This window comes from Gobio gobio (assembly GCF_949357685.1).
Source record: "Gobio gobio genome assembly, chromosome: 7".
NCBI lineage: Eukaryota > Metazoa > Chordata > Actinopteri > Cypriniformes > Gobionidae > Gobio > Gobio gobio.
Window position 1 is genome coordinate 21,142,121 of NC_137103.1, and position 118,372 is coordinate 21,260,492.

At 38.9% G+C, this 118,372-nt stretch overlaps 2 protein-coding genes across 3 annotated transcripts; both read right to left on the reverse strand.

Annotated features, from left to right (window-relative positions):
* Nucleotides 1-3,421: 3,421 nt before the first annotated feature.
* nr1i2 (nuclear receptor subfamily 1, group I, member 2) lies at nucleotides 3,422-71,228 on the reverse strand. 2 transcript variants are annotated; one of them, XM_079821002.1, is made up of 9 exons: nucleotides 70,907-71,228; nucleotides 34,706-34,893; nucleotides 32,299-32,432; nucleotides 29,054-29,223; nucleotides 25,939-26,222; nucleotides 25,666-25,811; nucleotides 5,905-6,021; nucleotides 5,453-5,558; nucleotides 3,422-5,371 (listed from the first exon to the last, which is right to left on the reverse strand). In XM_079821002.1, exons 1-9 carry the CDS (start codon nucleotides 70,907-70,909, stop codon nucleotides 5,230-5,232), a joined length of 1,290 nt encoding a protein of 429 aa, XP_079677128.1. In that variant the 5' UTR covers nucleotides 70,910-71,228; the 3' UTR covers nucleotides 3,422-5,229. The 2 variants fall into 2 exon arrangements, with proteins under 2 accessions (XP_079677128.1, XP_079677129.1); XM_079821003.1 differs by lacking the exons at nucleotides 34,706-34,893; nucleotides 70,907-71,228 and adding an exon at nucleotides 33,975-34,001 and having other exon boundaries at nucleotides 3,429-5,371.
* A 1,431-nt stretch (nucleotides 71,229-72,659) lies between these two features.
* Nucleotides 72,660-95,938, reverse strand: cfap91 (cilia and flagella associated protein 91). Its single transcript, XM_079821177.1, has 15 exons — nucleotides 95,787-95,938; nucleotides 93,374-93,451; nucleotides 93,177-93,233; nucleotides 92,911-93,095; nucleotides 92,076-92,253; nucleotides 91,076-91,233; nucleotides 88,943-89,125; nucleotides 86,907-87,040; nucleotides 86,698-86,811; nucleotides 85,456-85,527; nucleotides 85,227-85,373; nucleotides 84,421-84,642; nucleotides 83,124-83,272; nucleotides 82,081-82,172; nucleotides 72,660-73,061 (listed from the first exon to the last, which is right to left on the reverse strand). The coding sequence occupies exons 1-15, from the start codon at nucleotides 95,918-95,920 to the stop codon at nucleotides 72,808-72,810; spliced, it is 2,157 nt and encodes a 718-aa protein (XP_079677303.1). The 5' UTR covers nucleotides 95,921-95,938; the 3' UTR covers nucleotides 72,660-72,807.
* Nucleotides 95,939-118,372: the final 22,434 nt, after the last annotated feature.

A 118,372-nucleotide genomic window follows, 5' to 3' on the forward strand; every position in this document is an offset into this window, starting at 1 on the left:
ATAGGTTCGCTAACAACCGGTGTGTAACAGTATTTTTTTTTCCTGCACTATAATAATTGAATCTTTGATGACTGAATAAATGCAACTCACCTTTATTCCTCAAGGTGGCAATGTCTGATAACCAATGACGAAGTGACATTTCACACAGGCAGAAAACAAAAGAATAGAAAGAATCATCAGCAAAACTTGAAATGGCTCAGTGATTTACTGTAGATCAAGTACTGAATGCAATCAAATATTAGTGTCACTGTCGCGATCAAATTATTGATTTTGAAGATGTTGAAAATTATGGTTTTGAGGTCTGTAAGGTTTATTTTATTATTATTATTACTTATATTCAGCATATGATAGACGCATTAAATTGATAAAAAGTGACACTAACTTGTTGAAAAAAAAAAAAAAAAATTCAAAATAAATGCAGTCTTTTTACATTTGATCAAGGATTCCTGAATTTTTTTTTATCATGGTTTCCACAAAAATATGAAGCAGCACAACTGTTTTCAACATTGATGATAAATGTTCCACGAGCAGCAAATAATTATTTCTGAAGGATCATGTGACACAGGAATAAATTACATTTTATACTCAATCCAAACACAAAACTGTTCTTTTAAACCATAATAATATTTCACAATTTTACTGTATATTTAATCAAATAAATGCAGTCTTGATGAGCACAAGAGACAAAAACATTAAAAATGAAACAGTAGTGGGTTTACACTTAGAAAACAAACACATCTGAACACATTCTCATACAATTTTGCATTTATTTTCCTGAGAAAAATACCCACTGTAAAGAGAGAAAACCTGAGTGTATTGTGTAGCAATTATTCATGTTATGATAAGTTTCCTTATCATTTCGCAGACAGGATGAAATAATTGCTTAATCTACACAAAATGGCAACATGAAGGCGATTTCAAAAGAGTTCGAGCTTTACATAGATACCTGATATCTGAATCCTCTGCTTTTATTTGTAGCAAATATGCGAAAGACTCCATTCTAAAAATACTGCACACCTAGTTTGGAACTCGAAACATCTGCTCTACATTGTCATGTGTCACATCCACATATAACACTAGCTTCACATTGATTGCCATTGTGAATGACACAAAAAAAAGACCTTTAAATGCTATTCTGATGTCTGTTCAGTTAAATCTGAAAACCTGAATGCACTAAGGGAAAAAGGTTACTCTCACTTTCAAAAGGCAATCACTTCTCAAGAAAGTGTCTCAAGACATTCATGTTTTTTTGCAAAAAACAGTAAGCTTTGTTTCTAATATAAGGCATTCACAACAGACATGTAATTACAAGCTAGCACAACTTCTTTTTGTTTTCTTTTTGTTTTTTGATACCCAGCCACACATCACAGAGTGAATCTCAGGAAACCTGATTAGAACATGTCCAGGTCCAGACATTTCACTTCAAAATCAAAAGACAGATATTACAAAAATCACATTCTCATTACTGTAATGAAAATTAATTGTGATGAAAATGTCACATACACACAAACAATCCAAATGGCCTTAAAAAATAGGCTTCATTTACTTTATGCAATATATATATTTTTTCATTATGGAGAGTAAAATGTGACCTGAACATGTTCTTTGTGAGATTCATAACTCCACAAGTACGCTTACATTCTTGTCTTGTCAAATATAGCTACTAAAATATATTATATATAACCTGAACACCATAGACTTAGAAGTGATTAACTTTTCCACTATTTTACATTTAAACACAAACAATAAATAAACAGATTTGCCAAGACATTTGCCATTAGCACAGTATGCATCATAGTGTGTATCATATTTTAGTTTCATTCTTTGTGATCCCTGCTGCTATAATAACATAATATTAGGTAATAATATAATATAATCTCTTTACCCTGCAAAGCTTATGAGGTAACACTTTACCATAAGGTCCCATTAATGCATTTAACTAACATTAACCAACATTTTAGTTTATTAAAAACTGTTCATAGTTTATGTTAGCAGATACAACTTTTGAAATTAATAGATGCTTTCGAAGTATTAATACATGTTTTAGGGCAGTTCGTTGTTAACTAATGCTGTTAACTAATGTTAACAAATGGAACCTTGCTATAAAGTGTTACCGTTTATGACAAAAAGGGTACTTGATTACACTTTATTTTAATGTGTCTTTGTTACTTTGTAATTATATATTGAAGTACTGAGGAATATTAATTATCAAACATGTACTTACTATAGGTTTAGGGTTCTGTTATTACTGCAGAAAGTACATGTATATTGTAACAAACACTAAAATAAAGTGTTACCAAATCTTAGGGTACGTTTACATGACAATGATGTACTAAACATTTAAGTGCGTTTTTCGTGTGCAGACGACAACATCGTCAAAATGAAAACTAAACGCGAAAACGACTAAAAGCGATGTATTATTAAATGCCAGGCCAGTAGTTGGCGATGTCACTTTGTAAAGAAACCCCATGCGCCTATAGACTAAACACGTAATAGAGTGGTGCAGGTTGACATCACTTTGTAGGCCAAAACGCGAGTTAGCATTTTAGCACTTCCGGTTCCCTCGTCCCAAAGTCAATGTTTTTTTTGAATGGCTGAAATAAGGTCTGTGGTGAACACAAGCTTAAAGGAACACTCTACTTTTTTTGAAAATAGGCTCATTTTACCGTTTTCTAATCCATTCAGCCGATCTCCGGATCGGGCTGTAGAACTTTTAGCATAGCTTAGCATAGATCCTTGAATCTGATTAGACCGTTAGCATCTCGCTCATTTAAAACTTGACTCTTTTGTAGTGTACTAAGACAGACGGAAAATTGCGATGTGTGCAGCAGGCGTAATGATATTACGCAGCACCTGAACCTAGTCCCCAGCACACTCCCTGTGCAAGCAGGTTGTCACGTTGGTTATGTTGACGGAAATGATCCTATTTTCAGGAGTTGCGTAATATCATTGCGTCTTCTGCACCCGTGGTATGGCAGCAAAGCTCCTTGATTATTACGCAGGAATTAAAGTTATAGTAGAGTACAGTTCCTAGCCCTATCTGCCTAGAAAACCGCAACTTTTCATTTTCCGTCGGTCTTGGTACACGATGTAACGACAGAAGAGTCAAGTTTTAAATAGGAAAAATATCGAAAGTCCTTGGTCATTTGAGCGAGATGCTAAGGGTCTAATCAGATTCAATGATCTATGCTAAGCTATGCTAAAGTTCTACCGCCAGACCCGGAGATTGGCTGAATGGATTCGAAAACTGTAAAACTCAACTGTTTTAACTCCAGGGGAGTTGGAAAAGGAGCCTATTTTCAAAAAAAGTGGAGTGTTCCTTTAAGACGCTTATTTTAGGGCACTAAAATAAAGTATTACCCCACTCGTGATTTTTTTAAGCTGTTATGCTGCGTTCACACCAAACGCGAATAGAGCGTCAGGAACGAGTGATTTCAATGTTAAGTCAATGGAAAGGCGCATTGTCGCGCGTCTGGAGGTCCTACGAATGACGCGAATGGAGCGTCTTACTTGAGTGGTGATTTTTGTGCATTCACGCATTTGAAGCGAATTCGCATTTGACGCCCGAGTTGAAAAATCTGAACTTTGGCGCCAATTTAACCAATCAGGAGCCTGCTCGCGGCTGTCACGTGGTAAAGTGATGTGATGATACATAATTTAAAAATACTACTATTGTGTCACAAAATGTAGTTAAGACTTTTTCAGGTGAGAATGTAGTTGTTTAAAGCTAAAATCTGTGGTTTATTCATAAAGATAGCGCCTATTTGAAAAATGTGTTTTTGGAGTTGTGAGATCCAGGCGATCACCGGGCACTCAGCGCTCGTTAACCCTGGCGAGAGCAGCCTTTCCTCGGCTAGTCCTTCTGACGTTTGGCGCTGGCTCTGATGTCCTGTAGTGGTTCGTCTTGTGTAGATCTAACTAGCGATCTTTGGTGTCATGAATCTATAATTTGTTGTCTGCCAAATCGTTTTGACTGAGGGCAAAGAGAAGTTTCATAACTTTATTTTTTTAGGATATTTATATATACATGCAGTGAAGATAATGTAGGAGTCGCCTGGACCACATTTGTGTGGCTATTAATGTTTAATATATTTTTTTTTATAAAAATGAAAAGAGGCAGAGTGGTGTTTTATGACATATTTCTCCTGGAGTGCCTTGAACGCTCAAAGTATACTTGGACAGAATGGATTGAATGGATTCAAAATGGTCGAGCGTCCAACTTGACGCGGTCGATGCGATTTTGACGCTCGATTCGCGTTTGGTGTGAACGCAGCATTACGTGTCTTGAAAAAAAGTGGCTAAATGGGACTAGAGGCTGTCGAGCAGATTAAACATCATCACGCTGAACATGTAAGCTCAGTGCACTTTTATATTTTCATTATGCTCATAATTGTGCTATTATAAACTAGTCTAAACGTTCTGGGAAAAATGTTTTAAGATAAAAACGCAAAGAGTTGTCGGAAGCTTAGTGATGGTGACGTTGACCTTTTACTTCTGGCGACTTCATTTAGGCTTCAAAATGAATAAAAGTTGTATTTATCTGTGATAATTATCTTGATGGACAAAACGTGCACGTTTTATGCGTTAATCCAAACGCCTATGGGAAAATCCTATTGGGTTTTTCTCGAGGGAACTGGTGCGATGCTAACTGCTGCCTACAAAATGACATCATACCTGCACCACTCTCAAATTCTGTTTTTCATTTTCTCAAATTCTTATTTTTGTTGTTTACACAGAGACGATAACGGAATAGTTGTCAAAAACTTGCACTTTGAAACCTGATTTCATAAGTTTGCATTTTCAGGCCTCAAAACGCTGTTGTCCTGTAAATGAATGCATAAAAAGTTTTCCGTTTTTAGTTGAAACGGTGTCATGTAAACAGCCCCTTAATCTAACCCCACATTTCAAGCTTCGTTCATGCGGCAAATGTAAGAGATGTCAACCTACATCTGCTTATGAACCACAGAAATTCTTCTTTGTGAAACGATTCTGAAAAAAAGACTGCTCGTCAGATAAACTCAAACACAATTACATTTCATTTAGTAACAATTCACCAATTATAAAAGGACAATTTCACAATTACTGTGTGCTCCTGTTCAGTAGTTCATTCATTACTAGTAGGCCCCGTCCCTGTCCTTGCTAGTCTTTCAATCTTTAGTAGCCTCGAATGAAGGTCGACGACAGCATGTTCAAGGCCTGTTAGTAGAGTCTCATTTGCTCTGTGAGGACTTAGCTGTCTTTGCTAATTATTTCCAACAAAAGCGGAGACACTTCAGGCTGAATGTCCTGGATTTTCAGCACCTGTTTTGTGTACTCTTCATTCATACTTCTCATCTCAGTCAGGCACGCCATGATCTTTGGGTAAAGCAGACTAAACAGGAGAGGACGGTTAGAATGAATGTGCAATCAAAGAAAACGCTTTCCTAATGAGTTGGAAAGAAGGCGTCCTTACTGTTTCTCTGGCTCGGTCCTCTTGGCCTCGATGTAGGTCTTCAGGGTGAGAGCTAGTGTTTCCTGGTTACGGTCGACCACATTGTGATGTGTCACACCAGGACGATCTGTGGATGAACACACACTTGAGAGGTTAAAGTGATAGTTCACCCAAAAATGAAAATTCTGCCGTCATTTACTCACCCTCATGTTGAGTTTTTTTGCTCTGCTGAACACAAAAGAAGATATTTTGAAGAATGTCAGTAACCAGACTGTTATTTCCCCATTGTGTTCCATAGTATAGGGAAAAAAACCATGGAAATCAATGGGGACCAGTAACTGTTTGGTTACCAACATTCTTCAAAATATATTTGCTTGTGTTAAACAGAACAAATAAACTCATACAGGTCGAGGGTGAGTAAATGATGACAGAATTTTCATGTTTATGTGTATGTTGAGCTACATCTGAGGTACCTGGTGAGAAGAGCGAGATGGCCTGCATCAGCACATACTCCTCTTCACGCAAGTGCAGCTTGCGCAGTGTGTAATGGAAATTCATCATAGGGTCCAGCAGATGGCGCTGAAAACCAGCTGTCCGGTGGAGGGGGAATGAAGGAACAAATGACAAATTATGGGAATGGATAAACATGTAAATAATGAGACAAATTGATGCATGATGTATACTTGTAAATGCGATACATGCTGCAACATGAAAAATCACCCAAGATTCATTTACATTTTATTGATATTTCAATTTTAAGAGGACAAGCATGCAGTTTTGTTACTGTTAACTAAAATTAAAATGATTATTGAATTAAAATAAAGATGAATAAATTAATATAAATATTAGATGAAAAACTTACACTTAATAAACAATATTAGAAATGTCGACTTGGCAACTAACTGAAAATTAACTAAATAAAATGATTAAAATAAAAAATAACTGAAAGCTTAATAGAAATATTCAAAGAAAAACTGAAAATTATACAAATGACTTACAATTTTATTTAAAAGCATTAATTAAAAGCAAAATTACTACAGTTAAAATGAACACTGAAAATATAAATAATATACATAAAAGCTAATTCAATATAAATATATTATAGTGTAAAATACTTAGGACTCCTGTGTTGCAAAAAAGCAACCTCAATAGTGTTAATTTATATTTCATTTAAGCATTAAGCACCTGTCTTGATATGAAATGAACCTCAATGTTCATAGATCAAATGATTTGGTCTTTTAAGAATTAGATGGGAAAATAATAAAATAAATAAAAACTAAATTAAATTAAATTTGCATGGTTCAGGTAATTTGCTCTTGGAAGATGGGAAATGTTTGATGATAGTTGATATTGAAATTTCTGACTTCGGTAACCTATTTAGTACTTCAGTACAGGGGATTTTTAAAAATATGTCAATTTGATCTCCATTTATTCTCAAAGCATTTGAGACTTTTTATTTTGTTTGTGATTTTTCCTTTCTATGGCAGGCTCACATCTGTTTGGTTTGAAGCAATGCAAGGGTTCATTAAATAGATGAACTGCTGTGAATGACAGATGTATGAATGTGGTTGTCAGGGTGATGAATGCAGTAGGACATTCAATTCAGAATTCATTTTAAAAGCTTTTACAGCAGCCTATTAAAGACTGTTGAGATGGAGCGTAATTCATGAATATGCGATGAAATGCCACTTCTCTAGCTACTATTTAAAATTCACAGCCTTGAGAAGCAAATATAAATAGAAAATCAAGGATGGTGGAATTTGCGAGCTGAAAGACTGAACGCTTCTCCAGAGAGGAATACATTTTTTTAAATATATTTAAAAATGTCTGTGTGTGTGCTGCTGCGTGTCCCTGTGTGTGTAATAAGCAGGGGTGGTAAAAGTACTCAAAAGTTATACTCGAGTCATTTTTTTATTTAGGTATATATAATTTTACTGTAAAGTTATACCTAAATAAAAAAATTACTCCAGTAAAAGTAGAAAGTCCTAGATGTTTGAATAAACATCACTTGAGTAAAAGTACAAAAGTATCCGATTTAAAACGTATGAAAGTACCGAAAGTAAATATTCAAATGAACTGTCTGTAAATATCAATAATTAAGCAAATCAATTGTTTTGGGAGTGATATCTAATGCTTTAATTGAACAAATGATAAGATTAGATACTGCAATTAAGAATTTGTTAGATTTGCAATCATAAGAGACATTGAAGCACCTTAACGCAGTATAGGGGTTAAACTGGCAATAGACATGTTCCATAACATTACCTGCATTAACAGAAGATGTGCAAGATACTATTAACTAATTCAAAAGCCATAACCACAGTGACATATTACTTAACAATTAGTTAATAGTCATGTGCCTCAACAAGTAAAGTAATAACATAATGAAACCTTTGCAAATCGTTATCTAATGATTAATTAAAGCAGATAACTGGAAGTTGAAGTGCATGGCTTTGACCCATTGTGGTAATTAACAGATTCATTTACATTATTAGTTAATATAATATGTTATTAGGGAATTAATACATGATGTCATATTTAATTAATAGCAAATCATATATTAGAATCTTCATTAGTTGCTGATGCAGTAATCATTAATAAATGGCTTAGTTCTTCATGAGTCATACACTAACTCATGATTATTTGTGCATTAGTTAAGCATGAATTAATGCATATTAGTGCACCCGTATTGAAAAAGTGTTACCGATGTTTTCATAGTAAATAGTGTGCCGATAAAAAAGAAAACAGTTTGGGAAACACTGAGCTAACATGACTAGTCAGCTTTTCCAAGTCTAGCCCTGACTGGATCACCATGACCGATCGACAGCATGCAGGGAGAACCAGCTTAGTAGCTTGATTCTCTCCAGCATCCAGCTTACGGTTTAATCACACACAACCCCAAGTCCGCCAACGTTAGCTATCAATATGCGTTAGCTAACTTGACTAACGTTAGCTAGCTGTTTACAAGGCACGTTAGCGGTTTACAAATCACTTGGCTAACAATAGTAACAACATTAACGTAAACTCCCAATATGTTTTCTCAGATTTGAGGGTGAAGTTTTGAATTCTGAAATTTCATTCACCCGTGGCAGGCAAAGAAGATATTTCAGCCAATAAGAATCTCCCTGGACTTCAGTGAATTCGAACATATCCTTGAGATATGGCCATGGGTGATCCCTGTCGGGAATCTCGGAATTGCTGGCAGGGAGAGCTACCCCTTCACCTGTTTCTGCGGTCATCTTCCACTTCGCAATGGCGAACTGACTGCTATGTGAGCGTATGCTGGCAAAGAGCTTGAGTGTTCTTTTTTTTTTCAAAAGAAAACCAATTTTTTCATTGGCTTGGAAAGCAAGTGTAATAAATACTTGGAGTGGGCATGGGGAAATGTATCGGAGTAAAAAATACTTAAGTAAAGTAACGAAGTATTTTTACTTCATTACTTACCACCACTGGTAATAAGCAAAGTATGCACGTTGTGGACCCGGCACTGTAAAATCCAACAGTTGTTCTTACTAAGACTTTTTTAGTAAACTTTACTTAATGTCCAATAATTTGTTAAACTTACTTAAAACAATTAAGTAATCTGAACTATTTGCATGCTATGCCTTCGTTACTTAAAAAACTCAAGTAAACATTACTTGACTGGTTTGAGTACCATTTTGCCAAAGCAAAAAAACAAGCAGGCGGACGGGCGGGCGGGCAAAGTGTTTTTGAGGTGGTGCAATTTTGTGTAGACTTATCACTCATTTCCTCCACTTCCTCTCACCATAATTGTGATTAGTGTTCCCTTTGGTTGGACACTTGGAACTTCATTCATATTATAGTAATTAACTTCCTATGCAGCAATGCTACAAGAAATCATAGTAGTATGTAGTATATATATATATATATAAAATATTTTTTCCATTAATGATATACAACATAACTATATTTAATGTCAAATAATGATCTTTAAACATTATTTTTGCTAATATTTATGGCATAACCTTTTAATTGAGTTGATATAATCCCTCTATATTTGTCACAATATCATTTGACCATGCTTGAGTGTGTCACACACAGACTTCAACATTCAGCATGCAAAACACAACAATGTTTTTTTATTTTTTTATTATTAATACGACCTTTACTATTTTACTTGCTGTCATTATTCGGGTTATACTGACAAAAGACAAATAGTAAAATAAAGCTAAAAATAGTAAAACGAAGCAATTAATTTATTCATGCCACAATGCACTCTGGGAGTACACTTCCTCAGATCCCAGATAGAATTAAGTTGACAAAACTTAAACGGTTTAAGTAAGAACAGCTTAATGCAATTAAGTAATGCTTACTTAATTGTTTTTACAGTGTAGTACCTGTAGACTATTGATAAGTAATAAATAAGTGTTGAATGGGTTCAGTTGTTGCTTTTTGTCTTCACTTATTTTTTTAAGTTCAGCTTACTTGAGAATTTAAGGCAATCGGTTTCCTAATATTTTCCTAGTAATGTGAGCACTAAGTTAACATAACTAATAATTTTGAGTTAAAGGGGCTATATGCAACTTTTTCCCCAAAATAAACGTAACAATAGCCTTTTTATTTGACCATTTATGACTCAAACATCTCCTGATGAGCATACTGACACCTTGTCCGCTCACAGTGGGTGCACCTATAAGCCTGTATCCTATCTTTCCTATTTTCTGGCGGGTCGTTTTTTTCCCGCGCTGTCTGCGGATGTGACGTCACCACCGCTGCGAGAGCGAGCAGAAAATAAGAGCAGTTCTGTTTTTTGGCCACAGGCGTCAGTCGCGAGTTTAAATTTCAGAAAAACGCATATAGCCCCTTTAAGTATACTTCATTAACAAGTTTTCTGTACAAATTTTGTTAAGTTTTGCAGACAAAAACATAATACGCTGCTTTACTTGAACATTTTAAGGCAATCGGTTTCCTCACTTTTTCTAAGTAAAGTCAACTTATTACGTTTTACAGTGGGGTGCATCTTACTGATGCTCCCTTTAAATAACACAAAAATACTGCACTATTGACTTTAGACCAATGGCACAGTCGTTTTCATTTGCCTCGAAATAGCAACGCGCCAACAATGCGCCTGAACACACCTCGTTTTCCGACTAGCACGCCCATGTGCAAACATTTGCTTCCAGTCCGCGATTAGCTTTCTTTGTTTTCTTCATTACAGTTAAAGTAACCTCTGCTTTTCCCCAGTCCCTCACAAGTTTCTCACTCACTCCAAACTTTCTTTCTGTTGCTCGATTACCGTTTTCAGCTGCACATTTTACTACCTGAAGTTTGTAATTTGCAGGATAGGATTTTCTTTATGGGGGGCATTTTGTTTGTGTTTAGTCTTTCTCAGTTGTCTTTAAGTTAATATTTCAGTTCAGTTTTTTCAGTTTTCAGTTAATTTTTTCAGGGGTAGGCTACAGGAGCAGCATAGAGTGCCCTCTTGCGGCTGTAGACGTAGCTAAATGTTTATTCTTGTCAGTCAGTATGAATTAATTTTGATATATAAGTCGCACCTAACTATAAGTCGCAGGACCAGCCAAACTATGAAAAAAAGTGTGACTTATAGTCTGGAAAATACGGTACCTATCCTACATATTACCTCACCACAACAGGACGGGTCATGTTTCCAAATAAAGAATTTGTCACTGACATCTGAATGTGAGCGGTCATGTGTTCATCTGTCAGACAAGCTGTCAAAAGTGCGGAACTTATACTGCTGTTCAAAAGTTTAGGGACAGAAAGATTATTCTCAGCATTAAATTTTAATTATATGGCTCAAACAAATATTTTGGCAGCTTTTCATGCAGTGCCTTAAAAACATATGTCAAAAGCTTGTATTGGGTCCTGTAATGCACTGGTAACAGTGGGGTAACACGATCAGTCTTCTTAGCTTTCATAAGCATTCATGCTTATGGAGACGTGCAACGTCCCGGAATAAATAACATTACAATAACCTAAACAGGAAAAGATAAATGCATGAACGACTTTTTCATTAAAAAAATTCTCAAATTGAAAGAAATTATTTTAATTTGACTATTGGCTTCAGATAAAAGAAACAATCATCTAATCTAATCTAACAGTCATCTAATCTTTCCCTTCACTCAGACACCTACAGAGTGTTGTACAGGAAATAGGTCTTAAAGGCAAATAGATCTGTGTGTCATCCGCATATAGATGGTAAGAAATACCATATCTTAAATAAAAAATAAAAAAAACATTCCCAAGGGTAGCATATATAATGAAAACAAGACAGGGCCCAAAATGGACCCTTGTGGGACCCCACTGGTGATAGGGGCTGGAGAAGTAAAACAATTACCAACCTTTACTGCAAAAGATCTTTGTTCTAGATAAGATGCAAACTATGTAAGAACAGACAAACTGCTTCAACCGGTTCAAAAGTATCAAATGATCAATGGGATCAAACACTGCCGAGAGATCCAGAAGAATGAGGGCTGCGTGATGCCATGCATCGCTATGAGCAAAAAATCATTGTCTCAGTACAATGTCTGCACCTAAAACCAGATTGAAATTGATCTAATATATTATTCTTGGTTAAAAAAGAAGTTAATTGTCTTTAAGACAACTTTTTCTAATATCTTAGATAGATTTTACTTACTATCAATAAATACAATACAAATACTTTTATTCAGCAGGGATCATTAAATTGATCAAAAGAGACAGTAAAGATATTTATAGTGTTTAAAAAACTATTTAAAATAAAAGCTATTCATCAAAGAATCCTGAAATATATAATCACAGTTTCCCCCTAAAATAATTAAGCAACATTGATGATAAATGATTTCAACAATTTTTGATAAATGAAGACTCATGTGACACTGAAGGCTTTGCCATCACAGGAATAAATTACATTTTAAAATATTTATCTTCAAATAGAAAACAGTCATTTTAAATTGTAATAATATTTCACAATATAACAAATTTCACTGTCTATTTGATCAAATAAATACAATTTTGTTGAGCATAAGAGATTTCTTTCAAAAGCGACCCCAAACTTTTGACCATTAGTGTAAACATACTAGTTACAGTATTTCAATTTCTTTTTAATACAACCCCGTTAAAAGTCATAACTCGTGCAAAGCTCGTGCTAGTGACATAAGCAAAGTACACTGTGTCATGCTTGGCTAGTGACAGGTTTAATCGTTCACAAATGGTTTACACGTCAACCATTTTCACTGCATTACATTTCTCATTTCACTGACACGTAATTTACATTTGTGGAGTGTGCAACTTAAATAGCTTTACACTTATAAAGCTAAAGTGTGCATACAGGTCCTACTTTATATTCAGTGTCTTTAACTACTATGTACTAACGTTTAAATTAATAATTTGATACAATGCACATTGTGCACATACATGTTTTTACACTGTCCTTACACTATATTTAAAAAAAAACACCTGTATGTAATTACAAATGTAGTTAATATGTATTTACATCGATAACTAAACTGTTGACCCTTCCCTTACACCTTAACCCACCCTTAAACCTACCCATACCACATTTGACTGCACATCATATTTTTGACATTGTTGATTCTTCTTGCAATCGTAATGCAATTGACTATGGCCTACATTAAACCTTTAAATAAAAGGGTTATTGAGCGTTTACACTGTCCAAAGCAATAAAATAGCCTGTACAGTGACAGGAAATAAAATGAATGCAAAAAACCTGCCTACCTTACCAGAGCATGTGAGTGAAAACGACACTCAAATCGCACTCCCACATGACATTTCTCTGTACTGTAGCATGGCCTACTATACTTGTTGTAGCCATTAAAACACGTATTTAGTTTTATATGTTTAAATATTATAATGTTATTTTTACATTTTCATTTACGTTGATTATAAAAAGTGAACAGGACACATAAGATGCAAAATATGTCAGAAGACATGGGGGTCAGAAATCATTTTGACCACTTAATTTGTTGAAAGACGTTTTTTTTAAAAGGGAATTACGTTTTATATAAATTGTATCTTATTTTAATCAATTGTTTTATCAACCAATTTCCTTGATTTAATAAATAATAAGCAAATATAGCAGACAATGACATGGAGGCGCTGGCGCCGCGTGAACAACAGCTTAAATGAACAACTACTATAAAAAAAACTTTAGTTGGGGCAGCCCTAGCTACTTATTTCAGATATATTATATATGTCAGGCATATATTGGAACCATGTCACAAAGGGCATTCTGGGTTGAGCGCGCGGAGCGGAATGAGCTTCAGATATGAACGGAATCTTCAGAAAGGCGCTCTCATGTGGCGTTCACACCGGACGCGTTTCGCGCAAATAATTCGCACTAATCGTGTGAAGGTGGACGCTTGAACATTTTGAGTTTACTCGCTTCATTCGCACGTATCGCGTGTGACATTCACTGCACAACAGACGCAAACGCTCAATTCGCGTCATTCGCGCCGCCTCATTCGCGCGAATCGCGCCGCAGAATGCCATTTCGCGTCTGTGCATTGACTTAACATGTAAATCACTTGCGCAAATCGCGTCCGGTGTGAACGCACCATAATGTGGCGTTCACATCGGACGCGATTCGCGCGAAGGTGGACGCGTGTACATTTTGAGTTTACTCGCGCGAATCGCGCGTGACATTCACTGCACAACAGACGCGAATTCGCATCATGGGCGGGGCTTCCGCCAGCAGCTCGTCTCGTTGAGAAATGGCTGACATGGGCTGTGTTTACATGTCTTTTTTTTTGTTAAAATCTACTGTTAATGTGTGACAAAACGTAGTTTTAAGACTTTTTCAATCGATAATGTAGTTGTTTAAAGCTCAAATCTGTGGTTTATTTATATAAAGAGTGCCTATTTGAACATTTTATCTGCCGTTTTCTGAGTTGTGAGCTCCAGCGGACAGCGGCGCTCAGCGCTCTTCAAAGCCGGTGAGGGCAACCTTTCCTCGGCCAGTCCTTCTGCCGTCTGCCGCTGGCTCTGATGTCTCTGTGGTGTGTCTCGAGCTATAATTCGTCTTGTAATGGCCGATCTTTTTCTTTTTGGTCTCATGGATCTATAATTTGTTCCCTGGCAAATCGTTTAGGCTGAGGGCAAAGATAAGTTTCATTACTTTATATTTTTAGGCTATAACTGTATGTTGCAGTTGTAACGTTAGCCTACTAGCACTGACTTTGAATGTTTGACTGCATTGTTTGCTTTATTTCATGTATAGCTTGTTATACATTACTTATACTTTTGTATTATTGATCATACATAAACTTGCATTTAACAAAAGGAGACTGGGTTGTGTTTCATGTCATTTAATGTTATCACAGTGATAATCATATTGTCTGAACCAGATATTAATATACAGATTTTCTCCTCATTGTTGTCACTACTAGAGCAAGCTCCTGATTGGTTAACGCGGCGCGAAATATCCGCTAAAGTTCAGATTTTTCAACTTGAGCGATTCGCGCGTTCAAAACGCTCAATTCGCGTCCTTCGCACCGCCTCAATCGCGCGAATCTCGCCGCCTCAATCGCGCCGCAGAATGCCATTTCGCGTCTCTGCATTGACTTAACATGTAAATCACTCGCGCGAATCGCGTCCGGTGTGAACGCACCAAGGCCCCAATCACACAGAACAGCGTTTTTTGTTGTTGTTGTTGTTGTTGCTAGGAACCCCCCCGAATCAGCTGTCCTGTCAGTCTAATCAAGGTAACGGTCGCCACAACGGAACACCCGCCTCTCCATTCATTCGATTGGAAAGTAAACACGATGCTGCCGCACCCCCACGCGCCCCTGCATAGTAGTTAAAAAGACCTAATATATGGTGTGACCAAAATATGCTTTAAAATATGTCAGATATTTGAAGTCATAAATAAGCATGTTTACATGGAACAATCCCATTTAAAGTAATGAAAAAGCCAATAAACACACACCGACTGATGCATATATTAAACATATCAGGGCAGGAAGTGCTTTCAGAAACAGCTTCACAGAATTATTTGAAAGAAAGCCAGGTTATTCTTGTCACTTTTTTTGTTCTATGTCACTGCCATGCTGCCTCTATCTCCCTCATTATCGGCAGATATTTCCCTGCTGAGCTTATAACACCTCTCTTGCGCTGTAAGGGGTTTCTCCCACTCTTTCCTCTACTGCTTTGTGAGGTTATGGTTCCCTGGCTTTCTTCCTTTTTAACATAATGCTCTATTGTACTTTCAATGTTCATTGAGTGTAATGAACAATACAATACTAATGCACATTACAAAGGTCTCCCTTTATACCTTATAAAAAGAATCCAGATCCATTGACCACTTACAGGGTATACAGAACTTCTTAAGTTGAATTTAATACCTTTTACTACCTTTTTTAATACCGTAAAAATATTTTTTAATACCAGAGCGACTTCAAGCTGCAACTATAGTAGCGTAAATGAAATATCTTTCCAAATGGAATAACATATTGCATCACAATGTAATGAGGTCATTATAACTTAACATCAACTGCCCACAGAGATGAGAATAGAAATAAAGACAGAAGAGGAAGGACACATCTTCTTCATAGTTCGTGCAGTGTACAGAGGGAAACGAGAGCAATTTTCACGGCGCAATATAGATTTTTTTTCTTTTTCGTTTTAAATCATGAAGGCGAGTCAGTGGATATCACACAAAAACGCAATGTGCGTGAGAGTCGGGCGGTGAAGTCTCAAACCTAGTCAATTATTCACTACAGAAAGTGAAAGTAAAATCTGACAAGCTTTCGGCGCATATTCTCACAGAGACAAGAGATATCTCGTTATTTACATAAATCTGCTTTAACATTGCTGATAACGTATAGCCTATAACTGTCTGAATTTATATTCTTAATATTTCTCTTGTGGCCCATATTGTGAAACAAATTAGAAGAGAAGTATAGGCCCATTTCGTGTTAAACAAGTTGTTTTTGAAATAAAGCTGCTCTTACTTTCTGATAATACTGATATTATTGCAGTGTTCTGACATATTATAGACTGATAATCATTTTAATTATAGGCCTATAATTCCTTGTTTAATTGGGCAAAATGTATTTAAATAATGAGGAGTAAGCTAATCTGTCTATTCTTTTATTATGCAGCATCGGTTATGCATTGATGCATTATGAAATTCACGGGGGCAAATTAAATGTAATATCAATTTAATAATAAAAGTAGGTCTACCCTAATAATAATAATAATAATAATTTATATACATAAATTGTAAATGCTAAATCCTCTTGATATCGATAGCTGATGCATTTGATAGACTATCTCTCTGTTATAGGATTTTCGCGCATATTTCACTCGTACAGTGTGAGCAGACAAGTCGCGCTCGACGATCCGCACAGTGTGAGCCATGGTGTGAGCACATAAACCGTGAGCTTTGGCTTTACATCGCATGCGATCTACTCGTACAGTGTGAGTAGGTAACCTTGCTGAAATCGCACCGTGTATGCCCAGCTTTAAGCAACTTGCATATTTCAAAGCAGCTCTTCAATGCCATCGCTCAAATATAAAGAGTGGTGTTTAGTTGCAAGGTCTAAACACCACAGCACCTCAGCTCGCAATGTAGTGGTGGTGATAGGGCATGGCGTCTGCTGTCCAGAGGTGGACAGTAACGTTTCGGTTACTAACGTAACCTCGGTTCCCTAAGAAGAGGGAACGAGTATTGCGTTTTGCTAAAACGCTAGGGGGAATTCCTTTCCTAGAGATATTGATGCAAATTTTTATCCAAAAATACCATGTACACGCAGTGCAGCTGCACAACTCTCAGCAGGAAGCAGCTGCGTGCTGATTGGCTGTGTCGCTGCAACTGCAGCAACCTATAGCGAGACCGTGGGGCGGGACGGACCAATCAGGTCCTTCCAAATTCCCGCCACAAGGGGCAACAGAATTTGCATAGCCAAGGATATATAAGACCCACTCTCGCAAGGTTAGTCAGGTTAATCGACTGAAGCGACTCCTGAGCAAGTGAGCAAGCACGGCAAGCAAAACGCAATACTCGGTCCCTCTTTTTAGGGAACCGAGGTTACGTTAGTAACCGAAACGTTCCCTTACGAGAGTACTCTCGTATTGCGTTTTGCTAAAACGCTAGGGGGACCAATGCAAAACGCAGTGCTTGCTTAACGTCTCTAAAGCCGACGACACCAAACCCAGGCCAACCTAGGTGGGCCCGTAATATGATATCAATAATTCAGACATAGTCGGGCCAGGAATAATGAATGGCCAGATAATTCGAGCCGTATAAGGAATGTGCTATGACTTATACAATATTTAACCCAGACCGGCCTTTTCGAGCCTTAAGGGGTTAAATCTGTACACAGCAAGAAGCCCAGCCTATAAGGCCAGGACATCTAAATTATAAATCTGATAAAAGTGGACGGGGAGGCACAGCCTGCCGCCGCACAGATATCATTCAGAGAAATGCCAGTAGACCAAGCCCACGAAGAGGTCATGCCTCTAGTAGAATGGGCTTTGATGCCTAAAGGGCAGCTGAGATCTTTAGACTCATAAGCCAGCGAGATAGCATCCACTATCCATCGTGACAAGGTCTGCTTTGTAACCGCGTACCCTCGGGTGCGGCCGCCAAAGCACACAAAGAGCTGTTCAGTTGCCTAAGCAGCGGAACGCTCTATGTATATCCTCAGCGCTCTGACAGGACAGAGCAAATTAGCATCTTCTTCATCTAACAACGATGAAAGTGCTGAAGAGAGAATGACCTGTGCTCTGAACGGAGTTGAAAGCACTTAGGTACATATCCATGTCTTGGTTTGAGGACGACTTGAAGTCGTTTGGCCCAAATTCCAGACACGAGGCGCTCACAGAGAGCGCGTGCAGATCACCCACTCGCTTAACTGACACGATCGCCAGCAGAAAAGCGGTCTTTAGTGACATGAGCTTTAAGCTCACCGAATGCAGAGGCTCAATGCAGAGCTCTTCATGGCATCCAGGACCGTGGACAGGTCCCATATAGGGACTGAAGGGGGGCGAGGTGGGTGAAGCCTTCTAGCCCCTATAAGGAAGCGAACAATGAGATTGTTCTTTCCTAGTGACAGTCCGTTCACTTGAATGTGATACACTGCTATAGCAGCCACATAAATTCGAGCGTGGAGGGGGAACGAGCCGCGTCCAGAAGCTCTTGTAAAAATGTAAGCACTTCTGACACTTCACAATCATGTGGGGTCAGACTTCGCGCTTTACACAGTCCGAAAAGACTGACCATTTGCCTGAATAGAGCCGCCTGGTCACGGGAGCTCTAGCTTCAGTAATAGTATTCAATACATTTTCGGAGAGGTTCTCATGTACCCGTTGATGGGCCAGTGAGAACCAAGGTTGATTTCTCCAAAGCGGGGCTATTAAAAGCACAGCGCATTTGCTCTCCCTGATCCTCTCTATGACCTGAGGAAACATTGAGATTGGGGGAAAAGCATAAAGAGGAAGGTTGGGCCATTCGTGGGCCAACGCATCCTTGTGCTTGGAGAATTATATTCGGCATTGAGCATAGTCTTGTGAGGCGAAAAGATCCACTTTTGCCTCTCCAAGAACTGCCCCAATTGTCTGAATTGCACCTGGACAGCATGTCCGGACCCAAATTCAGAATGCCTGGCACATGAGTCGCTCTCAGTGAGCTCAGATTGTGCTCTGCCCATATTAGGACTTCTTCCGCCATTGTGTGCAGATCGATAATTTTCAGACCGCCATGGCGATTTATATAGGCTACCACCGACCTGCTGTCCGTTCGGACCAGGGCATGGTGGTGCTTTATGTACGGAAGGAAAGCTCTTAGCGATAGCGTGACCGCCTTCATCTCTAGACATTTTATGTAAAGGCTCCTCTCCGAGTCTGACCAGAGACCGGAGACTGGCCTGCCCTCGTGAAGGGCTCCCCAACCTAGGTTGGATGTAACTGTCGAGATAACTTTCCACTTCGTAACAGTGCCCAAACTCACGCCCGTCTGGTACCAGACGGGATTTTTCCAAGGAGCCAGAGCCAAAACACAGCTGTGGTCTACCTTAATTTGCAATCGGCCCGAGAGCCATGCGTGAGCTGGAACGCGGCGATTCAGCCAGTGCTGTAGGGGGCGCATGTGCAACAGACCCAGTCTGAGAACTAGCGCCGCCGAGGCCATGAGACCCAGCATCCTCTGAAAGTGTTTGAGAGGAATGCGTGCACCGGACCTAAGGGAAACTGCTCGGTTCTGAACAGAGAGCGCGCGCTGTGACGTCAGTCGCGCGCTCATCTGCAGTGAGTCCAATACTGTTCCCAGAAACGAAACTTTTTGTGTGGGAGACAATAAACTCTTTGCCACGTTGATTCTGAGTCCCAAGCATTCTAAATGGTTGAGAAGCCAAGATCTGTGGTTTAACAACTGTATCTCTGACTGAGCTATTCTGAGCCAGTCGTCGAGATAATTGAGAATTCTCATTCCCCGAAGCCTCAGCGGGGTTAGCGCCGCTTCCATGCACTTCGTGCGGGGAGTCAGAGAAAGACCAAAAAGATAGCACCTTGTATTGGTAAACTTTCCCCTCGAAGGCGAATCTCAAGAATGGCCTGTAATGAGGGGCTATTTGTATGTGGAAAAAGGCATCCTTTAGATCCACAGTGAAAACCCAATCACCCGGGCGAATGTGCGCGAGGATTTGTTTCATTCTCAACATTCTGAACGGGCGCTTCATAAGGGCTTTGTTCAGATGTCTGAAATCTAGAATGGCCTGAGACCACCACCCTTCTTTTGGCACAAGGAAGTAGCGACTTTAAAAGCCTGACTCGCTCTGTGAGGGGTGCACGGTTTCCACCGCTCCCTTTATTTAACAGTTTGATATTTCGGTTCGAAGCACGTGACTCATGTCGCTTCTCACCGCTGTCTCTACCACAGTGCGAAAGCACGGTGGTCTGTGAGCGAACTGTAGCGAGTAACCTTGTTATCGAAGCCATTGAATTAATTTGTGGGGCGGGTCACTGAATAACAGGGACCTGTTAGCCCGGATGCATTGTGCTAGTAGCACTGTGAGAGGCGGCGTGCACTGAATGGTGACGCACGCCTTATTGGGTCGCCTTGGAAGTGGCGCTTACCAAGGGGATTGTGTTTGTGTACAGAAGAGCACGTTGCTCACGGGCTCATAAATAGTAAATAGGCAAATAGTGTTCCCAGCCGCCTGAGTGCAGGGGGCCGGAGAATGCAGAATAGCGGCGAACGCTTTGTGTCGCCGGGGAAATGGTGCATGTGTACAGGCGAGCGCGTTTGTTTGCGGGCTCGTCGATTGTAGGAATAATGTTTCCAGCCGCCTGAGTGCAGGGAGCTGGGGAACATAGGGAAGTGCTTGAGTGTAGGGGTACAACTTTGATGTTGGCACCTGCCTACAGATGAACTCGTAACACTGCGTTTAGATAGTGTTACTGTAAAGTGGACGCATTCTTGCGGATTAGTCCACGTGCACGTTAGCGGCAGGGCTAATGGATAGCGCGTGCTCTGCAGGCGCGGGTTTACCTAGCCACTAGAAAAGCTCTGATTCATTGTAAATAATGTGTGGTGGCGTGCACTGTATAATGGGCGCCACTACATTAGAGTATTCGCGGCGTACGCCAGCGAGCGAATTCACAGAGGTAAACGCATAACAGCGTCAATGTGCAACTGAGCATGTTTGGCCACAGGCTAGTTATTGCAATGTTACATCTCCAGTCACCTGAACTAAGGGAACTGGGAGAATATCAGGTTTATTGAGTGATTTTGTGGCACTGAATTAACAGTGCTTATGCAGGAGTGCACACTATGTAGTGGACACATTACCTACAGTGTTGAACCACTCCAGCCGCCTGAATAGGGGAACTGGGAGAAGTGATATTTGAGGGAAAAAAGGCGCAAGCTAGGCAGCCATTTTATGACATCGTTATGCTCTAGACGGAGAGCGCGTGTTATGACGCGCTCTAGTCAGCGAACGCGCGCTGTGCAGAGAGCGCGCGCTGCCATATAAGGCTGTTTACCTTTGGCAGCAAGCGCGCGCTGCAGCGAGAACGGCTGTGACGTAAGCGCGTTCTCCAGCAGCCTGAGTTCGATGTCTCTCCTCTAGCATTCTCTGCCTGCGGCATATCAGGGCAGCGGGGCGAGAGAGAAGGAAGAGTGAGGAGAGCTTATGTTGAGTTCACTCGTGTGTAGAAGTGCACATCTTCCATCCGCGTGGCGGCAGTATCACATTCTCTGTCAGCGGCCATTTCAGGGCGGCGGAGTAAGAGAAGAAGCGAGTGAAAAGCCCCGTATGCCCGCGACGCCATTAGCACGGCGGGAATAACATTCTCTGTCCACGGCCATTTTAGAGCGGCGGAGGAGAGAGAGGGAGGCGCGTGGAGAGCTCCATATGTCCGCGGCGTCATCAGCGCAGCGAGGATATAACATTCTCGGTCCGCGGCGCGTTTCAGCGCGACGGAATGAGAGGAAGGGAGAGCTCTGTATGTCCGCAGCGGGGATATAACGTTCTCTGTCCACGGCCATTTTAGAGCGGTGGGGATGAGAGAGGAAGGAGTGAAACTCTGTATGTCCGCGGCGTCATCAGTGCGGCGGGGGGTATCACATTCTCTGTCCGCGGCGCATTTCAGCGCGACGGAACGAGAGAAAGGGAGAGCTCCGTATGCCCGCGGCGCCATAGAGCGGCGGGGGGTATCACATTCTCTGTCCGCGCCGCATTTCAGCGCGACGGAACGAGAGAAGAGGAGCACTCCGTCTGTCCTCGGCTTTATGAAAGGAATTCCCCCTAGCGTTTTAGCAAAACGCAATACGAGAGTACTCTCGTAAGGGAACTACATTTACTTGAGTAATGTACTTAAGTACACTTTTTGAGTATCTGTACTTTACTGAAGTATTATTTTTTAGGGATACTTTTACTTTAACTTCACTGCATTTGAAAGACAAATATCGTACTTTTTACTCCACTACATTTCTATCAAGATCCTCAAAGTCAAAAGTTGTTTCTGTAGCAGCTTTAAAAGTCAGTGGATGAATTTTTTTCTTCTTTAAAAGATTTTTTTTTTGTGCAAAATGTAAATGTCTGGGAGAAAGAGAAGCATAGACATATGGATGAATCTGAAAAAGTATGATGAAAGAGCTCAGTTTAGTCTGGTTTTTTGTGCCTCTGAGATGCCAGAGCACGAGTACTGAATAGAGCCTTCTTTTGCATTTTTTTTCGCACTTAAACAGACCAATACACACAAAATGTAAATTTTCATTTTGGAAAGTATTCATGTAAACAAAGTTGATTATGTCTTAAGTGAACGTAAATAGTTGGGGGAATATCGGATGTGTATCAGTGTGTAGGATTTGTGTATTCTCCCTTAAAGTGACAGCAGCTTTGTAAAGAGCTTTGTAACTTTTAAGTATTTAAATTAGTTCAAGGTGGTCGTATGCTAGCAAGTCGGATGGAGCATCACTGAAGGGGCTTAAACCACCGTGCATTTATACAATAATGCAACAATAATAAAATAATGCGTTGACAAAAAAAAGGAAATTTACTTTTGATACTTAAGTACTTTTAAAAGCGAGTACTTCTGTACTTTTACTCAAGTAAAAACTGTTTTTAACAACTTTCACTTGTAACAGAGTAATACTTGACCAGTAGTACTTTTACTTTCACTCGAGTAATGGAGTTGTGTACTTTGTCCACCTCTGCTGCTGTCTGACGTCTGTCACGCACCTGTTGATGATGCTGCTAGGACTAACGTTACTGCTGGCAGTGGTTTGAATCGGGAGAGCAGTCGGGGTTGAGGGCAAAGCAGTGGAGGTTGAGGTCGTTGATGCATCCGTAGCGCAGAACATTGATATGGGAAGCTGCTCGCTACGTCCGCGCATCCTAGCTTGGTGGCTGTTATATGATTACATATGCGATTTGACGCCATTCACCCCCACCCAGGTTATATTAATTGTCTTCTTGCAAATGTGGCAATAAGCCTCGCGGCTGTTGCAAACTACAACAACTAGTCTTTAAATCGTGAGTCCTCCAGCCAGAGGTCCGAAAACTTGCATTTCCCCATGCTTTAATTACTGAATGGAAGCGAGCTCGCGTACATGCTTGGCAGCAAGCCAGCCGGGTACCCAGTTTGTTTCAGCGCGCGCGCGAATGAACACCACCTCACATTTTTAGAAAAAAAAAGGCCTGTACTAAACACAAATTGAAAATGTATCTAAAAAAAATTGGGCTCGAAAATTTAATACCTCGTCAGATGACGTTTACTACTTTTTACTACTTTTTAATGCCCTTAATTTTGGCTAATTTCACTTACTACCTTTTACAACCCCGCGGACACCCTGACTTATTTACAGGTAAACATAAACATGGGGAACCATGGACACTTTTGGGGACTGACTAAGTAGGGACTAGTGCTAGTGTGATTGTAGAAATGCGTTTCTGCCATATACTGTTTTTATACACCGATCAGGCATAATATTATGACCACCTTTCTAATATTGTTTTGGTCCCCCCAGCCCTGACCCGTCGAGGCATGGACTCCACTAGACCCCTGAAGGTGTGCGTTGGTATCTGGCACCAAGATGTTAGCAGCAGATCCTTTAAGTCCTGCAAGTTGCGAGGTGGGACCTCCATGGATCGGACTTGTTTGTTCAGCTTGTTTGTTGAATTCTTCCCATAGTGCATCCTGGTGCCATGTGTTCCCCAGGTAAGTGACACACGCATTCGGCCATCCACATGATGTAAAAGAAAACGTGATTCATCAGACCAGGCCGCCTACTTCCATTGCTCCGTGGTCCAGTTCTGATGCTGTTGAATGTACAGTGGGCACGTACCGTCTCAGTATGAATGGGTGAATGTGAGGCAATATGTAAAACCGCTTTGGATGGCCATGGGTCTGTTGAAAGCGCTATATAAATGCAGTCCATTTACAATTTACTGTTGGTGCATTCGGCGGTGGACAGGGGTCAGCATGGGCACCCTGACTGGTGTGTGGCTATGCAGCCCCATACACAACAAACTGTGATGCACTGTGTATTCTGACACCTTTCTATCAGAACCAGCATTAACTTCTTGAGCAATTTGAGCTACAGTAGCTCATCTGTTTAATCGGACCACACCGGCCAGCCTTTGCTCCCCACGTGCATCAATGAGCCTTGGCCGCCCATGACCCTGTCGCCGGTTCACCACGGTTCCTTCCTTGGACCACTTTTGATATATACTGACCACTGCAGACTGGGAACACCCCTGCAGTTTCGTCTAACCATCACAATTTCTTTTCAAACTCGCTCAAATCCTTACGCTTGCCCACATTAACTTTGAGGACAAATTGTTCACTTGCTGCCTAATATTTCCCACCCACTAACAGGTGCCGTGATGAAGAGATAATTAGTGTTATTCACTTCACCTGTCATCGGTGTATATACTGTAGTAGATATATGTTTATATTGTACACATGAGAGCGATGAAGAAATGTGGAGTAAAGTGAACATACAGAACAGGATATGTCCCAAACAAGTCAGGACGAGGAAGAGCTTGTCATTTAGGGGTGTAGTTAAATTCCACTTTTTTGTTGTGACACGTAGTTTAGAGTTGCCGTGCAACATCACAAAGTACAGCAGCATTAATGTGACTCATCCAAACAGAATTTAGAGTTGGTAGCATCTTGGTTTTATAATTATTCGTTTTTGTCTTTTTTCATCTGTGGTCTTTATCTCAAGTGTTATTTTATGTGAAGTAGTTTTTGCACTAATGGCAGACTTCTGGGTTGGATCTATAAACAATGACCCTTTCGTTTCTTTAGTATTAAATACACTTTTTTGCTTATTATCCAGAAAAATATGAACTGTTTTTTTGTTTTTGTTTTTTTTAAGTCTCTAATGTTCACCAAGGCTTCAATTATTAAATTAGTACAAAACAGCAATATTGTAAATTATTATTATAATTTAAAATAACTGTTTTCTATTTTAGTATAATTTAAAATGTAATTTATAATTGTATTAATTCCAGCATCATTACTCCAGTCTTCAGTGTCACGTGATCCTTCAGAAATCATTCTAACATGCCGTTCTGCTGCTCAAGAAACATTTCTAATCATTATCAATGTTGTGAATAGAAAGTTCAAAATTGATTTGAAACAGAAAAGTTTTGTAACATTATACATGTCACTTTTTATCAGTTGAATGCATCCTTGGTAAATAGAAATATGAATTTCTTTAAAAACCCCAAACTTCTGAACGGTGTTTACACCACCCACCCCCACCTGACCCGAGGCTCATGGAAACCTGTGCAGACGCTCACCTCGCATGGCATCATCCAGGCAGTACTGCAGCGGGCCGCACTCCCAAATGCCTGTCCCCTCATTAAAGAACATATTGAAGTGAATCAGAATGATCTCAAAGGTGGCGCCTTTCAGCAGTGAGATCTGGTCCTCTATGATCATAGACCTGTCGAAAACACAACTTCATTATAGGCGTGTATCAGTCAAGCTTCTTGACTAAAATGGCAAAATCACGTGTGACCGAACCACCAATGATGAATTTTTATTTCAGGTGAAAGAGGGCCAGTATTCACCTGAACATTGCAAGCGTCTTGCTGAAGTTGATTACATTCTTGATCATGTATGTGGTGAGGTCTGTAAAATGTGGCAGAGAGGTGAAAAGGCCACTTTTAAGCCACTTCCTCTCTTTATTTTCAAGACTCTGAAAGCTGGAGGAAGGGGGTGAAAGGGAGATGAAGTTGTTGGTCTGCTGCATTGGATCTTTAGTCGGTGGTTTATGCATGACTGCATGAGAATATCTTCCGTTTTTTGGTTCTCGACTGTTCTCAGACATGGATTTTTGATCCCGATCTAAAGGCTGCGGACATAAAACCACTGATAAAGACTGACTGTACTCATAAAGATGTATTTCAGTAGATACTAGGGGTTGAACGACATTTGTGTCGACATTTATGCGACATTGAGTAGTCGTTGACGTCATTAATGAACAAATAAGCCTGAACCTCAAGCTGAGACTAAAATATGGGTTGCCTTGTGCACAGCTATGGCATATGACGGCGCTGCCCACAAAGCTATTGCTCATTCATAGACACAGATTTCTGCTCGTTCTAAATCAGATACAGATAAAGTAGCACAGTATAGACTACATTTATATGAATGCATTAGTGAGAGAGCAATTGCGTGTGAATTAATTCTACCTGGCAGCGTCTCTCTACTAATAGTGAAGCTGAGGGTTTTAGTTGCTTAGAAAAATATGCCAGAACTTTTCAGTTTCTAAGCTATTTTATTGATAAATAACAGAACAATACATTTCTGCACTCTTGTTTCTGTGTGCGCGCAATCTGCATGTGATATTCGAACTTGCTTAATACATAAACTGCAGCTGGTCCAAAACGCAGCAGCTCGAGTTCTTACTGGAACCAGGAAGTATGACCATATTAACATTACTGACTTGTAATGTTTGCCTGAATCATAATCATACACTTTTTGTTCGTTGGTCAGAGGAGAACTGGCACCCCGACTGAGTCTGGTTTCTCCCAAGGTTGTTTTCTACATTCTGTCACCTGATGGAGTTTTGGTTCCTTGCCAACGTAGCCTCTGTCACCTCTGGCTTTTGGCTTGCTCAGTTGGGGACACTAAATATTCAACTATATTACTGATCCACCCCCATTGACACTAGAGGTCGACCGATTCATCGGTTTTGCTGATTAATCGGCACAGAGGAACAATCGGTTATCTGCAAAAATCCACACCGATAGTTTTCTTCGAGTTGCGTCCGTTGCTGGAGCGGTTGAGACGGGTGCGCTGTCATTACACAGTACAAGAGCTCTGAGAAGGGTCTGCTGGCAGTATATAGCAGGAGAGCGGCCTCTAGAGGCCAAATAAAAAATCACTGACGCCTTGTGTTTACATACACACGTGAGGCTGCGCTCGCCGCTGCACAGAGAGTGCTGACACATCAGATGCGCGTTTAAAACACGACAGCGAAACGGTATGAATACAGAGCACCACAGTACTTGTTGCCACACAATTATAAAGTAATTAATTTCTTGACTAGATGCTGCATTAACAGGTAAAGAACAGCAGTTTGTATGTTTGTTGTCGAGGCTGAGAGTACGCTAACATTAGCAGTACCTCAAGCAGTTAAATCAATGTGATATCACGCAAGTCCGACCCAAATGTTGCATATATAAAATTAGTGATGTGAGAAAGCAAACTGTATCGTCATGCTGCCAACAGAAATATAAACAAAGCAGAAACGTATTCGTTTTTTTATTAGATAATCTCTTTCTAAAAAAGCAGACTGTTTAGATTTGTATGAAATGGTAATGCTACAATAACATTCCATTTGTAACATTAACTAAGGTTAATAAATGCTGTGGAAGTATTGTTCATTGTTAGTATGTTAATTTCAACATTAAATTTGTATAACCTTGGTTAATGCACAATGATCTAACATGAATGATCAAGGTACTGCTCATATTAATACATGATGTAAAAATGTATGCATAATGCATATAGTTAATGTAAGCTAATACATCCTTGTCGCATAGGGACTTGTATAATGTTACCTATGAAATGTACATGCATGTTTCTAGGTTATAGGTAAAGAAATAAATTTGACCTCTAATATTTTTTTTTTTTTTTTTTAAATCTGAAGAATTTGTTCTGGCAGAACTTCTCATTTTAATATTCATATTTATACGTTTTTAATTTAGCACATTTTCATGGATCAGTACTGTTTTTTAATTTTTTTGTTATAAAGTTCAGCACTGGTTTAATTATGTTTTTTAATCCAGTATCCATTTTAAAAACTATCGGTCGATTAATCGGTTATCGGCAAGTGCGGTCCAACCTAGTTATCGGTATCGGTAAAATCCACTATCGGTCGACCTCTAATTGACACTATACGATAATTGAACTGAGCTGGACGAAGACATTACTGTTTTCTCCAGAGCGGTTGTACAGCCGAATCAAATTCTGTTGCATTATTTTCCTGTTAACACTGTGAAGGTGCTTTGAAACAAGCATTGTAAAAAGCGCTATATAAATAAAGGTGACTTGACTTGACTTTCTGTATGTGTGTGAGCTACGTTTTGAACGCCGATTCATTTACATGTACAATCAGATGTTTAAAATGTGCATTCACCCGAACAAAAATAATGAATTTCGTTCTAGCCTGTGCCAGTCTCCTACGCAGTTTACATTGTAAACAGTGCTGTAACTGTATTTACAGTGCATAGGACACTGGCACAGGCTAGAAAGAAATTGTTGAATAAAGTCGTTATTTTTGTTCGGGTGAATGCATGTTTTAAACATCTGATTGAACATTTAAATTAATACATTTTTGCACACAAAATATTCTTGTCACTTCATAGAATTAAGGTTGAACCACTGGAGTCATATGGACTATTTTAACGATGTCTTTCCTACCTTTCTGGGCCTTGAAAATGGTCATTAAATAGCTGTCTATGGAGGGGTCAGAGAGCTATCTTCATTTGTGTTCCGAAGATGAACGAAGGTCTTACGGGTTTGGAACGACATAAGGCTGAGTGATTAATGACAGAATTTTCATTTTTGGGTGAACTAACCCTTTAAAACATCATGGTAGAGCTAGTCTGTGCAACCCCTAGTAGATACATTTGTCAGGATCTCAATTGGACAAACAAAATAAGGTAAATATGTTACCCGGAACTGAATGAATTGGGCACAAGTCATGTCGAAGGTCTTTTGATGTGCGCCGAGCAGCTCCTGTATGATAGCTTCCTGTTGAGGGGAGAGCATTACGGGCTCCTCATACATCCTCTTCCTCCTGATCTGCATCCTCCGCTTCTCCACGGCCTCATCCGACATGATCACTGAGGAACAGAACCACAGGGATCAAAGTGAAGTTTACAAAATAAGGTATAGAGACAGAGCGACACGCGTCATAATCTGAAGACCACGCCCACCGGGGGGGGAAACAATCAAACCGTCTCCATTGACTTTGCATTGCGGGAGGCTGCCTCCTTGTCATTTCGGACTTATAACAAAAAACTGAACAATGTATAAAAGCTGATATGTGACAAAGTGAACTGCAAACAAGCTAAACAAAACCCTGAAGCAAATACCCAGACGTTTTTATAAGCTGTTGACCCAAAAACGAGCGTTTAAGGACAAAAAAGTGGATTCAGGCCATTGAGACAGAGCGCCCGGGTCATATTACACTGATAACTACGGCGACTAGAGCGGAATGTAATCAACGACAGGAAATATCATATATAAAACGGACATTTGGATATTTGACTTAACAGTGACAAAATGTTTACTGCACACATACACATACTGAGACATACTGAGTGTCAGGATCCCAAAATGTACCCATTCATCCTGCTGAAGCGTCACTTCGTATTGCCTGTATCCACTTTTATCTTCTTAAACGCTCGTTTTTTTGGGTCGACAGCTTATAAAAACGTATTTCTGTGTTTTTTAGCTTGTTTGCTGTACACCTTGTCACATATCAGCTTTTAGACATTGTTCTGTTTTTTGTTATAAGTCCGAAATGACAATGAGGCAGCCTCCCGCAATGCAAAGTCAATGGAGAGCGTTGAATTGCCCCCCCCCCCCCCCCCCTGTGGGCGTGGCCTAAATACGCTCTGTCTCTATACAGTAACGTTCAAAAGTTTAGGGTCAGTAAGATTTTGTAATGTCTCTTGCTCTAACAAAGGCTGCATTTTTTTTTTTTAAATAAAGCGATAATATTGTAAACTATTATTATCTAATATGCTGAATTTCTGCTCAAGAAACTTTTCTTATTATCATTGTTGAAAACAGTTGTGTTGCATGATATTTGTGTGGAATTTTTTTATTTTTTTGACGAGTAGAAAGATCAGCTTAATGCATCCTTGATGAATAAAATAATAAATTTGTATTATACTGTCACACTCACACACAATCAAAACGTTTGTTTTCAGTCTGCTTCATTAGTTAGTTGTCATGGCTGTTGATTTGATTCGTTATTCAGTTCAGGTGTGTGCCATTTATTATCCTTGTTTGCTGTAGTACTTAAGTTCCTTTCTTTCTGTTTATCACTGTCGGGTCTCGTCTGTGTTGTATGCTACTCTCATTGTGTGGATTTTCCTGTGTATTTATTAAAGACTTGCCTTCATCCTCCTGTCCGTGTGCGTTCTAGCAACACAAATCATGACGTATATTACACATTCAAGTACATGAGATAAAGCAGACTAAGTTATAAGGTACATCTGCAGAACAGAAAAAATGCATTGTAGTCTATGGGAATTTCATGTTTCGTTCTATTATAGCGCAACCAAGAGGAACAATCCTGCCATTTTTTATGTGTCCTCGGAGTGAGCCCATACATGTGTGTCAATTTTGGTGAAAATATCTCATTTCGTTTTGGAGTTATAGACATTTACATGAAAAAACACGTAAAAAATGACTGACACCTGACTTTGATTGGATTTTACTACCCCTTACTATCAATATTTTGACATTTGGGCATTGACATATAGCTATCGTCCTATATGTTTTCAAACTTCTGACGCTGGTTTCGTCTCGATCGGACTAGCAGTTTCGAAGATATCAGCTAACGTTTTTTAATCGCTAAATTACCATGCTGCACAAACCATACGCCGAAACTTGGCAAGTCTGGTATCGATGGTAAAGATGGTTTCTGTCATTTTAGGCAGTTTTTATCACGATGATTTAATTTCAAGTGTTAGTTTTTTAAATAAGTTTTGTTTTAGTGAGTTATTTGAAACTATAAAAACGGGGGGTGTGACGTCATGATTGACAGCTGAGACTGATGGTTTCTCTGAGGGAAGTTGTCACTGAGGCACTAACTGACTTTTTTTCGGGATTTTGGGGAGGAGATTGGAGCTTTAGCTTTCATTTCTACATTTCCATAACTGTTTATTTCACACCAACAAAATGAATTGTTCTGCGTCTGCGAGAGTGTGGGCGGGCTTTTGATAATCGCGCCTCTACTTCCTGCTCTCTACTGTGCAACTCTGGTCCTGAGATCGCTACTGCGTAGACTCGGTCCCAATTATGTCAGCGCCGTGTGCGGGCCTACGAAAGCTTCAACTTTGGTCAGTGGAAGTCAATGAAGTTGCGTCGTCCATATTTTTTTATGGTCTATGGTGATGACATGTACCAAGTTTGGTTTGAATACGATAAAGTTTTGTGGAGATATAGCCTTAAGTGTATTTTTGCAACCGCTACGTAAAATTTGTTTGCGTGTTTATCAAAAACGATTTGACGAATTATCTTGAATTCCATAACTTTTTGTCAGCATGGTCTGAAGATGATCTGGTTAAATTTTTGTGAAAATTGGAGCAACAGCCTAGGAGGAGTTTGCAAAAGTAGGTTAATTAGAAATGGCGGGAAGATTTTCATGACGAAAAATGACGTCATAGGGTGCATTGTTTCTAGCTCTTAGGATTCAAAAGTTATTAGCATAAACATGAGTGAAACTTTGGACAGGTGGTGGCGCTAGAGGGACTGAGTTAGAGACTTTGCTACAGTGACAGTTGGGACTGTCTTCTATGAGTGTGCCAAATTTCAAACTTTCCCGCAGCGGTTCTATGGGCTGCCATAGACTCAAGAGCGGAATAAGAAGAAGAAGCAGAATAATAATAAGAACGCTAACGATTTCAATAGGTGCCTTCGCACCTTCGGTGCTTGGCCCCTAATTATTTGGCGGAGGAACCGTTCATCATTGCAATATTATTAGGCTAATAACATTTGTGTCTATAATCACGTTGACACTGCCATTTTATAACAGAATATGGCACTCTCATGGCTTATTGTTTTAATCTGCCCTGAAGGTCCTTGTGAAAATAAAATGACTAAAGTGTTATGTGAACAATATGTTCTGTGTGAGAGCAGCTAGCAGTTAGGGAACATGAAAAGTAAGGCTCAATTAAACTTACGCTCCCTCTTCATGCCGATTGAGACGCATTTCTGGAGACGGCAGGATTGGCACTGTCTCCTGTTGCTCTTGGTGATGACGCAGGTATTCTGAAACGGGCAGCAGATCTGTGCAACGGGTCGCTTCATTGCACGCCTTACAACAGGGACAAAAAAAACACACAGTGAATAACATTGATGCAGGACTGCAGAATAAATAAGACGCCACAAGATGCGTGAATGACTGTCTACCAGTGTCAGACATTGACTTAACGGCCCTTAAGGGCCATATTTGTCACCTTTTAAGCTAATTATTTTGTCTAACCATAGAACACACTGCATGCTGTCCATGTCTATTTTTCAAATGCTTCAATTAAATTGAATAAATTGAAACAAATTATCAATATAATCTTTTTTTTATCTAATCAACATCAAGCAGCTGTAAGTAATACATAAAATATTATAACATAATAAATGCTCTGCTAGCTCTATTACATTTGAATAAAAAAAAAAATTGCTGGCCACTGTCAGAGAGCAAATACAGAACAAATCGGTCAAAAACAGGTCACTTGGAGTCTGCAGACAGACTAAACTTACAAGAGAATCTTTATATAATATCTTACAGCATTTTTTCCCCCCAAGCCCCGGTTAAAGGAATAGTTCACCCAAAAATGAAAATTCAGCATTTCGTTACAAACCTGCATGACTTACTTTCTGTGGAACACATACAATGAAAATCAATGGGGTCCAAAACACAAATAGACCAAATTTGACTTTCATTGTATGAGCAAAAAAAAAAAAAAAAAAAAAAAAAAACATTCTTCAACATATGTTCCACTTCCACAGAATAAAATACAAAAGATGTGAGGGTGAGTAAATGATGACAGAATTGTCATTTTTGGGTGAACTACTCCTTGTGCTGATCCTGCTGTCTATTAATTATGATATCAGACTATACATATACTGTATATATAAAGATCAGCAATGCCAACCGTGTTATGTTTTACTTTCTGAAAAGTAAATTGTACATGTATATTCGCAAAACAGCTGTATCATGCAAACTCTGTTTTGGTGTCATTTTCACTGTTTCCTGTGCTCTTTTGCCTGTGTCCCTATTGGTTTCCTTGGTTGTTCAGTTCTGATCCTGTTAGTTGTGTTAATTATCTCTCCCTGTGTATTCCGTTTCTTTGTCTAGTATTGTTTACGTTAGGTGGTTTTGTTTGCGGAGTGTTTCTAATTAAAGGTTGATCTTTATATTCTCTATTGTCATGCACTTTATTGCAGCCAACCCATTGTGACACCAGCAAAGTTCTCATGTTTTTTTAATATGCTGGAAGTACCCTGGGAAACAGACAATTACTGTATGAATGCAGTTGGACGCGCGAAATGTGTTGTGATGTGTGTGGGTTGGTCACAAAATGTGCCCTATAATTATTCTTTCTTTTCAAGGCTGCTTTCACAAGTTTGATACCAATCACAATAATCAAAAACGGAATGACGACTGAACAGTTTTTAAAAGCTCTGTGTACATCCTTACATATTTCACATTTCCTGTTTAAAAGGAGAACAATTTCTCCAAGGCTTATTATGAAAACTACTGTATTTGACGCATAGATGTCCTCTGCCAAGTTTTGTTCTTACTGGTTGAGTTATAGGGATTGTTCACCCAAAAATGAAAATTATGTCACAATTTACTCACCCTCATGTCGTTCCAAACGTGTATGACTTTCTTCTGTGGAAAACAATAGGAGATATTAATCCCATTCCGTTGTCACATAAGACGCATGTTTTAACCGTTCTATACTTTATAACTATTTTATGTTTTCATGTTTTCATTTTAGTCCATTTTATCCTTCTTATAATTTAATTTAAATGTTTCTGGGTCCGCGTGTGATCACATGACAGGAAACAGGAAGTAGAGCAGGATAAAGGAGGCAGCATGCCAGTCAAATGAAGGTCACAAACACAACAAATAACTGGTGATAACCCACTTGCTAGACTTTTAACAAGTTTTCTATTCTAGTTTTATTGTGTTACTTTAAGTTTCATGTGAACATTGTAAATACACTTTTTAATATTCACTTTATACTGTTATCATCTTTTTAAACACTCCCAACCCCACACAGTTTAATCTGACCAGTGGGGTAAAGTATTTGAGTTAATTTAATTAGTTATCGTACTTAAGTATCCTTTTGGCTACTTCGGCTTCAAAAGAAATATAGCAAACACGTCATGTGAAATACTTTTTTGACAGTCTCTCTATATATAAAAAGAAGAGCAGTGTGAATATTCTGTGAAATATCTCCTTTTGTTGTGCAAAGAAGAAAGAAGGTCTTCAGGTTTGGAATGACATGAGGGTAGTAAATGATCTTCAGTTATCTTCAATTATAGCAATTACAGCAGCTGAGAAAGATGCGTTTGCTCACTCACCTGAAGAAACCTTTGCAGCCCTCACAGGTCATGGCGTTAAAGTGGTAACCTGTAGATTTGTCACCGCATACTTGACAAATTTTGGGATCATCATCCTCAGTTTCATCCTCAGACCCATCACCATGTCCCGAGTCGTCCAGGGGGGAAAGCTCCTCTATTTCTTTACTCATCCTGATCTGAAGTAAGCACTGCAACACAAGGCACAAGTCACTAAATCACTCATATGGATCATTACCACCCATATGTTTGTTATGTCAACAAATAATATGACTTAATGCAGAGATTAGTTGAATAGTAAAAAAAAGAAAACCAAACACTGCTGAACATCCACAAACAGGCTGCATTTACTAAACTCAGGGTATCTGCTGGTTTCACCAAGTCAAATGTAAGACTTTAAGACCTTTTTAAGACCATTATGAATTAAATTAAAGACCTATATCACTTAATAAAAAAACGTACAAAGGAAATGCCGAATCACAAAATTACTTGAAAAACAAATTAATTTATTCAAATTTAACAAAGTATTAGTAAACTTGCACCTCATCATAGCTCAATCCCACCAGGATTTCACTAATATTATTATATATATATATATATAATAATATTAGTGAAATCCTGGTGGGATTGAGCTATGATGAGGTGAAAGTTTACTAATATGTGTATATATATATAAAAATATATATACATATACATATACATATATATATATATATATATATATATGTCAGTGTTTCCCCTAGGTTTACAGCTTTGGGGGGGGGCCTCCCGAAACTACCAGTGTCGCGGAGCGGGAGTGTTACAGATACGTGGTGTTGCCATAGACAATAAATTAATTAATTTGGTAAATAAATATAAACAATATATATACTATATTTCAGGGCTCAATGCTAAGGATATTTTTCAGGGGTTCAAATTTTTACTTGCCCTGTCAGAATTTTCACTGACCCCACCACAAAAAAAAGACAAATAAAATAAAATAGGCCTAATATTGTTTTTGAGCCATATAAGCTTAATAAATAAGGTTATGACTCTAAAAACTAACTCATATATACCTAACTCATATATTTTTTTTATATTGTTAAAGACTGTCAGTTAATAAAATAAGAACAAATAATCAAATTATGAGCAAAAGCACAAATAAATAAAGCAGAACAAACATATACAAATTAAATAAACAGTTATTTTCATGTAGGTCTAATCTAGATTGTCAGGTACAAAAATAGTAATCAAATGTAAAATATAACTGCATAATCTGCATAAAATGATATGCCACTGCATATAAATACAGATTAACCCTTATTAAAAGTTATTCAGTCAAGAGCAGTGAGTGATTTTTTTTTTGTCTTTTGTTATCTCAATATTTATATAGCCAATTACGATATTTTCCGGCTTTCCATGTTTTCACTGTTATACGGTAGGGGGCGCTGTAGCGCATTTCCTGCACGAGAACAGAATCTCCTGATCAAAACACTGCCGAAGAAGCAACGTGCGATATCATGTGTAAGCAGATGCATATGTAAAATAACGCGATCATCACCATTAAACAGCATATAAATCACAACTGCCTAATGTTATTGAATGAAATGCCAACCCAGGACGAATTATAGGACTGTCAAGCTTTGGGCTGTTGATGGACTCGATCTACAACATCTGTGTTTTGGTCATCGTTCAGACGTAACGTTAGTCTTTTACAAAAACGTGATTTTTTTCAGCTTTATGCTCAAAATGTTGCTTTTTCATGTAACTTGCAACATTCAAGTGTTGATTAAAAAAATAACGTATGAAGCTGGAATAAAACAGTGGGTCTGTTCTTTCTTTTGATATATTGCATGTTTAGATATTCTGTGGACCATTAAAACTTGTGAAAATGACCATAAATGCTGGCGGTGACTGGCAAATTTCATGTTTACGTTCATTTAAAAGACCTAACCGACTATGTTTACGATGATACTCAACAAGACAGTCATTTTGATATAATTTTGTGTGAATATTCGCGCATTGAGACGCGTGGCCGTGCGTGTGTGTTTGTGTGTGGTGTGTTGCTGCCCTTCGCGACGAGCAAACTGAGAGACACACTTTCTCGTCTATGAGCGCTTGAATATTTAAATTGGCAAGGCATAAAAATGCGCAAATGATCAGTTTCCGTGAAGATGCAGCTCTGGGAGTGTCTTTCACGCTGGCACTGAACCATCGGGCAATTCTTATTGTCGACCGTAATGACAAATATTTTTTGTCATTCATTCAGGGGGGGCGGGGGGTCGTTTTGGGAGGGCGGGGCGCCCCCCCAAAACAATGGTAGGGGAAACACTGTATGTATATGTATATGTATATATATATATATATATATGTATATGTATATATATATATATATATATACAGGGAGTGCAGAATTATTAGGCACGTTGATTTTCTGATCATATTTTTTTTCCAGGCACATTTGACCAATTCCAAACCACAGTAATCCTAATAACTACTATTGATTTAGTATTTAATAATGTATAAGTGATATATAATTGTTCATGAAGGCTGGAAATGAAAAACACCTTATATTCAGGTGTGCAGAATTATTAGGCATGTTTTCTTTTACAGATAAATTGAGCCAAAAAAGAGATTTAACTCAGACTGAAAAGTCAAAAAGTATTAAATGCCCATGAGAAGGATGCAATACTAATGCAATACTAGACATTGCAGTTAAGGCATGACCATTGGACAGTGAAATGCTCGTTGGGTCAGCAGGGTCAGACAAAAACATGTGGCGGAGAAAAGACACCTGTTAACTGCAAAAGAATTAAGAATTAAGGTGAAGAATTAAGGGTGAAACCATCAGGAACCCTTTAGTCTCCAGCGCCACCATTTTCCAAAGCTGCAACCTACCTGGAGTCTCCAGAAGTGCAAGGTGTCAGGATCTCAGAGACTTCAGTTAGGTAAAGAATCCTAAAAAATGACCCCCACTAGATAAGAATCACAAGCTGAAGTGTTGTAAAATACATGAAGAAGGTTTTTTTATAGGCTTTATGGACAGATAGGTTGAGAGTGACTCTTGAAGGACCAGCACCACATCCTCTAGTACCACTGTTTGAAGAATTCATCTTCCAGAATCTGGCAGTACGTTTTGGGAGTCCATCTCTGCCTATAAAAAAACCTTCTTCATGTATTTTACAACACTTCAGCTTGTGATTCTATACATATACATATACATACATATATACATATATATATATATATATATATATATATATATATATATATATATATATATATATATATACATACATACATATATATATATATATATATATATATATATATATATATATATATATATATATATATATATATATATATATATATATATATATATATATATATATATATATATATATATATATATATATATACATACATACATACATACATACATACATACATACATACATACATACATACATCAGGGCTCCAGACTAACTTTTTTCACAAGGAGCACAGTGGCCCCCAACTGAAAATTTTAGGGGCACAACCAGAAATTTTAGGGGCGCACACCGTAAATCAACATGCTAACCAAATCTACTAATTTCCACTGTATTACTAATAGGGATCGGTATTGTTAAGGTTTTAATAGTATTACTACTCTTACCGATACTGCTTATTGATCCGTTACTTTAACAGTATTCTTACCGGTTCTTTTTATTATACTTTATATATATATATATATATATATATATATATATATATATATATATATATATATATATATATATATATATATATATATATATATAAAACATAATTAAGAACATAATTAACATGGCTTTATAATCTGAAAAGTAAAATATCTATAGCAAAAGAAACCGCAAAGTTTGAACAAAAATATAAAACATCTATTTGTAAATGGACCAGTGTGCAGGCATTCGGAAGGTCTGCTAACATTAATATTACAGTAAAGAACAAACCTACACAGAAATCTAATAAAGTAATGAAATGTAAAATAACACTGCATAGTTTTCACTGTATAAATTGATAGATTAATGCTTATAAAAGCTAAAGTTATTAATTCAAGAGATGTGAATATTTTCTATTTGCCTTTTGTTCGATTCGAATGAATGGCTCAATCGTCAGCAGGTTTATTAGACGCTGCCCGTTTAAGACCGATCGATTGTAGAACTAATAATATCATATTCTCCTATTTCTCCAAACTATTTACGCCCATTTAAGATATAAACTGTTAAAATAACTACTCTCCAATCCGTTCATTTTGACACCGGGTATTTGTTGTTTATTTGATGGTTTAGACGCGCACACGAAGCCTAAAATATTAAGTGCAAGTCGGTCCATTTCGCAGCACACACACATAAGCCGCCTTGAAGTTGGAAACAGCGTCTCTTGCGCGGATTATTGTGCATTTAATAGCTCTTTATTATCAAACACATCCCGCAGTTTAGCAACAGTAGAGACTGCAGTTTACAACAATCACTGAATCTGACGTTTAGTTTAGGTTTAGGGAGAAATGACAGCGCAGCTGTGAAGGGAAGGATGAGCTCGACGAACACGGATAGTTTTACCTCATACCATCTTTTTATAATTCTTGGAAGCCAAAATCGAAAATAAAATTAGATTAATATCACAGCACATCCCTAAAGTTTAAGCAGACTAAAGTTTTGTTTAGTTCTTGGCCATCGTCACTCATTAAGCTGACTGTGGTGTTGTGTTCGCTGTAGCTCCACGTGAGAGCTCGCTCGCTTTCTCTCTCTTCTGGATTGCATTTGCAAATGGCAAAAATGCCACGGACAAATGGTTTAATATTCTCTCATATAGAAACGGCTGGCAAAGATAGAATTTGCCAGACATAACGTCTATCAATTATAATTAGTAAGTGTATTTTCTGAATTTCTCCAGTACCGACAGTAGGCAAATTTACTGGTCGCACATGTGCGACTGGATGTAAAATTCAGTCGCACACTCTCAAATTTTAGTCGCAAAATGCGACCATTTAGTCGCACTCTGGAGCCCTGTACATACACACACATGGCAATAAAACAAACTAAATGTATGAGTCTTGTTTGGTATTACAAAAAAAGGCTGGTCCAGTGGTGTGCTATGCTATCTAGCTTTAATAACATTACATGATCGCTTAGGGTGGGAAATATGACCAAAGTAAACCACAGCATTAATAAGCAATTGCTTAATAAAGGTAAAAAGTTCTCAAGTAATTAAGAAATCAAGTAAATGGGCAGTCATAAAATAAGAACTTATAAACAAATGACAATAGGGCAAATAAATACAACATACATACAGATACAAACAGTGCTTTAAGTTTAGGTAGGCTACTGTTTGTTTTTCCCCTGTTGTTGTAATTTGTTTAACATTAAAACCCATGCAGGAGCGGGTATAGGCTAGGCTAACTCTCTAATGACGACTGCAGTTTGTCCAATGATAACAGTCACCGTGTCCGTCAGACTAGAGAAATTTTCCCGGTAATGTCACCAAAAATATTTAAGACCCATCGAATCTGAATTTAAGACTTTTTAAGGAAAACCTTATTTAAGACATTTTAAGGACCCGTGGACACCATGTAAACTACTAGCTACATATATGGTGTACAAATACCATTAATCTTACAGTATTAAGACCACAATCACTGCAAGTACCTCATGCTGTACTGCACTACTGTTTTAACACCAGCTCCTGCTTTAATCTCAACATTTTGCATATCCTCATGTTTGCACAACCTCCGAATCTGCCTCTGGCAAACAATATCCAGCAAACAATGTCCAGAGACATAATATTTGCACTGTCTCAGTAGGTACAGAACGTTAATATTTTGAATTGTCTTGGTAGATTCATTTCACACATCAACTTTGCATTTGTCTATTAAGCATTTGTTCTACTTATTTTATATATATATATAAATATCATCTCATTGCATCTGTTCAATGACAATTTTAACATACTTCATTACATTTTCATTAAATTGTGGTAACATTAGCACATATTAGTTAAATATATATGTGTACTCTATTTGAACTGGTTCTAAAAGGGTGACAAGGACAGAAAAGAAGAGAGAATGTGACAGCCATTATACTAATCTATAAAACCATTAAGGGTCTTGATCCATTCCTCTTCATTTATAATCCACTTGTATCATCAATAAATGCCTTCTTTCATTTCTATTAAGACAAGACAATGAACATTACAATAGTGTATTAAACTCACAAAATATCACATCCACAGTTCACACAAATAACAACCACTAAACAACCTTTCCAGCTAACCTGTTTGAACATTCAAATGATAAAATCACAGTGAATAAAACAAGTATCAACCATTACACAGTTAGTTGCGAGCAGGCTGAATAGCTCACGGTGGTGACTTTAAAAACGTAAAACAGAGCAGGTGTTCAAAGTTCAGGAAACATACCCTTTGCACGATCCGTGTAACGTAGAAATCTGGAGTGCGTCCTCCAGGGCAAGACCTTTATCCTAAATAAGCCATTGAAAGAACACAGCGCACGCACACACACTGCCAAAGAAAGCTGAATTTGTGTTGCCATGGTATCCACATGGGACCACTAAGCATTGGTCAAGACAGACTCCCTCTCCCATAATACTGACGTGCCTACAGCATAATCGTCTATGGTTATTCAGTGCTGGGTGAAGGGTCATGTCTAATTACTGATGAAAAGGAAAAAGAAAAGGAAAAAAAGAAAAAAATTTAATTGAACCGAATTGGTGTCCAAAAAACGAATTCCCATTTACCAACACAATTTTAAAGGGACTGTTCACTCAAATATGAAAATCTATTGGAATTGAGATCTGAGAGTGGTTACGTTAAAGAGGAATGAATAACTAAAATTATAGTTTGCTCATCACACAAAGATATCTCATGGCTTCAGAAGACTTGGAATATAGCACACGATGTACAGTATATGGGCTATTTTTCAGCATTTAGGGATCTTGACAGCCTGGTCACCATCCACATTCATTGTATGGAAAAGATCAGCTTCAATATTCTGCTGAACTAATACGTTTGTGTTCTGTGCAGGTTTGGAAGGACATGATGGTATAGGTAAATGATGACAGAATTTTCTTATTGGATGAGCTAACAGGGAACATTCTCAGAACTTTGGCTATACGTTCTGGCAATGTTATCTCAAAATTATGAACAAATGTTGTTCCAGGAGTATTAATACAATCTGGTTTTTAACAATCTTTTAAAAACATTAGCGCAAAAAATATTATCATTCATTGAATGTTTTTACCTGAAACGTTTTAGTTGGACATTTTATATTTTTTATGTTACTTCTTGTATTAGAACATACAAAAGTAACATTCCCATTATGCAAAATGATAAAATGGAATGTTCCCTTAACATTTGCAAAACCATGAAAAACATTTAAAACAAAAAACACATTTTGGACGTTCAAAGATCAAAATAGCGTAATAAGAATGCTAGAAAAATGTGTTTAGAACATGTTTTTGTTAGCTTGGCTAAGCAATCATCTGTAAAACTAAAACTGTAATTATTAATTACCTAAGTATTATCTAACTGATATCACCGCTTAACATTTACTGCCATTCATTTGGCCTTTTTCAGTTTCCAAACGCACAAATGAACAAAGGAAGGCAACTAGACAGAATAGTGATCTACTTTACAGAGCCTGGTGCAGACTGACGTGTTTAAAGATGTGATCCTAAAACCGTAATGCTAACAATTCATGCAGCTGACGTTGTGTGTTCATTCTCTGGGTCCAAAGAGCAATAACCTACTGGTTAAGTAATGAGCCATTTTCTGAAAGCGTTTTTCTGTGCCTTTATAAAATCCGAGCACAGGTTTGTATTTCTCTCCTTACAGCTCCAATTACCCTCCTTCTTTATCTACTCAATCCCTACATTTGCAACGCCTCCACCCTTTCACTATTCACTTTCCCTCGTGATTAACAACACTGCTTACCCCACTACCCTCTGAATTGTTTGCATTGTGAAAATCAACAATTCTTTTCCAAATCCCAAATTTATCAAGGTAATGTGTAACATGGTAAAAAATGTACACCTGTTCTAGATGTTATTTGCTAATTTGTGGTTATACGTTTTCCATATATTTAGCATATTTAAATCTCTGTGTTTAAAGCCCAAAGTATAGGCTACTTTCTTTTTTTATGCGCATGCTAGAATATGCATACATTCGAACGCCTTTCAAAGTATACTCCATTTGATAGCGTGTGCGAATGCAGGCAGGCGACACACGCGCTCTGGTAAGATTCATCTTTATCTAGTGCATGCGCTATATTTTTCTTCAGAAGTTATGACAGGTAAAAATGTCATTGTATACTTTTAAACTAAAGTCACGGCTATCTCATAACTCCTTCACACAAGCCCTTATCAATGCGGACATGTGCTGTTATTGCATTCTCCAGTTTGTTGTTGTTGTTTCATCTTTTTAGTTCTGTTTTCTACTGTGAAACAACGTGCGGGGCAAGTGTTGCCACCTTGTGGAACAACTGATTAGTGCAAAGCGAATTACATGCGCGTCGTACGCGTAAAAACGTCTCCGGTTATTAAATCGTAACCTCGGTTCTAGGGCTGCACAATATATTGAAATTATCGAAATATCGCAAATGTACATATATGCATATCGCAACGGCATTTTGACATAACTGTATCTGAATGATTTTAATAGGCTACTTCAACATTGTGAAAAGTGTACGTTTTAGGTCGACGCATATAGCAGAGAATAGACTGGTCACACGACTGTTATTTATGTGACTTGCTTGACGTTAAAATGAGTTATTAAACGCAATAACTTGCGAAAAACAACTCCTTGCAGTCTCGCGCTGTCTGACACACACACACCGAAACGTGCGCACAAGCCGCCTCTCTGAAAGCGTGTGATCCCTTCAGTTCCGTTTCGTGTCTTGTTACACACTCGAACTGTCAAATACACACACAGTTATGTATTATATGTAGGGCTGTAACGATTTGACCAAAAATAAAAACCTCGATTTATTGAACATTTTACCTCAATTATGATTAATGAACGATTATTTTTCTTTTTTTTCCTTTTCCCTCATAAGGTTTTTGAGTAAGTTCCTGATAAGGTTTGTACTGTAAATATTTTCTACCATTAAAGGTGGATTTTTTTTTCTAATGAAAAAGTGCATTTCTTTGTGATTTTAAAGTACTTGAAGGAAACTGTTCACTTTCAGCAGTTATTGTCTATGGGGCAGATTTCTGTTTGTTGTACATCAGATACAGATAAATGAACACAGTAGGCCTACATTACATTTATTTGAATGCATTAATGAGAGAGTGATTGTGTGTGAATTAGTCATACCGTCTCTATATATTATGAAGCTGTGGTTTGTACTTCAAAGGTATTAAAATATATGCCTATAACGGTTGAGTTTCTAAGCTACTTTAGTGACTTTACTTTAGTCACAGGACAGCGTTGACACTGCGTTTCTGCGCTGCTCTCTGTGCGCGATCTTCACGTGATGTGCGAGCTTCTGTCTGAGTGTTCGTTTGTCACAATATATCAGGCATTAGTTCAACATAATACACATCTGATGGTCGAAAACTGGCAGGGCTTAAACCACACACAATTGAGTCGACAAGCTTTGTTAGGACGCAGGTGAAAGAGGTCTGCCTTCAGGGCGCGCGCGTTGTCAGAGACGCGACACGGCTCGGCACACTGTGTCACAGAAAAAAGCTGAGCCCTGAACGGATACATTGTCTGTTGTTGTTTTTGAATAGTGCACAATCGCTTTAAATGTTGAAACTGGCAAGCCTTTAAACGCATACTTGACAAGCTTTATGAGCACGAAAGTGAAATCGGCTTCGGGGCTTGCGCGCACCGTCTGTGTGTGTGTGTGTGTGTGTGTCAGCGCATAGGCTATAAGAACAGCAATTAACTGACCTGTATATAACTGTGTAAAACATGCAGTTACTATAGTGATTATGGGCATCTATAAACACAGATTCCCGCTCCTGCATCTCTCGGTGTGCCTGCAAACTGCACTTGATGTGACTGATGGGGCGGAGTCACGTGAAAACCGAAATAACCGACATGGGAAAAATACATTGGTTAGAGGTTCTGAATGTCGGTTTCGGTTATTTTAGGTTCCGGATGCTACTCGTAAACAAAGCTGACGAACAGCGGTCTTTTGAATTGGTTTTGGCCACGACTCTGGAAGACTTGGAGTTAAGCTTTTCTTTGAGAAAAGAACAAAGAACCGGACTGAAGTCATTCTTAAGAAAAGAAGATGTGTTCGAAGTTTTGCCGACCGGATACGGCGAAAGTCTATCAACTAACGTTAGCTCGGCTTCACCTTTTTCTTCGCTCTGATTGGTTGTGGCGCTCATGGCGGATGGCGCTATCCAATTGCGCGCAGAGGGAATTTGAAAGACAACCGTTTATCCCGCCCCTCGGATTGAGCCCTGCCAATGGTGAGTTTCCAGACCCAACATCTTGATGTGGGTATGGCTTGTCAGGCTACAGCTAACCTGCTCTGGAGCAGGTTTTCTTCTGGGTTAGAGATTGCAAACCCAAACTGGACCAATCAGCTGCAAAGTAAAGATACAATAAAGCCACACCCCCTGTATCTCTCATTCCAAATTAAAGCAGTTTATAGTGAAAAACTTTAGAGACAAAATTGCTCATCTTTTGGTGCTAATTATTTATTATATTTATGCTATATGAATTATAATTACTAATTCATACAATATATTCATAAACTTATTAAATTCATTGACAAGTAGCCAAATATTAATATAAATAGAATACATGCATTCATAATTCTTTTAAACAACGTGTATTCATTTGAGCTCTTTGTGAACCTATAATTATTAGACATATTTCTTTGATTCACATCATGCATTGATATAGTCGGATATTCTTTCAGCTGCAGCAGCAGTGTTTATTCCAGCTTTGTAAATGCACTTAATTTCATGATCATTTTCAAAACAATCTCTCAATCTTCAGAAGAGAAGTGAATTGCGCCGTCTCTCTTGCGAGAAGTGATTCAAACGGACACTGTGATTGGCTGTTTGCCGCACGTGACACACTTTCAGGTGCATGCGCTTCAGAGTTAATCGCAACCTCTGGATTAAACTGGAGTTGACGGAGAATGTTTAAACCAAGCTTTGAGAGACCCTTGAACTTGATCTAAACCAGGTTGGATTTATCAACTTTAGCTGAACAAACTCTTGAGTTTCAGTGTAAGTTTAGTTTCATGCAACAGGCCTCAGGTGGTCTTTGTTTACCTGGATGTTATTGATGTTAAGTTTTAGGTTAATATAACTTACCAAGTCAAGCCAAGAGTTTTTGGTATTTAAATATTGGCATTACATTTTTTGTTTGTTTACATTGATGTTAAAATGATATTGTCAGATTTGTGACATACATTTTTGCTAAAACACTGCTGGTCACTTTGAGAAGTTGTAGCGATGCTTTCTTTTCCCAGAAAGAATGTGAAACACATAAATGGTATCATTCTAAGTTTTTAAATAATTTTCTTTAATATAATCTAAAAGCAATATCGTATCGCATTATTTAACAAGGTATTGCAATGTCTAGAGGGTACTAGACATTGCCTCTTCTGACACTATGGAGAAACACCTTTTGCAGAGTAATGCTGAAGCCTAATTGAATAATGCCGTTGTTCCACAACAGCCAATGGTGTTCAAGCGCGCAAAATAGGGCGTGCTCACTCTCTATATAAAGCACCACATTGCCTCAGAATCTTTCAATTTAAAAGGTCCCATGGCATGACATTTTCATTTTATGAGGTATTTCAACATTAATATGAGTTCCCCTAGCCTGAATATTGTCCCCAAGTGGATAGAAATGTTGATCGGTGTAAAACCGAGTTCTGGCTGTCTTTCTCTGCCTTTGAGAAAATGACAGGCCAGACGAGCCAATCCTGAAGTCTCCTGTTTTGACGTCCACACAGGAACGGTTACCTCCCTTTCCTCCGCACAGAGAATCTGGCACGCCCATGCAAGCGCTAGAGATATCATGGGTTGTGAACAAGTGAATGCTGGCAGTTTCTCAGTGTTTGGATGTACAAATGAAAACAGAAGTCTTTTTTCAGTTCCTTCTGATCTGTGATCAGTGATTTCTTATGTGTAGCTAATTATTTATTATTCGTGCACACACTGCGGCTTCTCTCTCTCCCGACAGGGAACGGTGTTTTCGTGTTTTCTATCTTGTGAGTCAGTGTTTTTGTACGTCCTCATCACGTCTATCTGTTCTACAATGTGCATACAGTCATGAGTTTCTGCTCAACATCGGCAGACTCACATCTCTTTAGAGATAAACCTCACGCACGCCGAGGCTCTGACTGAACTGACCTGTCAGCCTTCAACATCCCCGACCCCCAGTACTGCATCTGGCCCACAGCGGAGGCACCAAACGCGGCGCGAGATTAAGCAGAAGGGGGGTAAGCGTGAGGGTATCCGGCTAGGCTAGCCAGCTATCCCCACAATAAACTGGATTACATTCGATTACTGCTGTTGTGTCTTTGTTTACGCTGTGTACTCAATGCGCGTCACTGACGCTTTTCATATGATTGGAACATATCTAAAAATAATGCTATAATCAACACTTACTAACTCGTTCATCTCGCTGTAATGGTACATTGCATGTGTTACAAAGTTGGTAGAATAATGATGAAGACGGACTCGGTGTCACTGGGACTCGTGTTAATCCAGAACTCTCAAATACAAACACAAACTCGCGCTGACAAACTCAGTAGTTACTATAAATAACTTTGTTAGCAATCGCTCCGTGATGTCCGGTTCGCAACAGGGCATTCAGCCACAGGGCAAACAGCAGTATAGAAAAAATGCCTTTTATTTCTAAATTATGACATTTTATGATGTAAAAATCATACTAATAATATAAGTACACCTCAGGAAACATTATAAAATAATAGAAAAATGCCATGCCATGGGACCTTTAAAACAAATGTAAGCTCATGAAAAACCCTGAGTGATGGTAACATGGCATGAAACACTGTGGGCCCTGGTTTAATGATCTAAGCGCATATGGTCTAAAGCGCACAGCGCAAGTGCACTTGGGGCGTGTCCAAATCCACGTTTGCTAGTTTAACGACGGGAAAAATGGCTGACATGCACTTGGCGCATGGTCTAAAAGGGTTGTACCTATTCTCTTAATGAGTCATGGGTGTGTTTTGGGCATAACACGCATTAAACCAATCAGAGTCTCATCTCCCATTCCCTTTAAAAGCCAGTTGCACTTACCATGGCGGATTCGCTATTTACATGGAGGAATTTGCGAGTGGAAAGACTGAACACACAGAGGAATCCTTTAATTTTATATATTACAAAATGTTGCTGCTGTGAGCAAAAGAGTATCCCCTGACGTGATGTACAGGAGCATCGCAAGCTTTGACGCCTCTCATGGATAGGGCTGGGCAACAAACTCAATCCCCTCTTCTCTTATATCGAAATCCTCAGCCATTTCTATTAAAAAATTCTCGTTTTAGACTCTAATTCATGACCGGTGTTTTGTTTTGCTCTATTCTCTGCGTTTCCGCGTTCGTCAATACGCATGCGTCAAGTAGGGTTGCCACCTTCAGTGTGGCAAAATAAGGGACACCCATTCACGACAAATCTGTTGCTCTGTAGCTCAAGTCTGTAGCTCTGTAGAGCCTTGCTTACGTTTGAATCTTTATTTTGATATTTCCTCTTTCTTCTACTGCTAAATATAACTTACTCATCACCATACATTGTTTAAAAATTGCCTATCACGTTAAATTTGACATTGCTAGCTTTTAATCTAAATCACCATCACACGTTAGCATTTCGCTAGCCTGTTAGCTTGTTATCTCTGCACCCGGGTCTCCCTTTTTCTGAGTTCATAACTTGGATTAGTAAATTGTGTCCAGCAAACGATTGTGGTAAGTGGTAAGTTGGATTTATCAACAAACACGGTAAGTCATGTCTTCTCCTGTCATTATCACTTGCACTGCATGTCGCATGTTTAGTGTAGGCTTCTCCGCTGGCGAACAGGGCTTCACATGTGATAAATGTAAGGAGATAGTTAGGCTGACGGAGAAGATTTCAGAATTAGAAACACGCATCCATACTTTATCTGAGAGTAGTGAGGATGTAACAGTTTTAGACACTGATTTGGATGCGAATAGCTTAGTGAACTCTGTACATTCTTCGGTTCCGGCTGCAGGGCCCTCGCAGCAGGGAAACTGGGTAACAGTGAGGCAGCATAGTCGCAGACCAAAGAACCGCTTTTCCGTTCCGGTTAGAACATCAAACAGGTTCTCCCCTCTCAGTGAAGCACCCACTGAGTATCCTGTTGAAAGTGCCCTAGTCATTGGCGATTCTATTACACGGAACGTGAAGATAGAGACACCAGCCACCATAGTCACTTGTTTACCGGGAGCCAGAGCACCGGACATCAAAGCAAATTTAAAAGTGCTGGCTAAAGCTAATCGTAAATTCTCTAAGATTATTATTCACGTCGGCACTAATGATGTTCGACTTCGCCAGTCGGAGATCACCAAAATTAACATTAAAGAGGTGTGTGAACTCGCTAGTACGATATCAGAGGCTGTTTTTTTGTTCTGGACCGCTCCCTGTAAAAAGGAGTGATGAGATAGTTAGCAGACTATCATCACTCAATGGCTGGTTGTCTAAGTGGTAGGGATGGCTCGATACCACAATTTTGTCTTCGGTACGGTACCACAATCTAATACCGAAGTACCGATATTAAATCGATACCATACAGGGTCTGAATTTTGATGCGGGTATTGCGCATAATTTTACTCACTCTCGCAAGTTTTGGGTTTATGAAGCGGGAAATTACCGCAAATGTTTATTATTAAATTAATCAACAAAGATTATCACATTAATCAGTCATTTGGAAACTTTTTTGTAAGTAATTTCAGCATTACTGCGCGTCTCCATTCTCTCAAAATGAGCAAATTGCTTCTGGCTTCAAAAGACATCGCACATGCACTATAAAAGCATCTGCACACTCAGATTCAACACTTTCGCTTCCGTTGCGGGACAGCTGACGGAAATCACTGCCCACGTCTTTTTAAACCTCGCCAATTTGAACATGCAAGCGATTTTATAGCATTTCGTAATACATATGGGATGAGAGCTCTTTGAGAGAGAGCTTTCTTTGCGCTCATGCCAACAACAAACACACACACACACACACACACACACACACACACACACAGGCCTAAAGAGCTCGCGCATTCCAAATTAAATTGTTTTTCCTCAGTCAAATACACACAAAATTATGTCAAAAATGTCAATCTTTAGTGAGTAGTCACATAAACAGAGTTGGGTATGTCTTTCGCGGATGTAAATAGTGCAATAGTATGCGTGCAAATATTAGGTCTAAAGTAACGTCACTGGTTGAAACGAACGCTGGAGATTTCATTATATTTAAACGATACGATCTTATGTATGTGCGTTAATCAGTGTTAAAAGAAAAATGTCTAAATTAGATCGTTAGAATTATGCACTCACCTGTCGATCTCATAATGTCTTACAAGTCAGGAATTAAGTGACCGATGCTTGGCAAGGTTTGATGGTTCTTCAGCAGTTTTATAAGCAAAGTAATTCCAAGTTTCACGTCTACTCCTCTCTTTTTTTAATGAGTTTTGTGCGTGTTGAGTGAGATTCAACTGCTGTATTCATCTTGTTCTGTTTCCACATTTGCCGGTTTCACGTCAGTTTGGGTAGCGCGCTGCCACCTAGCGGTGTACTTCGGAACAGCAGCATATACCGAAATGAGCAAAATCATGATATCGTACCGTTTGAAATAAAATATATACCGGTATTTTTCCAGTACCGGTATACCGCGCATCCCTACTAAGTGGTGTCTGCAAAATAACATAGGGTTCATAGACAATTGGAAAAGTTTTTGGGGCAGACCTGACCTGTTGAAGAAGGATGGCATCCATCCCTCTTGGGGTGGTGCCGCTCTTCTCTCTAGTAATTTGGCACATAGTCTTAGAGCTAAACCTTGACTCACTAGGGCCCAGGTCAGGAAGCAGACAAACTGGCTAAACCGACCGTCTGCTAGCTGTCTCACGTTACCGGAATCAGATAAATCCCAGCACATAGAGACTCTTTCACCTAGATATTATCATATAGAGACTGTTCCCCGAATTAGTAATTACAAAAAAACATCAAAACCATTCAACAGTAAAAATTTAATTGACGTCCAACAAATAAACAAAAGATATAATACAGATGAACAATTGATAAAGCTTGGGTTGCTGAATATTAGATCCCTTTCCCCAAAAGCGCTTATTGTTAATGATATTATTACAGATAATAATCTAGATGTGCTCTGTTTGACAGAAACCTGGCTAAAACCTGACGACTACATTACCTTAAATGAGTCCACCCCCCAAGATTATTGTTATAAACATGAGCCGCGTCTGAAAGGTAAAGGGGGAGGGGTTGCTGTAATTTATAATAATATCTTCAGTATTACTCAGAAGTCTAGTTTCAAATATAATTCCTTCGAAGTTTTGGTGCTTTATGTAACGCTATGTAGTGTACATGATAAAACCCGTTCAACATTTGTGTTAGTTACTGTATACAGGCCACCAGGGCATAATACAGACTTTATCAAAGAATTTGCTGATTTTCTATCAGAGTTAGTACTGGCCGTAGATAAAGTACTAATTGTTGGTGATTTTAATATCCATGTAGACAACAGAAAAGACGTATTGGGATTAGCATTTAAAGACACACTAAACTCTATTGGAGTTAGGCAACACGTGTCAGGAGCCACTCATCGCCATAATCATACTTTAGACCTAATATTATCACATGGAATAAATGTTGATACCGTTGAAATTCTGCAGCAGAGCGATGACATCTCAGATCATTACTTAGTATCATGTATACTTAATTTAGCTAAGGTTGCAAAGCCGCCCCCTCGCTTCAAAAATGGCAGGACAATCACTGCCGCTACTAAAGATTGCTTTTTAAATAATCTCCCTCATCAGTATCATCTGCTCAGCATCCCAGATAGTATAGAAGAACTCGATGTTGCAACAGAAACTATTGACTCTCTCTTTTCCAGTACTTTAGACACAGTTGCTCCTCTGCGCTTAAAGAAGATTAAAGAAAATAGTCCAACACCGTGGTACAACGAGCACACCCGGGCCCTTAAAACAGCAGCCAGAAAAATGGAGCGCAGCTGGAAGAAAACAAAATTAGAGGTATTTCGTAATTCGTGGAAAGAGCACATGATCACATACAGAAAGGCCGTAAAACTGCTAGATCTGCTTATTTCTCGACTCTCTTGGAAGAAAACAAACACAACCCAAGGTATTTATTCGATACAGTGGCTAAATTAACCAAAAATAAAGCTTCAACTTCTGATGATTGTAAACAGCACAGCAGTAATGACTTTATGAACTTCTTCACATGTAAGATTGATAATATTAGGAAAGAAATTTTAACCATGCAGCCGTCTACTACAGTATCACATCAGACAGAGCATTGTAGTGTCACTGAGGAAAAATTACACTCATTCACTGCTATAGGAGAAGAAGAATTGGCTAAACTCGTTAAATCATCAAAATCGACAACATGTATGCTCGACCCTATAACGACTAGGCTATTAAAAGAGATGCTACCAGAGGTCATAGATCCTCTTCTTAATATCTTAATTCATCTTTGTCATTAGGATTTGTACCGAAAACTTTTAAGTTGGCTATTATTAAACCACTTATTAAAAAACCGCAACTTGATCCTACAGATTTAGTCAATTATAGACCAATCTCAAATCTACCCTTTCTTTCAAAAATACTTGAAAAGGCAGTGTCTTCACAATTATGCTCCTTTTTAGAAAGAAATGGTATCTGTGAGGATTTCCAGTCAGGATTTAGACCGTATCATAGCACTGAGACTGCTCTCATCAGAGTTACAAATGATTTACTCTTATCATCTGATCGTGGCTGTATCTCTCTATTAGTGTTACTCGATCTTAGCGCTGCATTTGATACTATCGACCACAACATTCTTTTGAATAGACTCGAAAATTATGTAGGTATTAGTGGAATTGCATTATCATGGTTTAAATCATACCTATGCGACCGTTATCAGTTTGTAGTAGTAAATGAAGATATGTCACACCGATCGCAAGTTCAGTATGGAGTACCACAAGGCTCAGTGCTAGGACCGCTACTCTTCACCCTGTACATGCTACCACTGGGAGATATCATTAGGAAGCATGGCGTTAGTTTTCATTGTTATGCTGACGATACTCAGCTCTATATTTCTTCACGCCCTGAAGAAACTTACCAATTCACAAGATTAACGGAATGCATAGCTGATATAAAACATTGGATGACTGGTAATTTCCTGCAACTCAATTCAGAAAAAACTGAATTTTTAATTATTGGACAAAAAAGCCCCACAAGTAGTAACCTAGAATACTGTCTAACACTTGATGGCTGTTCTGTCAAGTCCTCGTCGTCAGTGAGGAACCTGGGTGTGCTCTTTGATACCAATCTTTCGTCTGAAAGCCACGTTTCTAGCATCTGTAAAACTGCTTTCTACCATCTTAAAAATATATCTAAATTACGGCACATGCTCTCAATGCAAAATGCTGAACAGTTAGTTCATGCGTTCATGACCTCAAGGCTAGATTATTGTAATGCTCTACTGGGTGGTTGCCCTGCTCGCTTAATAAATAAACTCCTGCTGGTCCAAAACGCAGCAGCTCGAGTTCTTACTAGAACCAGGAAGTATGACCATATTAGCCCAGTTCTGTCAACACTGCACTGGCTGCCTATTAAACATCGCATACATTTTAAAATCTTACTTATTACTTACAAAGCACTAAATGGTTTAGCTCCCCAATACTTGAGCGAGCTCTTAACATATTATACTCCATCACGTCTACTGCGGTCTCAAAATTCTGGCCAGTTGATAATACCTAGAATATCCAAATCAACTACAGGCGGTCGATCCTTTTCCTATTTAGCTCCGAAACTCTGGAACAGTCTTCCTAACATTGTTCGGGAAGCAGACACACTCTGTCAGTTTAAATCTAGACTAAAAACACATCTCTTTACTGTGGCATACACATAAAACACTTTTTCAATGAAATGATTGTTAGGCTGCATTAACTAGGTCAGCCGGAACCAGGAACACTTCCCATAACACCTGATGTACTCGTTACATCATCAGAAGAATGGCATCTACGCTAATGATAGTCTCTCTGTTTTATCCCAAGGTTTACTGCAGTCAGCTGGATCCGGGCCGTATCCAGTTCAGATGGTGGACCTGCGCCCAGAGAAGACCAACACAGGACCCTGAAGTGTCTGCAGAGACCGTGATTAGACTCCCCCTGCAACTGCCTCATCGACACGGCATCTCAATAAACCCGTCTCCGGCGTGTTGACTCAGATTGTTCGAATATTACAATTAAATAATACTTAAATCGATATGTCATCCTCAATAAACCCGTCTCCAGCGTGTTGCCTCCGATCATTCGAATATTGCACTTTAATAATTATTTAATCAACATCATCCTCAATAAACCCGTCTCCAGCATGTTGCCCCCGGTCCCTCGAATATTCTGATCTATTATGACCTCCGAGCTGTAAAGCTGCCAGAATAATAATAATAATAATACGCTGTTTGTTAAAGGGTAACTAAACCCTAAACCAACTTTTTTTAGTTAATGATCTGTAATACTGGGGCTTTATTAATGCTGTTCATTGATTCGAGTAAATGTTTTGACATTTGAGTATAAAGTGTTTTAATTCTATAAAATATGGTGTAAAACCGCCAAAGTGCTGCCCTCCTAAGGTTGAACGGTGGCTACTGCAGTTGAATTTTCCCATTGGACGTTGTGGTACATCGTGACGTAGGATGGTACCTCCAACGGCTCACTATCCGCGCCCCTAGCACGAGCTCACCACACCCTCAGAAATGTTTCCCCCAATCACAGGATGAGAACGGCTTCACCTCAGTATGAACTGTCATGTTACATGAAGTAGAAACATTATGAATGAAACTCACTTGACACTTGCTTTAACATTGTATTGAAGAAAATACGGTTAAATAATGCAGTTGTCAGTACACATCAGGCTTTTCTTGCGATATTATTGCCGCCCATCAGGTGTACAGATAATTTTCATACACGAGACGCGCTTTCAAACCCTGACACGCAAGTGGTTGCCACGGACGCAGATAGATTAGGTCAGTGCTCTTGCGCGGCTGCTTCACTAGCATCGTCGGCATCGGGAGTTAACGCAGTTTGAGCAGTGGCTCGCATTGATAAAGCTCCGGGTTTGTGTCTGTAACAGACAATCCACCCTCCTCCACTTCAGGTGAAGGTAGGAGAAATGACCGCTCTGTTGCAAAGCTGGCGTCACTCCATCTTTGCGACTCGCGAGTCTGACAGCTGTCAATCAATCCGTCACTGCGGGTCTCAGGTGCACTCCCTCCGCTCAGCCCCGCCCTCGGTTCGTCCCCTCTGTGTCCGCCGGGCTCTGCCCACTTTTCCAGCATTTTTTGAAAATTGCCAGTGGGTGGAGTTAAGCTCTGAGCAGGGGTTTAGTTACCCTTTAACTGGCCAGAGGAGAACTGGCACCCCGACTGAGCCTGGTTTCTCCCAAGGTTTATTTTTCTCCATTAGGTCACCTAATGGGGTTTTGGTTTCCTTGCCACTGTTTTCAAGATTCAAGATTCAAGATTCAAGATTCAAGAGTTTTATTTGTCACATACACAGTTATATACACAATATACAACTGGCAGTGAAATGTAAACAGGTCCGCTCCATGGACAGTGCAAATAACAGTTACAAGAAATTAAAATAGAAATAGAATAAAATTAGAATAAAAAGTATTAACATAAGTAGGATTATAAATAAATCAAGTAAAGATAAAAATGGAAATAAGATAAAATAAAAATATAAAAAATATGTGGATATGATAAGTGAGATAAACTGTAGACTTAAAAATAAGTGGTTAACATAAAATATATATATATGTATATATAAAGAAGTATAATGTGCAAGGTTTATTACAGGTTGTTACACAGTAACAATAGGAACGTAAAGTGCAGTGCAATGGCAGTATATGGATGTTAATGTTTAAACTGGATGTTTATGCGTGTGCGGGGTGAAGTGAAGTCACGTGACTGAGTTCAGGAGTCTGATGGCCTGGGGGAAGAAACTCCTCCTGAGTCTTTCAGTCTTTGCCATCAGGCTACGGAAGCGCTTACCAGATGGCAGCAGGGTGAAGTGAGAGTTTGCAGGGTGATTAATGTCTCTGATGATTTTAGTAGCTCTACCTCTGCAGCGTTTGGTGTAGATGTCCTGCAGAGACGGGAGAGCTGAGCCTGAGATGCGCTCGGATAAGCGCACCACTCTTTGCAGGGCTTTGGAATCGTGACTGGTGCTGTTCCCGTACCACGCTGTGATGCACTGAGTCAGGACACTTTCTATCGCCCCTCGATAGAAAGTTTTCAGGATGGCTGGTGAAACCCTGAATTTCCTCAGCTGGCGCAGGTGGTACAGTCTTTGCCTGGCTTTTTTCACCTGTGTCTGGATGTGTGTAGTCCAGGTCAGATCCTCGGAGATGTTCACACCCAGGTATTTGAAGCTGCTCACTCTCTCTACCGGTGTCCCGCTGATCATGAGAGGGGAGTATGACCGATGCTGTCTCTTCCTGAAGTCCACAATCAGTTCTTTGGTCTTGTTAACATTCAGAGAGAGACAGTTGTCCTGGCACCATGATGTCAGTTGCTCCACTTCGTCCAAGTATGCCGTCTCATTGTTGTTGGAGATGAGACCCAGGACAACAGTATCATCAGCAAACTTGATGATCGAGGTGGAGCTGTGTGTGGACAAACAGTCATGGGTGTAGAGAGAGTAGAGCAGGGGACTCAGCACACAGCCCTGTGGAGCTCCAACACTCAGGGTGATGGAGGTGGAGGTGAACTGGCCTACTCTCACCGCCTGGGGTCTGCCAGTGAGGAAATCTTCAATCCAGAGGCAGAGAGAAGAATTCAGGCCTAGATCCAGGAGTTTGTGTGTTAGCTTAATGGGAACTATGGTGTTAAAGGCTGAGCTATAGTCAATAAATAGCAACCTGACATAGTTCCCACTTTTGCTGTCGATGTGAGTGAGGCAGGAGTGAAGGACGTGAGAAATGGCATCTTCAGTCGATCTATTGGGACGATAGGCAAACTGAAGAGGGTCCAAAGTGTCAGGAATGGAGGAGCAAATGTTGTTTTTAATGAGTCTCTCAAAGACCTTCATGACTAAAGATGTGAGAGCCACTGGACGATAGTCATTTAGGCAAGAGGGTTTACTGATCTTAGGTACAGGGATGATGGAGGATCGTTTGAAGGAGGTGGGGACAACAGATGTAGCAAGGGACTCGTTAAATATGGATGTAAAGAGCCCTGCGAGCTGATCAGCACAGGACCGCAGAACACGACCTGAAATACCATCCGGCCCAGCAGCTTTCCTGACATCCACACGTTTGAGTGCCCTCCGAACCTCGTCCTCCGAGACAGAGATCACGTGACCGTTGCTGCTCTGAGGGACTCTCTCTGACGCGTCACTCGCCGGAGTCGCGCTGCCGCGATTACCATCAAAGCGAGCGTAGAAAGAGTTTAACTCGTTCACCAGCAACGGATCAGCTCTCACCTCTGCAGAGGATTTAGTTCCAAAAGCACAGATGGTCCTCAGTCCCTGCCACATCCGCCGGGAGTCGTTGAGTTGGAAATGAGATTCCACTCGGTCTTTATAGCGGAGTTTTGCGGCTTTAACGGCGCGCCGGAGAGCGTAACATGAAGCTTTGTACTCCCTCATATCCCCCGTTAGGAGACCGGCATTGTAAGCGGTGGTGCGCGAGTTTACTGCAGTGCGAATTGAACTGTCCACCCACGGTTTCTGATTAGGGAAGGACGTTATAGTTAATGTTTGTGTGGCTTGCTCTGTCAGTGTGTTAATAAAGCAGAGCGCCACTTCTGTGAACTCGCTGACGTCTTCAGAACTCGCGCGGAACATGTCCCAGTCGACGTCATCAAGAGCTGCCTGTAGCGTGATCTCTGAATGGGATGACCAGCGTTTGACTTCCCTCCTCACCGGGGGCTCTTGAACGAGCCTTTGTTTGTATTCCGGTGTGAGGAAAATGGCGGCATGGTCCGATTTGCCAAAAGCTGGCTGTGAACGAGCTTTGTAGGCGTTCTTAAACGGAGAGTAGCAATGATCCAGTGTGTTTGCTCCTCGTGTGGGACAGGAGACATGCTGGTGAAAGTTTGGCAATACTTTCTTTAGGTTTGCTTTGTTAAAATCACCCGCGACGATGAAAGCAGCGTCGGGGTGTTTGTTTATGAAGCCGCTGGTCACATCATGGAGGGCAGATAAAGCCAGCCCCGTGTCTGCCTGTGGTGGAATATAAACGGCAGTGCAGATGACCGAGGAAAACTCCCTCGGTAGGTAGAAAGGCCGGCACATGAGAGATAAATGTTCCAAGTAAGGCGAGCAGGATCGCGAAAGAATGGAGATGTTCCTAGGATCGCACCATTTCTTGTTTATCATGAAACACACTCCACCGCCTTTAGATTTCCCGGCCTCGGCTGTTCTGTCCATCCGAAAAACAGAGAAGTTCTCGGACGGCGTCACGGCTGTATCCGGGACCGCTGGCGTGAGCCATGTTTCGGACAGACAATAGATGTTGCAGTCTCTCATGTCCCGTTGAAAACTTATCCTGGCTCTAAGATCGTCCATCTTATTCTCCAAGGATTGGACATTTGCGAGCAAAATGCTCGGGAGAGGAGGACTGAATGCTCTTTTTCTCAGTCTGTTGCGGATCCCAGCGCGTTTCCCGCGGTGTTTTTTGAATCTTCGCCGTCGACTCGAGTGGCCATTGTTCAACTCGGCGTCCCGGCGAATCTCAGATGGAAGATTGGAGAAAGTGTCCTGAAACAGGTCAGTGTAGCGGTAACCAATTTCCAGAAGTGTTTTGCTGTCGTAACAGATCAAAGCAGATGATCCGTTGGAAAAAATAGAGAGTAAAAGAGAGTAGAATAATAAATAAAAGCAAAGTCTTAGCGGAGCGACCTGAACGGCGACCGAGCACGGCGGCGCCATCTTGAGAGCAGTGAGTTGCATCTGGATCCAGATGCAACCAGCTGTTGCATCTGGCTTGGCGTGCTCAGTTGGGGACACTCAATTTTTCAACTAAGCATCGAAATAAATCTAAATAATAAACTAAATTAACCATTTAAACTAAATTACTGATCGAATTATTGATCTAAAGCCCACACTGTCACTGTAAGATAATTGAAATTAACTGATGACATCAGCGTTTTTTCCAGAATGGCTATACAGCTAAATAAAATTATGCTGCATTATTTTCCTGTTTAACACTGTAAAGCTGCTTTGAAACAATCTACATTGTTAAAAGCGCTATATAAATAAAGTTGACTTGACTTGACTTGACTTGACATTGACTGTGCGATTGCTGAGACAACGTGCGCCATCGGACAGAAAGAGCAAGACTGATGTTTACTGAGCGCAGAACGAACTTCGCATGACTTTTAAAAATGCCGGTTGAAATAAAATGCAGCGTGAGTTCAACCAATCAGCATGTTCAGCGCACAAGTCCCACCCCTGAAAGATCCAGAACTTTGAAAAAGTACTACCCCGGGAGCAGGGCCGTTTGGAGGGGGAAATATTTACCCGGAACTTCATTTAGACCCTGGTTCCTGCGGTCGAAACACACCGAGTACCACCCCAAAGTTCCTAGTTCCTGGGGAAAGTTCCTGCGGTGGAAATGCGGCTTTAGTATCAGTGATACTGGCCTTCATTCAAAAAAAAGATCAGATGCCATTGAACAAATATTTAAAATATACTGTCTTTTGTTTTTTCTACATTCATTTGGTGATTTCTTGTGAAATTATTACATTATAAAAAATATTAAAAACACGTTTTAAACAGAAAAATGTGTAAATAATCGAGTTTAAAACAGCACTAAAAGAAAGTTTACATTAAAAATATATTATGCCAACCCACTATCTATCCACCTTTTGTATTTATTGCATAGCATAATTGTATGTTCAGGGATGACAGACTGATAAGCAGACATGCTGTTTATGACTGGATGCAACTTTTGAAACTTTGCGGTAAAAGTGGCTTTCCTATTGATTTTGTCCTATCAATGTGGCTCTCTTGAAAAAAAATAGCGAAGACCACTGTCATATACACCTAGGATGACTTGAGGGTTAGTAAATCATGGGCTCAATTTCATTTTTGGATGAACTAACCCTTTAAATTGCTGTCTATGGAGGGGTCAGAGAGCTCTCGGATTTCATCAAAAATATCTTAATTTGTGTTTTGAATATGAACGAAGGTCTTACGGGTTTGGAACGACATGAGGGTGAGAAATTAATGACAGAATTTTCATTTTTGGGTGAACTATCTCTTTAACAGCCTATGTTCACAGCCATAAATCACAGAGTTCATTAACGCAATGTGCAACTACAAGCACACTTTACATCAACGGACTACACTCATCTAGCACTTTATCTAGGTTAAGACTGTTCAGAAGTCCTCTAATACAAATGCATCTTTATCATCAAAAAGATACTAAAGTGTTCTTCCTTGTGTATACATTTTAACTATAGGCTGAGCATATTTAAGTGTTCATTATCCACATGATCTTGTCTCTACTGTGCACTCATTCAGTGATTGAAGTGCTACACTGCATTTCATTGAACATTTATAGACATTTATGACAATATATTGTTGTACGCCTGAGGACAAAAAGTTCAACCATAAATATCTAACTGTCATTTAAAAAAATTATGTTCATAGGGTTCCAGGGAATATGAATTGATATATTCAAGTGCATATATTCCAAGATTCTGAAATTTAAAAATGCTGTTGATTCTTGGAATACATTAAAATTACCAGGAAGTTCAAAAATAAGTCTTATATAACCAGTTGTCGAACGTATTGAAATTCTTTTGTTAGGGAGGGGGAGAGAGACAGGAAGACAGAAAAAGGAGAGAGAGAGAGAGAGAGAGAGCGAGCAAGAGTGAGAGCGATGAAGAGGAAAGGGACAGAGAACACTCACTAAAATCACATTAGGGACAACATTAACAGCCTGCAGTGGTGAAAATCCAGTTAGTCATATCAATACGTTAGTGGTTTGATACATTGTAATTTTCATTTAAAGTCCCCCTGGCCTGTAGTCAATAATTTTATCCCTTAAAACTAATCTTCGATCACTAAAATTACATATTTAACATTCTCTTGTGTTACGCAGCACGTTTGAGTTTCTGCAAGAACCAATTAGGTTCATTCTTGTGTTACGCAGCACGTTTGAGCTTCTGCAAGCACCAATGAGGTTCATTCTCGTGTTACGCAGCACGTTTGAGCTTCTGCAAGAACCAATGAGGTTCATTCTCGTGTTACGCAGCACGTTTGAGCTTCTGCAAGAACCAATGAGGTTCATTCTCGTGTTACGCAGCACGTTTGAGCTTCTGCAAGCACCAATGAGGTTCATTCTCGTGTTACGCAGCACGTTTGAGCTTCTGCAAGAACCAATGAGGTTCATTCTCGTGTTACACAGCACGTTTGAGCTTCTGCAAACACCAATGAGGTTCATTCTCGTGTTACGCAGCACGTTTGAGCTTCTGCAAGAACCAATGAGGTTCATTCTCGTGTTACGCAGCACGTTTGAGCTTCCACAAGAACCAATGAGGTTCATTCTTGTGTGTTACGCAGCACATTTGAGATTTAGCAAGAGGTTTGTTCTCGCGCGTCAAGCAGGTTCGGTTGATATTCTATGTTCAATGTTTATATGTGAAAGCAAGCCTCAATTCAATCTGTTCATCATATAAAGTAATCAAGTCTCTTCAGAAAATTTGGACTAAACCGCTCAATTCATATGGATTTGTTTTACTAACCCTTTAATGCCACGGCAGAGACAAAATGCACACAACTTGCTCTTGATAGAAAATCACTGATGAACCTTTTCGGTTTCGATAAGAAAAAAACCCCTGAAATCATGCTGTGTCATGTATCATTACATTGATATTTAAATTATAACAGTAACAAAAATAACAAAATTGAGCATGTGCACTTCAGGCTAAATTAACTGCAGACGTTTAACGTTCTTGTAGAAAATGTGATTATAAATATCTTTAAAATTGTATCTTCTTCGCTTGATAAACCATTAATGTGTTGAGAAGACTTTAATCTCTTAATATATATATTATTACTCTCTCTATATATATTACAAATTTAAGGGCCATAAGTTATATGTGCTTCCTTACCAAACACTGCATGGAATTGTCCACCTGATTCTTTGAAATGTTTTGAACAAATTAATTGCACATTCAATTAAGCACAATTTTGCGACTCATTTGTTATGAGGCTATTTAGCCTACCATAGTTGTATTCAAAAGGCAATTACAGTAATAACATACTTCCCTTCCCTATGGGAAAAACAACTTTAAATGTCCAAACAACAGAGTGCTGCTGTTGGTCAAATGCATGTCTAACTGCAACTAGGTCACCATGACTGAAACAAGCCAAACTGCAAAAAGCATTCCTCAGATATTCAAACTGAAACAGACTCTAACAAATATTGAGTTTAATGATTTTATAGTGATTTTTGTTTGAAATTAAACCTACTGTGATGCTGGTATCATAAGAAATCATAGAGAATAACCACTAACACTTGTTGAGCTTACATTTAAGAAAAGACAGGTCTTCTTCTACAACAAATACATTTAATAAAATAAATAAAAATATGAATTAAAATATTTCATTTTGTTATGAAATAAAGAATGAAAAACAAATGTCTTGCTTCTAATCAGTATTATGCTGAATGTAAAATGCATTATACTTGCATTATACTCCACAAGAGGTTTTTCACACAACAAAAGCTGGGTCAAAAAAGCCGTCTAGCCAATGCATCTCCTCTTAATAATTTATTCTTATTCTTTAAGGAAAATAAAACAAACTACACACATGTTTTGCTGAAAATAAGCAGTTATCCATCCATCCATTCCATTCTACAAACACAACGCAAGTTCATTAACATCTCACAAGTGCCGTCTTGGTTTGAATTAACATTTGTTGCTATGCTATGATAATCAGAGATGTATAAAGTACTAGAGACACAGACTTGAGTAAAAGTACAAGTTCCTTATCAAAAAAGTGACTTGAGTAGAAGTTGAAGTGCTCTTTAAGCACCACACTTAAAGGATTAGTTCACTTTCAACTAAACTTTTGCTTATAATTTACTCACCCCCTTGTCATCCAAGATATCCATGTCTTTCTGTCTTCAGTCGAAAAGAAATGAAGATTTTTGATATAAACATTTCAGGATCTTTGTCCATATAATGGAAGTCAATAGACTCCAAACGGTTCAAGGTCCAAATGAGAGGTTCAGTACAGCTTCAAAAGGGCTTTAAACCACATCAACCGGTACCAGACGATCAATAAGGGTCTTATCTAGCGAAACGATCGGTCTTTTTTTTTAAATAAATAAATAAAGTTTAAGTTTTATAAGAACAAATGCTCGCCTTGCTCTGTTCAGCGATGCACGCTCGTGACGTCACGTAAAACGCAATTACGTTGAAAAGGTCACCCTAGACGCTGGTGGAAAGACGTTTGAATATGTGGATACGGCTGTAACACTCAGCCTAAGGAAGGCAGTTTACACAAGTTAAAAAATTCTTAACTTCTCTTTTAAAGGTGTTAGAATAAATTGCTTAACTAATAAATACAGAATAAATGATTACCCAAAGTGTATTAAACAATAAGAAACGCCAAAAACAGTATATACAATATATAAACAAAAAATGTATGTAAATGCGGTGGAATAGTCCGTTTCAGTCCAATGTGTGTGTGTGTGTGTGTGTGTGTGTGTGTGTGTGTTGGATCGGCCTCGCCGGTAAGGCTTTTAGACCGGGAGCACGATGAAATACAGCGCTGTCCTGTTCAGTCTCTCAAAGGTGAAATACTCCAACTTGTTATTTCCTCAACGAGATAATCCTTAATAGACGATGATAACCAGTAGTGTAGAGCGATCGATCGTGTAATCCACAGTGAATTGAGAGCGTCCTCTCTCGAACATTTTTATCGGATGTGACAATCAGCTGTCTGACCCCATGACGTCACGGGGATTCCCTGGATCTTCCCGACACAAGTCTTGTGAGTAAAACGGGAACACAAACTCATATCTGGGCAATATACCAAAGGGGAAAACAATTTACAAAAACAGCTGTATTAAAGGTCCTGTTCTTCGTGATCCCATTTTTCAAACTTTAGTTAGTGTGTAATGTTGCTGTTAGAGCATAAATAATACCTGTAAAATTATAAAGCTCAAAGCTCAATGCCAAGCGAGATATTTTATTTAACAGAAGTTCCCTTTCAAAGCCTACAGCCAACGGCCGGTTTGGACTACATCCCTGTACATCCTGCTTTAATTACGTCAGAAGAACAGTTTGTTGACTAACCTCCGCCCACAAGAATACGCGAAAAAGGGAGCGTGGTCTTGTTGCTCTCCCACGTGGAGAAGAGGAAGTGTTGCGTTCAGTTGCGTTTGTAGTGTGTTTGTCGCCATGTCGTCGAGACGCTGTTATTTTCATCCCAGAGTCAAATCACCTTTCTTTGGCCAGGGACGCTGTACTTTGAGCACATGCATCTCCCCGTTATGGTAAGAGGCGTGACCTTTCCGGGCAATGTGTGCTAAGCTGCTGTCGAATCACAACACGGGAATCGCTGGCACAATCAGAACTCGTTATGTATTTCTGAAGGAGGGACTTCATAGAACAGGGAAATCCTCAAGCCGTTTTGAGGACAGTGAAAACAGCGGTATACAGATAAGTAAATTGTGTGAAAAATACTGTGGTTTTTTTATACACAAGAAACATGAACACATGTTATATTGCACACTGTAAACACAATCAAAGCTTCAAAAAAACAGGAAAAACGGGACCTTTAAATTAATAATGAAAATAATTCACAGCAGTATAAATATTCCCCCATTATGTGGCCGCGCTACACGGTCCTCCTTCCACTCATTTGTAAACACTGACTCGGTACTTCTGCCTGCGTCTAGCGTGACCTTTTCAAAGTAATTGCGTTTTACGTGACGTCACGAGCATGCATCGCTGAACAGAGCAAGGCGAGCATTTGTGCTTGTAGAACTTAAACTTTATTTATTTAAAAAAAAAAGACCGATCGTTTCGCTAGATTAGACCCTTATTGATCGTCTGGTACCGGTTGATGTGGTTTAAAGCCCTTTTGAAGCTGTACTGAACCTCTCATTTGGACCTTGAACCGTTTGGAGTCTATTGACTTCCATTATATGGACAAAGATCCTGAAATGTTTTCATCAAAAATCTTCATTTCTTTTCGACTGAAGACAGAAAGACATGGATATCTTGGATGACAAGGGGGTGAGTAAATTATAAGCAAAAGTTTATTTGAAAGTGAACTAATCCTTTAAGTAGAAGTACTAAAGTATTCAACATTTTTTGTACTTAAGTATTGCAAGTAGTTTATTTTAAAATGTACTACTCAAGTACTGAAAGTAAAAGTACAAGTATTGCGTTATGTAGTTATTAAAGAAAGTAGTCAAAAGTTTGAACATCATATTGTTTTTATTATTTCAAATGATTAACCTAAAGGACAATCACAATGTTGGTAGGTAATTTTTCTACACATTGCCATATAAATAACCTGAAAATACTGTAGTTCATTAAGATTAAATCTTACTAACCACTCTTACTAAAAAAAATGGGGTAAGCACACTTATATTCTCATTTCAAGAGGTGTTCTGAGTAAATTATTTGTTTGTAACACTTTACAATATGGTTTGATTTGTTAACATTACATTAGTTAATGTATTAGACTAATAACTAACATGAACTAACCATGATCAATAAATTTTTTACTGTATTTATTAATCTTTGTTAATCTTAGTTAATAAAAATACAGCTGTTCATTGTTTGTATATGTTACTTCACAGTGCACATTAACTATGTTAACAAATAGAGAGCAATGCAACCTGATCTCACAGAATTCCGTGAAATGAACACGGGTCCCTTAACTCAAAATCCGTGGCAGTTTCACGAAATCGCCGAAAATTCCGTGATGGGTCCACGGTAGTGATTCCTATACAAGTCAATGACAGTAAAAAGCAGACATGATTTTATGAATATTTATAGGCTACTTTTATATTTTGGAACAACTAACTCCACTCCTACCCTAAACCTAGGGCTGCTCGATTATGGAAAAAATCATAATCACGATTATTTTGGTCAATATTGAAATCACGATTATGTAACACGATTATTTCACATGACTTTGGGAATGTGTTGTATTTATTAAAAATACACCTTTCAAAAATTCAATTGAAATTGTAACATTTGTTGTACTTTTTGAACTATTAAAATAAATAATATAACATATATTCGAATCAAAGTATAAAAGTATTCACGTAAAAATGATAACCACAAATAAATAAGATCAACAATATGGTTCGGCTATGCTTTTCATGTATGTCTAACATTAGTTTTCAGGTACAGAAATGTATCAAATGTAAAATAACATTGCATATTTGAGTGCATAAATTAAAGATTAATCCTATTAAACTTACAAAAGCTATTTATGTCCTTGTCTTTTGTTGTTTGACATTAAACAGACAGCAGTAAAGGCTACTGCCCCTTTAAGACCTCGCGTCTTCTTTATCGACTGTATAAAGTTCACTTAAGGCATATACAGACTATGTCTGCTAAGATACTCATCAAGATGGACATGTTGACATACGTTTTGTGTGAGTTTGTCCGTTTAAGAGCAAGACTTGAAAGAGAACTCAATATTTGCGCGCTGAGAGACGTGTCAACAAGACACATTTTCTCCAGACACATTTTCTCACAGCGCGCGCGGCTTCTCATTCTAAACCTAAACCCTAAAGCACTAAACCCGGGTGATGACGGTGAAAACGACTGGTCATATTCGAAAATATGGCAGCACTCGCAATCTCGCATGCATTGAACAAAGTTTAAAAAGAGAGAATTATTTGAAAAATATGAAGGAAAAAAAAGACGTTTACACGGCTCCCCTGCTCTCGTCAGTTTTTGTTTCTTTATTAGATTGTCATAGGTCACTCTGTTTAATTTTCAAGTGGTTAAACAAATTCGTGGTGTTCCCTTGCGTTGCAGCCACTACCATGTAGCAAATCTTAGCATGTTTCTGCTCGTCGTCTGATTCCTCGAAGCCAAACTGTTCCCAGACAACGGACTTGGTTTTGCCTTTTTTGCTCACCAAACGCTGCTGTAACTGCCCTCCTTCTGCCATCTCTACTCGCGCCGAGTTTTTAAATTCCAGCGGATGATATGCACACGAGACTCACGACCTGAGAGAGATTTGTGGGTTCGGGAGGGGCGGATGTGCGCGTGCGCGTTTCATTCAGAACGCAAGGCAAAATAATCGTTTTTTCTCGATTGTACTATTTTGGTGATCGTTGGGAGGCAAAATCGAAATCGAAATCGAAATTCGATTAATTGCACAGCCCTACCTAAACCTACCCACTCTCAACAATATAAAACACATAACAGGCAAATACAAGTAGTCACAGGTACTTATTGCAAAAACTGACCAAAAACAGTATAAAAGTATTAACTCATGTTGCATTCCAAGTCTTCTGAAGTCACACGATATCTTCATGTAAAGAACAGAGTTGATCTTAATGTTTTAATCGCTAAAATGATGATCTCGCCGCTCCGTGAACGCACTGAATTGGCCACTGTCCAGTGAAGAACACCATTGGTTTCGTCCGGGCTGGGGAGAAGCCAACATTAGCTGCCAGGGCCACCTCATCTGGCCTGCTAGCAACAGCACGAGACTGGGATTTGAAAGTTGACCAGTGGAAGCAACTGAAATTCCCAGAAGCTGTCGCCACCTCAACACTGCGATCTGACATGCTACTCATCTCAGAGACCTCCAAGCAGATCGTTCTCCTGGAACTCACCGTACCCTGGGAGGACCGTATCGAAGAGGCCAATGAGAGGAAGAGGGCAAAATACGCTGATCTAGTGGAGGAGTGCCGGAACAATGGGTGGCGAGCACGGTGTGAGCCCATTGAGGTGGGATGCAGAGGGTTTGCTGGCCAGTCTCTCTGCAGGGCCTACAACATCCTGGGCATCATAGGGGCCAGTAAGCGAAGGGCCATCAAGGAGGCCACGGAGGCAGCAGAAGTTGCCTCAAGGTGGCTGTGGATAAGGAGAGGAGAACCATGGGTGGGGTAGGGCTACCTGGACACAAGCTGGGGCCTGATCAACCCCAGCTGGGTCGCCTGGGTGAGAGTGTATGATGCTTGAAAGACCCGAAACACTCCGTGACCCCGGGTAACATCACTGATGATGTGTCCAGGTTGCATCGAGTTGATGTATGTTACAAACTCATGTTGCATTCCAAGTCTTCTGAAGTCACACGATATCTTCATGTAAAGAACAGAGTTAATCTTAATGTTTTAATCGCTAAAATGATGATCCTGCCGCTCCGTGAACGCACTCATTCAGATCTCATTCAAATAATACACACTACTCTTTAGCGTGATGCACTCTGTCACGAGACACACGAGAGCCAATAGCAATTTACAATCAAAGCCGACGTAATGACGCAATTGGTCACGAGACATACGACAGCCAATGCTGTGAAAGCTGACGTAACGTTTCTCCCGGCGGCAAATTTGAAATGTATTTTTGATCTTTGGCGGATGGACTCGACGCTGCTGATCGCTTTTGGGGATTTTCTTCACACAAATTAATCGCTTGGCCTCGGAACACTTGGAATATTTGTACTTTTGGAATAAATTGTGCCTGCAGTCGTATCTGCCTGTTATATCCTGTTTTTTATAATACACAAATGGGTAGGTTTAGGGAAGGGATTGGGTTACGTGTTCAAAACGTGTCTAAATACTGTAAATCAAAATAAAAAAAATATTGTAAATAAAATTATGCTGGCTGATTAAATCGAGAATCACACTCCATGTCATAATGGCAAAAATCATAGTTTCATGAAGATAACCATGCCCAAAGCGTCTGTATACTGTCATTGACTTACATAGGCATCACTTCCGTGGACCCATCACGGAATTTTCGGCGATTCCGTGAAACTGCCACGGATTTTGAGTTAAGGGACCCGCGTTCATTTCACGAAATTCTGTGAGATCAGGTTGGCAGTGAATGCGTGCGCGCGGGGCTCTCTCTCTCTCTCTCTCTCTCTCGCGCGCTCTCTCTCTCACAGCCACGATCACTTGAATTTGAAGGGGTGGAAGGTGGTGTTTTTGGTTTGTCCATCTTTTAAGCTGATCAAAAGGCAGAACGAAAGCACGCGCAGTCTTCTTAATAGCTTGATTCAGCTTCATCAAACCTGCCATCTACCGTTCTGGCAGTGGTAATGCGGGTTTGGAATGGAATGATTCGTAACATTTTTATAATTGTGACGAGTAACGATGCATGCAGCACATAAAAAAAATATTGGAGTAAAAGTATTAAACTCATCGAAAATATGTACTGAAGTAAAAGTGGAAGTAGGAGAAAAAAATGATACTCTAGTAAAGTACAGATACTGCCTTTTAGTACTTAAGTACAGTAGTGAAGTAGTTCTACTTCGTTACTATACATCTCTGATGATAATATATTCAGAACATAAATTTGAGCATCTGCACATGTTTTCAGTCTGGATTTCATTCTGTTTTTTTTGGTGACACAATGCTTGAATCTCTGGTTTCATTTGGAATCTTTTTTTCCGGATTGGTAAAGGCATTCAGTGGTCAATTGAATTGAACAAAGTGGTGCTACTTTCATGTTTCTTGTATCCATCCATCATTTCTCTCTCTTTTCATACTAAATAATGTGAGCAAATACAGCCATATTGCTTCTCATCCCTTGCTACTCTGACAGTATGGCCTGGGAAAACTTCAGCATTCATTTTATGATAAACATAAAAAGCTTTCATCAGCTAAGCTCAGAAGTCTCCAGTTAAAGCAAGAAAACAAACACATTGCTTGGAAGATCAAGGAAACAAGAGACACAGAAGATATATATATATTTAAAAAAAAAAAAAAAATCGGTCATGATTAACCCAACCACATTGTTCCAACCCTGTATGACTTGCTTTCTTCAAGATATTTTGAAGAACCTTACTTACTTCCTTTGTATGGACAAAAAATAAATTAATAATAATAATTCTCAGAAATATTTTATGTTCCACAGAAGAAACTCCAAATTCCAAAAAGTTTTAGAATGACATAACGTGAGTAAATGACAGAATTATTTTTTGGGAGAACTATCCTTTAAAATGGAAGAACATGATCTCAAATTAATAAAATAATAAATACTACAATATAAACTAATATAATCACAGCTTTATTTTCTTGCTAGGCTGAATGCTTTCTAATGGGCGATTTTTCTTGTGATATGATAATATAGTTATTTTAACTAAAAAATTGTATGTGTGCACAGTTTGGTGAGTATATCCATATAACAAGCAGGATAATGTACAGTTATACTGTAATACGGGATTTTAATTTAATTTAGCGCTAAAGACAATCCCACAAAAATAAATATCAGCACAGCAGCTGTTATGCAGAGCTCCTGCCTACATCCATGACCGTGATCAAATTGTCTACATTGTAGGCTATAATAAACCACACATTAAAGCATTAAACGACTTCTACTGTGAGACTGCCAATATTAATGTAATAGTGGATCAACTGCTGTAAAATATCGTGATAATAAAGTGCATTAATACCGACTCAGACTAAGATAAATCAGTGTAGCACTGGGTTAAAGTTAATCACTCGCGCAGCCGACAGGACAGACTGATACAACCACAGGCAAGTTCTGCCCAGATTTCACATAATGACTGCATCGCGTTTATTATATTCAGTTGTTGAGATTACAGTATTATATAACAGAAGTGTGTAAATCTCTTGAATTGTCTCTTTATATGGCCTTCGAGACGACGCATCAACAGTACAATACATTAAAATCCCTTCAAACACACTGCGTGCTGAAATAAATTCCCATAGTTTGCAAGCGGCACCATTTGCACTGCAGGTTCAGCAGTTGTTGTCACGTCTCGCGAGCTAACTTTACTTTACTTTTTGTAAATAAAAACAAAGGCACTTACCATGTCATATCAGCAGGACATTCCCGTAATGCCTCAACATTACAGAGCTTTGACACGATTCATGTCACGGTGGTTTCACATTTACCGAGTTACAGTCCTGATTTTAAAGCACGGATACGCACACACAACTGATCGAGGACCAACAGACACTTTTACTTCCTGGTTACAGATCAGATACCCTGAGGAGGACACACTTGACTGGAAAACATGTCCTACGTTCTCGCTATAGAGACGAATGTCGTGGCTTAGGCTATTCTCCTAATTTCCTGATCAGTCAAAAGATCGGACCGTCTGAAAGCAGAGAGCACAGGGAAATAGAAGAGAAAACAACCAATCACAGGCGGGGGAAACAGGATCGTATTATGCAATTTTGTTTTTAGAAAATTAGGACACTCTGCAGTACAGTGTTTGTAAGGCAGTGCTGTATTGGTATTCCTCAATCATTCTACTACACATTTACTGTGTGTGTTTATCTGACAGGGACAATGCGTGCTACTGAACAGTAGCTATAAAATAAACGAAATGTAAACAAGCCGCCATAGGATAGCAACATTGCCACTGTACACCTCTCAGTATTAAACTTATGCCAGTATTAAACTGTAACCAAATAAGATACGAACTGCATAAACCTAATTTTGTTGATAATTTTAGATTTAGTTCTACAAGTAGCCTAACGTTAGCACTAGGCTACAACATAAATAAACAACAATTCCTAGGTCCTCAGAAAAAAAGGTACAAAAGTCACAGGGTGGTACCTTTTTAAAAGTTACGCATTTGTCGGCTACCTAAAGAGTGCATAGGCTACTAGTCCCCCAACGGTACATATTGGTACTAAAAGTGTACATATTAGTACCTAAGGGGTACATATTTTGAAAGCTTTTGTAAAAAATAAATATCTGAGAGTGAACAGGGAACGTTCTCAGAACATTCGGGTTCTCTCAAAGATATGAACAAAAGCCCATTCCATTAACGTTAAGGTTCGTTCAAAGTTCTCTGATCTCGTTCTCAACATTAGCCCAACAACATTATACATAGAACATTTCTCTGAAACATTTTAGTTGGACTTCGATCTATTTTTTTTAACGTTACTAGTGATGGTTTGGGGAACATTCAAAAGGAACATTCCCTTAATGTTTGCCAAATGATAACGTTCCCTTATAACGGTTTTGGAACGTTAAAAAAATGAACATTCGTAAATAAAATTTCCATAATATTAACATTAGCTAAATTTTCTTTGAACATATATTGTTAGCTGGTATACTGTACCTCAAAAGTGAATTTTGTGTGCTTTAAAAATGTAGCAGTTATTGCCTGTTCAGTTTGGTGCATAGGGTTGGTTATTTGGAATAGATTATGCGGATGGTCTTGATAATCAAACAGAAGGCAAAATTGTAGTAATTTGAGCCTTCATCACGTAAACATGTTTGAGTTTGTAACTTGTAATTAAGCTGTTTATGGTTTTTAGAAGGAACATAAGATCTACAGATCCTGTAACGGTATAATTGGCCTAATAAATCTCCATTATTGTTCTGTCTATCATTTCAGGAGATACAGCCCATTTCTCAGACAGGATCTAATGGAACTTATGGTCAGAAAAAGCCACACAGACTATCAGCTTAACATAGTCACATAGGTCTTTAAATACTTGCATTTTTTCCCATTTAGATGAAAATGAATGTCTAAAAGCCCCTGCTTTTAAGATATGCTGTACTGCGGAGTACAGGGTAGTCTACAGATAGTGTAATTCACTGATAAATTAAATGCTGGTTTTATTGTTGTGTCTTTGGACTCGAGCTGTTCTCTCTGACTTGACAAGTACAGTAGGAAAAAAATCAAGTCAACTATGACTACTAATACAAACATTTAGGACAATTTAATGTTTTGTAGTGCTGCCCTTGGGCTTAGTCTGTGTGTTTTCCATTCCTGGTATGAGTGTCTGCTGTAGGATCACTGGTCAGATTGTTTTGTGCTGGTCCAGGGTCTCTAGGGGTCATGGTTCTGGGAACAGCCTCCTCTACTTGGCTGAGTATGTCATTCAGGACTGCTGAAGAGGCTCTGTCTGAGGGCAATGGGGGCTGGGAGACCGCAGAAGATCCTGGACTGCTACTGATGATTGAGCGAGCTGCTTGCAGATGCCTTCTCTGGCTCTGGCGAACTAAAAAAGAATGAGCAAAGTGTACATTTTTGAAGTGGCTTTTAACTGCTGGGCCACAACCAAAGATTGGCTCATATGTCTGTTCTGACAGAACCTGAAAAAAACACATTTTAAATGCAAAAATAAAAGAAACCACTTTTTACCACTTTTTACCACTTTTTAGACATACACTCGCTAACTTCCCTAACCACTTCCCCTTGGGCTAATCCCTGCCACCATTTTGCAGTGAGTTCCACTTTGTCAGATGGGAAGTTTATCTGGATAGGCCCTCGTTCCCTCGATTTTGACAAAGGGAGCGAGTCTACTTCCATGTACTTCAAGCTACTCTATATCCCACAATTCAACTTGATTGTGACATCACAGCAGATCGCACCGTATATGATATATTAATTGTTTTGAGAATTATTTGCATAATAGTGTATAATATATTATGTTGCGATTTAATCGCATAATACTTGTTTACAGTCAAAGTTTATCCTATTGATTTTTTTCCCCGTTTGTGTCATTTTATCTTTATCCAGCAGCTCATATACCCATAGTATTTTATATATTTTATATATATATCCAACAACTTATATGCATATAGACTGGTGCATAAAACGAATTAAAACATAATTTAAAAAGGGGTTTAAATAATAAATCAGTTCCATAGTGAATTCCAAGTGATCAAGGGCTTAATGCGTTCCATTTAAACCTTTTGCATGAGTTCTGCCCGTAGTGGGCACTTGTGCAATGTAAGCAATGACGCACATCCAGGTCCACAAGACGAAGGCGAGTTAGCGAGTGGCCCTGTCCCAAATGGCACACTTCATGTGCACTTTTCGGTCTTGTGGACTTACAATGATTCACAAATTTCAAGTGCAGACTCATAGGAAGGCTGCCATTTGTGTTTAGGGTGCCATTTGGGACAGTGTCAGTGAAGGGCATAAATATTTGGAGTGGAACACAGCCTTGGTATTTGGGACCAATATACGGAACCCCTAAAGGGACAAAATGTGAGATGGGAGGGGAAAAAAATGAAATGCGTTCTCTCGCAAAAGTTTATGTTCCCCTGAGGAATTTGCGAGCGAACGCAAAAACATTGAAATATATTTTTTCTTCCATCTCATTTTACCATCTGAAGGGGTGGATTCTGGAATCTACTGCCACTTCAATATATATCATTTTGATAGGTTTGTAATCAAGTTACTAATCAATATTTATCCATCTAAATATTAAACGATTTAAATGACTTCAAGCTTATGAGATTTATAGTACGTAGTAGTTATAAAATTACATGTTTGTTCACTGGAACATGCTATCTCGTCTTTGATAAAAGCACATCTTAAAACATATTTACTCTTCTAGCTGACCCTCTCATTGGGTCACTGAGACCTGTCTCCTACGTGACCAATTCACAGTTAAAGCATTTACTTTACTTTTCATCTTAAATCACTAGAGAACAATGACGAATACAGTCTTGAACCTCTTACTGAGAGAAAGCACATCGTATGTTTTGGGAAAGTTTCCTGATCAGAGCTAGAGCTTGACCAACTCCAACCTTGAAGAAGCTTTGTATCTGTGTGTGAGTATCCTTTGTTACAGGTCCTGACTTTCGTGAGGTGAACAACTGGCAACCAGGGGAGATGAAATTACCATCTTTCAGACAAAAAGGCACCTAGAAACGCTGATAAGGGACCTTGGTGGGTCATTTTGTGCCTAAACCCAGGACCTCTGTTTCCATCAGGATAATCAATGGAGATATGCCTCAAACTATATGTTCATATGGGGACATTTTCTGAGTTTATACATGTCTTAACCAATCAAAATCAATCAACCTGAAGTAGTGACCTGTGTTAGAGTATTAACAATAACAACTGCTTGCTGAGTGTTGAAGCTGACTTCTCTTCTCTTGAAACTATTCTTCGGTAAAATATTATTCAGTTGATTGCATCTCTGGATGTGTTAACACTTGGCATGTTTAGTTCGATTAAAAATTAACCCTGGTGCGATTGCTCCCGCCTGCTGCACACAAAACAAGCGGACCGAGACCCCTGAAAAGAAAAGATGGGTCTCTGTCTGCTTTCAAACTAAATCTGGTGCGGTTCAACTGAAATATGAATGCAACACGGACCAAAGACATCTAACAAGCTAAAAAACGGGACATACGTGGTTTTTTTCCCTCATAGTCGCAATGTTGCCCATCACAGTTCAGTACAGGCATCAACCACGTCTCCTCGCGGCAAATCTTCATTTTTATGTGTGTGACAAAGGGATTTCTGCTGCTGTTTTGACACTTTTACACATTTTAGCTGCTCAAAATACCATCATATGTAGGCTACGCACATGCAACGAGCGCATTTAGCCCAGCCCACAGCATTGTTTTGGATGTTCGGTAAGTTCGATTGCAAAATATACGTCATAAAAGCTGACCAATCAGGTTGTGAATATATCCCTATGCCTTTAAGTCTGAATCTTTAAGTTTAGTGTTAAGAATGCCAATGTAAACCCTAAGTGGACCAGGACTAAATGTTTTTTTTTTTGTTGGTCCAGACCAAACAAACCAAGTGAACCGAACTACAATTGTGAACACACCCTTCAACTCCTGGGGTCTCATTTATAAAACTTTGTGTAGATTTCATCCTAAAAGTGTACGTACGCACAAAAGCACGATTTTGCGTACGCACAGAAAAATTCAGATTTATAAAACCATGTGTACGCCAGAACCTGCGAAATATCCCTTTATAAATCACAGCCAGCAGAAGATTGTGCGTACGTGCATCTCCACCCTGTCTCCTCCCTGAAATCACCATATATAGAGCTAACGCCTAGTTTTACTATGCATAACCTCATTTGCATGCATATTCCCATCCACGTGACACCATGTTTAACACTGTCAAAGGTACAAGACATAGAAAAATATTAGATACGGTCTATAAATGCCATTTGTGCCTTACACAGTACATTGCTGACAATCATCCAATATTTTTTTTATGTTTTAGAATAAATACATCAAAATATCCATAAAAACAAAATTGTATTAAAATACTTTTAAAAAAAAAATAAAGTTTATTCATTCATTTCCATGGGCCAAATGTTATTTTAATTAAAAATATTTTGTTAATTTTAAACCCTTCAACTCAAATTCATGCAGTTTTGCTGATAATGTGAACATATAGGATGTTTAGGCTATTTTAATTTAAACAGATAGGCCTACTTATTTATTGCAGCGTAAATACAATCATCTGACTCAGAGCGTCACTGACTAAGTATTTTAAAAAAGGAAACGTGCAAATCTTAATTTTTTTCTTCAAGATGTATCCTTCAAATACAGTGGTATTTTTCATAATTTTGTGAAGATGTCTTTACTCTCCGTGTCCGTGCAGCTGTGGTTGTACGGTAAGATTATCATTGGACATATTCAATCCGGATAATGGACTGTTCGACCACCGAATCCTGCAGTGTCTGTGATATCGAAGTAAGTGTGCATCACTGATCATCGATCTCGCTAAAACATATTTTGTCATTACATGAGATCTGCAGTTTAGTTTAAAGATGAATTATTGGAATTAGCCAATATTTAATCCTTGCTGTCATTAAAACAGCGTGTCACAGGAAAAATTATCAAAAGTCGCACATGTCTATCTAAATTCGTATAATTTTTGTTTAAATTCTGAGTAATGACTTTATGTAATTTCAGTGCATATTAATGAAACTGGAACATTAATGTAAATGTGTATATCAAAATGAAAATAGAGTTTTAAATTGTACTTACTTCATTATCTCACTCTAGTAAAAGAGTTTGTACGCATGGGTCAGAGTTTGTGTGCAGGTGCGCAAATTTTCCCGTCAAGTGTGTTTTTATAAATCACAACTTGTGCGTAGAAAGTGGCGTACGCCTCTTTCAGGGCCTGTTTTGTGCATACGCAACGGTTATAAATGAGACCCCTGGTCTTTATTCATACTGTGTATGGTCCTCGGGGCATGTGTGGGGCAAATTACAGGGTGCGTCTCAATCTGATCCCAAGTTCAGTAGTCGGGGCACTGATCTCAAATCCTTCCAGTACACTGAAACGTTCACTCCCTGAAATATCACAAAATGGATCACAAAAACCAGGGAGCACTGATGCTCACTATGCTCCCTTACCGGATATTACATCACATTTCTGAAATGCAAAAACATAAAACGTGTAACCAGTCCTACTTGACCTGCTCCGAGCGGGATTTGGATCAGGGGTCTCCAGCGTGGGAGTCAGGCGCGCAAACAAGAACGCTAAAGACCACAGCCTCTAGCGTCAGTCACTAGCGCACCTCTTGAGGACAGGGGAGTGAGGTTTACACGCACAGCTCTTAGGCCGCGTGTCCACCAAAGTGTTTTTTCACGCAGCTGGCTGGCGTATTCAATTGTTTTGAATGGGCGCACCGCGTTTTTAGAACGCATGAGTAACAAGGCACTGAACGAGTATTTCAGGGTCAAGCACTGAGCATTCAGCGTTTTTAACTGGTCGCCGAGAGTTGAAGAATGTTCAACTTCGAGTAAAGTGCAGCGCTCATCACTGTCACTTTTCACCCAGCCGTCCAATCACAGTGGAGGAAGGGCAGGAAAAATACAACACAGACCAACCGCCACATTCTGCTTGTTACTGTACAACGTCAACAAATGACAACAAGCAGTATAATAATGGAACAAAATACTTTAAAACAAGAGCCAGAGCAAATACTTTACATTGTATCGGCATTTTTATATAGAATCAATGCAGGAACAAACTATCTGTGAAAAGAGATACTAGTAACACTTCCACGGATATTCCGTATCATAACAAGCAAAGAGTCATGTCGCTAGAAATTCAGTATCACTGTCCCAATGTGTAGTGAACCAGGGTCCTTACCAGTGCCCGGATTCACATACACGATAAATACTGATTCACAAGTTCGGGAGCTATAGGGAGCTGATTGAGACGCACCCACTGTTTCTGATGCCCAGATACTTTTATGGCTATATTAGGGTAAAATATAACAGGCATGGTGTTTTGGCACAAATTCATCAGTACTTGGTAAAAGCAGCCAAGTTACACAGAAGCCAACATGGACAGGTTGTGTAACATGCCCTGATCCTCAAACCAAGAACAAAGGTTAAAGAAAATAAATTATATGTGGGTTCACTTGCAACGAAGAATATTTTTTGGTGAAGATTTACTGGTTGTAGAAATTTGATAGTATTTTAAACTGTGTAAATAATAATTATTACACTTACTATTATATTAATATTATGAATCTAAATTAATTTCAGTTGAATTTAGTGGCATTTTGTTTATTTTCATACTGTGTTGGGTCGCCACTTGATGTCCAATAGGTTCTAAATCAAATACCACTGATAGATCATATGTTAGACAGTGATAAAATCTAGAAAAATGTATGCCCATCAAAAATGCCCATCAAATAACTGCTCCACGCGGCTCCAGGGTGTTAATAAAGGCCTTCTGAAGCGAATCGACGCGTTTGTGTAAGAAAATTATCCATATTTAAAACTTTATCAAGTAAACTTTCGACCGACCGCCTTCCCTGTTCAATTTCAAATTTCAAATTCACTTTTAACATTCAACACTTTTCCATGGAAGGCGGTCGTCGAAAGTTTACGTGATAAAGTTTTAAATATGAATATTTTTCTTACACAAACGTGTTGATTCGCTTCAGAAGGCCTTTATTAACACCCCAGAGCCGCGTGGAGCAGTTATTTGATGGAAAGATGCACTTTTTATGGACTTCAAAAACAGAGCAACTATGAATCAAATTCTAATACTTGGATTAGCCTGGACTTTTGTAATAATAACTCTCTGAAAGAAGAATGTCATATACACCTAGGATGACTTGGGGGTGAGTAAATTATGGGATAATTTTCATTTTTGGGTGAACTATCCCTTTAAAACAGCACCATTAATTATTTAGAACACTTTCACATTCCTTTCTGATCATTTGTGTTGCTTTTTTGTTGTTTATGGCTGACAGACATGATCAAAACCCACATATACTGTATGAAAAGGGTTGTACAACATTCTTCAGCTTTTCATATGGAATTGAAGGGCATGATCAATGACCATAAGCAAATTAATGAGAGGAAGTTCATTTTTGGTGAGCTATCCATTTATGCCAACAAATAGTAATTTAAATGTTATTTTGTATGTACGAAACTGCTGTATGTAGAATCATTTATTCTTTCATTCTCTGTATAAAGTCATGTGGTCATTGAACTTGAATAAACAGGGTCTGTTCTGTACAGAAGCAAACAATGGGGGAATAGAAGTGGCAAATAAAAAAAAAACGAACCATGGGAAATGGCACGGATAATTCATTGAATCTATAACACAGACCGCATGACTCCCACTGGGATACACACACACAACTGTTCACATGTCAAGCTCACAGGTCATTAAAAAGTCAAGCTTAACAAATACTGGTCAGGTGACAATTTATGCATGAAAAGCAAGAAAAAGATTGTCCTGAGGCTTGTCAAATCTTTTAAGACATTAATGGAGTGCACTACATCAGGAGGTTGAATTAATGTCAAAAAACTGAAATGCTATGTAGAACTAGCCTGAGAAGCAGTGTTCATTTTTGAATATGTATATTTTGTGCGGCCTGTAACCTCAGAAATTGACAATGACTTCGGGCTTTAATGCCAAGTCCCCCTTTTGCTGCCAAAACAGCCCTGACCCATCGAGGCATGGACTCCACTAGACCCCTGAAGGTGTTCTGTGGTATCTGGCACAAATGTGTTAGCAGCAGATCCTTTAAGTCTTGTAAGTTGCAAGGTGGGGCCTCCATGGATCGGACTTATTTGTTCAGCACATCCCACAGATGCTCGATCGGATTGAGATCTGAGGAATTTGGAGGCCAAACTTGTTATTGTGCTCCTCAAAACATTCCTGAACCATTTTTGCTTTGTGGCAGGGCGCATTATCCTGCCGAAAGAGGCCACAGCCACCAGGGAATACCGTTTCCATGAAAGGGTGCACATGGTCTGCAGCAATGCTTAGGTAAATGGCATGTCAAAGTAACATCCACATGGATGGCAGGACCCAAGGTTTCCCAGCAGAACATTGGCCAAAGCATCACACTGCCTCCGCCGGCTTGCCTTCTTCCCATAGTGCATCCTGGTGCCATGTGTTCCCCAGGTAAGCGACACACATGCACCTGGCCATCCATGTGATGTAAAAGAAAACATGATTCATCAGACCAGACCACCTTCTTCCATTGCTCCGTGGTCCAGTTCTGATGCTCACATGCTCACTGTTGGAGATTTCGGCGGTGGACAGGGGTCGGCATGGGCACCCTGACTGGTGTGTGGCTATCCAGCCCCATACACAACAAACTGCGATGCACTGTGTATTCTGACACATTTCTGTCAGAACCAGCATTAACTTCTTGAGCAATTTCAGCTACAGTAGCTCATCTGTTTGATCGGACCACACGGGCCAGCCTTCGCTCCCCATGTGCATCAATGAAATCTACATCTCCATAAAGTTGGTCAGCAGCAGGAAGCATTAAGCGCTCTAAAACTTCCTGGCATACGGCTGCGTTGACCTTGGACCTCAGAAAACACAGTGGACTAACACCAGCAGATGACATGGCACCCCAAACCATCACTGACTGTGGAAACTTTACACTTGACCTCAAGCAACGCGGATTGTGTGCCTCTCCTCTCTTCCTCCAGACCAAAGGAAATGCAAAATGTACTTTCATCAGAGAACATAACTTTGGACCACTCAACAGCAGTCCAGTCCTTTTTGTCTTTAGCCCAGGCGAGACGCTTCTTGTTGTTCAAGAGTGGCTAGACACAAGGAATGCGACAGCTGAAACCCATGTCTTGCATAAGTCTGTGCGTAGTGGTTCTTGAAGCACTGACTCCAGCTGCAGTCCACTCTGTGAATCTCCCCCACATTTTTTAATGGGTTTTGTTTCACAATCCTCTCCAGTGTGCGGTTATCCCTATTGCTTGTACACTTTTTTCTACCACATGTTTTCCTTCCCTTCGCCTCTCTGTTAATGTGCTTGGACACAGAGCTCTGTGAACAGCCAGCCTCTTTTGCAATGACCTGTTGTGTCTTGCCCTCCTTGTGCAAGGTGTCAATGGTCATCTTTTGGACAACTGTCAAGTCAGCAGTCTTCCCCATGATTGTGTCGCCTACAGAACAAGACTGAGAGACCATTTAAAGGCCTTTGCAGGTGTTTTGAGTTAATTAGCTGATTAGAGTTTGGCACCAGGTGTCTTCAATATTGAACCTTTTCACAATATTCTAATTTTCTGAGATACTGAATTTGGGATTTTCCTTAGTTGTCAGTTATAATCATCAAAATTAAAAGAAATAAACATTTGAAATATATGTGTGTAATGAATGAATACAATATACAAGTTTCACTTTTTGAATGGAATAAGTGAAATAAATCAACTTTTTGATGATATTCTAATTATATGACCAGCACCTGTATATCCTCATGTCACTCGACTTCAAGATGAAGTACTTTACAGTTTATAATGTTTCAAATCCAGATTACAGACTTAAACCCAAGATCACTTTTTAATTAATTGAATCACGTTATATTTAACCATTTTAAAAAGGTTATACATTATACATATACAAATTTATAGATCACACACGCATGCACACACACACACACACACACACACACACACACACACACACACACACACACACACACACACACACACACACACACACACACACACACACACACACACACACACACACACACACACACACACACACACACACACACACACACACACACACACACACACACACATATATACATATAATATAAAGTGTGACACCCTTAAAATTTCTCGTAACAAGATTGGAACATACAGTATAGCATGAGTTGACTTTTTATGGTACATTCTGTTCCTTAAATAATTTTCCTACTTCGTTTAAATGGCTTGAAGATGACATTGAGGACTAATTTGGCTTGCCCTGTAATAGTTTGGTATTTGACTGATTATCTGCCTGATTGAATAACCCACCTCTTTCTCTGACATCAATCTTCTGGACCTCAGGAATGAGGAATCTGTAGACGAGTTCTGCCACAATCTCCTCTGACTGCTGACTGTTCCTCCTGCACGTACACACAGACCAAGAAAGACACAACACAGGCCGATTAGAGCAGATTCATTCTGTTTGTGAACAAGAAAATGCTCTAAAACCATCAATGCTGGTAGCCTCACCAAAGGAAACATAACAATGATCTCCGAAACATGGTCATACAACTAGTTTCTTTATGTCTGCAAGTATACAGTATCTGATTCTAGTGACTTCCCTCAGCTGTGCTGTCATATCTGACATCCATAATTTATTATTTATTGAATATTATTAGGAATGTGTGGACATACAGTAGATGTTTTTTCATGCATGTTTCATATTTCTTAGGCTGTAACTGCATTTTGCCTTGAAGGATAAGAACATTTTTGAGTTTTTTAACAGGCAGAGCACAATGGGTGGAAGTCACCCTGTAGACAAATCAAAGCATGGCTTTGTATATTTTATTTTTAGGACCTTCTGAAAGTGGAAGTGAGTCATATGTACACCTTACATGCATAATTGTTTTGGATTGTTTCTGTCAAGGTCTCTAGTTCATATGGTCCATCTTTAGTAAATGCTCAAATACAGAATGAATGTATAAAATAATAGAAAATATACAAGTCAACACTTTTACGTATATTCTCATGTGATTCATCTATCCTTGGCATCTCACTAATGATCATGAATCGAATTAAAACCTCTGACGTATGCAACTGTCAGTGACAGACATCTCTTTTATCCTTCGAATGACAGTATGACAGAATCTTTTCAATATATTGAAAAGAGTGCATTTTTTTATCCCCTTTCTTCGGGAAGGTTCAGTGTGAAGTGTTTTGTTGTTTTGGCAGTTTTGAAAGATCTTTACCCTGCTGAAAATACCAGCATGATTACAAGAGTTTGTGGTTCATAGACATCACTAAACAATTTACTTGTGAGATCTTCAAACTGGTTTAATTTAATGGCATAGCATTCAAGACTAGAAACGTACGTCTCCTCCATGGCATAGGTGACGTTGTTCAGCTCCTCAGCTTTACGGTGTATCTCTTCTCTGGCCTGGGCATCAGCTGTCTGGTTAATGGAGCCCAGGATGACATCCTCCAGGTACATGTCTACTGTGTTCTGGTGCACCTTGACCACCTGATTCAAAAATATATACAGATAGACAAGAACCCGCTGACAGAAGAAGATTGCAAAGCTGCTGGTTGCAGTACAATTTGACTAGGACACACATTAAAAATATATAAGTTGAAGTTTGATTGCATTGGGACACTAGTGAAAACAATAATATATATATAAAAAAAATTTAAACATGTTAGCAATGTTAATTAATGTTAGAAACATCCAAGTAATGTGCTAAATCATGCTTGAAAATGCAAACAACGTTATTCACACTAGCAACATGTTAGCAGTTTGTTAATTCATGCTAGAAAACATGCTAAAACATGCCACCAATATGCTAATTGATGTTAGAAACATGCTACATAATTTTAACATTGTGAATTAATGCTAGAAACAGGCAACTGGCATGTCAAAACATCCTAGCAATGTGCTAAATAATGCTAAAAATGCTAACAATTATGCTAAAACATGCTAGCAACACATTAAAACATGCTAGTGAAGTGTTAAATCATGTTAGACACATGCTAGCAATGTGTTAAATCTAGCAACATGGTAAAAAAGCTAGCAATGTGCTAAATAATGCTAACAACATGCTATATCATGTTAGCAATGTGTTAATTCATATAGAAACAGGCTAGCAATGTGGCAAGTCATCTATCTATCTATCTATCTATCTATCTATCTATCTATCTATCTATCTATCTATCTATCTATCTATCTATCTATCTATCTATCTATCTATCTATCTATCTATCTATCTATCTATCTATCTATCTATCTATCTATCTATCTATCTATCTATCTATCTATCTATCTATCTATCTATCTGTCTGTCTGTCTGTCTGTCTGTCTGTCTGTCTGTCTGTCTGTCTGTCTGTCTGTCAGTCATCTGTCATCTGTATTGCCTTCAAAATCTTCAAACTTTAAGCTTGTAAAACTAGTATTTTCGGGGATGACAAAGCCGACTTTTCAGCATCATTACTCAGATACCATTCTAATATGATAATTTGTTGCGAAACATTTAGTATAATTTTCAATGTTGTACTTTTTAAGGTTTCTTTGATGAATAGAAAGTTCAAAAGAACAGCATTTGTTTAAAATAGAAAACGCCATGTCCAAGGGGTTTTGTTGGGCAGAAATAAGTGAACAAATAATGTTCTAGTGACCTGTTTAAATATCTCATCCTCCTCTCTGCGTCTCCTTTCCTCTATCTGCCGCCTTCCACTCTCCTCCGCCTCACGAATACGCCGATCTCTCTCAGCCAATAGCGTGAAGGCATGGATTCGCCTTTCCTCCTGCAGCCGGACCAACTCTTTAGACAAAAAGTCCAGCATGTCCACGATCACTCCCCCAGACAGGCCAGCTATACAGGACTCAATCTGAGACACCTGAGCGAAAGACAGTGGGAGAAGGAATAAGAAGAATCTATTTCATAATTTAGTTATTATAGCTTATTATAGTTAATTCTTGCATCATTGTTTTGTTCAAATGATTGTATTTATTTAGACCACAAACACTCAATTATTTAAAGGGCTCAAACATATTTTGAATAGATTTTTTTTGTCCTGCGATTATAAAAAAAAAAAAAAAAATAGACTTAAATGTATGCTATGCTGCACTTTTTCATGACTTATCAATCAATTTATATCAAAATATTCTCCACAAATGGTTAAGATCAGACTGTAATGATCAGTGACTTTGTTAAAAATAACTTACAGTACTTTTAATAATTTTCACTGCTGGGGCAGAGGGAGGAATTTTGAGTTCTGAAAATTACTGTAAAAATATATGAACATTGTTTATATTACAAAAAATCTGACACTTCATGACATGACCCACGAGAAGCCATGAAAGCCTGAAAATATCAGTGGTATATGTTACTGAGAGAAGTATGCAGTTTTATCTGTCAAAGTTCAAAAGGCACAGCAGGTGCTTATTGTCATATCTGAAGCATTTTTATCTCCGGTCTTACTCTGTCAGACTGCGTGACTCTCTGCTTCTGCAGGGCGAGTGTGACCTGTTTTTCTGCCTCCTTCTTGTCCTGTTCCTCCTTCTGCAGTGCGTGGGTGGTACGCAGTTCTTGGATCAGTTCCAAACGTTTCTCTTTTCCCTCGAACATCTGACAACCATCAAACGTTTTTATCCATTCGGATCAACAACTACACAAGACATCAGTTAAAACATGCTCCACCAAGCTTTACCTGATTCTGGGTGGATCTTCCTCGAAATACTTTCTGCAGAAAGATGATAGCCAGCTCCCTTTCCTCATCTCCCTGTTATAGATATATTGATATCTCAGAATGATAAATGAGATATAAAAGAATGACATAATGCATGATACAAAGAGAGTAAATGTCCACACATATACACCACCGTTCAAACGTTTTGGTCCAGTAAGATTTTTGAAAGGAGTCTCTTATGCTCACCAACGCTACATTTATTATTTAGTTATTCAAAAATATAGTAAAAACTGTAATATTGTGCAATATTATTGAAATTTAAATAAGCTTTTTTCTATTTGAATATATTTTAAAATGTAATTTATTCCTGTGATGCAGAGCTAAAATTTGTATTACTCCAATCTTCAGAATCACATGATCCTTCAGAAATCATTCTTTACTGTCACTTATGATCGATTTAATGTGTCCTTGCTGTATTAATTTCCTTCAAAAACAAAAACAAAACAACAACAACTTTTGAATGGCAGTGTGTGTTTCCTATGGTATCTGCAGGTCACTTTGGTTCTTTTAAGACCTTTGACAACATTGTGAAAAATACTTTTTATTCAGAAACAATATACTTTGAAAGAATTTACCCTTTGTGCAAACTGAATGTAAAGGGAAACCTGCATGTTAATTGCAATTAAATTATGAAGTATTATAGTTAAAATTTATATTAAATGCAATTAGAGTGCTTTTTGACACTTTAAGCTCTTACGTACATCATTATATGTAATTTCATGAATACTTTTATTGTCTTTGAAATATGGTAAAAAATGGCAAAAATATACTGCCGAGCATTTATGGTAGAATGACTAAAACTTGTATTCCATATAACTATATTTGTAACTACACATTAATGAAGTTGCAATTGAGTAAATTTAAAATATATCAAACTACAGTTAAAATTATATTACTTTAGAATGTGCTTTAGTATGCCAAAATAAGTGTATTTCTTTAAAGCACAACAAAAGAATATTAAAATATGACTTAAAATACACAAACTTTTAATTTGACATTATTATGAAAACCATGAAATTGCACTGTTTTTAGGTACACTTAAGTATGATTATTTCTTTGAAAATGTAAGTGAGTTTAGACAAGCACGTAGGTATGCTTATACCTAAAGCTACCCAAAGTGCATGCATTCAGACACGTTTTGACTTGCAAACTGCACGTCAGAAGGAAGCCCTGAATTGTCTACAGCATGAATGTGGGATGTACCTCAGGGGGCTCATCCACAACAGGGGTTAGGGGTCGCGGAGCAGGTTTTTCCGTCTTAAAGAGGAACCGCAGAGGCTTCTTTTCCACCCTGCAGACCTTTTCCTCTTTCAGAGCCTAGTGGGAAAGGACAGCTCAGGGTGATATCTGTCACTTCATGTATCTCTTCCCACAGTGTGAGTATGTGTGAAAAGCACCCAGCATCTCATTACCTGATGAGTCTTCATGAGCTCTAGTTCTCTGCGGGCTGAGCGTGTGATGAAGCCTTTAGTCACTTTGGGTCTTGGCACTTTAATTTGAGGCTCCATGACAGATGGAGAAAGACCTGCCTCCAGTTCTAACAGACCTAAGAAACACAGAGATGATACTGCAGGCCTTTACAACTTATTTTTAACAATAAAAAAAGAAGTCAGTGGTGTGTTAGCTAGTGTAATGTGTGTGAAAAGATCCAACCCTAAGTCTTTACACTCACCTAAAGGATTATTAGGAACACCAAACTAATACTGTGTTTGACTTACGCCTTCAGAACTGCCTTTTGATTCAACAAGGTGCTGAAAGCATTCTTTAGAAATGTTGGCCCATATTGATAGGATAGCATCTTGCAGTTGATGGAGATTTCTGGGATGCACATCCAGGGCTTGAAGCTCCCGTTCCACCACATCCCAAAGATGCTCTATTATTGGGTTGAGATCTGGTGACTGTGGGGGCCATTTTAGTACAGTGAACTCATTGTCATGTTCAAGAAACCAATTTGAAATGATTCGAGCTTTGTGACATGGTGCATTATCCTGCTGGAAGTAGCCATCAGAGGAATGGTACATGGTGGTCATAAAGGGATGGACATGGTCAGAAACAATGCTCAGGTAGGCCGTGGCATTTAAGCGATGCCCAATTGGCACTAAGGGGCCTAAAGTGTGCCAAGAAAACATCCCCCACACCATTACACCACCACCACCAGCCTGCACAGTGGTAACAAGGCATGATGGATCCATGTTCTCATTCTGTTTATGCCAAATTCTGACTCTACCATCTGAATGTCTCAACAGAAATCGAGACTCATCAGACCAGGCAACATTTTTCCAGTCTTCAACTGTCCAATATTGGTGAGCTTGAGCAAATTGTAGGCTCTTTTTCCTATTTGTAGTGGAGATGAGTGGTACCCGGTGGGGTCTTCTGCTGTTTTAGCCCATCCGCCTCAAGGTTGTGCATATTGTGGCTTCACAAATGCTTTGCTGCATACCTCGGTTGTAACGAGTGGTTATTTCACCAGTCAAAGTTGCTCTTCTGTCAGCTTGAATCAGTCGGCCCATTCTTCTCTGACCTCTAGCATCAACAAGGCATTTTCGCCCATAGGACTGCCGCATACTGGATGTTTTTCCCTTTTCACACCATTCTTTGTAATCCCTAGAAATGGTTGTGCGTGAAAATCCCAGTAACTGAGCAGATTGTGAGATACTCAGACCGGCCCGTCTGGCACCAACAACCATGCCACGCTCAAAATTGCTTAAATCACCTTTCTTTCCCATTCTGACATTCAGTTTGGAGTTCAGGAGATTGTCTTGACCAGGACCACACCCCTAAATGCATTGAAGCAACTGCCATGTGATTGGTTGATTAGATAATTGCATTAATGAGAAATTGAACAGGTGTTCCTAATAATCCTTTAGGTGAGTGTATAATATTTTGAACTGGAAAGATTTTTTAATCCTGTTTCTTCATCCATCATGTATGGAAGCACATAATAAAACAATTGAAAAGATAATTGCAACTTGTATCTCTCTTAAAATGTAGCATTTTTATCACAATTGTAAGTTTACATCTCGAAATATCAACTTGCAATTGCGAGTTATAAAGTCAGAATTGCGAGATATAAACAAAATTAAACTATATATTGCAATTCTGACTTTTATTCTCACAATTGTGAGTTTATATCACGCAATTCTGAGGAAAAAAGTCAGAATTACGAGATAAAAAGTTGCAATTACCTTTTTTATTTTTAATTCTGTTGTGAAACAAGCTTCCAAATCCAAAATGTTATTATATTAAACATAATATTAAATAAAAAAGAAAGAATTAAGAAAGAAAGAAAATCTTTAAATTAAAAAAAATTATTTTACAAAGAATTATATGAAAATAAAAATATCAGTACATGTGAAGAAATAATAATTAACAAGAAATGTTACTGTGTCCTGAATAGTCAGAGAAAAAAACAAAAAACAACCAAGCTGATCTGCAAACAGAAGCAGACCTTGATACGTGCTGAGAAAGTGACTCTTGACCACATTGCGGTTGGAATTTCGCTCAGGGAACTGGCCAATCCGAGACAGAGGAGCGTATGTCTGAGACCCATAATCTGAATAATCCTTTATAATATCACGTCTCTCCAGCTTTCCCTCCACATTCCTCCGCTTTGCCAGAAGCTTCCGTATTGCTGTGAGAAACATGAAGATGTTAGATAAAATGCTGTCTTTAAATACGTTTTTAAATGCTTATTTCATAAATCAGGGTAATCCGATTTAAACATGTAATCTGATTTAAACACAAATGTGTCCTGACAGTTCTCAATACATGCTATGCTTTATTTAGTTAAAGATTTGAATAAGTGATTTTGGGAATGATGACTTTTTATCATGCCTCATAAAAAAACAACAGAATAAAAGCCTACAATCACAGTTATCCCCATTCAAAATGACTAGAAAATAATAATTCTTCTTCTTATTATTATTCACAATCTATTTTATTTTTGAAATTATAATAATTAAAACAGTAAAGAAATATATTACTGTTGAAATAATATTATTGTACTGTAAAATAAAAAAATTAGTATTTCATAATAATAATAATAATTTTGTCTTTTTTGCTTTCAAACGTTAAACTACAGAGCTTAAATTTTGGCATACAAATGCTGGGAGAGCTGAAAGTTTCTCTTTTGTTGACAAAAGATTTATACATTATTCTCATTACAAATTTGGGAAGATACTTTGTGTGTGTTGCATTTTTCAATGCAAGCCTGAGACTGAAAACACTGGATCATGAGCTGCTTGCATATAAATCAACACAATGCCACACTCATTCTGAAACACACAACGCATCAGACTATATATTTACATTCTAAAATACATGCATTAAATATGGAAAAATCACATCCCTGTTATATACACTATATTGCTAAAAGTTTTGGGACACCTGCCTTTTTAATATGGAGTTGGTCCACCCTTTGCAGCTATAACAGCATCAACTCTTCTGGGAAGGCTTTCCACAAGGTTTAGGAGTGTATTTATGGGAATTTTTGACCATTCTTCTAGAAGCGCATTTGTGAGGTCAGGCACTGATGTTGGACGAGAAGGCCTGGCTCGCAGTCTCCGCTCTAATTCATCCCACAGGTGTTCTATCGGGTTGAGGTCAGTGCTCTGTGCAGGCCAGTCAAGTTCCTCTACACCAAACTCGCTCATCCATGTCTTTATGGACCTTGTTTTGTGCACTGGTGCGCAGTTGTGTTGGAACAGGAAGGGGCCATTTCCAAACTGTTCCCACAAAGTTGGGAGCATGAAATCGTCCAAAATGTCTTGGTATGCTGAAGCATTAAGTGTTCCTTTCACTGGAACTAAGGGGCCAAGCCCACCCCCTGAAAAAGTACTGTTCTCCTGGCAATTGCCAAACCCAGACTCGTCCATCTGATAGCGTGATTCGTGACTCCAGATAACATGTCTCCACTGCTCTAGAGTCCAGTGGCGGCGTGCTTTACACCACTGTATCCGTCGCTTTGCATTGCACTTGGTGATGTAAGGCTTGGATGCAGCTGCTTGGCAATGGAAACCCATTTCCATGAAGCTCTCTACGCACTGTTCTTGAGATTATCTGAAGGCCACATGAAGTTTGGAGGTCTGTAGCTATTGACGGCAAGAGTTGGCGACTTCTGCGCACTGTGCGCCTCAGCATGCGCTGACCCCACTCTATGATTTTACGCCAGAACTTCGTGGCTGAGTTGCTGTTGTTCCCAATTGCTTCCACTTTATTATAATACCACTAACAGTTGACCGTGGAATATTTAGTAGTGAGGAAATTTCAAAAAATTCACTTATTGTACAGATGGCAACCTATCACGGTACCACGCTTGAATTCACTGAGCTCCTGAGAGCGACCCATTCTTTCACAAATTTTTGTAGAAGCAGTCTGCATGCCTAGGTGCTTGATTTTATACACCCATGACCATGGAAGTGATTGGAACACCTGAATTCAATTATTTGGAGGGGGTGTCCCAATACTTTTGGCAATATAGTGTATAAACTATGGTCTCAAAGCAAATACAACAACACTTCACATCTGATTCCATATGGACTGACATAAAAACAATGGGCCCTTTATCTAACTGTGGCCTCACAAATGATGTAGTCTTTGCGTATCTTCTTAAGCCGCGCCTCCTTCTCTTGCTGGTGCTGGGAAAAGCTCACGTCCAGTCGCTCCATCTTGACCTCCTCCTGCTTCTCCTCCCTCTGACGCAAGAGCTGCACCAGCAGGGTCAGTCGTGCCTCCTGCAGTCTAATAAAACACACGTGAAACAAAAGTCAGCATGTACGTGTTTGTGCATTGCAGAAGTACAGAGAGTATTTATTTATACTGTTGTTAAAGGATTAAGTTTACCCCAAAAATGTATATGGAACTCTTATGCATAATACAGGGGCGTAGCCATTATGATGAGTAAATAACAGTTGTTTAAATTATTTTAACGTAATTACAAAATTATTATAACATCTCAAATACTAAAATAAATCAAATTTGTTTTTTTACAGTGAGGAGTTTGATTGACAGCTGTGTTAGTCTCATGCATGTCGCGCCTGTGAGTTCATGAAGTGTGTTTGCCTATTCACTTGGCCTATAATTTGCAGTTTTTTGTTAGAACAGCAGGGATGCAAAATTCTATAAAAAGGACTTTTAAAAACTTGCATTGACGCAGGAGAGAAGCCATTCATTAGCCTGCAAGTAACACTTTTCAATTCGCAGGTTCATTCTGTAAACCCTGGAACACACTCTCAGAAGAAATAATGTATAGTGTAGGGGTAAGATGCGTGGCATAAGTTTTCTCTACTTCCTTTTCCCATCACATATCATATCGGAAAAGCGTGTTGTAACCGCTGCTCATGTTTTTTATGTAGCTTGGTTGTAGCTACAGTTTTGGGTTATGAATAGTGACGTGGTAATTTTACAAGGTGTGTCCTACAATTGATTTATTTTTCAATAGGATCAAAGAAAATAAGATTGAAATGACCTGAATATTGAGTCTGTCCGTTTTTGTACCTAAATGCACAGCCGTAATTTGCGGGTGCCCCCACCACTGCACAATTCACTTTTTTTGGCAAAATATTCCTACAGGTAGAGCTCACTTCTCTATCTCCTCTTCTCTGAAGGCCCACTCCTTCCTCTCCATCTCCTCCATCATCCTTCTCCTCTTGTCAAGCTGAGAGAGGTCGTCCAGTGGGGGTAGAGTTGCCTCCCATGCTCTCTTCATTCTTGCCCTCTCGATCATCTCCACTTCTGCCAGCCCTGCAGGCAGCCCACGGCCTGGAAAACAATCAGTGATAAGGGCCATTCACAAAAAACATTAACATTACAACAATATTAGCATCCACACAAACGGATGCTAACGTTCTGTTCATCAAAAGCTCACTAGTTTTGTCGTCTGCTGCTTTAAAGTAGGAATGAAATGGAAGTTGTGATAGTCTTTTCTTCCCTATTGTGACATACAATAAAGACAAGTGAAAAAATGTAGGGCTAGACATGGTTTTCTTTATGAGGAATTAACTGGATCATTGTCGTGATCTCATGTGATTGACAGGTTGTCCCACCCTCATGCCAGTTAAATAAACAAGATATTTTGATTAAAGGTTAATATGGCACATGAGAAAAAAAAGAAAGAATGATGTACGCAGATAAATTATTTATAATAAAAACTGCAAAAAAAAAGATTTTAAATGCTCAAGCTCTTTAAACTTGGGTGGATTCTGACTGGCAGTGTTTTTATCGTTCATCAGCTGGAAAATGTTATTCTGTGTTTTTATTATAGTTGTGCTGTGGACTTCATTTTAAAACTTTATAGTTATAGTTATATTTGGTGTTAATGGGCCTATAGTCGACACCTCGGTCAACCTGAATAGGAGCTAGTGAGAGTCAGTATAATGCATAAAATAAATGCGATTATATTATATTTATGTGGTTTACCCCATTTGAGTGTGGCCAGTGTGAGCAGCTCAGGGAAGGCTGTCCCGGGACGAACCACATGGTCTGGAGTGAAGGGGTCTGTCTGTGTCTCACTCTCCCGATAGTCAGTCTGAACTCCCACGCTCCGCTGGAACGGAGTGGGGGGGCGTTTATCATCTCCATTAGGAGCAGAAAGCAGGTCAGATCTGTGAGAAAAATAGTGCAGACTCAGAAGAAAGTCAAGTATTTGATACATCTATTAACAGATCAAGGCTGAAATGACTTACTTTGTCAAAGCAAATACAACATCAGGAGGAAACTGCTGAGCAAAAGGAATAAGAGGACTGAGAGAAAGACAATGGGAGGAAAAAAGGGATAAAGAGAAAATCATTTTTATATGCTTTAACTGTTCAAAGAATTCTATCTAAATCAAACTGTTAAAACTGGTGTCACTCACACTCATTTTTCTGTAAATGTGTCTTACCGTTTGAAAAACTTCCAGCGGTCCACTCCAGTCACATCAGCAGGGTTCAGTCTATCGATATGAACCCCAGACACAACCCTTACACAGACACAAAAATATAAAAATTATTCATTCATTTGCAATTTCAGCATTCACCGCCATTCAAAAGTTTGGGGTCAGTAAGTTTTTTTTTTTTTTTTCTAAAGAAATTAAAGGGAACCTATTATGCCCATTTTTTTAAAGTCTATTAGAACATGTTTTCTTGCTTGATTTTTCAACAAAAAAACAAAAAACATTATTTTTCTGATTGGTAAGCTTGATCAGTATGTTGTGATTGGTCAACCACTTCGAGTGTGTTTCGGAACACTTATATGTATACACCGTTGTATATAATATAATTATAGAAAAGAACACTCAAGACCACTTTAGCTTTGCCAAGTCATTTGTTTATTTTGTTTTTGGTTGATGGATTGCTCATGCATCTTGTTTATTAAAACTGCACTTGGGTTCTCACCTCACGATGCAATACGATTCACAATACTAATTTCACGATACGATTTTCTCACAATTTTTTTTTTACAAAATGAGATTTAAGAAAAATTATAAAATGAAAGTGTCCTTTTTATTTCTCAGACAAAATTCTGCATATTTCTTTGTAAAATTTTAATATATATTTTATAATAACTCAATGGAAAAGTCCCTTCAAGAAGATCTACCAATGGTGTTTTCTTGGGAGGGGGTTGTTTCAGCTTCTTCACCCTTATCCTGCACTGAGGAATAGCAGAAATAAAAAGACTAGGTACAATTTAAGTACAACAGTGACAGGGGTTTCACATTGTTATAAAGGCAAGATTTTAATTATAATTTGTATCATTACACTTGAAAAACAGAACATATTTAGATAAATATGCCATAATTATTGAAAAATTCCATGTACACTTTTAGAGAAAGAGATAGTAAAATAAATACAACACCTGGCTCTGCAACAGCATAGAGTTCTCTTTCAGTCTGTGGAATACATCCTCGCGCTGGTGTCTTTTTCTTGATGAGGAAGAGCCTGTGGCAAACGCCTTCGACGCCGCCAGTGGGGCTGCAAATCTGCCGGTCAGAGTGGTTTGGCCTATTATCTATTCACATGCAGACGGAGCTGACAGGAGCCTCTCACTGTGGTGATTATTAGTCTTCGGAAAGTCAAAATGCCACCACACCTCCGATTTGAGTCAATGTAAACTTTGGTTCATGTCTGTCATACTTATGCTGCCTTCACGTGCTATCGGAATTATCGTAAATACGAGTTTCCGAGGTAAAAATTGCACATGAACTCCCCCACATTCTGAAACTTGAATGCAATGAGCTCGTAATCACGACTTCAGAAGTCGGAATTATCAAATTTCCGATAGCACGTGAAGGCAGCATAAGTCACTTTTCATGTCGTCTTGCCATGTCTTGTGCGCCCCTAGTCTTCTCATTGGTTTATTCTGGTCATGTGTCATGTTCTCTGATTGGTTCATTGTCTTGATTGTGCACAGGTGCCCCTTGTCTGCTCATTAGTCGTGTGTGTGTATATAGCCCTCTTCTTTCATGGGTCCTTGGTCTAGCTTTGTTTGTGTAACCCATTGTGGTGAGTTGGTTTGGTCATGTCTAGTTCATACGTCAATTCATGTTTAGCTTTGCCAAGTCTTTTGTTTTTGGTTCATGGATTGTTCACATATCTTGTTTAGTAAAACTGCACTTGCGTTCTCACTACAACTCGCCTCAAGCTCTTTAAATTTGTTACACTCCCTTGGAGTGACTTTGTGCTTTGATACTTTGCAGATCTTTTTCATGCTCAAACAGCAAGATTACACACTATGTAAAAAAAAATTAAAAAGCATAATAGGTCTTTCAGCAGAAATTCAGCATTCAATTGATCAAAAGAGACAGTAAAGACATTTATAAAGATTGGAGTCATGTGAGTAATGGCTCAAGCCACTATTTACATTTTAAAATAGGCCTATATATTTTATATTGTAATATTTCCCAATATTACCGTTTTACTGTATTTTTGACCTTTCAAACAAAATAAAAAAAATCTTGACCCCAAACGTTTGAACACTATAAATTGCGAGAAGTGCAAAAAACAATTACGAAAAAAGATTAAAATATCAACCAAAAAAAGAATCCACAAACAACAAAGACTAAATACTGTAACTCAAATAAATAAATAAATAAACAGCCAAATCATTTGGTGGAGACTTTGTGAGGGAAATTTGCAACAACAAAAAAGCAAAATGTCACAATGCAAAAAAGAGTTTTCTTCAACCAATATATATATATATTTTTTCTTTTGATTTTGAGATTAAATGTCCTGGGCATGTTTTTGTGTGTTTCACCCATTTACTATAATATATATAAAGTACCATTGTCTTCATATGGTTTTCAGAGAGAATTTTACCCTGTCAGTTGCTGCAGGGCCTGCCTCCTCTGGTCAGCGTAGCCCCGCCAACGCCGGTCAATGAACGCAGGCACAGGGTCAGTGGATTCAAGGCGTAAGGTATAACGGGGGTGGTGTGGAAGATTACTAAACATGGAGTTAAACTCTGGGACCTTCCGCTAATAGAAACAAAACAAAATTGTTTGTACTCTTAAAATGACATATGGGTCATATCATACATTTTTGGCACACTTATGTTTTTGTTTACATACACCTAAACTATAGACAAAAAAAAACAAAAAAGCATACTTTGACAGGTCATCTCAACTGAAAAATGAATGAAAATGAAAACTTTTAAATTATAAATGTAAAAAACATATAATATTGTTTTATATATATATATATATATATATATATATATATATATATATATATATATAAAAACACCTGTCATAACTGAGTGTTTAATGACCTTTTTCCACTTTTTCCTCTAACCTTTAGAATGAAACAGGCTGTCAAAAAGTAGCATAAGTACAGAAAAAGATGTTTCTCCAGTTTACTTTTTTCTAGGAAGGCCGTTGTCTGGCTATCACCAGACCAGGCTCAATCTTTTAAGATTGAACATTGGTCTGGGGAGTCTGCTCTGTATTTTCTACTGCACAAGAGGCGTGATCAACGGGCATTCAAATGACTCTGTTCGCAATTGGATAGTCCTTCAACCAATCAGACCAACAATCCATCGCTTCTCTATCTGTCATTGGCTGAATCTGAAATCGCCCCCTAAACCCTCATTCACTAATCCCTATGTTAGTCCACTAATACAGTTCACTTGAAGGAGTGAATGAAAACGAGTGCGTCAAGTCGGACAGCCGTTGAGTTTCCATCGGCTGTACACTCGTTATTGCAGTGCAATGTGGGATTGAATGAGCGCACTCAATAATGTCCACTATGGTTTCGGACACCGCTACAAAATGGCTGTCCCTTCAAATAGTGCACTATAGGGGGCGATTTCGGATTCAACCACTGTGTTAAACCCGCTAATAGCGCGCCAGGTGGATAAGCCGGTTTGTGATTGGTCCGGGCAAATTTGTAACAGAAGCAGGATAGAAATATGTACAGGTTTTATATGTACAGAAATATCGCCAGCAGATCGGGCTGGGTTTACCCAGTCTAAGAAGGCCGCTTACTGTAGTTCTGAAAGTTACAGAATGTTTTGTTCAAACCTTGAATGCTCAAGGTTTCTGATGTATTTAGAATGAAGCAAAAAAAAAAAATGTCATGTTTATTGAAGATTTTCAAATAACTAAATTATATCACAAAACAGTCATTCTCAATGACTCACTGTAACTGTAACTAGAGCTTAGCAAAAGAGCTTACCTTGTCATCTCTTTGCATTCATGTGTGCCGTTAATATCAAATCAATTTGAATGTGTTCCCTAATCTATGCTTACAATCCTGAGGATTGTAATATTATAACAAAAATGATATTATGAGAACAAGAGTCATAGAGGAATTTGTGGCCCGATTTCCCTACACAAGATCAAATTCATGATGTGATAATGACTGGCTGTTCAAGACAGATAATTAAATAAAAAGTATAACAAATAAGTAAATAAATGGATCTGGAATGTTGATAGTTGATTTGAGAAATTGTGTGAGAAGAAACTAGCACGGTGAAGAAACTGGCTGCCAGGGACAAATGCATTCTACTTTTTAGCGCCCATTATATTTAATTATGTGACCACATAGTGCTGCGATTGACCAATTAGAGTCAAGTGTTCCAGACAGACCTGTAATAAGTCAAAATAACCACTTCAGTGTCTGCAGGGTCTACCTTTTCCATTTATTCCAATAATCTAAAATAATTTAGCAGTTCAGACTTTTTTAGCATTTTACCTCTTTGCCAACCTAACAGTGTTTTTCTCTCTTTAAACCAGAGTGAGTCTTTTTATACAACAATTTATTATCCTGTTCTATTTACTATCTGCCTATTTATCCTAAATGCTAATACTATCCTTTGTAGCAGCAGCTGTGAATTGTCATAGTTTCATAAAAACACTTCTGGAAAAGAACGGTGCTTATTTCTATTGAATGTGCACTTGTAGTGTACTTCAAATATATATATTTCTTATCTTTTAAGTAATTTTAATAAGTGTGCTGTAATAATGTCAAATTAAAAGTTTTACTTTGAAGAACAATAATAATAATAATAATCATTTGTTGTGCTTTAAAAAAAGTCAACTTATTTTGATGTGTGACTAAAGCACGTACAACTTGATTATAGTTTTAACTATATAAAGTTAAAATAAAGTTAAAATTGTAATATATTAAATGTTCTTAATTGCAGTTTCATCATAACAAATGTAATTACAGATATTTTTAAATACAATATATTCAAGTCTCAATAGAATTGGCATTGAAGTTTTAGTTTACCATAAATGTGTCTCTTTTGTTTCAAAGACAATAGAAATAATTATGAAATTACAAACTCTGGTGATTGGGTGAAAAAGCCCCATAGAGTTCAGCTCAGATATAATATAAATGTAAACTAAAATAGCCTACATTTTCTTTTATTAGCGAATATCATACAGTTAAGTGTCCAAATACATTAAATTAAATTTGCACTTAAAGGGATAGTTCACCCAAAAATGAAAATTCTGTCATCATTCACTCACCCTCAAGTTGTTCTTTCTTCTGCTGAACACACAAAAAAAAGATATTTTGAAGAATATAGATAACCAAACAGTTGATGGACCCTACTGATTTCCATAGTATGTAAACAATACTATCGAAATCAATGGGGTCCGTCAACCATTTTATTACCAAAATTCTTCAAAATATCTTCTTTTGAGTTCAGCAGAAGAAAGAAATTAATACAGGTATGGAACAACATGAGGGTGAGTGAATGATGACAGAATTTAAAGGGATAGTTCACCCAAAAATGAAAATTCTGTCATCATTTACTCACCCTCATGTTGTTCCAACCCTGTATGAGTTTCTTTGTTCTGCTGAACACAAAAGAAGATAGAGTGAAGAATGTTTGTAACAAAGCAGATAAAACAACCAATGACTACCATAGTATTTTTTTTCCTACTATGGTAATCAATGGTTGCTCTCTCTGCTTGGTTACAAACATTATTCTAAATATCTTCTTTTGTGTTCAGAAGAACAAAGAAACTCATACAGGTATGGAACAACTTGAGGGTGAGTAAATGATGACAGAATTTTCATTTTTGGGTGAACTATCCCTTTAAATTTTTGGGTGAACTATCCCTTTAAGTGTTTTCTTTTTGGTCAAGTCGAGCGTTTTCGCCCAATCGCACGTCATAGAGTGGGGGAAAAAATGCATTGATGTTAAAATATATTTGGAAACAATATCAAAAAGTAAAAAACTTACAAGTAAGGCTACAGCTGTTAAAATGTCTTTCGCTTTTTTTTTTTTCTTCCTCGTATATTTTTCTTACCCCTGACATGTATTGTTATACTCTTGTATGTACAAAATGTTTTGTTCTTATTAAAAATAAATCAATAAATAAAAACGTAGGCTACACAAACGAACGTGACTTATTAGAGCTCGGTCACCCGTGTTGTGCTAGTGTCTGTAGTTTAGTGTAGTGGGAGAAATCAAATCACAAGTCCAGCTGTGCCCTCTCCTCCTGTGAGTTTCTATAAACAGGTTATTTACGCCACTCTATGCACTCTCATCTTCTCTTACCACTCGATCCAGTGAGGCCTGAGCTCGGAGGTTTTCCCTGGCGTGATCCACATCAGACGACAATGTATGTACTGGATCTAAAACAGCACCATCATCCACAATTCAATACTTATTTATGATAACGGCACACTATATAATCTCTTATGATAGCCTTGTCCTAAACTATATTTACATTTTAAAAGTCAAATGGTGATTTGTATCTGTATTCACATAACTCACCGTACAAATAATCATATGTCCTCTGTTGTTTGAAGCCCCCACTGCCCTCATTTTTCTTCTGAAATGTGCGTGTTACAGAGACGTTCATGTTTGCTTGTAATTAGCTGTCAGGCTATGTGTTTTATTTGTAAGACAAGTAACGTTAAGGGTTACCAGGGAGATCGTAAACATCCGTTCACGTCACTGCCTCTATAACACCGCCAGGGGGCAGACAATACAAACACACAAAACATCCGCATGTCAGAACCGTGATATGTAAATATGTTGTTTTTCCGGTCTGATGTAGCAGCTTTATATCACTAACTAGACACGTGGTTGTAGACATAGACTATTGGAAGCCAACTACTATAGTATGCACTTGCAGACACATGGAAGGTAAACTGAAAATCCCACTTTGTTTTGATAAATGGTATTTGGTGCCTTTTGAGTCCCCAGTAAAGATCATGATCTTATTGCAACAATATCAATTTAAAGCTGTCATAGATTTAACCATATTTAATTTGTTTTGTATATCTTGTGGGTGTAGCATATATATATATATAAAACAATATTATAAAATTTTTACATTTATAATTTAAAAGTTTTCATTTTCATTAATTTTTCAGTTGAGATGACCTGTCAAAGTATGCTTTTTTTGGTGTTTTTGTCTATATAATTTACATGCCGAGACGCTATAGCATTTTCTTTATAATATATGCCTGTTAAATCTGAGTTGTTTTACATCCAAGTTTCTAAGTCTAATATATATTGTATATATGTATGAGTGAGGCCTGAAACCGATCTGAGAATATCGGAATCCATGTGCTTTATTCCTGCTTACACATTCGCCAGTCATATCCGATCTGTGCCGCATGGGAGGATAAAATCGGAATTTGGTCACTGAACCATGCAGTGTAAATGCGGCCTTGTACTGACAGACATCTAGCGTGTAAGGGCATGTTTATGCAACCCTCCTGTTTGGGGTCAATTTGACCCCAGGCTGTTTTAGCTGTATAAAACAACCGTATGGTCTTTTGATTTCAATTGCAATTTCAGGGGCACTTCTAAAATATTTTGAAGCATCCTCTGCCACTGGTCAGGGTGAGCCACCCAGGTACCTGCTACACAGGACTCTGCTGGAATGGTCATGGTTAGAAGACAACTGGACAACTGCAATTTAATGTTTTTTAATTATTATATAATAATTTTAATATTTCCGATCATTTCTGAGTAGGCCTATGTGTTCCAATGCTATGTGCTTTGAGTAATGTGCCTATATGCTGTCTGATAGAAATGCCTGGAGCAGAACCCCCACTGAGCCCCACTGCTGAAGATGAGCCCACTGCTGAAGATGAGCCTGAGATTCAGACTGAGCTGGTTTGCAGAGGACAAATTAAGGTGCCACCTAGCTTTGTTTTCCGTAGGAATGAGAGTGATGGGAGAAGTTGCCACCACCAATATTTTAAGAAGACATTAGTAAGTGTTGAAAAGATAGCAAGAAGTTGGCTGATTTATTCAATGAAGCACAACAGCCCCTTTTGCTTCTGCTGCAAATTGTTTTCCAAGAGAAACATTGATTTAACAAGTGCAGGAATGGCAAATTGGAAACATGCGAGCGAGTACCTCACATCACATGAAAACAGTCCAGAACAACTCAATTGCATGAAAACAGGGAAGGAACTGTCAGTGAGGTTTAAATTCGGGGAAACTATTGATAAGCTGGAGATGGCACTTCTGGAGGGTGAGATGGAGAAGCCATCTGGGGAAGGGAAAACGCAACAAATCATTAAATGGTATGACCATACCCATAATCAATGGAAACTACAAAAAGCGGAATCAAGATTAAAATCTGAATGCGCAACTATAATCAGAAGTTCTGGTCTCCATTCTGCTTCCACCGATACACCCCCAGCTCAGCTGCCAGCCTCTTCAGAAGCAGGTCAATTTAGTAGTTATATAGTAGTATATTTTTTGTTGTGTTAATTTTCACATTAGTAATTAGTACTGTGAACCATTGTTAATTGAGTTTTTCTCTTAGTTTGTACCACTTTTATCTCACAAGATCTGAGGATCCACTAGTATACTGGGCTCAACAGAAGCATCAGTACCCTCACTTATACCAGCTGGCACTGGCATTTTTATGTTCCCCTGCATCCTCTGTTCCTTGCGAAAGGATCTTTTCCAAGGCTGGAGAGATTTTGTCCAAGAAGAGGAATCGTCTAAACCCCAACACACTTCAAAAAATTATAATCCTTCCTTCACCCACTCCAAACTGTTGTGTTGCAGTTTGCTACATTCCCAAGTCCCATAAGCACTACACTGTGTTAAAAATAGTAACGGTTCACTGCACAAAAAAAACAGTAACAATTCCTAACTTTTCCCACCCCAGACTGCTCGGTTGCTGTTTGCTGTATTAGCCTACACTTCCTCCACAATAAGCACTGCACTCAACACTTGTATGATGCATACTGTCACTATCCAAACAATCTATGAATAATTAATTAAATGTGTGCTGAGACAGTTGTAAAGTAAAGTCAGACAGAGAAATATACATATTTTAGGATTAATGGATTTGTCTGCTATTTTCTTTTGCACAGTAGCTAGGTGTCACTAGTGAGTAATGATGAATGAAGCTTTGGGTAATGAACCTTTTGGTGAAGCAATGGGCTGTGAGGTCTCTGTGGTTCAGGATGCCTCATTTTGCCATCACTACTACGACATGAGCATGAGTGATTAATGACGAAATTTAAATTTTTGGGTGAACTAACTCTTTAAGGTTAAAACCACTGGTCAAACCATCCAGATAATAACAATAGTCTAAGGCACAGGCAAACAGGGAAATCCAGGGAGACAGGCAGAAGATCAAGACCATGACACGGAAACCAGTAGCGCTTAGAAATACAGTGTAACACATAAAAGACTTAGCATTGAATGACTAAGGTTGCTTTCACATCTCTAGTTAGGTTCATTTGGTCTGAACCAAGAGCAAACAATTATACATTGTAGCATTTTTCAGCTTTTTTGGTTCCTTTTCTCACCACACTGATTGCTTTGATCCGAACCAGTTGAAACGATTCAAAATGCAGTCACATGACAACATCCACATCACTCATTGGCCATGGCGTATTTCCTAAACTGCGACTGCGCGGGCTGGTTTTGTCCCTGGCCATAATCTATTACATTGTTTGTATACACCACAATATGCAAACAATACATTTCTATAATGAATGGAATGCGGCTTGAAAATGACGCTCTAATGCACTGCAAACGGCGAGCGCACATTGCTTGTCACTTCAAGCGAAGATCACGCTGTTCTTGTGAGTTTTCGAAAGTTGGGACCTAATATGGTCATCAGACCAAATTTCTATGAGGCTCCGCACCTCCTCACTACTCCAAGTTTGTCCGCGAGCTGCCATGCTAAAGTGCGAACTGTCAACAAATACTTCCTCATCACATAATGCACAGCGCAGCTGACTACGGCAGCTGGTTTAGTCCAAAAATGATCAGTACTTTTTGCAGTTGGGTCTGTTCGAGGTCGGATCACGTTCTCACCACAAACAAACCACTCCAGAGTTCGTTTGAAAGCGTACCGAGACCACCTCTTTAAGGAGGTCTCGGTACACTTGTTTGGTCCGCTTTTGGTGCGCACCCAAGTGCGATTGCTGCTTGCACACCTGACCAAACGAACCGCACCAAAGGGGAAAACAAACTCTACTACGATTCAACCGAACTAAATGAGAAACCTGGAAAATGCTGCCTTCGGAGGACACATTTCAAGGCAGGAAGGCACCAAGGCACGTCCGAATCTAATGTTAGCTTCACTTCCTGTCTCCTAAGATGCCTTCATCTGATCGTTTTTTGAAGGCAGCATATTTGTATCCTTCGCTGCCTTTGATATCCCACAATCCTTGCTTTCCATTCTGTCAGTTTAGCTGGAAAAAAAGATGGCGTCCGAAAGTTGCGTTTGCTGGTCAGTTTGTGTGTAAATATACGTTTTTTTACCAACATTTTCTAACATCTTCTAACATCTTTCTAACATTTCTGACATCTTCTGATGTCATTTCTAGCGAGAAATTACTAATGTAGTAATTAAATATTTGTTTAGTTTTCACCAAAGCTCTGTCTATTGCTGTAGATCCTTAAAAGGTTACACTGCCTAAGAAGTCTGTCCGAATTCAGTTCATCTCTCATCCACCGCGATTGATTGGAATGTTATTTTTGTATTGGCCGGCCCGATCAGTGAATAACCGCGAACCATACATACACACACACACACACACGCGAGAAAGGAATGTTATTTTTGTATTACTTGGTCGGCCCGATGTGAATATAACTGCGAACCGTACACACACACACACACACACACACACACACACACGCTTGGTCGGCCCGATCAGTGAATATAACCATGAACCGTACACACACACATACAAACACACACTTTGCGAGCCTGGCGTTACAAGTCAGAGTCTGATCACGAATGAACCAATAACATCTCAAATAAAGTATTATCCAGCCTGACAGCGTGCTAAGGTATGTAATCAATAGATATCAAACGATCTGTAACAATGCAATACTATCACATATAAAAACATGTTTTACTCACATAAGTGTGTTGCACCGTTCCTGTCGGATCCAATATACAAGGCACAGCATTGTGTTTTAATCTCAATATGTCTGCAAATCCAGTCTTGACCTGTATCTTTTTTACAATTGATTCAGCGGTGAAATGAAGCGAACAAACGTGCAATGTCTTTACCACGTGAGCTGGAACTTCATTAAAAATAAAGTTCAACCACTCATTCCTAATAGTAAGGAAGCTTATGCAGGGACTGTGTTCTTCCACAACCAGGCACAGCACAATGTATTACTCTCTTCGTCATGTTTATAGCTTGGTAGCGCGATCCGTCCGTTTAGCTCCATGAGTCAGTGGGCGGGGTTACATAATCAGACGTAAATATTTATCTGTTAAGGCGGCATTTCTGCGTCCTATTACGTCAGTGGTCAACATATTCTGAGAGCTCTCGTTTTCTGGGCCTGGTGTCAATAAAAGCTTTTCTTTGACTAACAAGGAAGTTTTCAGCTTTGAAACTTACAGGATATTCTTATATCACGATGAACTTTTAAATATCAAAGTCTCAAGGGAAAGTTGATTTCTCAGTTCATCACCCCTTTAAGTGAATACATTTTTCCCCTCCCCTTACAATTTGTGACATTGTTGAGATCTCTTTTAAAGGTGCCCTAGAATGAGTTGAAACAATATTATACATTGTTCTCTGATATCTACATAGAGGGTAGATATCAAACACACAAAAATAATGGCAAAAATTGTCCAGACACGGTTTTACCGGTCCATTTACAACCCTAGAAATTGTCCCTAGAAAAAAATTGTCTGTTTTTGCCTTATTTGGAAGGGTCGTGAATATTAATGCAGAGTTCTGCTCTGATTGGCTGTTTCACTGCGCGGCTCATTTAAGTAGCAGCAAACACATCTATACTGTCTGTCATGACAATGGAGAGATTATGCATCCAACCTTAAATGTTTGATCCTGTTTCTGACGAAGATGCAGATTTTGAGCAACAACCAATTATTTTGAGATTGGAAATGGACGCTTCTGAGTGGTAAGTTTAGTCTTTATTTTCAGTAAGAACCTGCAAAACGTAACATCATTACTATAACTTCAGCCTACATGTGAACTAGCATATAACATTAACTTAACATGTTAACTCATAACGTCAGCAGTCACAACTTTTTTTTTAGCATTGTAAAAATATTTTAATCATTATAAAGCGTCGCCGTATGATTTTACAATGATAGCTTCCTCACTTTGAGCCACAAGCTCTAAACAGCGAACTGGTTAGCGCGTAAATATGTTGTTTGTACAGTACAGTAACTTTTTTTTTGTTTGTACAAATTGACTTGATGCCTTGTCAAATGACTATCATTTCAACTTAAGTGGTGGAGAAGGTGACGTTAGCTAGAAGGAACGAGTGAGCTTTAAGCATCTAAACAAACGTAGTTAGCTCCTGAGTTATGTGTTGATGATGAAATATAGGCTAAATTATAATTCTATATGACAAAAGGGATTTCCATATGTATCTACAGTTGTATTTTGTACAACCCCAAATCAGAAAAAGTTGGGACAGTATGGAAAACGCAAAAAAAAAAAAAAAAAAAAGATTTCTAAATTTACTTTGACTTGCATTTCATTGCAGACAATATGAACACAAAATATTTCATGTTTTGTCTGGTCAACTTCATGTAATTTATAAATATGCATCCTTTCCTGTCATTCAGACCTGCAACACATTTCAAAAAAAGTTGGGACAGTAAAGCATTTACCACTTTGTAATGTTGCCATTCCTTTTCACAACACTTAAAAGACGTTTAGGGACCGAAGACACCAAGTGATGAAGTGTTTCAGGTGTAATTTTGTCCCATTCTTCCTGCAAACAAGTCTTAAAGGTCCCGTTTTTCGTGTTTTTTTGAAGCTTTGATTGTGTTTACAGTGTGCAATATAACATGTGTTCATGTTTCGCGTGTAAAAAAACACAGTATTTTTCACACAATTTACTTATCTGTATACTGCTGTTTTCACTGTCCTCAAAACGGCTTGAAAGATTTCCCTGTTCTATGAAGTCCCTCCTTCAGAAATACATAACGAGTTCTGATTGTGCCAGCGGTTCCCGTGTTGTAATTGGACAGCAGCTTAGCACATGCAGAGCGCACGTTACCGGAAAGGTCACGCCTCTCACCATAACGGGGATGCATGCGCTCAATGATCTCTAAGTACAGCGTCCCTGGGAAAGCCAAACAAAGGTGACTTGACTCCGGGATGAAAATAACAGCGTCTCGACGACATGGCAACAAACAAACTATACGAACGCAACCGAACGCAACACTTCCTATTCTCCACGCGGGAGCAACAAGACCACGCCCCCTTTTTCGCGCGTTCTTGTGGGCGGAGGTTAGTCGACATACTGCTCTACTGACGTAATTAAAGCTGGAAATACCAGGATGTAGTCCTAACCAGCCGTTTGCTGTAGGCTTTGAAAGGGAACTTCTGTTAAATAAAATATCTCGCTTGGCATTGAACTTTGAGCTTTATAATTTTACAGGTATTATAAATGCTCTAACAGCAACATTACACACTAACTAAAGTTTGAAAAATGAGATCACGAAGAACAGGACCTTTAAGGTGGGCAACAGTACGGGGTCTTCGTTGTCGCATTTTGCGCTTCAAAATGCGCCACACATTCTCTATTGGAGACAGGTCGGGACTGCAGGCAGGCCAGTCAAGTACCCGTACCCTCTTCCTCCGCAGCCAGGACTTTGTAATGTGTGCAGAATGTGGTTTTGCATTGTCTTGTTGAAATAAGCATGGACGTCCCTGGAAAAGATGTCTTCTTGAAGGCAGCATATTATGCTCCAAAATCTCTATGTACTTTTCAGCATTAATGGTGCCTTCACAGAAGGTCAAGTTACCTTTGCCAAGGGCACTGACACAACACTGGCATTTGGACTTGTTGCTGGTAACAGTCTGGATGATCCTTTTCTTCTTTGGTCCGGAGCACACGGCGTCCATTCCTCCCAAAAAATACCTCAAATACTGATTCATCTGACCACAGTACACGTTTCCACTGTGCGATGGTCCATCCCAGATGCCTCCGAGCCCAGAGAAGTCGACGGCGCTTCTGGACACTGTTAACATACAGCTTCCTTTTGGCACAGTAAAGTTTTAACTGGCATTTGTGGATGTATCTACGTATTGTGGTACTTGACAAAGGTTTCTCAAAGTAGTCCTGAGCCCATGTGGTGATATCGCTTATAGATGAATGACGATTCTTGATGCAGTGCCGCCTGAGAGATCGGAGATCACGGTTGTTCAGCTTAGGCTTGCGCCCTTGTCCTTTACGCACTGAAATTCCTCCAGATTCCTTGAATCTTTTAATTATGTTATGCACTGTTGAATGTGAAATATCCAAATCTCTTCCTATCTTTCTTTGAGGAACATTGTTTTTAAACATTTCAATAATTTTCTCACGTATTTGTTGGCAAACTGGCGATCCTCGGCCCATCTTTGCTCCTAAAGGAGTATACCTTTCTTGGATGCTGCTTTTGTACCAAATCATAATTACAATCACCTGTTGACATCACCTGTTTCAAATCACATCATTATTTAACCATTTTACCTCATTACTAGCCCTAAATTTCTCCTGTCCCTTTTTTGAAATGTGTTGCAGGTCTGAATGACAGGAAAGGATGCATATTTACAAATGACATGAAGTTGACCAGACAAAACATGAAATATTTTGTGTTCATATTGTCTGCAAGTCAAAGTAAATTTAGAAATCTTTTATTTTTTTTCACTTTTTTTATTTATTTGCGTTTTCCACACTGTCCCAACTTTTTCTGATTTGGGTTTGTAGATTTTTATGACAACACTGGCAGGAAATAATATTAACCATTGTCATTTGACATTTGTCATACTGTGTGCTACTTGGAGTTTCCTATTGTTACTGTACTAGCATCTTGCATTAGATCTAGACAACGCAGGGGATATTATCGTTAATGTTGTCTCACTAAGAAACTTTCAATTTAATCAGAAATTGCTACTTACTGCTTGCGTGAATAGTTGGATTTGCCCCCTTCTTCTAGCCTGGGACAACCCAGACAACTTCCGGCAAATTTAGATTTGCTCTTCAAGTAGTCTGGCAAAGAGCCCATTCAAGCCCATTTCTAATCCGTCGAAATCGCAGCACCAATCAGAAACGTTGGGTCGGGCTTTACACGATGATGACAGTGCAGCGATGGTGAAGCAGATTTTGTACATTACAAAGATGGATGCCGCCATGGAACATCACTCGTTCGAATCAGCTATCGCGTCTGTTTTTAGCGATTTACATTTTTCCTTTTCGTTAAAACCTGAGCAAAGAACAACACTCGAAGTCTTCATATCTAAAAAAAGATGTTATCGCTGTCTTACCGACTGGATTCGGCAAAAGTCTGATATACCAGCTTGCCCCTTGGTGGCTAAACTAATGGGTCTTTAGCGAGAGCCGTCTGGTAGTGTTAATGTTTCACAAAATATCTCCGTTTTATGTCCTTTTCAGGTGAGAATGTAGTTGTTTAAAGCTCAAATCTGTGGTTTATTTATAAAGAGCGCCTTTTTGAAAATGTTTGAGTTGTGAGCTCCAGTGGATCAGCGGCGCTCAATCGCTCATTAACCACACCGAGAGCAGCCTTTCCTCAGCCAGACCTTCTGCCGTTGGCTCTGATGTCTCTGTAGTGGTTAACCATAAGATATGATTCGTCTTGTGTAGATCTAACGGCTGATCTTTGCTCTCATTAATCTATAATTTGTTCCCTGACAGATCGTTTTGTCTGAGGGCAAAGTGAAGTTTCATAACTTTATATTTTTAAGCTATTAAACTTTACCGTTGTAGTCTCCTAACGCTGACTTTGTTTGACTGAATTGCTTTATTTATTGTATAGCTTCTTATACCTTTTACTTACTTTTATAATGGCTATTGATCACACATAAACTGACATTTGATGTTTTATAAACAAATTTCGGGAGAAGCACGTTCAGATAATTAAACCTAACTAAACACAAGTGGAGCACCCTCAGATAATTAAACCTAATTGAACATGGGAGGAGCACATTAAAACTAATCAGTCAATCAACGATAGGAGGTGTATATAGACAGCCGATTTACCTTCCTGTCGTTGACAGTTTCTTAGCTTCCCCCCACCACCCCTTCTCCTCACTTTCTTAATTAAACTCCCATAAGACATCAGCACAATCATAAAATACATGCAATCTAGTCCTAGACTATTTCCATCACGGGGGGGATACTCTGGGTTCGGAGTATCAAATTTCAAAATTCAGAGCCCGGAGCCCTCCCCCGGACAGCACGCCAAATACGCATAATCTTTACTCTATTTAATTTGATGTAAGTGTGAACTCGTGAATTAACAAAAAGAGACTGGGTTGTGCTTTGTCATATTTCATTTTATTACAGTGATAATCATAGCCTATATATGCACACATATTAATGTGTTTTTTTGCATTGAAGATAATATGTATTGCCTGCACCACATTTGTGTGGCTATAATATGTTTAATATTTTTTTTTTATGAAAATGAAAAGAGGCAGAGTGGTGTGCTATCTTATATTTCATTTTATTGTAGCCTAAAATAAATACTGAGTGATACTGTCAAGAACGCTGCTTGTCCATTAGCAGAGTACGCGGACTAGTGTCCTCCCGTCCTCGGGAGTTCATTCTCCGGAGTCAAACTTGGCAAGTCACGGACGCAAGTCAGAAGTTCACGTACGAAATATGTCATAAAACACCACTGCCTCATTTCATAAAAATTTTTTTTTTTTTTAAACATAATAGCCACACAAATGTGGTTCAGCCAACGCATAGCTAGGCCTACATTGATTATCTTATATATTTATAATAAAACGAAGTATAAAATACCCTGCCTTTTTTCGTTTACATTTAAAAAATAATATATTAAACATTAATATGTGGTTTGGGTTAGGTGACCAGAATTCTGAAATGGAAACCGGGGACATTTCCTATTTGAGAACACAATTACAGACAAGAATGCATATTGAGAAACGGCCAGAGTCTCAGATGTTTCTCCGTCGCTCTGCATACGTCATCTCCATCACTCTGTCTATCCAATTGCAGCCAGAGGCATTTGAGCGACGTCCGTTGGTGACGCCCCTTTGGAAATGATTTGTCTATGAAGCTTTGCCAGACCATAACTCAGTTACTACTGAGAATGGTCTGGTTTTAACCAGGCTACCCTTCTTCAGTATTAGACGCTGAGCGAAGCCTGTTTGATATTGTCCCAGGTTGGAAAAACTGTCCGTGGTGAAATGGGCCGAGCAAACGAACATCTTTGAATTAAATTGGGGCAGAGTATCCGGTTATAGATAAACATCAACCATGCCTGTTTACAGTTTTGTTCTGTGACAAGTGTATGAAAAGTCCTCACGTCCCCTGCACAGCCTGGAACATAACATTTATTTCCATGATCTGCCATTTTCGCTATCCTCACGTGACGCTTGTTCACAATACATGCAGAACTTCCGATGATTCGGCTGTGCATTTCCGCCTGGCTTTGAACATGCAAATGTTGGGGGCGTACATATTGATGATCCCGACTGTTGCGTAACCATCATCTCCGCGTGTATGTCTACGCTGTGTGAGTCCGCGTGTATGTCTACGCCGTGTGATTCCGCGTCTATGTCAATGCCGTGTGATTCCGTGTGTATGTCTACGCCGCGTGATTCCGCATGTATGTCAACGCCGTGTGATTCCGCGTGTATGTCAACGCCGCGTGATTCCGCGTCTATGTCAATGCCGTGTGATTCCGTGTGTATGTCTACGCCGTGTGATTCCGCATGTATGTCTACGCCGTGTGATTCCGCGTGTATGTCTACGCCGTGTGATTCCGCATGTATGTCAACGCCGTGTGATTCCGCGTGTATGTCTACGCCGCGTGATTCCGCATGTATGTCTACGCTGTGTGAGTCCGCATGTATGTCAACGCCGTGTGATTCCGTGTGTATGTCTACGCCGCGTGATTCCGCATGTATGTCTACGCTGTGTGAGTCCGCGTGTATGTCTACGCCGTGTGATTCCGCGTGTATGTCAACGGCGTGTGAGTCCGCGTGTATGTCTACGCCGTGTGATTCCGCGTGTATGTCAACGCCGTGTGATTCCGTGTGTATGTCTACGCCGCGTGATTCCGCATGTATGTCTACGCCGTGTGATTCCGCGTGTATGTCAACGCCGCGTGATTCCGCGTCTATGTCAATGCCGTGTGATTCCGTGTGTATGTCTACGCCGCGTGATTCCGCATGTATGTCTACGCCGTGTGATTCCGCGTGTATGTCTACGCCGTGTGATTCCGCATGTATGTCAACGCCGTGTGATTCCGCGTGTATGTCTACGCCGCGTGATTCCGCATGTATGTCTACGCTGTGTGAGTCCGCATGTATGTCAACGCCGTGTGATTCCGTGTGTATGTCTACGCCGCGTGATTCCGCATGTATGTCTACGCTGTGTGAGTCCGCGTGTATGTCTACGCCGTGTGATTCCGCGTGTATGTCAACGCCGTGTGAGTCCGCGTGTATGTCTACGCCGTGTGATTCCGCGTGTATGTCAACGCCGTGTGATTCCGTGTGTATGTCTACGCCGCGTGATTCCGCATGTATGTCTACGCCGTGTGATTCCGCGTGTATGTCAACGCCATGTGATGCCGCGTCTATGTCAACGCCGTGTGATTCCGCGAGTATGTCTACGCCGTGTGATTACGTGTGAATGTAAATGGATTTATAAACATACTAAATGATGTTTTTTTGAAAATGTAAAAATGCAGAATGTTTCTTGTGATGGGTAGGTTCAGCGGCAGGGGCAGTGTGTGTGTGTGTGTGTGATGGGTAGGTTTAGGGGTAGGGGCAGTGTAGGGGGATAGAATGAAACGGCGTTGATAAACACGCTAAAAAGCGATTATGCATCTTGATAACACGCCAAAATGGCATACGAATTGACGTGTCATACATATGCCATTTCATGAGATCAGTCTGCTGTATGTGATGTCCATGTACTGAACTCTTGTTATTCAACTATGCCAAGGTTAATTCAATTTTTCATTCTAGGGCACCTTTAATCGGTGGTGGAAATGGCCAAGATTCACTGGGTGGACCATAGTTGGGGACATATTTTTTATTTTTAAACAATAGATACAAACCCCACCATATTTATGTATAAAATTTGCATAAGCCTAGCGTTTGGAAGCTACTGCATGGATAAAAAATGGAACATTTAGAACTGTAACTCTGTCCCCCCTTGAAATTCACACCCTGGACTGCATTGATGGTGTTTTTTTTTTTCTCTTTTCTCTCTTGCTATATGAGAACACTTTCATTTTTCTAACATGCTAAAAGTGTTAGTGAATAGTGAAGTGAATTATTTATTATTATACAATTTCATAAAAACCACTGGTGTGAGAACAATAAACCTGTGGCTGTTTTTCTTTTATTTTTTACAGCATGTGGTTGGGTTAGCCTGCAACTTCTTCCAACCCCTGCTGGCAGAGAACTTTCTCTAATGGCGGCTCTTGTCTGTTCTCATGATAGAGTAGAGAGGTGGTGAGATACATGATCACACGTTCACACAACCGAAAGTACCTCACGCGCCTCCATTACACTGCATTTCGCAGCAGATCATCTGATTTGCCGTAAATGATAGTCTTCACAGTAACATTTTAGAGGATTGTTTCTCTGTGGTTTGTGCTCTTAACTTTTCACACATTAAATATATGTTTGTGTAGGTGTGTTTTCAGAGAGAAAGCAACACGGAAGATTTACCAACAAACATTTATTTACTCAACACATTATATTAAACATTATAAAGCATCATGTTTGGAAGTTCAAAACCCCACTTTAGAAAATATACCATGTTTCCAACAATGACTGTTATCAAGATCAAGATATCATAGTCTACATTCAAAAGTCAAATATCAAGCTCAAACATTTCTCGTCAAATTCTTCCAGGACCAAATGATCTGAGATGCTATTTTTATTGTTATGTTAATGTACTGTTCATTACAAAACTAAGTTGATACTAAAATTAAACATGAACATGTACAGCAACCTGTGAGCAATATATTTTCCTCTGGCCCACTTTAGCACAGGTGATTTCGGGGAAGATTCCTCAGACTGTGCAAATGTGAGTTGCGCCCACTGTGTATTTATGTTCGTCTAAGTACAAGTTGTCTACTACAAGCAGGGGCGCCGCTAAGGGGGGGAAAGTTAGGACTATTCTAAGGGCCCACACACTTTTGGGGCCCCCAGAGATTGGTTTTATTAGTAGTAACAGTACAAGTAGTAATGTAATGGAAATAATAAATGTATAATCTACCAGAGTTACAAAAAGCAAAACACTCCACTCATGAACTGCTCACGGGTTAAAACGACATTTGCTCAAATCCCACTCCCACATGACATTTATTTGTACTGTAGGCTACTATCATTGTTGTAGCCATTAAAAAAAAAGTTATTTAGTTTTATATTTATGTTTAAATATTATAGTTATTTTGTATGTCTATGTTGTCAATCTGTCCATCTATGTTGATTATGAAAAGTGAACAGCATAAGTGAGAAAGGACACATAAGATGTGCAATGACAGGAGACATGGAGTGGGTCAGACATGATTGTGACCACTTCATTAAGTTTTGTTTTGTATAAATTGTATCTTAATTTTAATCAATGTTTCATTAGCCAATTGGGGCATTCTGGGTAAAGCGAGCAGAGCTTAATTGGTCAGTATTATTAAATTGCAGACAAAGATTTTGGATAGCTAGGTTGGTGCGGTAGGGGGCCCAACATCATATTTTTTCATAGGGCCCAAAATTGCTAGTGGCGCCCCTGACTACAAGTAAAGTTTAAATTTACGAATGCACCTCCAACCCTAATATTGTTACCATCATATCTTGTGTGGCCATCAAAATAAACCAAGCTCAAACTTAAAACCACTGTATGGAGATATAGAAAGACCACAGTCGTTCATTCAGGTCTGAGATGAGGAAAACCACAGTAAAGCACATATGTTGGTCTCATATTATATTTTGCTTTAAACAGATTCCCAGTTGAACTTCCTCAGCCAGCTGCTGCCAGCTCATTCTCAAACGTTTTCAGGGTGATGACTGTTCTTGCTGAACTAATAATAACCCCACCAATAGGTGGAATTGTTTAAAGGTGGATTTTTTTAGTAAGCATGGAACTCACAGGATGAAATTGTGTGGTTAAAACTCTTTTTAAAGCTAATGTATGAGTTCAGAAGAGAGGTAAACAAAGAAGTGTCAAGTTGGTTGTTTGTGTCAGGGTAAGGTGTTGATAATGTAGGCTTTGTTATATGTCAGCAGAACAAGGTCATTTCTGATTACATTGCAGATTGCAAAGAGCATGTTCTTTCTAATCTGTAGCACTTCATCAGACCTCTCACCACACCAACACATATTTGATCTGACAACGGCTAATACCGATGTGTGATTGGAGGGGGGCATGGCTAACCACATCCTCTGTGACTGCATCTGTCTGAACTATGCACAACATCTGCACAAGAATTAACTGACTCTGCTTTTTCATAACCTCATTCAACATGCAAGGAATGTCCAGCAACTGACATTTTGCTACATAATTATACACCTAAATTTTCAACCTACTGAGATGTGAAAAAACTGAAATTAGCTAAATCAATACCACACTATATTTATTACGCCACATGTTTTTTCCAATGTTGTTTTGGACTCCGTTGATTTTCTTTGCTTAGACAAAACAGTCAAAATATCTTCTTTTATGTTCCACTGAGGAAAGAAAGTCATACACGCTTGTGACGACGTGAAGGTGAATAATAGCACAATATTCTTTTTTGGGGAACTGACCCTTTAATTTATCTGTTGATCTCTACTGAATTCTGCTTCTATTGAACAAAACAAAGTTTTGTGCAAACTAAACTGGATATTTCACTATTGGCCATGGCAACATACTGCCACTAATTTAATTAATTTAATAAAGTACTAATAATTTTATAATAATAAATAGTAATATTTTTATTACCCTATATATTCTTGCTCTTTTGATTTCAACACAAATTGGTGCCATTTTGCATCTTAGACATACAGATGGTTGTAAAAATGGTCTTGGAGGACTTATTTTAAAATATATCATAACATGATACCTTAGATGCCTAAAGAGATGGATAAAAAGTTTAGATGTCTAAAACATTGGGGAATGGTGAGAGAGAGAGAGAGAGAGAGAGAGAGACATAGCTTTTGCATTGTCTCTTCAAATGTAAAAGGTTAAGAACAGATGCACTTACTAAATATGACAGAGTAATCAGAGTCCCCATATCCAAGCAGGACAGGTAGCCCTCGAAGGACAAGGGTTCCTCAGTTGGCTAGGCTGACTTTAGTGGGAAACAAGAAATTCCATTAATGCCACAACAACTCACTATCAGTATGTTTGCAGTATTTTTATGAAAATATACTTACATTTCCAGATGTTCTTGTCTTATATCATCTGAACAGAAAAACAATTGAAAATATTAACGTTAACAAAGTCGATGCAAAAATATAAAAGAAAATGACATTATTTATAATTAAAATTATAATATTGCAATGCTATTCAAAATACACCTAAATCAACAAATCAAGGTCTCTGGCTCTAAAAAATGACACATGCAAACTTTCTTCATGTTCTTTCTCACAGAAACGCACAATTAAACTATGGTTAAGTACATGGTCATTATTTATTAATATGTTTCAATATTACAAATCAAATAAAGAATCATTTGATATCTCATTTATACCATCACAAACCCATCAATAAAAATTGTAGCTACGTTAGCAAAGTTTCACCAGGAAAAATTTGTAATCATGGCTGCGTTGCGTTGCGTTTTATTATAGCAATGTACCATTACGATTTAACCAAACATTTCACTGTTAAAAATTACACAAAAATAACTTTACTATATTTTTACTTACCGGAATTAAGATTGCACACAATGTCTCCATCTTGATTTGAATCAGCAGCAACGAGGTGAAAAGGACCGCCTTTTGTAAATATCCTCCAATTAGTGCATTAGTTCTCTTGTTGCCAAGCAGAACTCCTTGCATGGCCAATCACATAAAAGCAAGACCGGAGTGAGCTATTTTAATTAATTATAATTTTAAGTGCGTAAAACTTGAAATCTTAAGTGTATGTATTTTGTAGGTTAATAAGTTATACTAACTTACATTTTTGAGTATTTTGACTAAACTAGTAATATTTAGTCAATATTACTTGATTGTTTAAGTAAAGAGTAGGGTTTTCAGTGCAAGCCAAGGATTGATGGGTAAGTTCCTGATTCTTAAGGAGGCTACTTTATTCTATAATCGTGATGGACTTGTGTCTGTGAATATTAAACGGCAAAAAGACAGTTTAAATATGAATCCTGCATGTTCTGCGTGTCTCTGGGTTCCCCCAATCTATATTGCTATATTGAGATGAGCGAAATGGACTGAAATACAGTGAGGAAAATAAGTATTTGAACACCCTGCTATTTTGCAAGTTCTCCCACTTAGAAATCATGGAGGGGTCTGAAATTGTCATCGTAGATGCATGTCCACTGTGAGAGACATAATCTAAAAAAAAATCCAGAAATCACAATGTATAATTTTTTAACTAATTATTTGTATGATACAGCTGCAAAGAAGTATTTGAACACCTGTCTATCAGCTAGAATTCTGACCCTCAAAGACCTGTTAGTCTGCCTTTAAAATGTCCACCTCCACTCCATTTATTATCCTAAATTAGATGCACCTGTTTGAGGTCATTAGCTGCATAAAGACACCTGTCCACCCCATACAATCAGTAAGAATCCAACTACTAACATGGCCAAGACCAAAGAGCTGTCCAAAGACACTAGAGACAAAATTGTACTCCTCCACAAGGCTGGAAAGGGCTACAGGGAAATTGCCAAGCAGCTTGGTGAAAAAAGGTCCACTGTTGGAGCAATCATTAGAAAATGGAAGAAGCTAAACATGACTGTCAATCTCCCTCGGACTGGGGCTCCATGCAAGATCTCACCTCATGGGGTCTCAATGATCCTAAGAAAGGTGAGAAATCAGCCCAGAACTACATGGGAGGAGCTGGTCAATGACCTGAAAAGAGCTGGGACCACCGTTTCCAAGGTTACTGTTGGTAATACACTAAATCATGCATGGCACGGAAGGTTCCCCTGCTTAAACCAGCACATGTCCAGGCCCGACTTAAGTTTGCCAATGACCATTTGGATGATCCAGAGGAGTCATGGGAGAAAGTCATGTGGTCAAATGAGACCAAAATAGAACTTTTTGGTCATAATTCCACTAAACTTGTTTGGAGGAAGAAGAATGATGAGTACCATCCCAAGAACACCATCCCTACTGTGAAGCATGGGGGTGGTAGCATCATGCTTTGGGGGTGTTTTTCTGCACATGGGACAGGGCGACTGCACTGTATTAAGGAGAGGATGACCGGGGGCATGTATTGCGAGATTTTGGGGAACAACCTCCTTCCCTCAGTAAGAGCATTGAAGATGGGTCGAGGCTGGGTCTTCCAACATGACAATGACCCTAAGCACACAGCCAGCATAACCAAGGAGTGGCTCTGTAAGAATCATATCAAGGTTCTGGCGTGGCCTAGCCAGTCTCCAGACCTAAACCCAATAGAGAATCTTTGGAGGGAGCTCAAACTCTGTGTTTCTCAGCGACAGGCCAGAAACCTGACTGATCTAGAGAAGATCTGTGTGGAGGAGTGGGCCAAATCCCTCCTGCAGTGTGTGCAAACCTGGTGAAAAACTACAGGAAACGTTTGACCTCTGTAATTGCAAACAAAGGCTACTGTACCAAATATTAACATTGATTTTCTCAGGTGTTCAAATACTTATTTGCAGCTGTATCATACAAATAAATAGTTAAAAAATCATATATTGTGATTTCTGGATTTTTTTTTTTTAGATTATGTCTCTCACAGTGGACATGCACCTACGATGATAATTTCAGACCCCTCCATGATTTCTAAGTGGGAGAACTTGCAAAATAGCAGGGTGTTCAAATACTTATTTTCCTCACTTTATATAATAAAT

Bases quoted from the DNA above. Each gene is read 5' to 3' on its own strand.
- nr1i2 (XM_079821002.1), bottom strand. The intron at 5,559-5,904 runs GTACCTCAGATG...GTTCATCCACAG, and splicing joins CATCTCGCTCTTCTCACCAG to ATCGTCCTGGTGTGACACAT. The intron at 5,372-5,452 runs GTAAGGACGCCT...TCTCCTGTTTAG, and splicing joins AGGACCGAGCCAGAGAAACA to TCTGCTTTACCCAAAGATCA.
- cfap91 (XM_079821177.1), bottom strand. From the start codon at position 95,920: ATGTTTAGTAATCTTCCACACCACCCCCGTTATACCTTACGCCTTGAA. The intron at 91,234-92,075 runs GTGAGCTCTACC...GTGTTTTATTAG, and splicing joins AGAGAAGAGGAGATAGAGAA to ACTGCAGGAGGCACGACTGA. The intron at 82,173-83,123 runs GTACGTTTCTAG...GTGTACGTGCAG, and splicing joins ACCTATGCCATGGAGGAGAC to GAGGAACAGTCAGCAGTCAG.